Source organism: Cupressus sempervirens, chromosome 1 (assembly GCF_028749045.1).
Source record: "Cupressus sempervirens isolate cs-2001-9-10 chromosome 1, ASM2874904v1, whole genome shotgun sequence".
In the NCBI taxonomy this organism is placed as follows: domain Eukaryota; kingdom Viridiplantae; phylum Streptophyta; class Pinopsida; order Cupressales; family Cupressaceae; genus Cupressus; species Cupressus sempervirens.
The window spans coordinates 115,346,019-115,490,197 of NC_143118.1; positions in this window are offsets into that span (position 1 = coordinate 115,346,019).

Below are 144,179 nucleotides of genomic sequence, written 5' to 3' on the forward strand. Positions count from 1 at the left end.
AATTAGTTAACTCTTTTTTCTACTCAAATTGAATCAGTTAACTCTTTGTTTTACTCAAATTAAATCTGTTAACTCCCTTTAATTTGGAAATCTCTCTTCATGACTGAACTTCACCTTTAATCCTGATCGCTGATTGAAATCGATCTCAACCGTTGATGAATTTTAGAAAAGTCTATTTAAGAGACCCTCATCTCTTCATTTTGAAAGGTTGAATGAGAATTTGCATCGAATTGTTGCTGGAATTTATACTCACATTTGCTCATATTCACATACATAAAGATCAAGTTTGACCAAAAGTTGACCATATTTAACAACGATTAACTAGTTTTTAAAAGAATTTGGAAATAATTAAATGAAATTATTTAATTAAATGGAGTACTTACTTTTGATTAATTAAACATAGTTATTTAATTAAATGAGAAGCCATTCCTAACTAATTAAATTAAGTTATTTAATCAAATAAGAAAAGCGTCTCTAATTAATTAAAGATTATTTAATTAAATAGAAAAAGTAATTATAAAAGCATATCTCATTTTATTAAATTAAATATCTCAACAAAATCTCTCTTCAGTTCAAAAAGGGATATTTCCAATTCACTGATCATCAAAAATGAGTTAAATGAGTTAACTCCTTTTTCTACTCAAATTGAATCAGTTAACTCCTTATTTTACTCAAATTAAATCTGTTAACTCTCATTTATTTGGAAATCTCCTTATATGACTGAACTTCACCTTTAATCCTGATCGTTGATTGAAATTGAACTCAACCGTTGATGAATTCTAAGAAAGTCTATTTAAGAGACCCTCATCTCTTCACTTTGAAAGGTTGAATGAGAATTTGTATCGAATTGTTGCTGAAATCCATACTCACATTTGCTCATATTCACATACGCAAAGATCAAGTATGACCAAAAATTAACTAGATTTAACCACGGTTGACTTGAGTTGACTAGTTTCGAAAAAAATTATGAAATAATTAAGCGAAATTGTTTAATTAAATGGAATACTTATTTCTAATTAATTAAATAAATTTATTTAATTAAATGAAAAGCCATTCCTAATTAATTAAATGAAGTTATTTAATTAAATAAGAAAAGTGTCTCTAATTAATTAAAGTTTATTTAATTAAATAGAAAAAGTAATTATGAGGGCATATCTCATTTTATTAAATTAAATATCTCAACAAAATCTCTGTTCAGTTCAAACAGAGAAATTTCCAGTTCACTATTGATCAAAAATGAGTTAAATAAGTTAACTCTTTTTTCTACTCAAATAGAATCAGTTAACTACTTATTTTACTCAAATTAAATTTGTTAACTCACTTTAATTTGAAAATCTCCCTTTATGACAGAACTTCACCTTTAACCCTGGCCGCTGATTGAAATCGATCTCAACCATTGATGAATTTCAGGAAAGTCTATTTAAGAGACCCTCATCTCTTCATTTTGAAAAGTTGAATGAGAATTTGCATCGAAATGTTGCTAGAATTCAAACTCACATTTGCTCATATTCACATACGCGATGATCAAGTTTGTCCAAACGTTGACCAGATTTAACCACGGTTGACTTGAGTTGACTAGTTTCGAAAAGAATTTCTAAATAATTAAACAAAATTATTTAATTAAATAGAGTAGTTATTTCTAATTCATTAAACTAAGTTATTTAATTAAATGAGAAGCCATTCGTAATTAATTAAATGAAGTTATTTAATTAAATAAGAAAAGTGTCTCTAATTAATTGAAGATTATTTAATTAAATAGAAAAAGTAACTCCTTATTAGTTAAGGAGTTATTTAATTAAATAAGAAAAGTGTCTCAAATTGAATTAGTTAACTCCTTATTTTACTCAAATTAAATTTGTTAACTTCTTTTAATTTGGAAATCTCCCTTTATGACTGAACTTCACCTTTAATCCTGACCGCTGATTGAAATCGATCTCAACCATTGATGAATTCTAGGAAAGTCTATTTAAGAGACCCTAATCTCTTCATTTTGAAAGGTTGAATGAGAATATGCATCGAATTATTGCAAGAATTCATACTCACATTTGCTCATATTCACATATGCAAATATCAAGTTTGACCAAAAGTTGACCAGATTTAACCATGGTTGACTTGAGTTGACTAGTTTCGAAAAGAATTTTGAAATAATTAAAAAAAGTTATTTAATTAAATGGAGTACATACTTCTAATTAATTAAATAAATTTATTTAATTAAATGAGAAGCCATTCCTAATTAATTAAATGAAGTTATTTAATTAAATAAGAATAGTGTCTCTAATTAATTAAAGATTATTTAATTAAATAAAAAAAGTAATTATGAGAGCATATCTCATTTTATTAAATAAAATATCTAAACAAAATCTCTCTTCAGTTCAAATAGAGAAATTTTTAGTTCACTATTGATCAAAAATGAGTTAAATCAGTTAACTCTTTTTTCTACTCAAATTGATTCAGTTAATTCCTTATTTTACTCAAATTAAATTTGTTAACTCCCTTTAATTTGGAAATCTCCCTTTATGACTGAACTTCACCTTTAATTCTGACCGCTGATTGAAATCAATCTCAACCGTTGATGAATTCTAAGAAAGTCTATTTAAGAGACCCTCATCTCTTCATTTTGAAAGGTTGAATGAGAATTTGCATCGAATTGTTACTAGAATTCATACTCACATTTGCTCATATTCACATACGAAAAGATCAAGTTTGACCAAAAGTTGACCAAATTTAACCACAGTTGACTTGAGTTGACTAGTTTCGAAAATAATTTTGAAATAATTAAAATAAATTATTTAATTAAATGCAGTACTTACTTCTAATTAATTAAACAAATTTATTTAATTAAATGAGAAGCCATTCCTAATTAATTAAATTAAGTTATTTAATTAAATAAGAAAAGTGTCTCTAATTAATTAAAGATTATTTAATTAAATATAAAAAGTAATTATGAGAGCATATCTCATTTTATTAAATTAAATATTTCAACAAAATCTCTCTTCAGTTCAAATAGAGTAATTTCCAGTTCACTATTACTCAAAAATGAGTTAAATCAGTTAACTATTTTTTTTATTCAAATTGAATCAGTTAACTCCTTATTTTACTCAAATTAAATTTGTTAACTCCCTTTATTTTGGAAATCTCCCTTTATGACTGAACTTCACCTTTAATCCTAACCGTTGATTGAAATCGATCTCAACCGTTGATGAATTCCAGGAAAGTCTATTTAAGAGACCCTCATCTCTTCATTTTGAAAGGTTGAATGAGAATTTTCATCAAATTGTTGCTAGAATTCATACTCACATTTGCTCATATTCACATACGCAAAGATCAAGTTTGACCAAAATTTCACCAGATTTAACCACAGTTGACTTGAGTTGATTAGTTTCAAAAAGATTTTTCAAATAATTAAACGAAATTATTTAATTAAATAGAGTACTTAATTCTAATTAATCAAATAAAGTTATTTATTTAAATGAGAAGCCATTCCTAACTAATTAAATTAAGTTATTTAATTAAATAGAAAAAGTAATTGTGAGAGCATATCTCATTTTATTAAATTAAATATCTCAACAAAATCTCTCTTCAGTTCAAAAACGGATATTTCCAATTCACTGATGATCAAAAATGAGTTAAATGAGGTAACTCCTTTTTCTACTCAAATTGAATCATTTAAATCCTTATTTTACTCAAATTAAATCTGTTAACGCCTTTTAATTTGAAAATCTCCGTTTATGACTGAACTTCACCTTTAATCCTTATCGTTGATTGAAATTGATCTCAACCATTGATGAATTCCAAAAAAGTCTATTTAAGAGACCCTCATCTCTTCATTTTGAAAGGTTAAATGGGAATTTGCATCAAATTGTTGCGGGAATTCATACTCACATTTGCTCATATTCAAATACGCAAGGATCAAGTTTGACACAAAGTTGACCAGATTTAACCATGGTTGACTTGAGTTGACTAGTTTCAAATTTTTTTTTGAAATAATTAAACGAAATTATTTAATTAAATGGAGTAGTTATTTCTAATTAATTAAAGAAAGTTATTTAATTAAATGAGAAGCCATTTCAAACTAATTAAATGAAGTTATTTAATTAAATAAGAAAAGTGTCTCTAATTAATTAAATATTATTTAATTAAATAGAAAAAGTAATTATGAAAGCATATCTCATTTTATTAAATTAAATATTTCAACAAAATCTCTCCTCAGTTCAAAAAGGGAAATTTTCAGTTCACTATTGATAAAAAATGAGTTAAATGAGTTAACTCCTTTTTCTACTCAAATTAAATCAGTTAATTTCTTATTTTACTAAAATTAAATCTGTTAACTCGTTTTAATTTGGAAATCTCCTTTTATGACTAAACTTCACCTTTAATCCTGACCGTTGATTGAAATCGATATCAACCGTGTATGAATTTTAAGAAAGTCTATTTAAGAGACCCTCATCTCTTCATTTTGAAAGGTTGAATGAGAATTTACATCGAATTGTTGTTGGAATTCATACTCACATTTTCTCATATTCACATACACAAAGATCAAGTTTGAACACAAGTTGACCAGATTTAAGCACGGTTGACTTGAGTTGACTAGTTTCGAAAAGAATTTTGAAATAATTAAATGAAATTATTTAATTAAATGGAGTACTTATTTCTAATTAATTTAACAAAGTTATATAATTAAATGAGAATTCATTCCTAATTAATTAAATAATATTGTTTAATTAAATAAAAAAAGTAATTATGAGAGCATATCTCATTTTATTAAATTAAATATCTCAACAAAATATCCCTTCAGTTCAAAAAAATAAAATTTCAGTTCACTATTTATTAAAAATGAGTTAAATGAGTTAAATCTTTTTCCTACTCAAATTGAATCAGTTTAAGAGACCCGCATCTCTTCATTTTGAAATGTTGAATGAGAATTTGCATCGAATTGTTGTTGAAATTCATATTCACATTTGGTCATATTCACATACGCAAAGATCAAGTTTGACCAAAAGTTGACTAGATTTAACCACGGTTGACTTGAGTTGATTAGTTTCAAAATTTTTTTTGAAATAATTAAACAAAATTATTTAATTAAATGGAGTAGTTACTTCTAATTAATTAAACAAAGTTATTTAATTAAATGAGAAGCCATTCCTAATTAATTAAATGAAGTTATTTAATTAAATAAGAAAAGTGTCTCTATTTAATTAAAGATTACTTAATTAAATAGAAAAAGTAATTATGAGAGCATATCTCATTTTATTAAATTAAATATCTCAACTAAATCACTCTTCAATTCAAAAAGGAAAATTTTTAATTCACTATTTATAAAAAAATGAGTTAAATCAGTTAACTCCTTTTTCTACTCTAATTGAATCAGTTAACTCCTTATTTTACTCAAATTAAATCTGTTAACTCCCTTTAATTTGTAAATCTCTCTTAATGATTGAACTTTACTTTTAATCCTGACCACTGATTGAAATTGATCTCAACCGTTGATAAATTCTAGGAAAGTCTATTTCAAAGACGCTCATATCTTCATTTTTAAAGGTTGAATGAGAATTTGCATCGAATTGTTGTTGGAATTCATACTCACATTTGCTCATATTCACATACGAAAAGATCAAGTTTGACGAAAAGTTGACCAAATTTAACCACGGTTGACTTGAGTTGACTAGTTTTGAAAAAAAAATTGAAATAATTAAATTTTTTTTAAAAATTAAATGGAGTACTTACTTCTAATTAATTAAACAAATTTATTTAATTAAATGAGAAGCCATTCCTAATTAATTAAATTAAGTTATTTAATTAAATAAGAAAAGTGTCTCTAATTAATTAAAGATTATTTAATTAAATATAAAAATTAATTATGAGAGCATATCTCATTTTATTAAATTAAATATCTCAACAAAATCTCTCTTCAGTTCAAACAGAGCAATTTCCAGTTCACTATTACTCAAAAATGAGTTAAATCAGTTAACTCTTTTTTCTACTCAAATTTAATCAGTTAACTCCTTATTTTATTCAAAGTAAATTTGTTAACTCCCTTTATTTTGGAAATCTCCCTTTATGACTGAACTTCACCTTTAATCCTAACCGTTGATTGAAATCGATCTCAACCGTTGATGAATTCCAGGAAAGTCTATTTAAGAGACCCTCATCTCTTAATTTTGATAGGTTGATTGAGAATTTGCATCAAATTGTTTCGAAAAGAATTTTGAAATAATTAAACAAAATTATTTAATTAAATAGAGTACTTACTTCTAATTAATTAAACAAAGTTATTTAATTAAATGGGAAGCCATTCCTAATTAATTAAATGAAGTTATTTAATTAAATAAGAAAAGTGTCTCTAATTAATTAAAAATTATTTACTTAAATAGAAAAAGTAATTATGAGAGCATATCTCATTTTATTAAAATAAATATCTCAACAAAATCACTCTTCAGTTCAAAAAGGAAAATTTCCAATTCAGTATTGATCAAAAATGAGTTATATTATTTAACTCTTTTTTCTACTCGAATTGAATCATTTAACTCCTTGTTTTACTCGACTTAAATCTGTTAACTCCCTTTAGTTTGGAAATCTCCCTTTATGACTGAACTTCACCTTTAATCCTGACCGCTGATTGAAATTTTTCTCAACCGTTGATGAATTTCAGAAAAGTCTATTTAAGAGACCCTCATCTCTTCATTTTGAAAGGTTGAGTGGGAATTTGCATCGAATTGTTGCTGAAATTGATACTCACATTTGCTCATATTCACATACGCAAAGATCAAGTTTGACCAAAAGTTGACCAGATTTAACCATGGTTGACTTGAGTTGACTAGTTTCGAAAAGAATTTTGAAATAATTAAATGAAATTATTTAATTAAATGGAATACTTACTTCTAATTAATTAAACAAAGTTATTTAATTAAATGAGAAGCCTTTCCTAATTAATTAAATGAATTTATTTAATTAAATAAGAAAAGTGTCTCTAATTAATTAAAGATTACTTAATTAAATAGAAAAAATAATTATGAGAAAAAATCTCATTTTATTAAATTAAATATCTCAACAAAATCTCTCTTTAGTTCAAAAAGGGAAATTTCTAGTTCACTATTGATAAAAAATGAGTTAAATAATTTAACTCTTTTTTCTACTCAAAGTGAATCAATTAACTCCTTATTTTACTCAAATTAAATCTGTTAACTCCCTTTAATTTGGAAATCTCCATTTATGACTGAACTTCACCTTTAATCCTGACCGTTAATTAAAATTGATCTCAACTGTTGATGAATTCCACGAAAGTTTATTTAAAACTTCTTTATCTCTTCATTTTGAAAGGTTGAATGAGAATTTGCATCAAATTGTTGCTGGAATTCATACTCACATTTGCTCATATTCACATATGCAAAGATCAAGTTTGTCCAAAATTTGACCAAATTTAACCACGGTTGACTTGAGTTGACTAGTTTCGAAAAGAATTTTGAAATAATTAAACAAAATTAATTAATTAAATGGATTACTTACTTTTAATTAATTAAACAAAGTTATTTAATTAAATGAGAAGCCATTCCTAATTAATTAAATGAAGTTATTTAATTAAATAAGAAAAGTGTCTGTAATTAATGAAAGATTACTTAATTAAATAGAAAAAGTAATTATGAGAGCATATGTTATTTTATTAAATTAAATATCTCAATAAAATCTCTTTTCAGTTCAGAATGAGAAATTTCCAGTTCACTATTGATCAAAAATGAGTTAAATCAGTTAACTCCTTTTTCTACTCAAATTGAATCAGTTAACTCTTTATGTTACGCAAATTAAATCTGTTAACTCCCTTTAATTTGGAAATCTCCCTTTATGACTGAACTACTCCTTTAATCCTGACCATTGATTGAAATCGATCTTAACCATTGATGAATTGTAGGAAAGTCTATTTAAGAGACCCTCATCTCTTCATTTTGAAAGGTTGAATGAGAATTTACATCGAATTGTTGCTGGAATTCATACTCACATTTGTTTATATTCACATACGCAAAGATCAAGTTTGACCAAAAGTTTACCAAATTTAACCACGGTTGAGTTGAGTTGACTAGTTTCGAAAAGAATTTTGAAATAATTAAACAAAATTATTTAATTAAATGTAGTACTTACTTTTAATTAATTAAACAAAGTTATTTAATTAAATGAGAAGCCATTCCTAATTAATTAAATGAACTTATTTAATTAAACAAGAAAAGTGTCTCTAATTAATTAAAGATTACTTAATTAAATAGAAAAAGTAATTATGAGAGCATATCTCATTTTATTAAATTAAATATCTCAACAAAATATCTCTTCAGTTCAAAAAGGGAAATTTTTAGTTCACTATTGATCAAAAATGAGTTAAATGAGTTAACTCTTTTTTCTACTCAAATTGAATCAGTTAAATCCTTATTTTACTCAAATTAAATCTATTAACTCCCTTTAATTTTAAAATTTGCCTTTATGATTGGACTTCACCTTTAATCCTGACCGTTTATTGAAATCGATCTCAACTGTTGATGAATTCCAGAAAAGTCTATTTAAGAGACTCTCATCTCTTGATTTTGATAGGTTGAATGAGAATTTGCATCGAATTGTTGATGAAATTCATACTCACATTTGCTCATATTCACATACGCAAGAATCATGTTTGACCAAAAGTTGATCAGATTTAACCATGGTTGACTTGAGTTGACTAGTTTCAAAAAGAATTTTGAAATAACTAAATGAAATTATTTAATTCAATGGAGTACTTACTTCTAATTAATTAAACAAAGTTATTTAATTAAATGAGAAGCCATTCCTAATTAATTAAATGAAAGTATTTAATTAAATTAAAAAAGTGTCTCTAATTAATTAAAGATTACTTAATTTAATAGAAAAAGTAATTATGAGAGCATATTTCATTTTATTAAATTAAATATCTCAACAAAATCTCTCTTCAGTTCAAAAGGAAAAATTTCCTATTCACCATTGATAAAAAATGAGTTAAATCAGTTAACTCTTTTTTCTACTCAAATTGAATTAGTTAACTCCTTATTTTACTCAATTTAAATCTGTTAACTCCCTTTAATTTAGAAATCTCCCTTTATGACTGAACTTCACCTTTAATCCTGACCGTTGATTGAAATCGATCTCAACTGTTGATGAATTTCAGGAAAGTCTATTTAAGAGACCCTCATTTCTTCATTTTGAAATGTTCAATGAGAATTTATTTCAAATTGTTGTTGAAATTCATACTCATATTTGCTCATTCACATACGCAAAGATCAAGTTTGACCAAAAGTTGATCAGATTTAACCACGGTTGACTTGAGTTGACTACTTTCGAAAAGAATTTTGAAACAATTTAAAAAAATTATTTAATTAAATGGAATGCTTACTTCTAATTAATTAAACAAAGTTATTTAATTAAATGAGATGCCATTCCTAATTAATTAAATGAAGTTATTTAATTAAATAAGAAAAGTGTCTCTAATTAATTAAAGATTATTTAATTAAATAGAAAAAGTAATTATGAGAGCATATGTCATTTTATTAAATTAAATATCTCAACAAAATCTCTCTTCAGTTGAAAAAGGGAGATTTTGAGTTCACTATTGATAAAAAATGAGTTAAATCAGTTAACTCCTTTTTGTACTCAAATTGAATCAGTTAACTCCTTATTTTACTCAAATTAAATCTATTAACTCCCTTTAATTTGGAAATCTCCCTTTATGATTGAACTTCACCTTTAATCCTGACCGTTGATTGAAATCGATCTCAACCATTGATGAATTCCAGGAAAGTCTATTTAAGAGACCCTCATCTCTTCATTTTGAAAGGTTGAATGAGAATTTGCGTCAAATTTTTGCAGGAATTCATACTCACATTTACTCGTATTCACATACGTAAAGATCAAATTTGACCAAAAGTTGACCAGATTTAACCACGGTTGACTTGAGTTGACTAGTTTCGAAAAGAATTTTAAAATAATTAAAAAAATTATTTAATTAAATGGATTACTTCTAATTAATTAAACAAAGTTATTTAATTAAATAAGAAGCCATTCCTAATTAATTAAATGAAGGTATTTAATTTAATAAGAAAAGTGTCTCTGATTAATTAAAGATTATTTAATTAAATAGAAAAGGTAGTTATGGAGCATATCTCATTTTATTAAATTAATTGTCTCAACAAAATCTCTCTTCAATTCAAAAAGAGAAATTTTTAGTTCACTATTGATCAAAAATGTGTTAAATCAGATAACTCTTTTTTCTACTCAAATTGAATCAGTTAACTCCTTATTTTACTCAACTTAAATCTGTTAACTCCCTTTAATTTTGAAATCTCCCTTTATGACTGAACTTTACCTTTAATCCTGACCGTTGATTGAAATCGATCTGAACCATTGATGAATTTCAGGAAAGTCTATTTAAGAGACCCTCATCTCTTCATTTTAAAAGGTTGAATGAGAATTTGCATCGAATTGTTGCTGGAATTCATACTCACATTTGCTCATATTCACATATGCAAAGATCAAGTTTGATCAAAAGTTGACTAAATTTAACCACAATTGATTTGAGTTTACTAGTTTTGAAATAATTTTGATATAATTAAATGAAACTATTTAATTAAATGGAGTACTTATTTCTAATTAATTAAACAAAGTTATTTAATTAAATGAGAAGCCATTCCTAATTAATTAAATGAAGTTATTTAATTTAATAAGAAAAGTGTCTCTGATTAATGAAAGATTATTTAATTAAATATAAAAAGTAGTTATGAGAGCATATCTCATTTTATTAAATTAAATATCTCAACAAAATCTCTCTTTAGTTCAAAAAGGAAAATTTTCAGTTCACTATTGATAAAAAATGAGTTAAATCAGTTAACTCCTTTTTCTACTCAAATTAAATGTAATGCCTTGCCAAGAAATCGAAAGAATTTCACTGAGTTTACCAAATAATTTATTTTTTCAACCATGAAATATAAACCATTCACAACACTTGCAAAAGTAATAGAAACAATTCGAATAAAAGTAAACATAACATACATAACAGTTACATTCTTTAAAGATTCATTAACGTTGAATCACATCCAAATCAACCATTCATCTAACATCACATCCTTATGAAATTACAATGATACAACCAACATTCTTAAACCATATACAAGTGTCCTTTTAGTAATTATATTTTAGATTACTCAATCATCCACTATACATGTTACAAGGTATGAAAAACTTAAAAGAATAAACATTCATGTAAATAAAGTACATCATGATCCAATATTAATCCATGATGCAATAACATAATGAAACCACATATCATACATGATACATCATCACAAAAGATATAAACATATATCACAAAGCATAAATCTCTATAGTCCAGGAATCCTAAAAGTATACTAACTAAAAAGTTCCATTCACACAAAACTGACATCGAATTTTTAGAGGCACAACAATGACATGTAGGAAACCTACTATGCAAGCGGGAAAGTGTCATCACAATTATCACGTACAAGTTACCCTGGCAGTTAGCTAAACTCCACGGGTCTATACTGATCTCATGCGGCCACTAGTATCCTCTCATACTGACGAGGTATACTATGGAATGCACAGTTGCAACAATGCATTATCACTACTCCCATCCTAGCCTGTACAAGCACTCAAGGCATGGGCGAGAACGTCAAAAAAATTATCTTTTTAGGTTCATTTAATCCCCATTTAGTGTGTAAATGTTATCGCTTATTATTCAAACTTACAATGAGTTACCCTGGCAACCACTTAGGGCCTCGGCCCCCATTGCAATCCACTTCTTGACACTGCAAGTAGACTACCTACCCTAAGCTCATAGAATCGTAAAATCACCACAGTCCTGTACAAGCGATTGTAAAAAAAATTCAAAAGATAATCCATAAAAAGAATCATCAAATATCCATGATAAAAGCACCAAATATCCACAATAAGAATCATCAAATCTCCAAAATAAGAATCATCAAATCTCCATGAGCATCTGAAAAAGCATCCATAGAAAATCATGACCACAACAGTTCTCTATTGGCAACTGAAGGCATCACTAATAATCATAATAATCATTGATTCTCAATAATCAAAATCACAATATCCATTGGTTCTCAACAAGCAACCAAGAATATTCTCAAAATCATAATGATTGAAGACTCCAAAATGGTTGAGTCAAACATGTCACAACATGACATCATCAAGAAATAAATCAACATTTCAGTCCCATCATGGCGACTAGAAAATAATCCAAGGATAATTGATTGATGACTCAAAAATGATTACCTCAGGTGTCTCATACACATACATCTCAGCTTCACACATGAAGATTGATGAACAATAACAATCAGCAAATATAAATATTTCATAGAGCATACGATCACATTACCATGGTTGGGCTTATAAAGATCGAGACCAAATAAAGTCAACATGCCATCACATCTCATAACCCCCAAGCCTTTGGTAACAACCTAAGACTGGTTAACACTAGTCAACCCAAAATCCAAAACAAGAAGCATATAGAATACACGATGCAAACACATGTTTTGGTTTACTAAATTCACATAGTTGAATAATGTGTAGGGGTTTCCAGTTTTCTGTTTGCAAGTATACTTCAAGTGTCTTAAGTTTCATCATTTGACCTACAAGTCAACCCATTGTTCCCTGATAGCATTATCCTTCCATTATTAAGAATTACATTATAAGAATAACTTAAGGATAAATATTTACTCATTAAATCATTTGTCTCTTAATAAAATCATTCACTTTATTTTACTGAGATTACTAGTTGAATAACTCTTCCTTAATGTTACTTCAACTTTCAACATAATCAAAGAATCATTATTCGTTTATAAAAGAACTAATTACTAGTCTTTGAATAAGAAGAACATATCTTTATTAAAATGATCAATTAAATCAATAGGTACACCATCCATGACCTATTAACATTTTAATAGTTTCTAATTCAATATTACTAAGTATCACCATTAAAACATCTAAGGTTATTAATCAAGTCATGAGAGTACGACTTATCAACTTCGATGTAAATACTTCACAACTTTGCTGGAGGAATCGATATTAGCATATCAATTAAAACTCTGTTACATAACTTGATTATTAATTAAATCTAATTAACTCTAATTAATTTAATTAATAATTACATATCCAAGGCAACGTTCCAATTAATATAAGTTGACTAATAACTAACTATAATTTTGTAATTCAAAAGTCAACTATAATTCAGTACACAAATAATCATAATCATAGTTCAATAATAATAACTTGTTAATATTTAATAACAAGCTATATTGGGAATCTATAATGACCACATTCGTCATTCTTTTCAAATAAGACTGTATCACACAACTTAATTATTAATATCATAGTTATGATATCAGCTCAATGAATATCAATACTTCAAATCTCAAAACTGATATCTTTTACAAAACTTTAATCATTAAGTAATCTCCACTAGATTAACTCTAATCAAATTTATTGATAACTATTTAAACCATTATTTATTAATAGTTTGTTCAACCCAACAAACATTAATAAATAATAAACTCATCAAACTATATTTCCATAAACCTCAATATTTAATATTTAACTAAACCAAACACCATTAGTTATATCATTAAGTTATTTATTAATACATAACGTATTAATCAATGCAATAATAATTCAAATTATAACAATGTGATAACCATGACAATAACCCTATGTCAAATTAAATCCAATATCATTTAAGTCTTCTTAATAATAATCATTAAACATCTATATAAATTACAATAATTTTCAAACTTAAGGTATCAACTTCTTTATTAATTAATCTTAATTGATTCACATATAATTCGCCAAACCAAATAATAATAATAACTCAATTTAAAAATTTGACTAAATATTACCATAATCTGAATCACTTAATTGAATTATTCATAATAGTAACTCATTAATGTCAGTCATTATTAACTAATAAAATTACAATAATTTTATTAATTAAAAATTGACCAAACATCATCACACTAATGTTAAGTTAACAATTGATAAAGCATGTTTAACAAATATTTATTAAATCATATAAGGCTAAAACCTTATTATAACATTAAAATTGTTTATCATATATATATATATATATAACACATTGACATCTTAATAAATTACTAATTGTCAATGAGGAAGCGAATTGAAACTATAATAAACATATATTATAGTTTAAACTAAAATAATAATAAAAACATTTTAAGTGATTCATTATCGCTAGGCATTTAAAAGTCTTTATGCGATTTTAAATTGCTAGCCATGTTATGAAGGCCATGCGGTAGATGACAGTCTGTCACGGGTACCCTGCGGTACGCAGGTACCCTGTTGGCACAATAAAAAAATGTGGGGCCAGTGCTTTGATCATCGAGCGATTAAACATCATTGAACAGATATATGAAATGTTGTGCAGTCTGTGGGTTGCAAGTACCCTGCGGACACGCGGGTACATTGCAACCCATGCATGTACACCGCTGGTTAGGATGGGGGTGCGATAATTTAAGTCGACCCCCAACAATGTTTGAATAAATATATATATTTTTATACGTTTTCAATAAACGTTTAACACACGGGATTTAAAATGTATCTACATATATATAGATAGATAGATAGATATATATATGTATGTATATGTATATCCGTATAGGTATATATATATATATATATATATATATATATATATATATATATATATCCAGTTTGCCATCCATCATTACTGCAACATATATGCAGTTATTATATATTTAAAAAAAGAACACATATATAACTTTCAAACAAGAAGGGCTTTCAAATATCTTAAATTAAGAATTTTCCTTTTAAAATAATTCTTTTCTAGACATATCCTTAAATCCATCCAACAAGTTAACTATAAATTTTGAAATCATCTTTCTCAATTTGATTCAAATTCAAACTTGAACCCGATTCAGATCAAATTTCTCCCTTAATTGGATCTAAGATTTTCTAATGTTTTCTCCTCAACCAAATAGGATATATAAATTCCAATTTTCAAATTATAGATTCAATCACAGAGAGTATTCAGACACATAGACATGATGAAGACAGGAAGAGAAATAGTGCAAAGAGAGCATGCGATTATCACGAGTGCACCTAGACACTGATGCTAAATTTTCCATGCCTTAGAAGTCCATAAAAAATTCCTTTCTTCTTCAACATTCGCAAATTCCTCCCTGATCTAAGCCAACTGAAATTCTCACGTGACAAGAAGTGATTGAAGAAGCATAAGAACATGTAGAAACATATATGAGCATATGAACTTCTCCAATGCATGTAAGCTTTGAAGCTTCCATTTTAAGCTTGTAGCTTGTAGCTTCCATTCAGCTTTCATTTCAAGCTTGTCCAAACACACTAAGAGAGCCTCTATTTAAAGGCCTCTAAGATGCATCTAGAGTGTCTCTAAGAACAACTAGAAGATAAGCATGACAACCAAGCATGAGTCTTCTCCAACCTTCTAGATGAGTCTTAAGGTTGTAGACACCATGTGCTCAAATAAAATGCTAATTTCTAAGTGTAGACAACTTGTGCATTCTTAGAGTGCAAACTCCTGTGTTGTCTACATGACAATTTTTGAGAATTTGCCAACTCCTATGTTATCAAATATTAAAAATAATGCACAATAATTAATTTAATATTTAATTTACTCTTTCCAATTTTATTTATTTATTTATTTAATCTCATGCACAAACTTTAATAATTTTACTTTTCAATCTTAATATATTAATATTTTAAGCACATGAAATCTAGAATCTTTTAATAATTTAAATATATTTTTCACTTTTAAATTTCATTTTCCAAAACTTAATTGCTAAAATATTTATTAAATTTAATAATAATATTATTTAATCATTTATTTAAAAATGAACTCCAAATATATTATTATTAAAATAAATTTTGTCACATTCCAAATTTTAAAATTATAACTTTTATCTTAAAATTTAATTATTTTATTTAATTAATTTCTCAATTAATTAAATAAAATAAATATTAAAATATCATATTAATTTTTCATTAAATTAAACCATTAATTAAATCTTTTAATTAGGCTTAATTAACAGAAAATACATCAAAGACTCACAAGGTAAAAATATGAAAACCCATCATAGTCAAAATACATACAAAATCAAACCAAGGGGTTTATATCACAAATTACATCATCTAATTAATTAAAGATTATTTAATTAAATAGAAAAAGTAATTATGAGAGCATATCTCATTTTATTAAATTAAATATCTCACCAAAATCTCTCTTCAGTTCAAAAAGGGAAATTTTCAGTTCACTATTCATCAAAAATGAGTTAAATCAGTTAACTCCTTTTTCTACTCAAATTGAATCAGTAAACTCATTATTTTACTCAAATTAAATCTGTTAACTCCCTTTAATTTGGAAATCTCCCTTTATGACTGAACTTCACCTTTAATCCTGACCGTTGATTGAAATCGATCTCAACCGTTGATGAATTCCAGGAAAGTCTATTTAACAGACCCTCATCTCTTCATTTTAAAAGGTTGAATGAGAATTTGCATCGAATTGTTGTTGGAATTCATACTCACATTTTATCTTATTCAAATACGCAAAGATAAAGTTTGACCAAAAGTTGACCAGATTTAACCACGGTTGTCTTGAGTTCACTAGTTTCGAAAAAAATTTTGAAATAATTAAATGAAATTATTTAATTAAATGGAGTACTTACTTCTAATTAATTAAACAAAGTTATTTAATTAAATGAGAAGCCATTCCTAATTAATTAAATGAAGTTATTTAATTAAATAATCTAAGTGTCTCTAATTAATTAAAGATTATTTAATTAAATAGAAAAAGTAATTATGAGAGCATATCTCATTTTATTAAATTAAATATCTCAACAAAATCTCTCTTCAGTTCAAAAAGGGAAATTTCTACTTCACTATTGATCAAAAATAAGTTAAATCAGTTAACTCCTTTTTTTACTCAAATTGAATCAGTTAACTCCTTATTCTACTCAAATTAAATCTGTTAACTCCCCTTAATTTGAAAATCTCCCTTTATGACTGAACTTCGCCTTTAATCCCGACCGTTGATTGAAATCGATCTCAACCGTTGATGAATTCTAGCAAAGTCTATTTAAGAGACCCTCATCTCTTCATTTTGAAAGGTTGAATGAGAATTTGCATCGAATTGTTGCTAGAATTCATACTCACATTTGCTCATATTCACATACGCAAAGATCAAGTTTGACCAAAAGTTGACAAGATTTAATCACGGTTGACTTGAGTTGACTAGTTTCGAAAAAAAATTTAAAATAATTAAACGAAATTATTTAATTAAATGGAGTACTTACTCAAATTAATTAAACAAAGTTATTTAATTAAATGAGAATCCATTCCTAATTAATTAAATGAATTTATTTAATTAAATAAGAAAAGTGTCTCTAATTGATTAAAGATTATTTAATTAAATAGAAAAAGTAATTACGAGAGCATATCTCATTTTATTCAATTAAATATCTCAACAAAATCTCTCTTCAGTTCAAAAAGGGAAATTTTTCAATTCATTATTAATCAAAAATGAATTAAATCAGTTAACTTCTCTTTCTACTCAAATTGAATCAGTTAACTCCTTATTTTACTCAAATTAAATCTGTTATCTCCTTTTAATTTGAAAATCTCCCTTTATGACTGAACTTCACCTTTAATCCTGACCATTGATTGAAATCGATCTCAACCGTTGATGAATTCCAAGAAAGTCTATTTAAGAGACCCTCATCTCTTCATTTTGAAAGGTTGAATGAGAATTTGCATCGAATTGTTGCTGGAATTCATACTCACATTTGCTCATATTCACATATGCAAAGATCAAATTTGACCAAAAGTTAACCAGATTTAACCACGATTGACTTGAGTTGACTAGTTTCGAAAAGAATTTTGAAATAATTAAATGAAATTATTTAATTAAATGGAGTATTTACTTCTAATTAATTAAATAAAGTTATTAAATCAAATGAGAAGCCATTCTTAATTAATTAAATGATGTTATTTAATTAAATAAGAAAAGTGTCTCTAATTAATTAAAGATTATTTAATTTTAAAAAAAAAGTAATTATGAGAGCATATCTCATTTTATTAAATTAAATATTTCAATAAAATCACTCTTCAGTTCAAAAAGGGAAATTTTTAGTTTACTATTGATAAAAAATGAGTTAAATAAGTTAACTCATTTTTCTAATCAAATTGAATCAGTGAACTCCTTATTTTAATCAAATTAAATCTGTTAACTCCCTTTAATTTGGAAATCTTCCTTTATGACTGAACTTCACTTTTAATCCTAACCGTTGATTGAAATCGATCTCAACCGTTGATGAATTCCAGGAAAGTCTACTTAACAGACCCTCATCTCTTCATTTTGAAAGGTTGAATGAGAATTTGCATCGAATTGTTGCTGAAATTCATACTCACATTTTCTCATATTCACATACGCAAAGATCAAGTTTGACCAAAAGTTTATCAGACTTAACCACGGTTGACTTGAGTTTACTAGTTTCGAAAATAATTTTGAGATAATTAAACAAATTTATTCAATTAAATGGAGTACTTACTTCTAATTAATTAAATAAAGTTATTTAATTAAATGAGAAGCCATTCCTAATTAATTAAATGAAGTTATTTAATTAAATAAGAAAAGTGTCTTTAATTAATTAAAGATTATTTAATTAAATAGAAAAAGTAATTATGAGAGCATATCTCATTTTATTAAATTAAATATCTCAACAAAATCTCTCTTCAATTCAAAAAGTGAAATTTTTAGTTCATTATTGATAAAAAATGAGTTAAATAATTTAACTCCTTTTTCTACTCAAATTGAATCAGTTAACTCCTTATTTTACTCAAATTAAATTTGGTAACTCCCTTTAATTTGGAAATCTCCCTTTATGACTAAACTTCACCTTTAATCCTGACCGTTGATTGAAATCGATCTCAACTATTGATGAATTCGAGGAAAGCCTATTTAAGAGACCCTCATCTCTTCATTTTGAAAGGTTGAATGAGAATTTGCATCGAATTGTTGCTGGAATTCATACTCACATTTGCTCATATTCACATACACAAAGATCAAGTTTCACCAAAAGTTGACCTGATTTAACCACGGTTGACTTGAGTTGACTAGTTTCGAAAAGAATTTTGAAATAATGAAATGAAATTATTTAATTTATTTAATTAAATGAGAAACCATTCCTAACTAATTAAATGAAGTTATTTAATTAAATAAGAAAAGTGTTTCTAATTAATTAAAGATTATTTAATTAAATAAAAAAAGTAATTATGAGAGGATATCTCATTTTATTAAATTAAATATCTTAACAAAATCTCTCTTCAGTTGAAAAAGGGAAATTTCCAGTTCACTATTGATAAAAAATGAGTTAAATGAGTTAACTCCTTTTTCTACTCAAATTGAATCAGTTAACTCTTTATTTTACTCAAATTAAATTCGTTAACTCCCTTTAATTTGGAAATCTCCCTTTATGACTGAACTTCACTTTTAATCCTGACCGTTGATTGTAATCAATCTCAAGGGTTGATGAATTCTGGGAAAGTCTATTTAAGAGACCCTCATCACTTCATTTTGAAAGGTTGAACGAGAATTTGCATCGAATTGTTTCTAGAATTTATACTCACATTTGCTCATATTCACATACGCAAAGATCAAGTTTGACCAAAAGTTGATCAGATTTAACTACGGTTGACTTGAGTTGACTAGTTTTGAAAAAAAATTTGAAATAATTAAACGAAATTATTTAATTAAATAGAGTACTTACTTCTAATTAATTAAATAAAGCTATTTAATTAAATGAGAAGCCATTCCTAATTAATTAAATGAAGTTATTTAATTAAATAAGAAAAGTGTCTGTAATTAATTAAAGATTATTTAATTAAATAGAAAAAGTAATTATGAGAGCATATCTCATTTTATTATATTAAATATCTCAATAAAATCTCTCTTCAATTCAAAAAGGAAAATTTCCAGTTCACTATTGATAAAAAATGAGTCAAATCAGTTAACTCCTTTTTCTACTCAAATTGAATCAGTTAACTCTTTATTTTATTCAAATTAAATCTGTTAACTCTCTTCAATTTGGAAATCTACCTTTATGACTGAACTTCACATTTAATCCTGACCGTTGATTGAAATCGATCTCAACTGTTGATGAATTCCAAGAAAGTCTATTTAAGAGACCATTATCTCTTCATTTTTGAAAGGTTGAATGAGAATTTGCATTGAATTGTTGTTGGAATTCATACTCACATTTGCTCATATTGACATACGCAAAGATCAAGTTTGACCAAAAGTTGACAAGATTTAACCACAGTTGACTTGTGTTGACTAATTTCGAAAAGAATTTTGAAATAATTAAACGAAATTATTTAATTAAATGGAGTACTTACTCAAATTAATTTTAAAAAGTTATTTAATTAAATGAGAAGCCATTCTTAATTAATTAAATGAAGTTATTTAATTAAATAAAAAAAGTGTCTCTAATTAATTAAAGATTATTTAATTAAATAGAAAAAGTAATTACAAGAGCATATCTCATTTTATTAAATTAAATATCTCAACAAAATATCTCTTCAGTTCAAAAAGGGAAATTTTTCAGTTCACTATTAATCAAAAATGAATTAAATCAGTTAACTTCTCTTTCTACTCAAATTGAATCAGTTAACTCCTTATTTTACTCAAATTAAATCTGTTATCTCCCTTTAATTTGAAAATCTCCCTTTATGACTGAACTTCACCTTTAATCCTGACCGTTGATTGAAATCGATCTCAACCATTGATGAATTTCAAAAATGTCTATTTAAGAGACCCTCATCTCTTCATTTTGAAAGGTTGAATGAGAATTTGCATCGAATTGTTGTTGGAATTCATACTCACATTTGCTCATATTCACATACGCAAAGATCAAGTTTGACCAAAAGTTGACCAGATTTAACCATGGTTGACTTGAGTTGACTAGTGTCGAAAAAAATTTTGAAATAATTAAACAAATTTATTTAATTAAATGGAGTACTTACTTCTAGTTAATTAAATAAAGTTATTTAATTAAATGAGAAGCCATTCCTAATTAATTAAATGAAGTTATTTAATTAAATAAGAAAAGTGTCTTTAAGTAATTAAAGATTATTTAATTAAATAGAAAAAGTAATTATGAGAGCATATCTCATTTTATTAAATTAAATATCTCAACAAAATCTCTCTTCAGTTCAAAAAGGGAAATTTTCAGTTCACTATTGATCAAAAATGAGTTAAATTAGTTAACTCCTTTTTCTACTCAAATTGAATCAGTCAACTCCTTATTTTACTCAAATTAAATCTATTAACTCCCTTTAATTTGGAAATCTCCCTTTATGACTGAACTTCACCTTTAATCCTGACCGTTCATTGAAATCGATCTCAACCGTTGATGAATTTCAGGAAAGTCTATTTAAGAGACCCTCATCTCTTCATTTTGAAAGGTTGAATGAAAATTTGTATCGAATTGTTGCTGGAATTCATACTCAAATTTGCGCATATTCACATACGCAAAGATCAAGTTTGACCAAAAGTTGACCAGATTTAACTACGGTTGACTTGAGTTGACTAGTTTCGGAAAGAATTTTGAAATAATTAAATGAAATTATTTAATTAAATATAGTACTTACTTCTAATTTTTGAGGCCTCGCCTCGACCCATCCTAGCCTCGATGATACTCTATTTTTTTTATTTATGGCTCGATATGTCAGAGCATTATTTGTGGCACTGAACATTATTTTGCTGATTATGATGTATGATGCTTTATTTCAGATATTTGATTTCTATAGTTTAATGTTTTATAACGTATATGCTGATAAAATGAATGAATGCAAACTAACACTTTGAATCTCTAATTTTAATGAGTAGAATGAGATGAATGAATAGGTCATAGAAGAATGGATGTTTTAAATTTCATGAAAATTGTTGAAGCGTATTTTTATATATATATGTACATGTGCTTCTCGAATTACTGACGTGTGCAATGAGTGTGCAGGAAATTTAGCCAGAAAATCCAATGGGAAGACAAAAGCTGAACCCCATGTTTATTTTGTGCTATATTCTTTTTTTTACCTAGTCCATCTTTAAGGTGTATTTTCTTTTGGTAGTTTGTTCCCCCTAGTTTTATTGTCCATATTAAATCCTTAAGTCTTAAAAAACTTCAAAATTAATTACCCTAAGGGTAAGGGTTTGGGTTGGGAGTGTTTTCCACTCCCCAAGTCTCCTTGGTTGACCTTTATGGTCACTCAAACACTCCATCTTTGCTTGAATTCGAAATTGGTTGTCACTTCATAGGTTGGTGACCTTGACTCCACCAAGGGGTTTACCTTAAGCCTAGTTAAGTAGATTCTTATTTAGAGGCACTTGGGAAGTAGTAGAGGGGGGGTTACCCAAATCTCTAGTTTTAGAGAGCAAGCTTGAAGATTGAAGGAAGGAGAAAGGAAAGAAGCTCTTCTCAAACTTCCATTGTTGCCATAACACTTGTGGAGGTAGGAATTCCTCTCTCATGGGCTTAGCTTTCATTTTATAGATCATGTGTGAATCTTGTTTATAGTATTGTGAAGGTTCTTGTCCTTATATGTTTGTGTGTATTGGGAGGATATTGGAGGGAATTTTATCTTGTTTTGGATTTCATTTCTTGCTTGTTGAGACCTTGTTCTTTGAGTTTTCATGGGGATTGTGATGGCATTACTCACCCTTGGATAGGGAAGAAGTGGCCATGTATGGGGGGGTAGGGCTTTAGTTGGACCTCATTGGTGAGAGTCTCCTTTCATGGTGAGAGGAGGGAAAAAGGGTAGGGTGTATGGGCCCCTACTTGTCATCACCTTCCTTATTGATGTTGTGAAATCATGTGTATGAAGAGAAAATGAATACCCTTGTGATTGGGGCCCCGAAAGGGCCTTGTAATAGAATGGAAATTCTTAAAATTGAAGCCCCGAAAGGGCTATGTAATGGAATGGTGATTGACTTCTCCCATTGGGAAAATCCACCTCTCCCCCTATTTTGATTCAATGTAGGGATCTATTGTGCAAACCGGGTTTGGGGTGTATGTTTGAATTGTTCTTGTTGTGATTATCCACCTTGATTCAGTTTTGTCTTCCCCATTATCCTTTATTGTAATTTGAAGTTAATTGGAAGATAGCACATGTTGGAAGTTTGTAGAGATTTATTTGAGTTGTAAATGATGTAAAAATGGAAAAATATATGTGAGAGAGAATTTTGGTTGTGTGAGACTATATTATTTACTCTCAAGCCTTGGAATGTATTGAAGAGAGAAAGGAAAGATGTATTGAGTTATCTTGTATCTTGTATGATGTATTGAGAGTGTTGAATGTTAATCTTGAATATGAAGGAATTATGTTAGGAAAGGCTGAGTTCAAATAGACATTAGAATTATATAGTTTAAAATTTGATCTATGTCAATTGTAGGGTCATGCAATCCAGATTAACTCATAAATTGAATGATAATTTTAGCTTTACTCCTTTGTCAAAGTTGATGACTAATTCATATGCAAAATTGAAATAAATTGTATTTAAGGAATTTACTAATGTTCTTAGAGTGTAAATCTTTTGAAGGGATTTGCTAAATCTATTAATTAATTGGGTCTTCTAATTAAATAAGATTAGTTGTTAACTGAATCATTCGAATTGTTAAGAGTTCGTGTAATCGTCTTCTTGGCATCATTGTTTCACGTGATCTTAACCGTGTCAGCTTAGTGCACTTAAGTTTAAATAAATAAATAAATGTAACAAAAAAAAAAAAAAATTGGTGTGTTTTTGGCCATAATTTTTGGGCATGATATAATTAATTAAACAAAGTTATTTAATTAAATGAGAAGCCATTTCTAATTAATTAAATGAAGTTATTTAATTAAATAAGAAGAGTGTCTCTAATTAATTAAAGATTATTTAATTAGATAGAAAAAGTAATTATGAGAGCATATCTCATTTTATTAAATTAAATATCTCAACAAAATCTCTCTTCAGTTCAAAAAGGGAAATTTCCAGTTCACTATTGATCAAAAATGTGTTAAATCAGTTAACTCCTTTTTCTACTCAAATTGAATCTCTTAACTCCTTATTTTACTCAAATTAAATCTGTTAACTCCCTTTAATTTGAAAATCTTCCTTTATGACTAAACTTCACCTTTAATCCTGACCGTTGATTAAAATCGATCTCAACCGTTGATGAATTCCAGGAAAGTCTATTTAAGAGACTCTCATCTCTTCATTTTGAAAGGTTGAATGAGAATTTGCATCGAATTTTTGCTAGAATTTGGCATGCCCAAACTACGAGGGCAAAAACACACAATTTTTTTTGAATAATGATTAATAATTAAACATGCTCTAAGTTTGAAATGATTGAGATAGAAGTTTTAGTACAGGTTCTCTACATTATGTCTTAAGTTTATAAGATGAGGATGATTACATCGTTAAGGTTTTGAAACTTTTGTTATAAAGTTAATATCGACAAAAGTTATGCTATTACATTAACTTACAAGAATATGAGAAAATTATTTAAATATCAATGTAAATGTATCTAGGTTTAAATTAATTGAAAGTATCTAATCAACATTTACTATAAATCTCTCAGATATTCATCGATTGAAAATCTAAATCGATATAGGAAAGTCACTTGAAGAAAACAATTAACTAAAATTAAAACTGTATTTGCAACAAAATTATATTACAATAAATATTTTTAAAAAATACTAACAAATTTAAAATCTGAACTATATTACATTTAATTTTAAAGTAACACTGAACTAACCTAATTTAAAACAAACACTTTAAAAAATAACACAATATTATAACATGAACTTCTAACTAATTTTAACTTCTAAATAGAACTATTCTAATCATATCAATTACATACTTGATCCATATTAATTAATTAATGTAACTTACAAATAATCACCTTGTAATAAGCTAAATCAAACCTTACTACAATCCAAAAGACACTACTACAAATTCTAATACTAACTCTACATTGAAAATATTCACAACTCAAACATTATATTAACTAAATCCCTATACTAAACTAAAACTAATCCTAACAAAACTACTAAAACAAATTTAAATCCAACTAAAAAAAAACTTAACCAAAAATAAATAAATAAACACTTAATACAAAAATAACCTACCTACTCTAACCACCAACCTACAAACCTACTAACCCTACCATTCCTACTATACCACCCCTCCCTTTGGTCACGTCAACACCTGGCCCCCACTCCCCCCCCCCCATGACATGTGCTTCTCCCAAGCGCTTAAACCTGCACACTGCACGAGGTTACTGACCCTGCGTTAGTAATATTTCCCCCTCTTCATTCCACTTGCCTTGGGTGGAAACCAAGGTAGCCTCCAAAGGAGAACAACTTGTTTAAAACTTTAGCAATTTTTAAACACAAAACCACAATTACCAAGGTCAGCGAGAGTTAAGGGAGGGCAGGGAGGTGACATCACCCAACGACCTTGCACATAAAACTTTGTTAAAACAAATTTTAAATAATAGCATAATGAGAAATGATGCCCTAGGAAAATGGTAAACATAGAGGTCATAAAGTTTATAGGTAAGAGTATAAGATATGAAGATAGTCTTCTAGGATAAGCATTAAATTGCTTATAACTAAATTAGATATTATTCACTTTAGAAATATATATAAATATATTTTTATATAGAAAACAAAAGGAATATTCTTTGTCTCAATAAGAGAATAAATTATTTCTCTCATACAATTTCCAGCATCCTGTAGGTGGGTGTTTTTTTGAAAATTTTCTTGTTCACTCTTTTTTTTTGCATATGAATTTTCTCTTAGGGATGGTATGTAAAGTTAATTTAATCTTCTTTACGTAGGATCAAAAAAATTGAAAAGCTAACATATTGCTAATATTATCCCTAAGTTTTAATTCCTAAGGTTTCTTATGGCTTACAAAACTAATAGTGCATCTCTTAAATCTATTAGATGATTAAGGTAGAATTCAATACAATTTTCTATGACATCTAAAATAGATTAAACCCAGGACTAAATTCGTCATTCCATTTACACCTCAACTCATGTAGGAGCATTCACAAATCATACTTTGAGCAATGTCCTTCCATCATTTATACAAGGGAGTAGAATTGAATGGATTTGAACATGAAGTTAATGATCGTGTCACAACAGTGCATGAATAAATTGATTTCCTAAACAAAATTGAATTAAATTATATCAACCATATCCATTATTTTCTTTTTCTTAACACAATTTTCATTTTAAACAAATAAGAAAACTTGAAAATTTGCTCAATTAAACCATCATCAAAACACCTTATTCCTGATGTGCATCCATCTATTTTTAAATTACGACTAAATCACAAGATAAACAATTTTACTCAAACACCAATTTTATTAGTAAACCTGATTCAAAGGCTCAGCCAGGAAAGAACCAGGAAGAAAACCCAGCGTTGTTGCCATTACAAGACAGTTTTGAGATACAACTAACATAGGATTTCAATCCTGAATTACATCACTTAAATCAAATCTCCTTCATGGCCCTCATCAAGGGTTCCATATCCAATTCTGTAACACATTACTAGAACCATGGAGGGAACAAAATCTGATCGGGTGACAACCAAGCATAACCAAGAGACAATCAACATACAAACTCATACATGGTTTACACAATAGGATTCACAATGAATCAAAACTAGGGAAAGGTGGATTCTTCCAACCAGGAGAAGTCAAGCACAACACCAAACAAATGCCCAATCGGGGCTATATACCAAGAACTTTCGTTCTTCCATTTCAACATACCAGAATCATACAAGGTTTGTGCTAACGGGTAGGGGCCCATAACACCCTACCCTTTCTCCCTCTTCTCATCCTGAGAAGAGACTCTACACTGGATGGAGTCCGACTAAACAGACCTTTCCAAAAATTGGTCACTTTTGCCCTCTCCAAGGGTGAGTAATACCAAAACATCCATGATAGAAAAATCTCAAAATTGCAACATAAACATGTAAGGAAAACATCCAAAAAAATAACATGGTTTTCAAATCTTCCCAACATACCCACAACCATACAAACATTCAAACAACAACAAGGTAGCATAAACATGAAACAAGAATGAAATATGAACAAGGGACATGAGAATTCCAACCTTCACAAAGAGGTAATGGCAATGAACAAGTTTGAGTAGAGTTTCTTTCTCCTTGCTTCAACCTTCAAGAACTCCTCTCTAAATGTAGAGATTGGATAACAACCTCCACAAGTCCAAGAAGGGCCTCTAAATAAGCCCCAAACTCAACCACCCAAAAGAAGCAATAACTACTTCCACCCACTAGCAATTCTAGAAACTCCTAACTCTACCCTCACTATGGTTAGACACAAAAAGGAAGTGGGGTAAGACAACTCATGATAACCACAAGCAATTTTCGCATAAAGGCAAAAAGGGACTTTTTGAGTGATCTCCAAAGTCAACAAAAGGGGCTTAGGGGTTGGAAAAGACCCCTAACCCATACCCATACCCCTTGGGTATAATTATTCCATGATTTAAAGCCTTAGAAAAAGGTTTAGAGCCAAACAAAAGCTAGGAAATAAATTAAGACCAACTAACAATTCTAACAATGTAGATTAAGCACTAATCTGGATTAGGGAAGACTAAACTTGATTAACAATTAAATTAACAAACTGACACTCACTTAAACCAACTAAGGTCCAAAAGATACACAACTAACCCTAACTAGCATGCTAAAGGGCACAAACAATTCACGAGTGTCAAGCGACACTAACAGAACATAATTACGAGACATTCACATTTACTGATCAGATAAGGATACATACATAAATCTCAATTTAAAATACTTGAACTATGAACAACAAGGTTTCCAAAATTAACACATAGAGATCAGTTCTGTTCCTCCGTCAGTTTCCTAGGCTAAAATATCTGCACACTCAGTGCACACATCAGTAGTCCCGAAAATTACATGTACATATATACGTATCAAAAATTTACATAAATTGAAACATACATCAATCAGGGTTTCTTTCATCCTACTTAGTTCTTAACCAATTAAAATATCCTGAACCAAAATATAAATCCTACATTACTAATTTCATCAACATACATATATATGAAACATTAAATGACAATCATCAAATATATCTGAAAATAACATCACACAACATGAAATAATAGAGTATGTTCTAAGCATCAGATAATGTCTCGACATCTTGAGTCATGAGTATCAAAATGATAAAGTAACAACTAAGGCTATGAAGGGTCGGGGCGAGGCCTCATAGAATTCATAGCCACATTTACTCATATTCACATATGCAAAGATCAAGTTTGACTAAAAGTTGACCAGATTTAACCACGGTTGACTTGAGTTGACTAGTTTCGAAAAGAATTTTGAAATAATCAAACAAAATTATTTAATTAAATGGAGCACTTACTTCTAATTAATTAAACAAAGTTATTTAATTAAATGAGAAGCAATTCCCAATTAATTAAATGAAGTTATTTAAGTAAATAAGAAAAGTCTCTCTAATTAATTAAAGATTATTTAATTAATTAGAAAAAGTAATTCTGAGAGCATATCTCATTTTATTAAATTAAATATCTCAACAAAATCTCTCTTTAGTTCAAAAAGGGAAATTTCCAGTTCACTATTGATCAAAAATAAGCTAAATCAGTTAACTGCTTTCTCTACTCAAATTGAATCAACTAACTCCTTATTTTACTCAAATTAAATCTGATAACTCCCTTTAATTTGAAAATCTCCCTTTATGACTGAAATTCACCTTTAATCCTGACCGTTCATTGAAATCGATCTCAACCGTTGATGAATTCCAGAAAAGTCTATTTAAGAGACCCTCATCTCTTCATTTTGAAAGGTTGAATGAGAATTTGCATCGAATTGTTGCTGGAATTTGCTCATATTCACATACGCAAAGATCAAGTTTGACCAAAAGTTGACCAGATTTAACCACGGTTGACTTGAGTTGACTAGTTTCGAAAAGAATTTTCAAATAATTAAACGAAATTATTTAATTAAATGGAGTACTTACTTCTAATTAATTAAAAAAAGTTATTTAATTAAATGAGAAGCCATTCCTAATTAATTAAATGAAGTTATTTATTTAAATAAGAAAAGTGTCTCTAATTAATTAACGATTATTTAATTAAATAAAAAAAGTAATTATGAGAGCATATCTCATTTTATTAAATTAAATATCTCAACAAAATCTCTCTTCAGTTCAAAAAGGGAAATTTTCAGTTCACTATTGATCAAAAATGAGTTAAATCAGTTAACTCCTTTTTCTACTCAAATCGAATCACTTAACTCCTTATTTTACTCAAATTAAATCTGTTGACTCTCTTTAATTTGGAAATCTCCCTTTATGACTGAACTTCACCTTTAATCCTGACTGTTAATTGAAATCGATCTCAACCATTGATGAATTTCAGGAAAGTCTATTTAAGAGACCCTCACCTCTTCATTTTGAAAGGTTGAATGAGAATTTGCACCGAATTTTTGCTGGAATTCATACTCACATTTGCTCATATTCACATACGCAAAGATCAAGTTTGACCAAAAGTTGACCAGATTTAACCACGGTTGACTTGAGTTGACTAGATTCAAAAAGAATTTTGAAATAATTAAATGAAATTATTTAATTAAATGGGGTACTTACTTCTAATTAATTAAAAAAAGTTATTTAATTAAATGAGAAGCCATTCTTAATTAATTAAATGAAGTTATTTAATTAAATAAGAAAAGTGTCTCTAATTAATTAAAGATTATTTAATTAAATAGAAAAAGTAATTGTGACAGCATATCTCATTTTATTAAATTAAATATCTCAACAAAATCTCTCTTCAGTTCAAAAAGGGAAATATCCAGTTCACTATTGATAAAAAATGAGTTAAATGAGTTAACTCCTTTTTCTACTCAAATTGAATCAGTTAACTCCTTATTTTACTTAAATTAAATCTGTTAACTCCCTTTAATTTGAAAATCTCTCTTTATGACTGAACTTCACCTTTAATCCTGACTGTTGATTCAAATCGATCTCAACCGTTGATGAATTCCAAGAAAGTCTATTTAGGAGACCCTCATCTCTTCATTTTGAAAGGTTGAATGAGAATTTTCATCGAATTGTTGCTAGAATTCATACTCACATTTGCTCATATTCACATACACAAAGATCAAGTTTGACCAAAAGTTGACCTGATTTAACCACAGTTGACTTGAGTTTACTAGTTTCGAAAAGAATTTTGAAATAATTAAACAAAATTATTTATTTAAATGGAGTACTTACTTCTAATTAATTAAACAAAGTTTATTTAATTAAATGAGAAGCCATTTCTAATTAATTAAATGAAGTTATTTAATTAAATAAGAAAAAGTGCCTCTAATTACTTAAAGATTATTTAATTAAATAGAAAGAGTAATTATGAGAGCATATCTCATTTTATTAAATTAAATATCTCAACAAAATCTCTCTTCATTTCAAAAAGAGAAATTTCCAGTTCACTATTGATAAAAAATGAGTTAAATCAGTTAACTCATTTTTCTACTCAAATTGAATGAGTTAACATGTTATTTTACTCAAATTAAATCTTGTAACTCCCTTTAATTTGGAAATCTCTCTTTATGACTGAACTTCACCTTTAATCTTGACCGTTGATTGAAATCGATCTCAACCGTTGATGAATTCCAGAAAAGTCTATTTAAGAGACTCTCATCTCTTCATTTTGAAAGGTTGAATGAGAATTTGCATTGAATTGTTGCTGAAATTCATACTCACATTTGCTCATATTCACATACGCAAAGATCAAGTTTGACCAAAAGTTGACCAGATTTAACCACGGTTGACATGAGTTGACTAGTTTCGAAAAGAATTTTGAAATAATTAAACGAAATTATTTAATTAAATGGAATACTTACTTCTAATTAATTAAAAAAAGTTATTTAATTAAATGAGAAGCCATTCCTAATTAATTAAATGAATTTATTTAATTAAATAAGAAAAGTGCCTCTAATTACTTAAAGATTATTTAATTAAATAGTAAGAGTAATTATGAGAGCATATCTCATTTTATTGAATTAAATATCTCAACAAAATCTCTCTTTAGTTCAAAAAGAGAAAATTTCAGTTTTAATATCCTCCCCTGATTTGAACTTTGACTTGTAGAAATTTAACTTAAGGAATATTGTCAAACACTTTGTATGCAAACTCATAAAGCTTATTTCCTCAATTAATTGCTTTCCAATGAGTAGATTTATGAACAACTATGAAGTGACATTAAAATGCATAATACACATCATAACATTTTCACAAACACTTGGCACACATTCAACAGTATATGAAAAATCTGAAAACTCTTTCAAAATGTATATAAAGGGTGATTTTTAAATGTAGATGTGCACTTACAGCTGCCTTAAAGGCTGCAACATCTATTCAGACTTGTTTTCAACAATCATTATGCAAAGTATCAAAATTTGACAAAAGAAACCTAGAATTAGTTGCCGTAGTATTTTGCAGATGTAGTCGGCAACCCTCCAAACTTCTAATCAGCCAAAAAAACAAGTAAACTTGATACCAACATTGTTCATGCCATACTGTAGCAAAATACTGTTCATGCCGACTGTAGCAAAATACTGTTCATGCGGCACTATAGCAATAACTAACTTCAGATCTGCATCTCAAACCCTTGTAAATTTCTTTATGCTAACACCCCAAATCAAACCCAATGTGTTTCCTGAAGTGAAAACACCTTTGATCCTCCTGACTGTGTCTTCCAACAGCGAAGAGAATGCTAGCAAAGAGGCATTCAGTCCTCCAAGCCCGATAATCAGATATCCAGCAACATAACATTAATCTTCATCCAAGCATACAAAAAAAAAGCTCTTCCATTTCTTTTATAGTGTTCTCACAAGAGTTCAATCCTTCATTTTCTCAATGTGGGATAAAACATAACTCCCTTTATGTACCTTATGTCTCCAATGTGTTATAAAAATAAAGGGAACTCTTTTAATTTAAATATTTCCCACAAACTATAGTCTATGCATTAATAAAGTTAAATATTTAAATTTAACTTTATAAAATGGCTTTATCAATGCATAACAAATCTTATCAATGATAAATAAGTCTTCCTGTCGATTTTAAACAATTACCATCGACATACCACTATGACTGGATGTCCGGCCATGTCTAAGATGACTTACTATAAATAGTAAGTATGCCCAAAGTTGCCTCAGAACCCCTCAGAAAGACCTGCAATTGAAACTGTCTAGGCCAAATGGCCTCTAAGCCCCTTTAATGTCCTAGTTAGCCTACGGGACTGTGGGAAAATAGGCTAATGACAACATCATGCTATGAATGCTAGAAAGGGGACATTACAGTCTGCCCTTCCCAAAATTGCTTATCCTCAAGCAATTTCAGCTCTGGATGCTGCAATATTTTCTCTTTTTCCCAAGTAGCATCCTCAATAGGTAGGTTCCTCCACTTCACTAGATGCTCCCTGATAGTCCTCCTATGAAGAACCCTCTCCCTGGAGTCAAGTATGGCCTCGGGAACCAAGATAAGCTTTCCCTCATCATCAAGAGGTGGCAATACTACTGAAGGCACCACATTGTGACCCAATGCCTTCTTAAGGCGTGACACATGGAACACATTATGCACTTCACTGTCTGTAGGCAACTCCAACTCATAAGCTACTTCGCCCACTCTCCTGATTACTTTGAACGGTCCATAGTAGCATGGTTTCAATTTCTTTGCTCCACTCTTCTTGAGAGAGGATTGTCTATATGGCTGTAACATGAGGTACACCATATCTCCCACCTCAAAAGACCTCTCAACCCTGTGCTGATCAGCATATTGCTTCTACTGATTTTGTGTCTTTTGCAAATTTTCTTTCAAGGATCGCATAATGTCCTGACACTCCTGCAAAGTATCCTTGGCCTTAGGCACCCTGTTGTCCCCAAATAACAAATCCAAAAAATTAGGAGCATCATACCCTTACAGTGCCATAAAAGGGGACATTTGAATAGACATATGGAAAGAGGTATTATAGAAGTACTCCCCTAGATGTAGCCACTTCACCCAAGCCTTCTGCTCTCCTGCAATGTAGTTTCGAAGGTACCCCTCAACCCATTTGTTCACTATCTCTGTCTGCCCATTAGTTTGGGGGTGGTAGCTGGTACTCAGAGTGAGCTCTATTCCACATAACCTGAACAACTCCTACCAAAAGTGGCTCATAAATCTGCTATCTCTATCACTGTCTATTCTCCATGGTATCCCATGTAGTCTAAATACCTCTCAAAAAAATAGTTCTGTTGTTTGTGCTACTGAATATGTAGACAAAATTGCAAAGAAATGTGCAAATTTCGTCAATCTATCTACCACAAAAAAGATACAATCCCGACTCTGTGCCTTGGGGAGGCCTGTGATAAAATCTATGGAAATGCTATCCCACTTCTTCTCTGGTATGGGTAGGGGTTGTAGTAAACAACTCGAAAAAGAATGTTCATGTTTGTTCTGCTGACACACAGTGCATTCCCTAACAAACTGAAGCACCTTTGATTTGAGTCCTTTCCAAGTGAAGCGCTCTCTCACCTACCGATATGTCTTAAAGAATTCGGGATGTCCTGCCATTGGTGAATCATGAAATACCCTCAAAATCTTCTACTTCATAGTACACCCAGGTACTAAATAAATCCTTTCCTTGTAGATGATTAGATCATTTATGACAGTGTATCGACTATCTTGAATAGCTCCCTCAATAATGGTAGATGCCCAACTATCCTTAGCATATTCTGCCAAGATCATCTCTCTCCAATCATCCATGACTATCCCAACAGCAAGAAAATGAGGCCTTCTAGATAAAGCATCTGCAAAAATATTTTTCTTCTCTTTGACATAGGCTATGTCAAAATCATAGGCCTCTAATTTACTCACCCATTTCTGTTGCCTGTCATTAAGGTCCTTCTGTCCAAGGAAATGTTTCAAGCTATTATGATCTGTCTTTACTGTGAATCGACTTCCCACTAAGTACTGCCTGAACTTAGCTAGCGCGTGCATGATTGCTAGCATCTCTTTGTCGTAGATGCTGTAGGTTCTCTCCACACCTCATAATTTTCTACTCTCATATGCGATGGGATGTTTGTCTTGCATGAGAACAGCTCCTATGCCCTCTCTCAAGGCATCACACTGCAGCTCAAAAGACCTGGTGAAATCTGGAATGGCTAAAATAGGACATGTACTCATCAGCTCCTTAAACCTGTCAAAACAATCCTGAGCCCTTTCTGACCACTTGAAACTATCTTTCCATGTCAAATCTATAAGTGGTGTTGCTATCTATGAAAATCCCTTCACAAATCTGCAGTAGAACCCACAAAGCCCGAGAAATCCCTTGAGTTGTGAAGTGTTCCTCGGTGGTGGCCAATCCAGAATGGCCCTGATCTTGTTTGGGTCAACCCGAACACTTCCTGCACTAATAATATGCCCTAGATAGAGCAACTTTGTCATCCCAAACTCACATTTACTCATCTTGGCATATAATGACTCCCTCTCTAGAATACTGAGCACTGTATCAATATGCTTCAAATGTTCCTCCCAAGTACGGCTGTATATTAGTATATCATCAAAAAATATCAACAAAAACTTCCTCAACTGATCTCTGAACACTCTATTCGTACAGGACTGGAAAGTGGCAGGGGCATTTGTCAACCCAAAGGGCATGACTAAGAACTCAAAATGTCCATAGTGGCATCTAAAGTTGTCTTCTCCACATCCACCTCTCTAACCTGTATCTGATGGTAGCCGGATCTCAAATCAATCTTGGAGAAGTAGCATGCACCATGCAATTCATCAATAAGCTCATCAATGCGTGGGATAGGGCATCGATTCTTGATTGTCTTCTTGTTTAGCTCCCTATAATCAATGCACATCCTCATTGTACCATCCTTCTTCTTCACCAATACTACTGAAGAAGCGAAATGAATTTTTCTTGGCTGTATGTGCCCCATGTCAATCAACTCCTTAATTTCCTTTTCTATTTCATCCTTATATCTCTTCGGATGGTGGTAAGGCGTGATGATAACTGGCTTAGCCCCTTCCTCTAATTCAATAACATGCTCGATTCCTCTATTCGAGGGTCTCCCTGGAGGTATCTCACCAAACACCTTAGTATGTTTGGTTATTATTTTTTGTACATTAGGTGGATACTCTAGTTTATGCTGCTCTGTCATCTCAGGCATTACTCTAAACTCTGCTGCCCATTGCACCTGATCATGTCTAAAGAACTTCTGCATCCGCTTGAGTGACACCACTCGAAGTCTCCCATCTGAAAAACCTCTGAGCACTATCTTCTTCCCATTTGCCTCAAACCTCATTTCCATTTTCTCAAGGTTAAATGTATACTCTACCAGAGACTTCATCCAGTTCATCCCAAGCACCATATCCTGATCACCAATGTTTACCACAAAGAAATCTCCTGTCATGTCATAATCTCCCAAACGAAGCTGAGAGTTGGAGATTTTCTTGGTACATTCAATTTTGAAGCCATCGGCAACCAGCACCTTAAATCCCCTATGCTCCTCTGTATGTAGCCCTCTGTGTGTCACAAACTTCTCATCAATGAAGTTATGTGTCACCCTTGTATCAATGAGTGCCACAACTCTCTGTCCATCCAAGGTTCCCCTAACTCTAAAAGTGATAGCCTCCTGTATACTTGACAACTGAGCTATCGTGCTATCACCGAGTGCTTCCTGCTGTGAAGAACTATCATCATCTCCATCTGATTCAGATGACTGCTCTGAATCTCCATCTACTAACTCTTCAGCTGAAAAGTACTCCATCTGCTTAGCTTTTTCTTTCAATGGACACTTATGTGACAAATCCCAAGGCTCCCTACAATGAAAATAAAGCTTCTTCTTCCTGAGATCATTAAGTGTCTCATTGTCCAACCTCTTACTTTCCTCCTTAGTTGGCTGAACCTCTTTATGAACAGGTTTCCTGTCCTTATCTTTCCTTGAAGGGAAACTCTTTGCCTGGAATTTATTTTTTGAAGATGAAGAGGAATCCATGTCACAATCTTTCTTAATGGCTTCCTGCAAAGTGGGAGGGTTGAGAGCTTTAATCCACCCTCTCAATGGATCAGCTAACCTATCCATAAATAGAACTAGTATCCTCCATTCAGATACATCTGTTACTAACACTGCAAGTTTCTGAAACTCTGAAATGTATGTTTCCAATGATCCCCACTATTTAAGCTGAGCTAACTCCTTGAAATGGAGTTCTGGATCCTTCCTATCAAAACATTCAATCAGCCTCTCTGTAAACTCCACATATGAGGTAATGTGTGCATGTCCCATAGTGACCATACCATGATGCCACCACTCGTGTGCTAACCCATCCAGATGAATTGCTGCATACTTAATAGCTTCTTCCTCGGGCATAGGGTTCAATTGAAAGTATGTCTCAAGCTTTTGAACCCAAGCTCTTGCTGTAGACTTTCTTGAGCCATCATAATATGGTAACTCAAGTCTCCCTACTTTCTTCCGTAGCTCATAGCTTTGGTTCCTGTCATGTCCACGTGGCATATGTTTCATCCGCACATCCATATACTCCCTAAAGGTAATTGCAGCAATAAAATCTAGCCCTCTGGCTTCTCAATCTCTCCTCAACTGATCCTGTATATTAGTAATCTGGGGCTCTAGTACGAGCTGCTCTGGAGCTCTAGGAGGAAATGTAGGAATCATGGGCCTTGAACTCACTGTCCTAGCTCGCTGGGGTGCATGATCAAAATTGTTCCCAACTTGTTCATCTCTATTATGTGTCCCATCCTGATCATTTCCATTCTGATTGTTACCATTCTGATTATTTCCTCCACCCATGTTAGCATTCAACCCCATTTGATGAGCCATCATCTGCATCATAAGATCCAATCTCTGATTCTGTTCCTGTGCCCTTTATTCTACTACTCGCTGACCCTGTACCAAGGTCTCTAATAACTGTAAGAATCTTTCCTCTGCAGGCTCTCGATCGACATTCCCGCCTCCAACTAATCTTGTATTCCTGTCATCTCAGTCACCCATATTGTTGTCTTGATCAAAGAATACCTCCGCTGTGTCTATATGAATGGATTCTATACCCCCCTGTACGGATGAACTAGACTATTTGCTTTGCAGGTCTGAACTCCTACTTTGTCTTGCTCTAGTATTATGGAAATTATAAGGCCCCTGTTGCATGCTCAAACATAAATGCTCAGATTTCCTCAATAAATTGCTTTCCAATGAGTAGATTTATGAACAACTATGAAGTGACATTAAAATGCATAATACACATCATAACATTTTCACAAACGCTTGGCACACATTCAACAGTATATGAAAAATCTGAAAACTCTTTCAATCTGCATATAAAGGGTGATTTTTAAATGTAGATGTGCACTTACAGCTGCCTTAAAGGCTGAAACAACTATTCAGACTTGTATTCAACAATTATTATGCAAAGTATCAAAATTTGATAGAAAAAACCTGGAATTAGTTGCCGTAGTATTTTGCAGATGTAGTCGGCAGCCCTCCAAACTTCTAATCAGCCGAAAAAACAAGTAAACTTGATACCAACACTGTTCACGCCGTACTGTAGCAAAATACTGTTCATGCTGACTGTAGCAAAATACTGTTCATGCGGCACTATAGCAATAACTAACTTCAAATCTGCATCTCAAACCCTTGTAAATTTCTTTATGCGAACGCCCCAAATTAAACCCAGTGTATTTCCTGAAGTGAAAACACCCTTGATCCTCTTGACTGTGTCTTCCAACAACGAAGAGAATGCTAGCAAAGAGGGATTCTGTCCTCCAAGCCCGATAATTAGATATCCATCAACATAACATTAATCTTCATCCAAGCATACAAAAAAAAGCTCTTCCATTTCTTTTATAGTGTTCTTACAAGAGATCAATCTTTCATTTTCTCAATGTGGGATAAAACATAACTCCTTTTATGTACCTTATGTCTCCAATGTGTTATAAAAATAAAGGGAGCTCTTTTAATTTAAATATTTCTCACAAACTATAGTCTATGCATTAATAAAGTTAAATATTTAAATTTAACTTTATCAAATGGCTTTATCAATGCATAACAAATATTATCAATGATAAATAAGTCTTTCTGTCGATTTTAAACAATTACCATCAACATACCACTGTGACTGAATGTCCGGCCATGTCCAAGATGACTTACTATAAATAGTAAGTATGCCCAAAGTTGCCTCGGAACCCCTCAAAAAGACCTGCAACTGAAAGTGTCTAGGCCGAATGGCCTCTAAGCCCCTTTAATGTCCTAGTTACCCTACGGGACTGTGGGAAAATAGGCTAACAACAACATCATGCTATGAATGCTAGAAAGGGGACATTACACCAGTTCATTATTGATCAAAAATGAGTTAAATCAATTAACTCCTTTTTCTACTCAAATTGAATCAGTTAACTCCTTATTTTACTCAAATTAAATTTGTTAACTCCCTTTAATTTGCAAATCTCCCTTTATGACAGAACTACACCTTTAATCCTGACCATTGATTGAAATTGATCTCAACTGTTGATGAATTCCAGGAAAGTCTATTTAAGAAACCCTCATATCTTCATTTTGAAAGTTTGAATGAGAATTTGCATCAAATTGTTGCTGGAATTCATACTCACATTTGCTCATATTCACATATGCAAAGATCAAGTTTTACCAAAAGTTGACCAGATTTAACCACGGTTGACTTGAGTTGACTAGTTTCGAAAAGAATTTTGAAATAATTAAACGAAATTATTTAATTAAATGGAGTACTTACTTCTAATTAATTAAACAAAGTGATTTAATTAAATGGGAAGCCATTTCTAGTTAATTAAATGAAGTTATTTAATTAAATAAGAAAATAGTCTCTAATTAATTAAATATTATTTAATTAAATAGAAAAAGTAATTATGAGAGCATATCTGATTTTATTAAATTAAATATCTCAACAAAATCTCTCTTCAGTTCAAAAAAGAAAATTTCCAGTTCACTATTGATCAAAAATGAGTTAAATCAGTTAACTCCTTTTTCTACTCAAATTGAATCAGTTAATTTTATATCTTACTTAAATTAAATCTGTTAACTCCCTTTAATTTGGAAATTCCCTTTATGCCTGAACTTCACCTTTAATCCTTACCATTGATTGAAATCAATCTCAACCGTTGATGAATTCTAGGAAAGTCTATTTAAGAGACCCTCGTCTCTTCATTTTGAAAAGTTCAATGAGAATTTGCATCGAATTGTTGCTCGAATTCATAGTCACATTTGCTTATATTCACATATGCAAAGATCAAGTTTGACCAAAAGTTGACCAGATTTAACCGCGGTTGACTTGAGTTGACTAGTTTCGAAAAGAGTTGTGAAATAATTAAACAAAATTATTTAATTAAATGGAGTACTTACTTCTAATTAATTAAACAAAGTTATTTAATTAAATGAGAAGCCATTCCTAATTAATTAAATAAAGTTATTTAAATAAATAATAAAAGTGTCTCTAATTGATTAAAGATTATTTAATTAAATAGAAAAAGTAATTATGAGAGCATATCTCATTTTATTAAATTAAACATCTCAACAAAATCTCTCTTCAGTTCAAAAAGGGATATTTTCAGTTCAGTATTGATAAAAGATGAGTTAAATTAGTTAACTCATTTTTCTACTCAAATTGAATCAGTTAACTCTTACTTTACTCAAATTAAATCTGTTGACTCCATTTAATTTGAAAATCCACCTTTATGACTGAACTTCACCTTTAATCCTAACCGTCGATTGAAATAGATCTCAACCATTGATGAATTCCAGGAAAGTCTATTTAAGAGACTCTCATCTCTTCAGTTTGAAAGGTTGAATGAGAATTTGCATCGAATTGTTGCTTGAATTCATACTCACATTTGCTCATATTCACATACGCAAAGATCAAGTTTGACCAAAAGTTAACCAAATTTAACCATGGCTGACTTGAGTTGACTAGTTTCGAAAAGAATTTTGAAATAATTAAACAAAATTATTTAATTAAATGGAGTACTTACTTATAATTAATTAAACAAAGTGATTTAATTAAATGGGAAGCCATTTCTAATTAATTAAATGAAGTTATTTAATTAAATAAGAAAAGTGTCTCTAATTAATTAAAGATTATTTAATTAAATAGAAAAATTAATTATGAGAGCATATCTCAGTTTATTAAATTAAATATCTCAACAAAATCTCTCTTCAGTTCAAAAAACAAAATTTCCAATTCACTATTGATAAAAAATGAGTTAAATCAGTTAACTCCTTTTTCTACTCAAATTGAATCAGTTAACTCCTTATTTTACTTAAATTAAATCTGTTAACTCTCTTTAATTTGGAAATCTCACTTTACGACTGAAGTTCACCTTTAATCTTGACCGTTGATTGAAATCGATCTCAACCGTTGATGAATTCAAGGAAAATCTATTTAAGAGACCTTCATCTCTTCATTTTGAAAGATTGAATGAGAATTTCCATCGAATTGTTGCAGGAATTCATACTTACATTTGCTCATATTCATATACGTAAAGATCAAGTTTGACAAAGAGTTAACTAGATTTAACCACGGTTGACTTGAGTTGACTAGTTTTGAAAAAAAATTTGGAATAATTAAAAGAAATTATTTAATTAAATCGAGTACTTACTTCTAATTAATTAAACAAAGTTATTTAATTAAATGAGAAGCCATTCCTAATTAATTAAATAAAGTTATTTAATTAAATAAGAAAAGTGTCTCTAATTAATTAAAGATCATTTAATTAAATAGAAAAAGTAATTATGAGAGCATATCTTATTTTATTAAATTAAATATCTAAACAAAATCTCTATTCTGTTCAAAAAGAGAAATTTCCAGTTCACTGTTGATAAAAAATGAGTTAAATCAGTTAACTCCTTTTTGTACTCAAATTGAATCAGTTAACTCCTTATTTTACTCAAATTAAATCTGTTAACTCCCTTTAATTTGAAAATCTCCCTTTATGACTGAACTTCACCTTTAATCCTGACCACTGATTGAAATCGATCTCAACTGTTGATGAATTCCAAGAAAGTCTATTTAAGAGACCCTCATCTCTTCATTTTGAAAAGTTGAATGAGAATTTGCATCAAATTGTTGCTGAAATTCATACTCACATTTGCTCAGATTCACATACGCAAAGATCAAGTTTGACCAAAAGTTGACCAAATTTAACCACGGTTGACTTGAGTTGACTAGTTTCAAAAAGAATTTTGAAATAATTAAACGAAATTATTTAATTAAATGGAGTACTTACTTTTAATTAATTAAACAAAGTTATTTAATTAAATGAGAAGCCATTCCTAATTAATTAAATGAAGTTATTTAATTAAATAAGAAAAGTGTCTCTAATTAATTAAAGATTTTTTAATTAAATAGAAATAGTAATTATGAGAGCATATCTCATTTTATTAAATCAAATGTCTCAACAAAACCTCTCTTCAATTCAAAAAGAGAAATTTCCAGTTCACTATTGATCAAAAATGAGTTAAATCAGTTAACTCCTTTTTCTACTCAAATTGAATCAGTTAACTCCTTATTTTACTCAAATTAAATCTGTTAACTCTCTTTAATTTGGAAATCTCCTTTTATGATTGAACTTCACCTTTAATCCTGACCGTTGATTGAAATTGATCTCAACCGTTGATGAATTCAAGGAAAGTCTATTTTAGAGAACCTCGTCTCTTCATTTTCAAATGTTGAATGAGAATTTGCATCGAATTGTTGCTGGAATTCATACTCACATTTGCTCATATTCACATATGCAAAGATCAAGTTTGACCAAAAGTTGACCAGATTTAACCACAGTTTATTTGAGTTGACTAGTTTCGAAAAGAATTTTGAAACTATTAAACAAAATTATTTAATTAAATGGAGTACTTACTTCTAATTAATTAAACAAAGTTACTTAATTAAATGGGAAGCCATTCCTAATTAATTAAATGAAGTTATTTAATTAAATAAGAAAAGTGTCTCTAATTAATTAAAGATTATTTAATTAAATAGAAAAAGTAATTATGAGAGCATATCTATTTTTATTAAATTAAATATTTCAACAAAATATCTCTTAAGTTCAAAAAGGGAAATTGTCAGTTGAATATTGATAAAAAATGAGTTAAATCAGTTAACTCCTTTTTCTACTCAAATTGAATAAGTTAACTCTTTAGTTTACTCAAATTAAATCTGTTAACTCCCTTTAATTTGGAAATCTCCCTTTATGACGGAACTTCACCTTTAATGCTGACCGCTGATTGAAATTGATCTCAACCATTGATGAATTCCAGGAAAGTCTATTTAAGAGACCCTCATCTCTTCATTTTGAAAGGTTGAATGAGAATTTGCATCGAATTGTTGCTAGAATTCATATTCACATTTGCTCATATTCACATACACAAAGATCAAGTTTGACCAAAATTTGACCATATTTTACCACGGTTGACTTGAGTTGATTAGTTTCGAAAAGAATTTTGAAATAATTCAATGAAATTATTTAATTAAATGGAGTACTTACTTCTAATTAATTAAACAAAGTTATTTAATTAAATGAGAAGCCATTCCTAATTAATTAAATGAAGTTATTTATTTAAATAAGAAAAGTGTCTCTAATTAATTAAAGATTATTTAATTAAATAGAAAAAGTAATTTTGACAGCATATCTTATTTTATTAAATTAAATATCTCAACAAAATCTCTCTTTAGTTCAAAAAGAGAAATTTTCAGTTCACTATTGATGAAAAATGAGTTAAATCAGTTAACTCCTTTTTCTACTCAAATTGAATCAGTTAACTCGTTATTTTACTCAAATTAAATCTGTTAACTCTTTTTAATTTAGAAATCTCCCTTTGCGACTGAACTTCACCATTAATCATGATCGTTGATTGAAATTGATCTCAATCGTTGATGAATTCCAGGAAAGTCTATTTAAGAGACCCTCATCTCTTCATTTTGAAAGGTTGAATGAGAATTTGCATCGAATTGTTGCTAGAATTCATACGCACATTTGCTCATATTCACATACGCAAAGATCAAGTTTGACCAAAAGTTGACCATATTTAACCACGATTGACTTGAGTTGACTACTTTCGAAAAGAATTTTGAAATAATTAAACAAAATTATTTAATTAAATGGAGTACTTACTTCTAATTAATTAAATAAAGTTTATTTAATTAAATCAGAAGTCATTTCTAATTAATTAAATGAAGTTATTTAATTAAATAAGAAAAGTGTCTCTAATTAATTAAAGATTATTTAATTAGATAGAAAAAGTAATTATCAGGGCATATCTCATTTTATTAAATTAAATATCTCAACAAAATCTCTCTTCAGTTCAAAAAGAGAAATTTCCAGTTCACTATTTAGCAAAAATGAGTTAAATCAGTTAACTCTTTTTTCTACTCAAATTGAATCTGTTAACTCTTTATTTTACTCAAATTAAATCTGTTAACTCCCTTTAATTTGGAAATCTTCCTTTATGACCGAACTTCACCTTTAATCCTAACTGTTGATTGAAATCGATCTAAAGCATTGATGAATTCCAGGAAAGTCTATTTAAGAGACCCTCATCTCTTCATTTTGAAAGGTTGAATGAGAATTTGCATCAAATTTTTGCTGAAATTCATAGTCACATTTGCTCATATTCACATACGCAAAGATCAAGTTTGACCAAAAGTTGACCAGATTTAACCACAGTTGACTTGAGTTGACATGTTTCGAAAAGAATTTTGAAATAATTAAACAAAATTAATTTAATTAAATGGAGTACTTACTTCTAATAAATTAAACAAAGTTATTTAATTAAATGAGAAGCCATTGCTAATTAATTAAACGAAGTTATTTAATTAAATAAGAAAAGTGTCTGTAATTAATTAAAGATTACTTATTCAAATAAAAAAAGTAATTATGAGAGCATATCTCATTTTATTAAATTAAATATCTCAACAAAATCTCTCTTCAGTTCAAAATTTTAAATTTCTAGTTCACTATTGATCAAAAATGAGTTAAATCAGTTAACTCCTTTTTCTACTCAAATTGAATCAGTTAACTCCTTATTTTACTCAAATTAAATCTGTTAACTCCATTTAGTTTGGAAATCTTCCTTTATGACTAAACTTCACTTTTAATGCTGACTGTTGATTGAAATCGATCTCAACCATTGACGAATTCCAGGAAAGTCTATTTAAGAGACCCTCATCTCTTCATTTTGAATGGTTGAATGAGAATTTGCATCGAATTGTTGCTGGAATTCATACTCACATTTTCTCATATTCACATACGCAGAGATCAAGTTTGACCAAAGGTTGACTAGATTTAACCATAGCTGACTTGAGTTGTAATGCCCTGCCAAGGGATCCAAAGAATATCACTAAGTTTGCCAAACAATTTTTTTAAAACATGAATTATAAACGATTCACAATATTTGCAGAAGCAATAGTAACATCGAACTAAAAGTGAACATAACATAATAGATTACATTCTTTAAAATCCCTTAACGTTGAATCACATTTAAATTAACCATTTATCTAACATCACATCCTTATGAAATAACAATGATACATCCAATGTTCATAAATTACAATTTTAATTTAGCTCGATCATCCACTGTACATGTTACAAGTAATGAAAAGCTTAAAAGAATATACATCTATGTAAATAACGTACATCATCATCTAATATTAATCCATGATGCAATTAAAGTAAATGAAACCATAAATCATACATGATACATCATCATCATAAAGATATAAACATCCACCATAAAAGATAACCATATATCACAAACATAAATAACTAAGTGCACAGTTCCTCCCAACCGTAAATAGCATCATTAGACCATCGTGGATTCTAGCCATCCCTCTGTGCATAACATTCCAAAGCATCGAAAAGATCATCGATATTAACATAGTAGGAATGTCACTCATAAAATATCCTACTAACATGCAAAGTAAAGCATAGGATATCATCATCTAACATATGCAAATCATCAATATAAGAAACATACCAATAAATGCATCCATCATAAGGTATATCATCTATCATAATGATCCAAGAACAGAATGAAGATAAATACCAACCAAAAATACTCCAACCACGGTGTCGCAGACGGATCTCAAATGATAAGAGTGGATAAAACACTACCAACCGACCACGTGGAACCTAAGTGGTCCACTCCCACTGTGCTGAGGAGATAATCTCAAGTCCTAGACAGGTTATCAAAACCACAAAGCACAAATCTCTATAAGTCTAGGAATCCTAAAAGTATATTAACTCAAAGGTTCCATCACACAAAACCAACATCTAATTCCCAGAGGCATAACAATGACATGTAGGAAACCTACTCTGCAAGCGAGAAAGTGTCATCGCATTTATCACGTACAAGTTACCCTTGCAATTAGCTAAACTCCACGGGTCGATACTGATCTCATGCGGCCACTAGTATCCTCTCATACTGACGAGGCATACTATGGAATGCATGGTCGCAACCATGCGTTCTCACTACTCTCATCCTAGCTTGTACAAGCACTCAAAGCATGGGCGAGAACCAAAACAATTATCTTTTTAGGTTTATTTAATCTCCATTTAGTGTGTAAATGTTATCACTTATTAGTCAAACTTACAATGAGTTACCCTGACAGCCACTTAGGACCCCTGCCCCCATTGCAAGCCACTTCTCGACACTACAAGTAGATTACCTACCCTAAGCTCATGGAATCATAAATCTCAAAATCACAAAAGATAATCCATAATAAAATAATCAAATTTTTATGATAAAAGCATCAAATATTCATAATAAGAATCATCGAATCACCAAGATAAGAATCATCAAATCTCCATGAGCATCTGGAAAAAGCATCCATAGAAAATCATGACCACAACAGTTCTCTATTGGCAACTGAAGGCATCACTGATAATCATCAGTATCCATTGATTCTCAATAACCAAAATATATCTCTAAATCATAATGATCGAAGACTCCAAAATGGTTGAGTCAAACATGTCACAACATGACATTATCAATAAATAAATTCACATTTCAGTCCCATCATGGCGACTAGAAAATAATCCAAGGATAACTGATTGATGACTCAAAAATGATTAGCTCAGGTGTCTCATACACATACATCTCAGCTTCACACATGAAGACTGATGAACAATACAAACATTTCATAGAGCATATGATCGCATTACCATGGTTGGGCTTATAAAGATCGAGACCAAATAATATCAACATGCCATCACATCTCATAACCCTCGAGCCTCTAGTAACAACCTAGGACTGGTCAACACTAGTCAACCCAAAACCCAAAATAAGAAGCATAGAGAATACACGATGCAAACACATATTTTGGTTTACTAAATTCACATAGTTGAATAATGTGTAGGGGTTTCTAGTTTTCTATTGCAAGTATACTTCAAGTGTCTTAAGTTTCATCATTTGACCTACAAATCAACCCCTTTGTTCTCCAATAGCATTATCCTTCTATTATTAAGAATTACATTCTAAGAATATCTTAAAGATAAATATTCACTAAACTGATCATCATTGACATTTAATTAAATTGCTTTCTTTATTTAAGTAAGATCCATATTCTAATTGATTAACTCTCTTTTAATGTTACTTCAACTTTCAACATAAATCAAGGATCATTATTCATTTATAAAAGAACCAATTATCAATCTTCGAATAAGAAGAAGATAACTTTATTTATCTCAATCCGTTAACATAGGTACACCATCCGTGACTTATTAACATCTTATTAGTTTTCAATTAGAAACTTAATTAAGTATTACTAAAGTTTGAGTCTTTTAATTTAATCATTAACAACTATATAATATCTAAAGTCATAATTCAAGTCATAAGAATAAGACCTATCAACTTTGATACCAGTATTTCTACAATCTCATTAAAATAATTTTATCAATTAAATTTTCATTACATAACTTAATTATTAATTAAATCCAATTAACTCTAGTTAATTAATTTAATTAATAATTGCATAACCATAGTAACGTTCTAATTAATATCAGTGACTAATAACTAAGTAAAATTTTATAAGTTAAAAGTCAACTATAATCTAGTACACAAATATTCATATTCATAGTTCGATAATAATAACATGCTAATATTTAATGACAAGCTATATTGAAAATCTTATTAATAAATCTATAATGACTACATTCATCACTCTGCAACAATGTTCCCTTTTATATTTTAATAATAACAAGTTATAATAAATCTCCAATACCAAGTATTATTATCTCAAATAAGTTTCCCCAATGTACGTTGATTCAGTTAATTGATACTCCTCCAAATTATTAACCAATTCAATTTGATTAATATCTTTTAGAGTACTTCAATCATTAACTAATCTCCTCTAGATTAACTCTGATCGTATTAATTGATAACCATTTAAACTATTTATACAATATTTATTAATAGTTTGTTAGACCCAACAAACATTAATAAATAATAAACTCATCAAAACTATTATTAATCAATCTAGAGAAATTTACATAAGCTTCATTAGCTAACTCTTAATATCATTAAGGTATATCAATAATTTAGTTAATAATATATAACATATTAATAATACCATAGTAATTCAAATTATAACAATGTTATAACAGTGATTCCATGTCAATTAAATCTTAATCCATTATCATTAAAGTCTCCTCATTTAAAAACGTAATATAAAATTACCATATCTAAATTATATATTAAATAGTATTTAATATACTTTATAAAAAGTCCACTATATAAACTATATTAAAATCTCTTTTCTTTTAATTTTCTCTCATTTAAAAATTTATTTACTTAGATTGACTAATAATTAATTACACTTCTTCTACTATTAACTAATCTTAATTAAATTTGATTTAATTAGATTAGATAATAACTCATATAAAACTAATGCATATTAATAAGATTCTAATAAGGGAAGATTGCAATAATATTTTCAATTCATTCCATGCTTTGATATATATTATTTTTGTGAAGTTTAAGCATAAAGAACTCTTGGTTATGGGAAATGGAGAAATATCTATCTTTGAATAAAATAGTCCTAGTACGAAGGCCATATCTTCCTAATGAAGCGTTGGATCGGGCTAAAATTTAAATATGTTTGAGAGGGCCAAGTTGCGCCACTTCTGACTGGAGCGATCGATTAAATTCGATCTCGATAAAAAATTATGAATGACTGAGTTCGAGTCTATCCAAAGGGTAGTGACAGGACAATTTGTGATGAATTAAAAATTTTCTCTTAAAAGGTAATTGTTCTCTAAATTTATCCAATAATTTCAATAATGGATTTGGCCATAAATCTTGAAACCACTTTCGAATTTATTTCAACTTGATTCTAATTTCACCCCAAACTCATTTAGATCTAATTTCTTCCTTAATTGAATCTAGAGTTTTTCTATTATTTTTTTCTCAACCAGATAAAATATCTAGATTCTAATTTAATTATAGATTCAATCACAAAGAGTATTCAAACACATATAATATACATGATGAAGACAAGAAGAGAAAGAGTGCAAAAGGAATATGAGAATATCACGAGTGCACCTAGACACTGATGCTAATTTGCCATGCCTCAGAAGTCCATAGAAAATCTCTTCCTTCTCCAACATTCACAATTCCTCCATGATTCAAGCCAATCAAAATTCTCACGTGACAAAAAGTGCTTGAAGAAGCATAAGAACATGTGGAAACATATGAGCATGAGCATGTAGAAGCATGTGAGCTTCTCAAATGCATATAAGCTTTGAAGCTTGAAGCTTCTAGCTTCCATTAAGCTTGTAGCTCATAGCTTCCGTTGAGCTTGTCTAAACACACTAAGAGAGCCTCTATTTAAAGGCCTCTAAGATGCATCTAGAATGTGTCTAGAAACAACTTAGAAGATAAGCATGACAATCAAGCATGGGTCTTCTCCAATCTTCTAGACGAGTCTTAAAGTTGTAGACACCATGTGCTCAAATAAAATGCTAACTTCTAAGTATAGACAACTAGTGCATTCTTAGAGTGAAAACTTCTGTGTTGTCTACATGACAACTCCCGAGAATTTGCAAACTCCTAAATATTAAAATAATGCACATTAATTAATTTAATATTTACTTTACTCTTTCCAATTTAATTTATTTATTTATTAAATCTCATGCACAAACTTTAATAATTCCACTTTTCAATCTTAATATATTTATATTTTAATCACATGAGATTTATAATATTTTATTAATTTAAAATATATTTTCCACTTTTAAATTTTCATTTTCTAAAAATTAATTGCTAAAATATTTATTAGCTTTAATAATATTATTATTTAGTCATTTATTTAAAAATGAACTCCAAATATATTATTATTAAAATAAATATTGTCATATTCCAAATTTAAACTTGAAACTTTTTATTTTCAAATTTAATTATTTTATTTTATTAATTTTTCAGTTAATTAAATAAAATAAATATTAAAATACCATATTAATTTTTCATTAAATTAAACTATTAATTAAATCTTTTAATTAGGCTTAACTAATAGAAAATACATCAAAGACTCACAAGGTAAAAATATGAAAATCCACCATAGCCAAAATACATACAAAATCAAACCAAGGGTTAATATCACGAATTACGTTATCCAACATATTCAGAGGGTACTCAACTCAAATACTTGTCCTAATTTTTCAATTAGAACAAATGGCTTAAAGAGTTAGGATTTGGACTTGAGAATTTATCTCCCCTCTCTTATCATTGAGATAATGTGATAGAGTGTGCTCATCTTGGCAATTCAGGGAAGTCGATACCCGATACCTGCAACATGCATAAAAACTATGCATATACAAACATAATATATACTAAACTAAATAGGTAATGGCAGGAAGTGGTGCATCGTGTAGATCCCGACTGGCAGGTGACTACAACTCTCTTCCTTAACTACATCAGACACGCCATACAAAAGCAAACACACAAAGCAAATACGCACACCATACACATGCAGGTATGGGGTAAGTATCCATAAGAAAACACATTGATAATAAATCATCTTACTAATCATCATTAATAACTGCAAACAGTGAAAATAATCATCATGCATACATGAAATGAAAAATCTAAGTAATCTCATCACATAATAAACTGAATCCATAGCACAATATCTGATAATTTCAAAAGAATGCTGCTAACCAACAACATAAAACTAGCTCTAAAAGAGTTCAACAATGATAGCAAAATGCGAACTAGGGGCAGACACTACATGAGTTGATTAGTTTCGAAAAGAATTTTGAAATAATTAAACAAAATTATTTAATTAAATGGAGTACTTACTTCTAATTAATTAAACAAAGTTATTTAATTAAATGAGAAGCCATTACTAATTAATTAAATGAAGTTATTTAATTAAATAAGAAAAGTATCTCTAATTAATTAAAGATTATTTAATTAAATGGAAAAATTAATTATGAGAGCATATCTCATTTTATTAATAAATATCTCAACAAAATCTCTCTTCAGTTCAAAAAGGAAAATTTTTAGTTCACTATTGATCAAAAATGACTTAAATTAGTTAACTCTTATTTCTAAACAAATTGAATCAGTTAACTCCTTATTCTATTCAAATTAAATCTGTTAACACCCTTTAATTTGGAAATCTCCCTTTATGACTGAACTTCACCTTTAATCCTGACCGTTGATTGAAATCGATCTCAACCGTTGATGAATTTTAAGAAAGTTTATTTAAGAGACCCTCATCTCTTCATTTTGAAAGGTTGAATGAGACTTTGCATCGAATTGTTGCTAGAATTCATACTCACATTTGCTCATTTTCACATATACAGAGATCAAGTTTGACCAAAGGTTGACCAGATTTAACCACGATTGACTTGAGTTGACTTGTTTCAAAAAGAATTTTGAAATAATTAAACAAAATTATTTAATTAAATGGAGTACTTACCTCTTATTAATTAAACAAAGTTATTTAATTAAATTAGAAGTCATTCCTAATTAATTAAATAAAGTTATTTAATTAAATAAGAAAAGTGTCTCTAATTAATTAAAGATTATTTAATTAAATAGAAAAAGTAATTATAAGAGCATATCTCATTTTATTAAATTAAATATCTCAACAAAATATCTCTTCAGTTCAAAAAAGAAAATTTCTAGTTCACTATTGATCAAAAATGAGTTAAATCAATTAACTCCTTTTTCTACACAAATTGAATTAGTTAACTCCTTATTTTACTCAAATTAAATTTGTTAACTTCTTTTAATTTGAAAATCTTCCTTTATGACTGAACTTCAACCTTAATCCTAACCATTGATCGAAATCGATCTCAACCGTTGATGAATTTCAAGAAAGTCTATTTAAGAGACCCTCATCTCTTGATTTTGAAAGGTTGAATGAGAATTTGCATCGAATTGTTGCTAGAATTCATACTCACATTTTCTCATATTCACATACGCAGAGATCAAGTTTGACCAGATTTAACTACGGTTGACATGAGTTGACTAGTTTTGAAAAGATTTTTGAAATAATTAAACAAAATTATTTAATTAAATGGAGTACTTCTAATTAATTAAAAAAAGTTATTTAATTAAATGAGAAGCCATTCCTACTTAATTAAATGAAGTTATTTAATTAAATAAGAAAAGTGTCTCTAATTAATTAAAAATTATTTAATTAAATAGAAAAAGTAATAATGAGAGCATATCTCATTTTATTAAATTAAATATCTCAACAAAATCTCTCTTCACTTCAAAAAGGGAAATTTCCAGTTCACTATTGATAAAAAATGAGTTAAATGAGTTAACTCTTTTTTCTACTCAAATTGAATCAGTTAACTCCTTATTTTACTCAAATTAAATCTGTTAACTCCATTTAATTTGGAAATCTCCCTTTATGACTGAACTTCACCTTTAATCCAGACTGTTGATTGAAATCGATCTCAACTGTTGATGAATTCTAAGAAAGTCTATTTAAGAGACCCTCACCTCTTCATTTTGAAAGGTTGAATGAGACTTTGAATCGAATTGTTGCTTGAATTCATACTCACATTTGCTCATATTCACATACGCAAATATCAAGTTTGACCAAAAGTTGAATAGATTTAACCACGGTTGACTAGTTTCAAAAAAAAATTTCAAATAATTAAATGCAATTATTTAATTAAATGGAGTACTTACTTCTAATTAATTAAACAAAATTATTTAATTAAATGAGAAGCCATTCTTAATTAATTAAATGAAGTTATTTAATTAAATAAGAAAAGTGTCTCTAATTAATTAAAGATTATTTAATTAAATAGAAAAAGTAATTATGAGAGCATATCTCATTTTATTAAATTAAATATCTCAACAAAATCTCTTTTCAGTTCAAAAAGAGAAATTTCCAATTCACTATTGATAAAAAATGAGTTAAATCAATTAACTCCTTTTTCTACTCAAATTGAATCAGTTAACTCTTTATTTTACTCAAATTAAATCTGTTAACTCCCTTTAATTTGGAAATCTCCTTTTATGACTGAACTTGACCTTTAATCCTGACCGTTGATTGAAATCGATCTCAACTGTTGATGAATTACAGGAAAGTCTATTTAAGAGACCCTCATCTCTTCATTTTGAAAGGTTGAATGAGAATTTGCATCGAATTGTTGCTGGAATTCATACTCACATTTGCTCATATTCACATACGCAGAGACCAAGTTTGACAAAAAGTTGACCAGATTTAACTACAGTTGACTTGAGTTGACTAGTTTTGAATTTTTTTTTTAAAATAATTAAATAAAATTATTTAATTAAATGGAGTACTTACTTCTAATTAATTAAACAAAGTTATTTAATTAAATGACAAGCCATTCCTAATTAATTAAATGAAGTTATTTAATTAAATAAAAAAAGTGTCTCTAACTAATTAAAGATTATTTAATTAAGTAAAAAAGTAATTATGAGAGCATATCTCATTTTATTAAATTAAATATCTCAACAAAATCTCTCTTCAGTTCAAAAAGGGAAATTTTCAGTTCACTATTGATAAAAAATGAGTTAAATCAGTTAACTCCTTTTTGTACTCAAACTGAATCAGTTAAGTCCTTATTTTACTCAAATTAAATCTGTTAAGTCTTTTTAATTTGGAAATCTACCTTTATGACTGAACTTCACCTTTAATCCTGACCGTTGATTGAAATCAATCTCAACCGTTGATGAATTGCAGGAAAGTCTATTTAAGAGACCCTCATCTCTTCATTCTGAAAGGTTGAATGAGAATTTGTATCGAATTGTTGCTAAAATTCATACTCACATTTGCTCATATTCACATATGCAGAGATCAAGTTTGACCAAAAGTTTACTGGATTTAACCACGGTTGACTTGAGTTGACTAGTTTCAAATTTTTTTTGAAATAATTAAACGAAATTATTTAATTAAATGGAGTACTTACTTCTAATTGATTAAACAAAGTTATTTAATTAAATGAGAAGCCATTCCTAATTAATTAAATGAAGTTATTTAATTAAATCAGAAAAGTGTCTCTAATTAATTAAAGATTATTTAATTAAATAGAAAAAGTAATTATGAAAGCATATCTCATTTTGTTAAATTAAAAATCTCAACAAAATCACTGTTTAGTTGAAAAAGAGAAATTTTCAATTCACTATTGATAAAAAATAAGTTAAATCAATTAACTACTTTTTTTACTCAAATTGAATCTGTTAACTCTTTCTTTTACTCAAATTTAATCTGTTAACTCCCTTTAATTTGGAAATCTCCCTTTATGATTGAACTTCAACTTTAATCCTGACCGTTGATTGAAATCGATCTCAACCATTGATGAATTCCAAGAAAGTCTATTCAAGAGACCCTCAACTCTTCATTTTGAAAGGTTGAATGAGAATTTGAATTGAATTGTTGCTGAAATTCATACTCACATTTGCTCATATTCACATATGCAAAGATCAAATTTGACCAAATTTAACCACGGTTGACTTGAGTAGACTAGTTTCGAAAAAAAATTTAAAATAATTAAACAAAATCATTTAATTAAATGGAGTACTTACTTCTAATTAATTAAACAAAGTTATTTAATTAAATGAGAAGCCATTCCTAATTAATTAAATGAAGTTATTCAATTAAATATGAAAAGAATCTCTAATTAATTAAAGATTATTTAAATAAATAAAAAAAGTAATTATGAGAGCATATCTCATTTTATTAAATTAAATATCTCAACAAAATCTCTCTTCAGTTCCAAAAGGGCAATTTTCAGTTCACTATTGATAAAAAATGAGTTAAATCAGTTAACTCCTTTTTCTACTCAAATTGAATCAGTTAACTCCTTATTTTAGTCAAATTAAATCTGTTAACTCCCTTTAATTTGGAAATCTTCCTTTATGACTGTACTTCACCTTTAATCCTGACCGTTGATTGAAATCGATCTCAACTATTGATGAATTCCAAGAAAGTCTATTTAAGAGACCCTAAACTCTTCATTTTAAAAAGTTGAATGAGAATTTGAATTGAATTGTTGCTGGAATTCATACTCGCATTTGCTCATAATTACATACGCAAAGATCAAGTTTGACCAAAAGTTGACCAAATTTAACCACGGTTGACTTGAGGTGACTAGTTTCAATTTTTTTTTTGAAATAATTAAACCAAATTATTTAATTAAATGGAGTACTTACTTCTAATTAATTAAACAAAGTTATTTAATTAAATGAGAAGCAATTCTTAATTAATTAAATGAAGTTATTTAATTAAATAAGAAAAGTGTCTCTAATTAATGAAAGATTACTTAATTAAATAGAAAAAGTAATTATGAGAGCATATCTCATTTTATTAAATTAAATATCTCAACAAAATCTCTCTTCAGTTCAAAAAGAGAAATTTCTAGTTCACAAATGATAAAAAATGAGTTAAATCAGTTAACTCCGTTTTCTACTCAAATTGAATCAGTTAACTCCTTATTTTACTCAAATTAAATCTGTTAACTCCTTTTAATTTGGAAATCTCCCTTTATGACTGAACTTCACCTTTAATCATGACCGTTGATTGAAATCAATCTCAACCGTTGATGAATTCCATGAAAGTCTATTTAAGAGACTCTCATCTCTTCATTTTGAAAGGTTGAATGAGAATTTGCATCGAATTGTTGTTGGAATTCATACTCACATTTCTTCATATTCACATATGCAGAGATCAAGTTTGACCAAAAGTTGACCAGATTTAACTACAGTTGACTTGAGTTGACTAGTTTCGAAAAGAATTTTCAAATAATTAAACAAAATTATTTAATTAAATTGATTACTTACTTCTAATTAATTAAACAAAGTTATTTAATTAAATGAGAAGTCATTCCTAATTGATTAAATGAAGTTATTTAATTAGATAAGAAAACTGTCTCTAACTAATTAAAGATTATTTAATTAAATAAAAAAGTACTTATGAGGGTATATATCATTTTATTAAATTAAATATCTCAACAAAATCTCTCTTCAGTTCACAAAGGTAAATTTCCAGTTCACTATTGATAAAAAATTAGTTAAATCAGTTAACTCCATTTTCTACTCAAACTGAATCACTTAAGTCCTTATTTTACTCAAATTAAATCTGTTAACTCCTTTTAATTTAGAAATCTCGCTTTATGACTGAACTTCACCTTTAATCCTTACCGCTGATTGAAATCGATCTCAACCATTGATGAATTCCACACAAAGTGTATTTAAGAGACCCTCATCTTTTCATTTTGAAAGGTTGAATGAGAATTTGCATCGAATTGTTGCTGGAATACATACTCACATTCGTTCATATTCACATATGCAGAGATCAAGTTTGACCAAAAGTTGACCAAATTTAACCACGGTTGACTTGAGTTGACTAGTTTCAAATTTTTTTTTAAAATAATTAAATGAAATTATTTAATTAAATGGAGTACTTACTTCTAATTAATTAAACAAAGTTATTTAATTAAATGAGAAGCCATTTCTAATTAATTAATGAAGTTATTTAATTAAATAAGAAAAGTGTCTCTAATTAATAAAAGATTATTTAATTAAATAGAAAAATTAATTATATGAGCATATCTCATTTTATTAAATTAAATATTTCAGCAAAATCACTGTTCAGTTCAAAAAGAAAAATTTTCAGTTCACTATTGATAAAAAAATGAGTTAAATCAGTTAACTCCTTATTTTACTCAAATTTAATCTATTAACTCCATTTAATATGGAAATCTCCCTTTATGACTGAACTTCACCTTTAATCCTGACCATTGATTAAAATCGATCTCAACCATTGATGAATTCAAGGAAAGTCTATTTAAGAGACCCTCATCTCTTCATTTTGAAAGGTTGAATGAGAATTTGCATGGAAATGTTGCTAGAATTCATACTCACATTTGCTCATATTCACATACGTAGAGATAAAGTTTAACCAAAATTTTACCAGATTTAACCACGATTAATTTGAGTTCACTAGTTTCGAAAAGAATTTCGAAATAATTAAACGAAATTATTTAATTAAATGGAGTACATAGCTCTAATTAATTAAACAATGTTAGTTAATTAAATGAGAAGTCATTCCTAATTAGTTAAATGAATTTATTAAATTAAATAAGAAAAGTGTCTCTAATTAATTAAAGATAATTTATTTAAATAGAAAAAGTAATTATGAGAGCGTATCTCATTTTATTAAATTAAATATCTCTACAAAATCTCTCTTTAGTTCAAAAAGGGAAATTTCCAGTTCACTATTGATAATAAATGAGTTAAATCAGTTAACTCCTTTTTCTACTCAAATTGAATCAGTTAACTCTTTATTTTACTTAAAGTAAATCTGTTAACTCCCTTTAATTTGGAAATCTCCCTTTATGACTGAACTTCACCTTTAATCTTCACCGTTGATTGAAATCGATCTCAACCATTGGTGAATTTTAGGAAAATCTATTTAAGAGACCCTCATCTCTTCATTTTGAAAGGTTGAATGAGAATTTGCATCAAATTGTTGCTAGAATTCATACTCACATTTGCTCATATTCACATACACAGAGATCAAATTTGACCAAAAGTTGACCAGATTTGACCATGATTGACTTGAGTTGACTAGTTTCGAAAAGAATTTAAAAATAATTAAACGAAATTATTTAATTAAATGGAGTACTTACTTCTAATTACTTAAACAAAGTTATTTAATTAAATGAGAAGCCATTCCTAATTAATTAAATGAAGTTATCTAATTAAATAAGAAAAGTGTCTCTAATTAATTAAAGATTATTTAATTAAATAGAAAAAGTAATTATGAGAGCATATCTTATTTTATTAAATTAAATATCTCAACAAAATCTCTCTTCAGTTCAAAAAGGAAAATTTTCAGTTCACTATTGATCAAAAATGAGTTAAATCAGTTAACTCCTTTTTCTACTCAAATTGAATCAGTTAACTCCTTATTTTACTCAAATTAAATCTGTTACCTCTCTTTAATTTGGAAATCTCCTTTTATGACTAAACTTCACCTTTAATCCTGACCGTTGATTGAAATTGTTCTCAACCGTTGATGAATCCCAGGAAAATCTACTTAAGGGACCCTCATCTCTTGATTTTGAAAGGTTGAATGAGAATTTGCATCGAATTGTTGCTAGAATTCATTCTCACATTTGCTCATATTCACATACGAAAAGATTAGGTTTGACCATAAGGTGACCAGATTTAACCACAATTGACTTGAGTTGACTAGTTTCGAAAAGAATTTTGAAATAATTAAACGAAATTATTTAATTAAATGGAGTACTTGCTTCTAATTAATTAAACAAAGTTGTTTAATTAAATGAGAAGCTATTCCTAATTAATTAAATGAAGTTATTTAATTAAATAAGAAAAGTGTCTATAATTAATTAAAGATTATTTAATTAAATAGAAAAAAGTGGTTATGAGAGCACATCTCATTTTATTAAATTAAATATCTCAACAGAATCTCTCTTCAGTTCAAAAAGGGAAATTTCCAGTTCACTATTGATCAAAAATGAGTTAAATGAGTTAACTCTTTTTACTACTCAAATTGAATCAGTTAACTCCATATTTTACTCAAATTAAATATGTTAACTCCCTTTAATTTTGAAATCTCCCTTTATGACTAAACTTCACTTTTAAATCCTAACCGTTGATTGAAATCGATATCAACCGTTGATGAATTCCAAGAAAGTCTATTTAAAAGACCCTCATCTCTTCATTTTGAAAATTTGAATGAGAATTTGCATCAAATTGTTGCTGGAATTCATACTCACATTTGCTAATATTCACATACGCAAACATCAAGTTTGACCAAAAGTTGACGAGATTTAACCACGGTTGACTTGAGTTGACTAGTTCGAAAAGAATTTGAAATAATTAAATGGAATTATTTAATTAAATGGAGTACTTACTTCTAATTAATTAAACAAAGTTAATTAATTAAATGAGAAGCCATTCTTAATTAATTAAATGAATTTATTTAATTAAATAAGAAAAGTGTCTCTAATTAATTAAAAATTACCTAATTAAGTAGAAAAAGTAATTATGAGAGCATATCTCAATTTATTAAATTAAATATCTCAACAAAATCTCTCTTCAGTTCAAAATGGGAAATTTCTAGTTCACTATTGATAAAAAATGAGTTAAATCAGTTAACTCCTTTTTCTACTCAAATTGAACTAGTTTACTCCTTATTTTACTCAAATTAAATATGTTAATTCACTTTAATTTGGAAATCTCCCTTTATGACTGAACCTCACCTTTAATCTTGAACGTTCATTAAAATCGAAATCAACCATTGATGAATTCTAGGAAAGTCTATTTAAGAGACCTTCATCTCTTCATTTTGAAAGGTTGAATGAGAATTTGCATCGAATTGTTGCTGGAATTCATAATCACATTTTCTCATATTCACATATGCAAAGATCAAGTTAGACCAAAAGTTGATCGGATTTAACCACGGTTGACTTCAGTTGACTAGTTTTGAAAAAAATTTTGAAGTAATTAAACGAAATTATTTAATTAAATGGAGTACTTACTTCTAATTAATTAAACAAAGTTATTTAATTAAATGAGAAGCAATTCTTAATTAATTAAATGAAGTTATTTAATTAAATAAGAAAAGTGTCTCTAATTAATGAAAGATTACTTAATTAAATAGAAAAAGTAATTATGATAGCATATCTCATTTTATTAAATTAAATATCTCAACAAAATCTCTCTTCAGTTCAAAAAGGGGAATTTCTAGTTCACTATTGATCAAAAATGAGTTACATCAGTTAACTCTTTTTTCTACACAAATTGAATCAGTTAACTCCTTATTCTATTCAAATTAAATCTGTTAACTCCCTTTAATTTGGAAATCTCCCTTTATGACTGAACTTCACCTTTAATTATGACAGTTAATTGAAATCGATCTCAACCATTGATGAATTTCATGAAAATCTATTTAAGAGACCCTCATCTCTTCATTTTGAAAGGTTGAATGAGAATTTGCATCCAATTGTTGCTGGAATTCATACTCACATTTGCTCATATTCACATACACAGAGATCAAGTTTGACCAAAAATTGACCAGATTTAACCACGGTTGACTTGAGTTGACTGGTTTCGAAAAGAATTTTGAAATAATTAAACGAAATTATTTAATTGAATGGAGTACTTATTTCTAATTACTTAAACAAAGTTATTTAATTCAATGAGAAGCCATTCCTAATTAATTAAATGAAGTTATTTAATTAAATATGAAAAGTATCTCTAATTAATTAAAGATTATTTAATTAAATAGAAAATAGTAATTATGAGAGCATATATCATTTTATTAAATTAAATATCTCAACAAAATCTCTCTTCAATTCAAAAAGGGAAATTTCTAGTTCACTATTGATAAACAATGAGTTAAATCAGTTAACACTTTTTTGTACACAAATTGAATCAGTTAACTCCTTATTCTATTCAAATTAAATCTGTTAACTCCTATTTCTATTCAAATTGAATCAGTTAACTCGTTATTTTAATAAATTAAATCTCTTAACTCCCTTTAATTTGGAAATCTCTCTTTATGACTGAACCTCACCTTTAATCCTGACCATTGATTGAAATCGATCTCAACCGTTGATGAATTCCAGGAAAGTCTATTTAAAAGACCCTCATCTCTTCATTTTGAAACTAATTATGAGAGCATATCTAAATTTATTAAATTAAATATCTCAACAAAATCTCTCTTCAGTTCAAAATGGAAAATTTCCAGTTCACTATTGATCAAAAATGAGTTAAATCAGTTAACTCCTTTTTCTACTCAAATTGAATCAGTTAACTCCTTATTGTACTCAAATTAAATCTGTTACCTCCCTTTAATTTGGAAATCTCCCTTTATGACTAAACTTCATCTTTAATCCTGACCGTTGATTGAAATTGATCTCAACCGTTGATGAATCCCAGGAAAGTCTATTTAAGGGACCCTCATCTCTTCATTTTGAAAGGTTGAATGAGAATTTGCATCGAATTGTTGCTGGAATTCATACTCACATTTTCTCATATTCAAATACGCAAAGATCAAGTTTGACCATAAGTTGACCATATTTAACCACAGTTGACTTGAGTTGACTAGTTTTGAAAAGAATTTTGAAATAATTAAACAAAATTATTTAATTAAATGGAGTACTTACTTCTAATTAATTAAACAAAGTTGTTTAATTAAATAAGAAGCTATTCGTAATTAATCAAATGAAGTTATTTAATTAAATAAGAAAAGTGTCTATAATTAATTAAAGATTATTTAATTAAATAGAAAAAGTAATTATGAGAGCATATCTCATTTTATTAAATTAAATATCTCAACAAAATCTCTCTTCAGTTCAAAAAGGGAAATTTCCAGTTCACTATTGATCAAAAATGAGTTCAATAAGTTAAGTCTTTTTACTACTCAAATTGAATCAGTTAACTCCATATTTTACTCAAATTAAATTTGTTAACTCCCTTTTATTTTGAAATCTCATTTTATGACTAAACTTCACTTTTAAATCCTAACCGTTGATTGAAATCGATATCAACCGTTGATGAATTCCAAAAAAGTCTATTTAACAGACCCTCATCTCTTCATTTTGAAAGGTTGAATGAGAATTTGCATCGAATTGTTGCTGGAATTCATACTAACATTTGCTAATATTCGCATACGCAAACATCAAGTTTGACCAAAAGTTGACGAGATTTAACCACAGTTGACTTGAGTTGACTAGTTTCGAAAAGAATTTGAAATAATTAAATGAAATTATTTAATTAAATGGAGTACTTAATTCTGATTAATTAAACAAAGTTATTTAATTAAATGAGAAGCCATTCTTAATTAATTAAATGAAGGTATTTAATTAAATAAGAAAAGTGTCTCTAATTAATTAAAAATTACTTAATTAAATAGAAAAAGTAATTATGAGAGCATATCTAAACTTATTAAATTAAATATCTCAACAAAATCTCTCTTCAGTTCAAAATGAGAAATTTCCAGTTCACTATTGATAAAAAATGAGTTAAATCAGTTAACTCCTTTTTTTACTCAAATTGAACTAGTTAACTCTTTATTTTACTCAAATTAAATATGTTAACTCATTTTAATTTGGAAATCTCCCTTTATGACTGAACCTCACCTTTAATCTTGAACGTTCATTGAAATCGAAATCAAATATTGATGAATTCTAGGAAAGTCTATTTAAGAGACTTTCATCTCTTCATTTTGAAAGGTTGAATGAGAATTTGCATCGAATTGTTGCTGAAATTCATACTCACATTTGCTCATATTCACATATGCAAAGATCAAGTTAGACCAAAAGTTGACTGGATTTAACCACGGTTGACTTTAGTTGACTAGTTTCGAAAAGAATTTTGAAATAATTAAACAAAATTATTTAATTAAATGGAGTACTTACTTCTAATTAATTAAACAAAGTTATTTAATTAAATGAGAAGCAATTCTTAATTAATTAAATGAAGTTATTTAATTAAATAAGAAAAGTGTCTCTAATTAATGAAAGATTACTTAATTAAATAGAAAAAGTAATTATGAGAGCATATCTCATTTTATTAAATTAAATATCTCAACAAAATCTCTCTTCAGTTCAAAAAGGGAAATTTCTAGTTCACTATTTATCAAAAATGAGTTAAATCAGTTAACTCTTTTTTTTACACAAATTGAATCAGTTAACTCTTTATTCTATTCAAATTAAATCTGTTAACTCCTTTTAATTTGAAAATCTCCCTTTATGACTGAACATCACCTTTAATCTTGACCGTTGATTGAAATCAATTTCAACCATTGATGAATTTCATGAAAATCTATTTAAGAGACCCTCATCTCTTCATTTTGAAAGGTTGAATGAGAATTTGCATCAAATTGTTGCCGAAATTCATACTCACATTTGCTCATATTCACATACACAGAGATCAAGTTTGACCAAAAGTTGACCAGATTTAACCACGATTGACTTGAGTTGACTAGTTTCGAAAAGAATTTCAAAATAATTAAACGAAATTATTTAATTAAATAGAGTACTTACTTCTAATTACTTAAACAAAGTTATTTAATTAAATGAGAAGCCATTCCTAATTAATTAAATGAAGTTATTTAATTAAATAAGTAAAGTATCTCTAATTAATTAAAGATTATTTTATTAAATAGAAAAAAGTAATTATGAGAGCATATCTCATTTTATTAAATTAAATATCTCAAAAAAATCTCTCTTTAGTTCAAAAAGGGAAATTTCTAGTTCACTATTGATAAAAAATGAGTTAAATCAGTTAACTCTTTTTTCTACACAAATTGAATCAGTTAACTCCTTATTCTATTCAAATTAAATCTGTTAACTCCTATTTCTATTCAAATTGAATCAGTTAACTCGTTATTTTACTAAAATTAAATCTCTTAACTCTTTTTAATTTGGGAATCTCTCTTTATGACTGAACCTCACCTTTAATCCTGACCATTGATTGAAATCGATCTCAACCGTTGATGAATTCAAGAAAAGTCTATTTAAACGACCCTCATCTCTTCATTTTGAAAGTAATTATGAGAGCATATCTCAATTTATTAAATTAAATATATCAACAAAATCTCTCTTCAGTTCAAAATGGGAAATTTCTAGTTCACTATTGATCAAAAATGAGTTAAATCAGTTAACTCCTTTTTCTACTCAAATTGAATCAGTTAACTCCTTATTTTACTCAAATTAAATCTGTTAACTCCCTTTAATTCGGAAATCTCCCTTTATGACTGAACCTCACTTTTAATCCTGAATGTTGATTGAAATCGATCTCAACCATTGATGAATTCTAGGAAAGTCTATTTAAGAGACCCTCATCTCTTCATTTTGAAAGGTTAAATGAGAATTTGCATGGAATTGTTGTTGGAATTTATACTCACATTTGTTCATATTCACATACGCAAAGATCAAGTTTGACCAAAAGTTGATGAGATTTAACCACGGTTGACTTGAGTTGACTAGTTTTTAAAAGAATTTTAAAATGATTAAACAAAATTATTTAATTAAATGAAGTACTTACTTTTAATTAATTATGCAAAGTTATTTAATTAAATGAGAAGCCATTCCTAATTAATTAAATGAATTTATTTAATTAAATAAGAAAAGTGTCTCTAATTAAATTAAATATTACTTAATTAAATAGAAAAAGTAATTATGAGAGTATATCTCATTTTATTAAATTATATATCTCAACAAAATCTCTCTTCAGTTCAAAAGGGAAATTTACAGTTCACTATTGATTAAAAATGACTTAAATCAGTTAACTCTTTTTTCTACTCAAACTGAATCAGTTAACTCCTTATTTTACTCAAATTAAATCTGTTAACTCCATTTAATTTGGAAATCTCACTTTATGACTGAACTTCACCTTTAATCCTGACCGCTGATTGAAATCGATCTCAACCGTTGATGAATTTTAGGAAAGTCTATTTATGAGACCCTCATCTCTTCATTTTGAAAGGTTGAATGAGGATTTGCATCGAATTATTGCTAGAATTCATACTCACATTTGCTCATATTCACATATGCAAAGATCAAGTTTGACCAAAAGTTGACGAGATTTAACCACGATTTACTTGAGTTGACTAGTTTCGAAATTTTTTTTGAAATAATTAAATGGAGTACTTACTTCTAATTAATTAAATAAATTTATTTAATTAAATGAGAAGCCATTCCTAATTAATTAAATGAAGTTATTTAATTAAATAAGAAAAGTGTCTCAAATTAATTAAAGATTGCTTAATTGAATAGAAAAAGAAATTATGAGAGCATATCTCATTTTATTAAATTAAATATCTTAACAAAATCTCTCTTCAGTTCAAAAAGGAAAATTTTTAGTTCACTAGTGATCAAAAATGAGATAAATCAGTTAACTCCACTTTTTACTCAAATTGAATCAGTTAACTCCATCTTTTACTCAAATTAAATCTGTTAACTCCATTTAATTTGGAAATCTCCCTTTATGACTGAACTTCACCTTTAATCGTGACCGTTGATTGAAATCAATCTCAACCATTGATGAATTTCAAGTCTATTTAAGAGACCCTCATCTCTTCATTTTGAAAGGTTGAATGAGAATTTACATCGAATTGTTGCTAGATTTTATACTCACATTTGGTCATATTCACATACGCAAAGATCAAATTTGACCAAAAGTTGCTTAGATTTAACCACGCTTGACTTGAGTTGACTAGTTTTGAAAAGAATTTTTAAATAATTAAACGAAATTATTTAATTAAATGAAATACTTACTTTTAAATAATTAAACAAACTTATTTAATTAAGTGAGAAGCCATTCCTAACTAATTAAATGAAGTTATTTAATTAAATAAAAAAAGTGTCTCTAATTAATTAAAGATTATCTAATTAACTAGAAAAAGTAATAATGAGAGCATATCTCATTTTATTAAAATAAATATCTCAATAAAATCTCTCTTCAGTTCAAAAAGGGAAATTTCTAGTTCACTATTGATAAAAAATGAGTTAGATGAGTTAACTCCTTTTTCTACTCAAATTGAATCAGTTAAATCCTTATTTTACTCAAATTAAATCCGTTAACTCCCTTTAATTTGGAAATCTCCCTTTATGACTGAACTTCAGCTTTCATCCTGACCGTTGATTGCAATTGATCTTAATCGTTGATGGATTCCAAAAAAGTTTATTTAAGAGACCCTCATCTCTTCATTTTGAAAGGTTGAATGAGAATTTACATCGAATTGTTGCTGGAATTCATACTCACATTTGCTCATATTCAGATACGCAAATATCAAGTTTGACGAAAAGTTGACCAGATTTAACCATGGTTGACTTGAGTTGACTAGTTTTGAAAAGAATTTTTTAATAATTAAACGAAATTACTTAATTAAATGGAGTACTTACTTATAATTAATTAAACAAAGTTATTTAATTAAATGAGAAGCCATTCCTAACTAATTAAATGAAGTTATTTAATTAAATAAGAAAAGTGTCTCTAATCAATTAAAGATTATTTAATTAAATAGAAAAAGTAATTATGAGAGCATATCTCATTTTATTAAATTAAATATCTCAACAAAATCTCTCTTCAGTTCAAAAAGGGAAATTTCCAATTCACTTTTGATATAAAATGAGTTAAATGAGTTAACTCCTTTTTCTACTCAAATTGAATCAGTTAACTCCTTATTTTACTCAAATTAAATCTGTTAACTCCCTTTAATTTGGAAATCTCCCTTTATGACTGAACTTCACCTTTAATCCTGACCGTTGATTGAAATCGATCTCAACCGTTGATGAATTCCAAAAAGGTCTATTTAAGACACCCTCATCTGTTCATTTTGAAAGGTTCAATGAGAATTTGCATTGAATTGTTGCTGGAATTCATACTCACATTTGCTCATATTCACATATGCAAAGATCAAGTTTGACCAAAAGTTAACCAAATTTAACTACGGTTGACTTGAGTTGACTAGTTTTGAAAAAAATTTTAAAATAATTAAACGAAATTATTTAGTTAAATGGAGTACTTACTTCTAATTAATTAAACAAAGTTATTTAATTAAATGAGAAGCCATTCCTAATTAATTAAATGAAGTTATTTAATTAAATAAAACAAGTGTCTCTGATTAATTAAATATTATTTAATTAAAGAGAAAAAGTAATTATCAGAGCATATCTCATTTTATTAAATTAAATATCTCAACAAAATCTCTCTTTAGTTAAAAAAACAAAAATTTTCAGATCACTATTGATAAAAAATGAGTTAAATCAATTAACTCCTTTTTCTACTCAAATTCAATCAGTTAACTCCTTATTTTAATTAAATTAAATCTGTTAACTCCCTTTAATTTAGAAATCTTCCTTTATGACTGAACTTCACATTTAATCCTGACCGTTGATTGAAATCGATCTCAACCGTTGATGAATTCCACGAAAGTCTATTTAAGAGACCCTCATCTCTTCATTTTGAAAGGTTGAATGAGAATTTGCATCGAATTGTTGCTGAAATTCATACTCACATTTGCTCATATTCACATACGCAAAGATCAAGTTTGACAAAAAGTTGACCAGATTTAGCCACGGTTGACTTGAGTTGACTAGTTTCGAAAAGAATTTTGAAATAATTAAACAAAATTATTTCATTAAATGGAGTACTTACTTCTAATTAATTAAACAAAGTTATTTAATTAAATGAAAAGCCATTCCTAATTAATTAAATGAAGTTATTTAATTAAATAAGAAAAGTGTCTCTAATTAATTAAAGATTATTTAATTAAATAGAAAACGTAATTATGAGAGCATATCTCATTTTATTAAATTAAATATCTCAGCAAAATCTCTCTTCAGTTCAAAAAGGAAAATTTCCAGTTCACTATTGATAAAAAATGAGTTAAATCAGTTAACTCCTTTTTTTACTCAAATTGAATCAGTTAACTTCTTATTTTACTCAAATTAAATCTGTTATTTCCTTTTAATTTGGAAATATCCCTTTATGACTGAACTTCACCTTTAATCTTGACCGTTGATTGAAATCGATCTCAACCCTTGATGAATTCCAAGAAAGTCTATTTAAGAGACCCTCATCTCTTCATTTTGAAAGGTTGCATATGAATTTGCATCAAATTGTTGCTGAAATTCATACTCACATTTGCTCATATTCACATACGCAAAGATCAACTTTGACCAAAAGTTGACCAGATTTAACTACAGTTGACTTGAGTTGACTAGTTTCGAAAAAAAATTTGAAATAATTAAACGAAATTATTTCATTAAATGGAGTACTTACTTCTAATTAATTAAACGAAGTTATTTAATTAAATGAGAAGCCATTCCTAATTAATTAAATGAAGTTATTTAATTAAATAAGAAAAGTGTCTCTAATTAATTAAAGATTATTTAATTAAATAGAAAAAGTAATTATGAGCGCATATCTCATTTTATTAAATTAAATATCTCAACAAAATCTCTCTTCAGTTCAAAAAGGGAAATTTCCAATTCACTATTGATCAAAAATGAGTTAAATCAGTTAACTCCTTTTTCTACTCAAATTGAATCAGTTAACTCTTTATTTTACTCAAACTAAATCTGTTAACTCCCTTTAATTTGGAAATATCCCTTTATGACTGATCTTTACTTTTAATCTTGACCGTTGATTGAAATCGATCTCATCCGTTGATGAATTTCAAAAGAATCTATTTAAGAGACCCTCATCTCTTCATTTTGAAAGGTTGAATGAGAATTTGCATCGAATTGTTGCTGAAATTCATACTCACATTTGCTCATATTCAGATACGAAAAGATCAAGTTTGACCAAAATTTGACCATATTTAACTATGGTTGACTTGAGTTGACTAGTTTCGGAAAGAATTTTGAAATAATTAAACGAAATTATTTAGTTAAATGGAGTACTTACTTCTAATTGATTAAAAAAAGTTATTTAATTAAATGAGAAGCCATTCATAATTAACTAAATGAAGTTATTTAATTAAATAAGAAAAGTGTCTCTAATTAATTAAAGATTACTTAATTAAATAAATAAAGTAATTATGAGAGCATATCTCAATTTATTAAATTAAATACCTCAACAAAATCTCTCTTCAGTTCAAAAAGGGAAATTTTCAGTTCACTATTGATAAAAAATGAGTTAAATCAGTTAACTCCTTTTTCTACTCAAATTGAATCAGTTAACTTCTTATTTTACTCAAATTAAATCTGTTAACTCCGTTTAATTTGAAAATCTCCCTTTATGACTGAACTTCACCTTTAATCGTGACCGTTGATTGAAATCGATCTCAACTGTTGATGAATTCCAAGCAAGTCTATTTAAGAGACTCTCATTTCTTCATTTTGAAAGGTTGAATGAGAATTTGCATTGAATTGTTGCTGGAATTCATACTCACATTTTCTCATATTCACATACGCAAAGATCATGTTTGACCAAAAGTTGACCAAATTTAACCACGGTTGACTTGAGTTGACTAGTTTTGAAAAGAATTTTGAAATAATTAAATGAAATTATTTAATTAAATGTAATGGCCCACCAAGGCATCCAAAGAATTAATCTAGAGTTTCATTAAGTTTGGTAACATGTTTTTTTTATTTTTTACATGAAAGTAAATACCATACATAACTTATTCACAATAACGGAAGTAATAGCAATGACCATCTAAAAATAAACATAACATACATAACAGATTACATTCTTTAAAGATCCCTTAACATTGAATTACATACAAGAATCCATCTAGTAGAACATCCACATGAATTAAGAATGATAAGTCCAATGTTTATACATTACATTTGAAATACTCAATAATCGACTGTACACGTCACAGGGTATGACAAGCTCAAAGAATATACATTTGTAGAATAAGGTACATCATCCTATTCCAATCCATGATACATAAAAGTAGAGATAAACACATGATACACATGATAGAGAACATATACATCCATCATAAAAAATCAAACATAATAAACTAAGTGCACAGTTCCTCCCAACCGTCAATAGCATCATTAGACCATCGTGGATCCTAGCCATCCCTCCGTGCATAACATCCCAAACCACCAAAGAGATCATCGGTATTTACATAGTAGGAATGTCACTCCTAACATATACAACATCATATGTAGAAAGTAATCTAACATGCAAATAAAAGCATAAGATAACATCATCTAACATATGCTAATTATCAATGAAAAAGGATACATATCCACCATCATGAAGGACACATCAACCACGATGTCTAAATGAATCTCAAATGATAAGAGTAGAAAATACACTACCACCCGACCGCGTGGTACCTAAGTGGTCCACTCCCACCGTGCTAAGGAGATAATCTCAGGTCCCAAACAAGCTATCAAAATCACATAGCACATATCTCTATACGTCCAAGAATCCTAAATGTATACTAACTCAAAGGTTCCAAACACAAAATCTGACATCTAATCCTAGAGGCACACAATGACATGTAGGAACCTACTATGCAAGCGGAAAAGTGTCATCACAATTATCACGTACAAGTTACCCTTGTAGTTAGCTAAACTCCACAGGTCCATACTGATTTAATGTGGCCACTTGTATCCTCTCATACTGACAAGGCATACTATGGAATGCAAGGTCGCAACCATGCATCTCACTACTCCCATCCTAGCCTGTACAAGTGCTCAAGGCATGGCAAGAACAAAACACTTATCTTTTTAGGTTCATTAGGTTAGTATTAGATGTGAATGTTATCACTTATTAATCCAACTTACAATGAGTTACCCTGGCAGCCTCTTAGGGCCCCAGCCCCCATTGCAAGCCATTTCCCGTCATTACATGCAGATATCCTACCCTAATGCTCATGGGCTCATAAATCTCAAAATTACAAAAGATGATCCATAAAATTTTCAAATATGCATAAAAGCATCAAATCTCTATGAGAAAACATCCATAGAAAATCATGAACACAATAGCTCTCTATTGGCAACTGAAGTATCACTGATAATCAAAAGTATCTATTGGTTCTCAATAACCAAAATATATCTCAATCATACTGATCGAAGACTCCAAAAATGGTTGAGTCAAACATGTCACAACATTACATCATCAAGAATAAATCCACATCTCAGTCCTATCATGGTGACTAGAAAATAATCAAGGATAACTAATCGATGACCAAAATAATGGTTAAATCAAGTGTCTCATAAATAAAAATCTCAACTATAACAATCAGTATTCACATCCAATACATAGAGCATTCCATCAAAAACCATGGTTGGTTTTATAAAGATCAAGATTAAAACATCATCATGACATCACAATCACATAACCCCCAAGCCTCTGGTAGACGTCCTATAACTGGTCAACACTAGTCAACCCAAAACCCAAATCAATAGCATAAAGAATACACAATGTAAACACATATTTTAGTTTTGCTAAGTTTTCAATTTTGAATTCAAATGCAAAAGTCTCAATTTACATTTCCAAGTTTAGAGAAAGAATTAGAGAAACATTTTGTTCATTTTTTTTTTCCATGTATTATTTTTGGTTGGATAAAAATTTCCCTTTATAAAACTAAAATCCGATTTTCAATTACAATATTCTGTTGAAATTGTTCCCCACCAACTTGTAATTAAATTTCATATACTTTATATATTTTATAATTTAAAACTATTAATTAAATTTTAATAGTTAAATTATAAAATTACAAAATTATTCATTATTATAAAAAAAGAATTCTTAAATCTTTTATCAAATAATTTTAAATTTATTAATAACATATTTATATATTACATATATACATATATATATATTTATATTTAAATATATATATACGTACATATATAATATATAAATATTTATTATTATCGAATAACATCGATATTTATTATTATCGCATTTTATAAAATCGAATAACATCGAATTCAATTGAAATGAAATAACATATGAAAACCAATTACGATTTCATTTATATCAAATGTTAAAAGAACTTTTAAACAAGCATATATACGTGACCCGTGGATCGTAGGGTACACTGCGGTCGTAGGTACACTACAGACCGCAGGTACTCTGCGGTACTACAGTCTGTTTGGTATTGCCGCTGGCGGGGGTGGGAAAAAAATCACGTCCCCTCTGCCCATTCACATTTTAAATTATTTTTTAAATGTTACATTTTATTAAAATGCCTTCCTCGATTGCGATGCGTCATTCGCTCGCTGTGAAATATGTGACATTCAAATTTTTAATGAAATATATATATATATGTATATATGCATACGTATATGTATATATATATGTATTAAGATATATATGTATATATATGTGTGTATATATATATATATACAAAATTTAATCAAATATCATAGTTCATAGACATATATATATATATATATATATATATATATATATATATATATATATATATATATATATATATATATATATATATAAAATTAAATTTATATATATATGTATTCAAATTTTGAAATATAAATATATATATAAATTTTAGTTCTCAAAATTTTCTTATAAGTTTTTAAATCACAAAATTATTCAAATATTAATCTAATGGATTTGGCCAGAATTTAAACCCTAGCCCCATCTTCCTTTTAGATCTATGCAAATAAAATTCTCAAATAAATTTAATTGCCCATATTGAAAATGCATAAAAATATGAAATTCCTCAAAAGACATATGGAAGACACGACGAAGACAGGGAATGCAAGATGCAGAAATAGCATAAGTAAAATCACAAGAATCTACTTGGATTCTGATGCTAAATCGCTCTTCCTCAAAAACCCGCAGAGCAAGCTCCCTTCTTCAGAACTCTCGAATCCTCCAATGCTCCAATTGCACTCCAAATGCTATGTCTAAGCTTCTAAGAATGCTTCAATATAAAGAGCTCTCAGGAAATCTATAGAATGCTTCTAGAATCAGCTAGAAGGTGTCACCAACTAAGCATGGGTATTTTTCAACCTTTTTGATGAGTCATAGGGTTGTATACACCATGTGCTTAATTGATGCACTAACCCCCATGTTGTTGACATATGAGAAATAGAAAAGTGCGTTAATTCCCATGCAAGCTCATAACTCCAATTTACTTTTTATATAATTCTTATTTAAATTCTATAACTTTCATTTTAATTTTTTATAACTTTTATTTTAACTTTTATAACTTTTATTATTATTATTTATTTATTACTTTATTATTATTTTATAATTATTATTAATTTCTAATTTCTAATTTTTCTTTTATTTAATTCTTTTTTCTCAATTAATTCTCATTTGATTAATTATAATCACAATATTAATTTTCTCAAATAAATAATTTATTAATTAAATCTATTTATTAAAATTTAATTAATAAACAATTCACCATAGACCTCTAAGATAAAATATGAAAATTCATCATAGAACAAATCATACAAAATCAGTCTAAAGGGTTAAAAATCATGAAATATGTCATTCTGACACATTCGGTGGGTACTCAACTCTGATACTTGTCCTAATTCACTAGGACAAATGGTTTAAGGATTTGCGATTTGGACTTGAGAATTTATCTCCCTTCTCTTATCATTGAGATAGTGTAATAGGGTACGCTCATCCTGGCAATTTAGGAAAGTCGATACCCGGTACCTGCAACCTGCAGAAAAACCATGCATGTACATATAATATATAATGCTAAGCTAAACAGAAAATGGCAGGAAGTGGTGCATCATATAGATCTCGACTAAGCAGGTGACTACGACTCCCTTCCTTAACCACATCAGAAACACCATACAATAAGAAAACACGCACACGATACACATGCAAGTATGGGGTAAGTATCCATAATAAAACACATGAGATAATAAACTATCTAACTAATCATCATTAATAACTGAAAATAATGTAATGATCATCATACATACATGAAATGTAAAGTCTAAATGATCTCATCACATAACACTGAATCCATATCATAATATTTCATAGTGTCAAAACAATACCACTAAACCATCAACATAAAACTAGTCCATCAAAGTCTGATAATAATAGCAACAATGAGTCTAGAAAAGATGTGAACGAGGGAAAGCACTACATTAAATGGAGTACTTATTTCTAATTAATTAAACAAAGTTATTTAATTAAATGAGAAGCCATTCCTAATTAATTAAATGAAGTTATTTAATCAAATAAGAAAAGTGTCTCTAATTCATCAACGGTTGAGATCGATTTCAATCAACAGTCAGGATTAAAGGTGAAGTTCAGTCATAAAGGGAGATTTCCAAATTAAAGGGAGTTAACAGATTTAATTCGAGTAAAATAAGAAGTTAACTGATTCAATTCGAGTAGAAAAAGGAGTTAACTCATTTTTTATCAATAGTGAACTGGAAATTTCCCTTTTTGAACTGAAGCGAGATTTTATTAAGATATTTAATTTAATAAAACGAGATATGCTCTCATAATTACTTATTCTATTTAATTAAATAATCTTTCATTAATCAGAGACACTTTTCTTATTTAATTAAATAACTACATTTAATTAATTAGGAATGACTTCTCATTTAATTAAATAACTTTATTTAATTAATTAGAAGTAAGTACTCTATTTAATTAAATAATTTCGTCTAATTATTTCAAAATTCTTTTTGAAACTAGTCAACTCAAGTCAACCGTGGTTAAATCTGGTCACCTTTTGGTCAAAATTGATCTTTGCCTATGTGAATATGAGCAAATGTGAGTATGAATTCCAGCAACAATTTGATGCAAATTCTCATTCAACCTTTCAAAATGAAGAGATGAGGGTCTCTTAAATAGACTTTCCTGGAATTCATCAATGGTTGAGATCGATTTTAATCAGCGGTCAGGATTAAATGTGAAGTTCAGTCATAAAGGGAGATTTCCAAATTAAAGGGAGTTAACAGATTTAATTTGAGTAAAATAAGGAGTTAACTGATTCAATTTGTGTAGAAAAAGGAGTTAAGTGATTTAACTCATATTTTATCAATAGTGAACTGGAAATTTCCCTTTTTGAACTAAAGAGAGATTTTGTTGAGATATTTAATTTAATAAAATGAGATATGCTCTCATAATTACTTTTTTTTATTAAATTAAGTAATCTTTAAATAATTAGAGACACTTTTCTTATTTAATTAAATAACTTCATTTAATTAATTAGGAATGGCTTCTCATTTAATTAAATAACTATTTTTAATTAACTAGAAGTAAGTACTCCATTTAATTAAATAATTTCGTTTAATTATTTCAAAATTCTTTTCAAAACTAATCAACTCAAGTCAACCATGGTTAAATTTGGTCAACTTTTGGTCAAACTTGATCTTTGCATATGTGAATATGAGAAAATGTGAGTATGAATTCTAGAAACAATTCGATGGAAATTCTCATTCAACCATTCAAAATAAAGAGATGAGGGTCTCTTAAATAGAATTTTCTGTAATTCATCAACTGTTGAGATCGATTTCAATCAGCGATCAGGATTAAAGGTGAACTTCAGTCATAAAGAGAGATTTTCAAATTAAAGGGAGTTAACAAATTTAATTTGAGTAAAATAAGGAGTTACCTGATTCAATTTGAGTAGAAAAATGAGTTAACTGATTTAACTCATTTTTTATCAATAATGAACTGAAAATTTTCCTTTTTGAATTGAAGAGAAATTTTATTCAGTTATTTAATTTAATAAAATGAGATATGCTCTCATAATTACTTTTTCTATTTAATTAAGTAATCTTTAATTAATTAGAGACACTTTTCTTATTTAATTAAATAACTTCATTTAATTAATTAGGAATGGCTTCTCATTTAATTAAATAACTTTGTTTAATTAATTAGAAGTACTCCATTTAATTAAATAATTTTGTTTAATTATTTCAAAATTCTTTTTGAAACTAGTCAACTCAAGTCAATCGTGGTTAAATCTGGTCAAATTTTGGTCAAACTTGATCTCTGCGTATGTGAATATGAGCAAATGTGAGTATGAACTCCAATAAAAATCGATGCAAATTCTCATTCAACCTTTCAAAATGATGAGATGAGGGATTCTTAAATAGACTTTCCTGGAATTCATCAACGGTTGAAATCGATTTCAATCACCAGTCAGGATTAAAGGTGAAGTTCAATAATAAAGGGAGATTTCCAAATTAAAGGGATTTAACAGATTTAATTTGAGTAAAATAAGAAGTTAACTGATTCAATTTGAGTAGAAAAAGGAGTTAATTGATTTAACTGATTTTTGATCAATAGTGAATAGGAAATTTCCCTTTTTGAACTGAAGAGAGATTTTGTTGAGATATTTAATTTAATAAAATGAGATATGCTCTCATAATTACTTTTTCTATTTAATTAAATAATCTTTAATTAATTAGAGACACTTTTCTTATTTAATTAAATAACTTCATTTAATTAATTAGGAATGGCTTCTCATTTAATTAAATAACTTTGTTTAATTAATTAGAAGTAAGTACTCCATTTAATTAAATAATTTCGTTTAATTATTTCAAAATTCTTTTCGAAACTAGTCAACTCAAGTCAACCATGGTTAAATCTGGTCAACTTTTGGTCAAACTTGATCTTTGCGTATGTGAATATGAGCAAATGTGAGTATGAATTCTAGCAATAATTCGATGCAAATTCTCATTCAACCTGTCAAAATGAAGAGACGAGGATCTCTTAAATAGACACTTTTCTTATTTAATTAAATAACTTCATTTAATTAATTAGGAATGGCTTCTCATTTAATTAAATAACTTTGTTTAATTAATTAGAACTAAGTACTCCATTTAATTAAATAATTTCATTTAATTATTTCAAAAAAAAATTTGAAACTAGTCAACTCAAGTCAACCGTGGTTAAGTTTGGTCAACTTTTGGTCAAACTTGATCTTTGCATATGTGAATATGAGCAAATGTGAGTATGAATTCTAGCAACAATTCGATACAAATTCTCGTTCAACCTTTCAAAATGAAGAGATGAAGGTCTCTTAAATAGACTTTCCTAGGATTCATCAACGGTTGAGATCGATTTCAATCAGCGATCAGGATTAAAGGTGAAGTTCAGTCATAAAGGGAGATTTCCAAATTAAAAAGAGTTAACAGATTTAATTTGAGTAAAATAAGCTATTAACTGATTCAATTTGAGTAGAAAACGGAGTTAACTAATTTAACTCATTTTTTATCAATAGTGAATTGGAAATTTCCCTTTTTGAACTGAAGAGAGATTTTGTTGAGATATTTAATTTAATAAAATAAGATATGCTCTTATAATTGCTTTTTCTATTTAATTAAGTAATCTTTAATTAATTAGAGACAATTTTCTTATTTAATTAAATAAATTCATTTAATTAATTAGGAATGGCTTCTCATTTAATTAAATAACTTTGTTTAATTAATTAGAACTAAGTACTCCATTTAATTAAATAATTTCATTTAATTATTTCAAAATTCTTTTCGAAAGTAGTCAACTCAAGTCAACCGTGGTTAAATCTGGTCAACTTTTGGTCAAACTTGATCTTTGCGTATGTGAATATGAGTAAATGTGAGTATGAATTCCAGCAACAATTCGATGCAAATTATCATTCAACCTTTCAAAATGAAGAGATGAGTGTCTATTAAATAGACTTTCCTTGAATAAATCAACAGTTGAGATCGATTTCAATCAGCGGTCAGGATTAAAGGTGAAGTATAGTCATAAAGGGAGATTTCTAAATTAAAGAGAGTTAATAGATTTAATTTGAGTAAAATAAGGAGTTAACTGGTTCAATTTGAATAGAAAAAGTAGTTAACTGATTTAACTTATTTTTTATCAATAGTGAACTAGAAATTTCCCTTTTTGAACCGAAGAGAGATTTTGTTGAGATATTTAATTTAATAAAATGAGATATGTTCTCATAATTACTTTTTCTATTTAATTAAGTAATCTTTAATTAATTAGAGACACTTTTCTTATTTAATTAAATAACTTCATTTAATTCATTAGGAATGGCTTCACATTTAATTAAATAACTTTGTTTAATTAATTAGAAGTAAGTATTTCAATTAATTAAGTAATTTCATTTAATCATTTTAAAATTCTTTTCAAAACTAGTCAACTCAAGTCGACCGTGGTTAAATCTAGTCAACTTTTGGTCAAACTTGATCTTTGCGTATGTGAATATGAGCAAATGTGAGTATGAATTTCAGCAACAATTCGATGCAAATTCTCATTCAACTTTTCAAAATGAAGAAATGAGGGTCTATTAAATAGACTTTTGTGGAATTCATCAATGGTTGAGATCAATTTCAATCAGCGGTAAGGATTAAAGGTGAAGTTCAGTTATAAAGGGAGATTTCCAAATTAAAGAGAGTTAACAGATTTTATTTGAGTAAAATAAGGAGTTAACTGATTCAATTTGAGTAGAAAAAGGAGTTAACTGATTTATCTCATTTTTTATCAATAGTGAACTAAAAATTTTCCTATTAGAACTGAGGAGAGATTTTGTTGAGATTTTTAATTTAATAAAATAAGATATGCTCTCATAAATACTTTTTCTCTTTAATTATGTAATCTTTAATTAATTAGAGATACTTTTCTTATTTAATTAAATAACTTCATTTAATTAATTAGGAATGGCGTCTCATTTAATTAAATAACTTTGTTTAATTAATTAGAAGTAAGTACTCCATTTAATTAAATAATTTCATTTAATTATTTCAAAAAAAATTTTGAAACTAGTCAACTCAAGTCAACCGTGGTTAAATCTGATCAACTTTTGGTCAACCTTAATCTTTGCGTGTGTAAATATGAGCAAATGTGAGTATGAATTCTAGCAACAATTTGATGCAAATTCTCATTCAACCTTTCAAAATGAATAGATGAGGGTCTCTTAAATAAACTTTCTTGGAATTCATCAACGGTTGCGATCGATTTCAAGCAGCGCTCAGGATTAAAGGTGAAGTTCAGTCGTAAAGGGAGATTTCTAAATTAAAGGGAGTTAATAGATTTCATTTGAGTAAAATAAGGAGTTAACTGATTCAATTTGAGTTGAAAAATGAGTTAACTGATTTAACTCATTTTTTATCAATAGTGAACTGAAAATTTCCTTTTTTGAATTAAAGAGAGATTTTGTTGAGATATTTAATTTAATAAAATGAGATGTGCTCTCATAATTACTTTTTCTATTTAATTAATTAATCTTTAATTAATTAGAGACACTTTTCTTATTTAATTAAATAATTTCATTTAATTAATTAGGAATGGCTTCTCATTTAATTAAATAACTTTGTTTAATTAATTAGAAGTAAGTACTCCATTTAATTAAGTAATTTTGTTTAATTATTTCAAAATTCTTTTCGAAACTAGTCAACTCAAGTCAACCGTGGTTAAATCTGGTCAACTTTTGGTCAAACTTGATCTTTGCCAATGTGAATATGAGCAAATGTGAGTATGAATTCCAACAACAATTCGATGCAAATTCTCTTTCAACCTTTCAAAATGAAGAGATGAGGGTCTCTTAAATAGACTTTTTTGGAATTCATCAATGATTGAGATCGATTTGAATCAGCAGTCAGGATTAAAGGTGAAGTACAGTCATAAAGGGGGATTTTCAAATTAAAGAGAGTTAACAGATTTAATTTGAGTAAAATAAGGAGTTAACTGATTCAATTTGAGTAGAAAATGGAGTTAACTGATTTAACTCATTTTTTTATCAATAGTGAACTGAAAATTAACCTTTCTGAATCGAAGAGAGATTTTTTTGAGATATTTAATTTAATAAAATGAGATATGCTCTCATAATTACTTTTTCTATTTAATTAAGTAATCTTTAATCAATTAGAGACACTTTTCTTATTTAATTAAATAACTACATTTATTTAATTAGGAATGGCTTCTTATTTGATTAAATAACTTTGTTTAATTAATTAGAAGTAAGTACTCCATTTAATTAAGTAATTTCGTTTAATTATTTCAAAATTCTTTTCAAAACTAGTCAACTTAAGTAAACCGTGGTTAAATTTGGTCAACTTTTGGTCAAATTTGATCTTTGCGTATGTGAATATGAGCAAATGTGAGTATGAATTTCAACAACAATTCGATCCAAATTCTCATTCAACCTTTCAAAATGAAGAGATGAGGGTCTCTTAAGTAGACTTTCCTGGAATTCATCAATGTTTGAGATCGATTTCAATCAGCGGTCAGTATTAAAGGTGAAGTACAGTCATAAAGGGAGATTTCCAAATTAAAGGGAGTTAACAGATTTAATTTGAGAAAAATAAGAAGTTAACTTATTCAATTTGAGTAGAAAAAGGAGTTAACTGATTTAACTCATTTTTTATCAATAGTGAACTGAAAATTTCCCTTTTTGAACCGAAGAGAAATTTTGTTGAGATATTTAATTTAATAAAATGAGATATGCTCTCATAAATACTTTTTCTATTTAATTAAGTAATCTTTAATTAATTAGAGACAATTTTCTTATTTAATTAAATAACTTCATGTAATTAATTAGGAATGGCTTCTCATTTAATTAAATAACTTTGTTTAATTAATTAGAAGTAAGTACTCCATTTAATTAAATAATTTTGTTTAATTATTTCAAAATTCTTTTCGAAACTAATCAACTCAAGTCAACCGTGGTTAAATCTGATCAACTTTTGGTCAAACTTGATCTTTGCGTATGTGAATATGAGAAAATGTGAGTATAAATTCCAGCAACAATTCGATGCAAATTCTCTTTAAACCTTTCAAAATGAAGAGATGAGGGTCTCTTAAATAGACTTTCCTAGAATTTATTAACGGTTGAGATCGATTTCAATCAGCGGTCAGGATTAAAGGTGAAGTTTAGTCATAAAAGGAGATTTCCAAATTAAAAGGAGTTATGTAGTGCCTACCCTCGTTCACATCTTTTCTAAACTTATTGTTGCTATTATTATTAGACTATGTAGACTAGTTTTATGTTGATGGTTTAGTGGTGTTGTTTTGACAGTATCAGATATTATGATAGGGATTCAGTTGATATATGATGAGATCATTTAGACTTTACATTTCATGTATGTATGATGATCATTACATTGTTTTCAGTTATTAATGATGATTAGTTAGATGGTTTATTATCTCATGTGTTTTATTATGGTTACTTACCCCATACTTGCATGTGTATGGTGTGCGTGTTTTTTTATTGTATGGCATTTCTGATGTGGTTAAGGAAGGGAGTCGTAGTCGTCTGCTTAGTCGATATCTACACGATGCACCACTTCCTGCCATTTCCTGTTTAGCTTAGCATTATATATTGTATGTACATGCATGGTTTTTCTACAGGTTGCAGGTACCGGCTATCGACTTCTCTGAATTGCCAGGATGAGCGTACCCTATTATACTATCTCAATGATAAGAGAAGGGAGATAAATTCTCAAGTCCAAATCTCAAACCTAAAAACCATTTGTCCTAGTGAGTTAGGACAAGTATCAGAGTTGAATACCCACCGGATGTGTCGGATGACATATTTTGTAATTTTTAACCTTTTAGATTGATTTTGTATGATTTGTTCTATGATGGGTTTTCATATTTTATCTTGGAGGTCTATGGTGAATTTTTCATTAATTAAGTCTTAACAAATATATTTAATTAATAAATTATTTATTTGAGAAAATTAATAAAATATCATGATCTTTAATATATTGATTATAATTAATTAAATGTGAATTATTGGAGAAAAAGAATTAAATAAAAGAAAACTAGAAATTAAAATTAATAATAATTATAAAATAATAATAAAGTAATAAATAAAATAATAATTATAAAAGTTATAAAAGTTAAAATAAAAACTATAAAATTTAAATAAAAATTATTGGAGTTATAAGCTTGCATGAGAATTAACATGTGTCAACAACACGGGGGGTTAGTGCATCATTAAGCACAAGGTGTCTATAACTCTATGACTCAGCAAAAAGGTCGGAAAAGACCCATGCTTAGTTGGTGACACCTTTCAACGGTTTCAAGAAGCATTCCAAAGGTTTCTTGAGAGCTCTTTATATTCAGGCATTCATAGAAGCTTAGAGAGAGTGTGGAGAGCAATTGGAGGATTGGAGGATTCAAGAACTTTGAAGAAAGTAGCTTGCTCTACAAGTTTTTTGAGGAAAAGTGAATTAGCATCAGAATCCGAGTAGATTCTTGTGATTTTTTTTATGCTATTTTCACATCATGCATTCTTGTCTTCTTCGTGTCTTCCATATGTCTTCTGAGGAATTTCATATATTTATCGTATGCATTTTCAATTTGGGCAGTTAAATTTATTTGAGAATTTTATATGCATGGATTTAAAAAAAAAAGAGAAAACGGGGCTAGGGTTAATTCATAGCCAAACCCATTAGATTATTTATTGGATAAATTTGACATCAAAGTTTATAGAAAATTTCTAAAAATTAGAATTTCTAAATAAACCGTGTTTATACATGTTTATATTTTTTAATCTGCATACACATATACAATATATATATATATATGCAATTATATATATAAATATGTATACATGATTATGTGTTGTGATGTTTTTTTTTAATTCTACAAGTATATATATATACACATATATATATACATACATATGTATATAATATATATATATATTTAATTAAAAAAATGAATATCATTAATCGAAAACATTTTTGAAAAACGTTGAACTTTATTTAAAAATCGAATCGCATACTCGCAAATGGAAAACGCATAAGAGATTTTATTTAATTTTTTTTTTTTAAAGAAATTTAATGCAAATTGAGGATAGATTTAAGAGACCCTCATCTCTTCATTTTGAAAGTTCGAATCAGAATTTGCATCGAATTGTTGCTGGAATTCATACTTACAGTTGCTCATATTCACATATGCAAAGATCAAGTTTAACCAAAAGTTGACCAAATTTAACCACAGTTGACTTGAGTTGACTAATTTCAAAATTTTGTTGACTGAAGATAGATTTTGTTGAGAATTTAATTTAATAAAATGAGATGTGCTCTCATAATTACTTTTTCTATTTAATTATATAATCTTTAATTAATTATAGACATGTCTTATTTAATTATATCACTTTATTTAATTAATTAGGAATGGCTTCTCATTTAATTAATTAAATTTGTTTAATTAATTAAAAATAAGTAGTCCATTTAATTGAATAATTTCATTTAATTATTTCAAAATTATTTTCAAAACAAGTCAACTCAAGTCAACCGTGGTTAAATCTGGTCAACTTTTGGTCAAACTTGATCTTTGCGTATGTGAATATGAGAAAATGTGAGTATGAATTCCAACAACAATTCGATGCAAATTCTCATTCAACCTTTTAAAATGAAGAGATGAGGGTCTTTTAAATAGACTTTCCTAGAATTCATCAACGGTTGAGATCAATTTCAATCAACGGTCAGGATTAAAGGCGAAGTTCAGTCATAAAGGGAGATTTTCAAATTAAACGTAGTTAACAGAATTAATTTGAGTAAAATAAGGAGTTAACTGATTAAATTTGAGAAGAAAAAAGAGTTAACTCATTTAACTCATTTTTGATCAATAGTGAGCTAAACATTTCCCTTTTTGAACTGAAGAGAGATTTTGTTGAGATATTTAATTTAATAAAATAAGATATGCTCTCATAATTACTTTTTCTATTTAATTAAATAATCTTTAATTAATTAGAGACACTTTTCTTATTTAATTAAATAACTTCATTTAATTAATTAGGAATGGCTTCTCATTTAATTAAATAACTTTGTTTAATTAATTAGAAGTAAGTACTCCATTTCATTAAATAATTTCATTTAATTATTTCAAAATTCTTTTCGAAACTAGTCAACTCAAGTCAACCATGGTTAAATCTGGTCAACTTTTGGTCAAACTTGATTTTTGCGTATGTGAATATGAGCAAATGTGAGTATGAATTCCAGCAACAATTCGATGCAAATTCTCATTCAACCTTTCAAAGTGAAGAGATGAGGGTCTGTTAAATAGACTTTCTTGGAATTCATTAACGTTTGAGATCGATTTCAATCAACGGTCAGGATTTAAGGTGAAGTTTAGTCATAAAGAGAGATTTCCAAATTAAAGGGAGTTAACAAATTTATGAGTAAAATAAGGAGTTAACTGATTCAATTTGGGTAGAAAAAGGAGTTAACTCATTTAACTCATTTTTGATCAATAGTGAACTAAAAATTTCCCTTTTTCAACTGAAGAGAGATTTTGTTGAGATATTTAATTTAATAAAATGAGATATGCTATCATAATTACTTTTTCTATTTAATTAAATAGACTTTAATTAATTAGAGACACTTTTCTTATTTAATTAAATAACTTCATTTAATTAGTGAGGAATGGCTTATCATTTAATTAAATAACTTTGTTTAATTAATTAGAAGTAAGTACTCCATTTAATTAAATAATTTCATTTAATTATTTCAAAATTCTTTTCGAAACTAGTAAACTCAAGTCAACCGTGATTAAATTTGGTCAATTTTTGCTCAAACTTGATCTTTTCGTATGTGAATATGAGCAAAATGTGAGTATGAATTCCAACAACAATTCGATGCAAATGCTCATTCTACCTTTCAAAATGAAGAGATGACAGTCACCTAAATAGACTTTCTTGAAATTCATCAACGGTTGAGAGCGATTTTAATCAACAGTTAGGATTAAAGGTGAAGTTCAGTCATTAAGGGAGATTTCCAAATTAAACAGAGTTAACAGATTTAATTTGAGTAAAATAAGGTGTTAACTGATTCAATTTGAGTAGAAAAAGGAGTTAACTCATTTAACTCATTTTTGATCAATAGTGAACTGGAAATTTCCATTTTTGAACTAAAGAGAGATTTTGGTTAGATATTTAGTTTAATAAAATGAGATATGCTCTCATAATTACTTTTCTATTTAATTAATTAATCTTTAATTAATTGGAGACACTTTTTTTATTTAATTAAATAAATTCATTTAATTAATTAGGAATGGCTTCTCACTTAATTAAATAACTTTGTTTAATTAATTAGAAGTAAGTTCTCCATTTAATTAAATAATTTCGTTTAATTATTTAAAAATTCTTTTCGAAACTAGTCAACTCAAGTCAACTGTGGTTAAATTTGGTCAACTTTTGGTCAAACTTGATCTTTCCATACGTGAATATGAGCGAATGTGAGTATGAATTCTATCAACAACTCGATGCAAATTCTTATTCAGCCTTTCAAAATGAAGAGATGAGGGTCTCTTAAATAGACTTTCTTGGAATTCATCAACGGTTGAGATCGATTTCAATCAACGGTTATGGTTAAAGATGAAGTTCAGTCATAAAGGGAGATTTTCAAATTAGAGGGAGTTAACAGATTTAATTTGAGTAAAATAAGGAGTTAACTGATTCAATTTAAGTAGAAAAAGGAGTTAACTGATTTAACTCATTTTTGATCAATAGTGAACTGGAAATTTTCCTTTTTGAACTGAACAGAGATCTTTTTCTAATATTTAATTTAATAAAATGAGATATGCTCTCATAATTACTTTTTCTATTTAATTAAATAATCTTTAATTAATTAGAGACACTTTTTTTATTTAAAAAATAACTTCATTTAATTCATTAGGATTGGCTTCTCATTTAATTAAATAACTTTGTTTAATTAATTAGAAGTAAGTACTCCATTTAATTAATTAATTTCATTTAATTATTTCAAAATTCTTTTCGAAACTAGTCAACTCAAGTTAACCGTGGTTAAATCTGGTCAACTTTTGGTCAAACTTGATCTTTGCGTATGTGAATATGAACAAATGTGAGTATGAAATCAAGGAAAAACTTGATGCAAATTCTCATTCAACCTTTCAAAATGAAGAGATGAGGGTCTCTTAAATGGACTTTCGTGGAATTCATCAATGGTTGAGATCGATTTCAATCAACGATCAGGATTAAAGGTGAAGTTCATTCATAAATGGAGATTTTCAAATTAAAGGGAGTTAACAGATTTAATTTGAGTAAAATAAGGAGTTAACTGATTCAATTTGAATAGAAAAAAGATTTAACTCATTTAACTCATTTTTGATCAATAGTGAATTGAAAATTTCCCTTTTTGAACTCAAGAGAGATTTTGTTGAGATATTTAATTTAATAAAATGAGATATCCTCTCATAATTACTTTTCCTATATAATTAAGTAATCTTTAATTAATTAGAGACACTTTTCTTATTTAATTAAATAACTTCATTTAACTAATTAGGAATGGCTTCTCATTTAATTAAATAACTTTTTTTAATTAATTAGAAGTAAGTACTCCATTTAATTAAATAATTTTGTTTAATTATTTCAAAATTCTTTTCGAAACTAGTCAACTGAAGTCAACCGTGGTTAAATCTGGTCAACTTTTGGTCAAACTTGATCTTTGCATATGTGAATATGAGCAAATGTGAGTATGAATTGCAGCAACACTTCGATGCAAATTCTCATTCAACCTTTCAAAATGAAGAGATGAGGGTCTCTTAAATAGACTTTCCTGGAATTCATCAATCGTTGAGATCGATTTCAATCAACGGTCAGAATTAAAGGTGAATTTCAGTCATAAAGGGAGATTTTCAAATTAAAGGGAGTTAACAGATTTAGTTTGAGTAAAATAAGGAGTTAACTTATTCAATTTGAGTAGAGAAAGGAGTTAACTGATTTAACTCATTTTTTATCAATAGTTAATTGAAAATTTCCCTTTTTGAATTGAAGAGAAATTTTTTTGAGATATTTAATTTAATAAAATGAGATATGCTCTCACAAATACTTTTTCTATTTAATTAAATAATCTTTAATTAATTAGAGATACTTTTCTTATTTAATTAAATAACTTCATTTAATTAATTAGGAATGGCTTCTCATTTATTTAAATAACTTTTTTAAAATTAATTAGAAGTAAGTACTCTATTTAATTAAATAATTTCATTTAATTATCTCACAAAAAATTTTAAAACTAGTCAACTCAAGTCAACCGTGGTTAAATTTGGTCAACTTTTGGTGAAATTTTATCTTTGCATATGTGAATATGACCAAATGTGACTATGAATTCCAACAACAATTCGATGCAAATACTCATTCAACCTTTCGAAATGAAGAGATGAGGGTCTCTTAAATAGACTTTCTTGGAATTCATCAACGGTTGAGATCGATTTCAATCAACGATCAGGATTAAAGGTGAAGTTCAGTCATAAAGAGAGATTTCCAAATTAAAAGGAGTAAACGGATTTAATTTGAGTAAAATAAGGAGTTAACTGATTCAATTTGAGTTGAAAAAGGATAGAATTGATTTAATTCATTTTTTATTAATAGTGAATTGAAAATTTCCCTTTTTGAACTGAAGAGAGATTTTGTTGAGATATTTAATTTAATAAAATGAGATATGCTCTCATAATTACTTTTTCTATTTAATTAAACAATCTTTAATTAATTAGAGACCCTTTTCTTATTTAATTAAATAACTTCGTTTAATTAATTAAGAATGGCTTCTCATTTAATTAAATAACTTTGTTTAATTAATTAGAAGTAAGTGCCCCATTTAATTAATTAATTTTGTTTAATTATTTCAAAAAAAATTTCGAAACTAGTCAACTCAAGTCAATCATGGTTAGATCTGGTAAACTTTTGGTCAAACTTGATCTTTGCGTATGTGAATATGACCAAATGTGAGTATGAATTCCAGCAACAATTCGATGCAAATTCTCATTCACCCTTTCAAATTGAAGAGATGAGGGTCTCTTAAATAGACTTTTCTGGAATTTATCAACGGTTGAGATCGATTTCAATCAATAGTCAGGATTACAGGTGAAGTTTAGTCATAAAGGGAGATTTCCAAATTAAAGGGAGTTAACAGATTTAATTTGAGTAAAATAAGGAGTTAACTGATTCAGTTTGAGTTGAAAAAAGAGTTTACTGATTTAACTCTTTTTTTTATCAATAGTGAACTGGAAATTTCCCTTTTTCAACTGAAGAGAGGTTTTGTTGAGATATTTAATTCAATAAAATGTGATATGCTCTCATAATTACTTTTTCTATTTAATTAAATAATCTTTAACTAATTAGAGACACTTTTCTTATTTAATTCAATAACTTCATTTAATTAAATAGGAATGACTTCTCATTTAATTAAATAACTTTGTCTAATTTATTAGAAGTAATTACTCCATTTAATTAAATAATTTTGTTTAATTATTTCAAAATTCTTTTCGAAACTAGTTAACTCAAGTCAACCGTGGTTAAATCTGGTCAACTTTTGGTCAAACTTGATCTTTGCGTATGTGAATATGAGAAAATGTGAGTATGAATTCTAGCAACAATTCGATGCAAATTCTCATTCAACCTTTCAAAATGAAAAGATGAGGGTCTCTTAAATAGACTTTGCTGGAATTCATCAACGGTTGAGATCGATTTCAATCAGCGGTCAGAATTAAAGTTGAAGTTCAGTCATAAAGGGAGATTTCCAAATTAAAGGGGGTTAACTGATTTAATTTGAGTAAAATAAGGAGTTAACTGATTCAGTTTGAGTAGAAAAAGGAGTTAACTGATTTAACTCATATTTGATCAATAGTGAACTGAAAGTTTCCCTTTTTGAACTGAAGAGAGATTTTATTGAGATATTTAATTTAATAAAATGAGATATTCTCTCATAATTACTTTTTCTATTTAATTAAATAATCTTTAATTAATTAGAGATACTTTTCTTATTTAGTTAAATAACTTCATTTAATCAATTAGGAATGGCTTCTCATTTAATTAAATAACTTTGTTTAATTAATTAAAAATAAGTGCTCCATTTAACTAAATAATTTCATTTAATTATCTCAAAATTCTTTTCGAAACTAGTCAACCCAAGTCAATCGTGGTTAAATCTGATCAACTTTTGGTCAAACTTGATCTCTACGTATGTCAATATGAGCAAATGTGAGTATGAATTCTAGCAACAATTCGATGGATATTCTCATTCAACCTTTCAAAATGAAGAGATGAGGGTCTCTTAAATAGACTTTCCTGGAATTCATCAATGGTTGAGATCGATTTCAATCAACGGTCAGGATTAAAGGTGAAGTTCAGTCATAAAGGTTGATTTCCAAATTAAAGGGAGTTAACAGATTTAATTTGAGTAAAATAAGGAGTTAACTGATTCAATTTGAGTAGAAAAAGAAGTTAACTGATTTCACTCATTATATATCAATTGTGAACTGGAAATTTCCCTTTTTGAACTGAAGAGAGATTTTGTTGAGATATTTAATTTAATAAAATGAGATATGCTCTCATAATTACTTTTTCTAGTTAATTAAATAATATTTAATTAATTAGAGACACTTCTTATTTATTTAAATAACTTCATTTAATTAATTAAGAATGGCTTCTCATTTAATTAAATAACTTTGTTTAATTAATTAGAAGTAAGTACTCCATTTAATGAAATAATTTCGTTTAATTATTTCAAAATTCTTTTCGAAACTAGTCAACTCAAGTCAACCGTGGTTAAATCTGGTCAAGTTTTGGTCAAACTTGAAGTTTGCGTATGTGAATATGAGCAAATGTGAGTATGAATTCCAGCAACGATTCGATGCAAATTCTCATTCAATCTTTCAAAATGAAGAGATGAGGGTCTCTTAAATAGACTTTCCTAGAATTCATCAACAGTTGAGATTGATTTCAATCAGCGGTCATGATTAAAGGTGAAGTTCAGTCATATAGGGAGATTTCCAAATTAAAGGGAGTTAATAGATTTTATTTGAGTAAAATTTGGAGTTAACTGATTCAATTTGAGTAGAAAAAAGGAGTTAACTCATTTTTTATCAATAGTGAACTAGAAATTTCCCTTTTTGAATTGAAGAGAGATTTTGTTGAGATATTTAATTTAATAAAATGTGATATGCTCTCATAATTACTTTTTCTATTTAATTAAATAATCTTTTATTAATTAGAGACACTTTTCTTATTTAATTAAATAACTTCATTTAATTGTTGGCATAAAGTTATTTTCTATTAGTGACAATACTCACAGTTCAAATTGAGTAGTATAGTGCAGACCGAATGATGGCAAGATAGTTCAAATCGAGCACTGGCAACATAGATCAAACTGAGCACTAGAGATACAGTTCAAACCGAGCACTGAAGACACAGTTCAAACCGAGCATCAAAAACACAGTTTTAACCGAGTTAAGTTGCACTTAGTGTTAACCGAGTAAAGTTGGACTTAGTGTCAACTAAGTAAAGTTGCACATAGCATTAACCGAGTGAGGAAGAACTCAGTGATAACCAAGCTTAGGAGGTTATTGAAGAAGTTAGTTTCCACCGAGTGACACTATATCTATTGAGTCACCAATGGTTACCGAGTTCTAGGCAACATTGTATGACTAGTATGAACCGAGCCCCTACCTCTACCGAGTGCATGATGATGCTAAGTAACGTAGTGGATGCCGCATATCAGAAGGTCATCAAGTCTGTCTGAAGAACCTGATTTTATTTCACTATTTGGCCGACTCAGTTATATTTTTTTTACTTGTTTTTGGCTGACCTTGCATGAATAATTATATATATATATATATATATATATATAATGTATTATATCATTCAATAGATATATACAATTGACACATTCAAGAATACACAAGAGATAGAATATTGCAAAAAAGGAGCGACATAAGATATGATATGCGAATTCATCAGCAAAAAAGAATACACAGCAAGGTCTACCAGGAGCGGAAATGATTTCATCAATCATAGAAGGTGATCTACAATAAAGAACTCAGTCAAATTGTAAGTTGATCTGTTGGTTCATCCTAACAGGTGAATCATTTTTGTAAGTCCTTTAAGAGGGTAGACTTAACTGTCTTTATTCAAATCTCCTAATAGAGTGCATACTTGTAAAGTATGTTTGTAAATCCTCTAACCAAGTGGATCTAGCAATCCTCTATGCTCCTAACAGGGCAGATCACCAGAAGTGATCATTGTAAGCCTTAACCGGCCAACTTCATACTGTAGTAATGAAGCTTTGTGGGTATCATCCCCACCCTAGTTTTACTTTCTATTTTTGGAAGGTTTCTGGGTCACCAAATCTCTGTGCATATATGGTTTAAATGTTTAATAGTTTTTTTTTATGCAGCAGCATAGATGAGTAAATGTTGTGTATGGTTGACTTAAAAAATTTTATTGTTACTGATTCACCCCTCCCCTCTTAGTAACCTATTATATCTTGACTATTTCCAACAATTGGTATCAGAGCCTTTTGGTTCTCAAGACAAAGTTTGACAGCTTGAGCAAAGATTTAAGTTGTGGAGATATTTAGACTGGAGAGAGTTATTAAAAATGAAAAGTTAGATCTAGAAATGGCCATGGTTCAACTCAAAGAAGCAAAGGAGCATCTTTCTCAATCCCTAAAAAGAAGAAAGGAACTTGCAAGACAACTGAATGACCATCACTATGTTGAAGAAAAGATTGAAGATTTGTTACCATCAAGTAGTTCAGAAGAAGCTGACAAGGCAATCAAAGAACTTCTAAAAAAGAATGGATCTCTGCAAGCAGAGGTAAGAAAGCTTAAAAGAGAGCAAGAAATACAGTCAATTAGGCTATGTGAAGTTTTGGAACAAAGAAACAAAGCACAAGAAGAATTGGAAGATAAAAGCCATAATCAATCCCATCAGCATGAAGACCTTATAGACCAACTCTCTAATGCAAATGAAGAAATCAGGATTCTCAGAGTACAAAATGAAAGTCTACAGAATGATTTAAGAACTGAGAGACAAATCAATGAAAGCTTGGAAAATGATCTAATCTCTGAAAGGCAAGTCAATGAAACAATGATGAAATCTCAAGAAGATATGAATCAATTAAATCAACAAAATGAGAAAAATCTTTATAGACATAAAGGTAAAGCTGGTCTTGGATACAAAGAAGAAGGTGAATTCTCCAAACAAGGTGAACAAAGGAATCAAAAACCCACTTGTAATCACTGTGGCAAGTTAGGTCATACATCAAAAAAATGCTGAAGCAATGGAAAAGCAAAATTCAATGGTAAATGATTCAATTGCAATCAACATGGTCACAAAGAAAATGAGTGCAAGGAAAAACCAAAATTGAAGGCAACTGTCACAAATGCAAAAAACATGGTCACAAGGCATTCCAATGTAGATCCAAATCATTCAATCCAGCTGAATAACTTGTCAAAGCCATATTTGGATTGGACTATAACACCTGGTGCAGATGTCACTATTGTGGAGAATATGGACATACTGGCATAAATTGTGCAAGACATCACCTAAGGAAGAAGGACACTACTGTAAGGTGCTACACATGTACAAAACTTGGTCATATAGCTAGAAATTTCATGAATATAGAAAGAATTGAAGATGAGAAGAAAATCAAAGTAGACAACATTCAGAAGCAAATGAAGCAACAGTGGATTCCAAAATCTACCGAACAAGATAAGTCAAGCAATGGCAATATCACTCAAGAAATGAGTGATTCCACCATTTCTAATTAATATTCATAAAAGAAAGTATGGAATTGCATCCTCCAAGAATTATCCTAAACAATTCCACAAGAAGAAAGATGATCAGAATAGTATTCAGATACACTTTGATCCTAGTCTTAACCAAGTTCGGTCAGGTGCAATAAAGTTTCATTTACCAAGTTATATCAACTGAGCAAGGTAGGGTCGTGACCTTACCGAGTTAGGTTGGTACATCAATATTTTCTTTTGATCACCGAGTTGATAGTATCTATCGAGCAAGTGGATGACAACCTGTCATCTCATCTACCATCGTACCAAGCATTTATGACGAATGTTTCATCAAAAAGGGAAAAATTTGATCTCATTCTTCACTATGAACTTTGAGCTAAGTTATCTTTTGCGATTCTAGAGCAAGCTTAAAGCAATTTCAAGCAAATTTTTTAAAAGTCAAAGAATCTATTCAGAATTTCTCTTCACTTACCGAGCAACAATGGCATCTAGAAGTAGCAGCTCCAAGGCAAAGAGAGGCTCAGAAATGCTAGTTAATGGTGTGGAATGGAAGGCGCTGAACTTCAAATTGGCACTAGCAATTGCAGAATCACTTGACCCTAACGGTGCTCAGTCTCAAATTCCTCCAAAGGTACTCCTTATAAATGACATTCGCTCTCATTTCAAATGTTCCATTCAAGAACTTGGAAACCTAGAAATTGATAATGCCCTAGGAGAAATGGGCATAGATGGTAGAGGACTTAAGCTCAGTACAGTAGCTAACACTGAATTAAGATTGGTATTCACATCATTGCTCATAAAATTTATAGTTCCAGCCATCCAAACAGTGTAGCTTGCAAAGCAGTAGGTTTAGCATATAAGGTAGTAAAGAAGAATGTTGAGTTTGATCTATCTAAATTACTTTTGTCTCAATTTAACAAAAATATGGAAAGCATAAGGACTTCAAAGAACAATTCCTACAAATTTGATTCACTTTTGATCTATTTATTTTTCTATGTTCAAAAGTCTTTTCCATCAAAAGGATCAATAGTATGGAGAAAAGATATTCCCATTCTTTATCAAATAAATGAGTTCATTGCAGAGTTAGGAGAAAATTTTGACAGTATTTTGGATAATTACTTTGAAGATTTTAAGGAAAGAATGATCAATAGGTTTCAGATTCCACCAAAACTAGTTAAGGAATATAAAGAAGATGTTGCATGGGTGAAACCTCTTCCTTATGAGGTTAATATTGATGAAACTAGAGATAGTATAGAAGCACTAGTGAATGAACTAGTAGACCCAAAGTAACCAGTCTTTGGAACTTATGATGAAGCTAAAGCCAGAATTGAGCTTTCAATCAAAATCCCTCAGGTCATTAGCAAAGGAAAGAGGAAGATTGCAAAGCTAAAAATAGAACTTGGTCCTCTGATGATTACTAAAGGGAAAGGAGAAGATGATGAAGAAGAAGAGGAACCTGAGTCAGAAAAAGAAGAGGAGCCTCAACGGAAGAAAGGTAAGGTGATTATCACCAAACCTAAAAATCAAGCTACTGCAGTCTTCTCCACGAGAACAAGATAGGGGAAGAAGGAACCTATATTTCTCAAGCCTCCACTGACATTTGAAGCAAGGTTGAAGAAATTAGAAGAAGGTACTAGCTTCACAAACTTCAAAGCATTGAAGTTTGAGACAAGAATAGAACAAGAGAAAATGCAGATTGAGGAGTTGGTATTGAATAAAATGGGAAGATGCAAATACTCTCCAGACAAGATTGCCTCTCAGATCCCTAAAGAGCTATTGGAGAGGTTGCAACCAAGATGGGAAATTGCAACCAAAACTGTCAAAGATATCTTTGAGCAAACAAAATCTCAACAAAATTTCTCTTCAGTTCAAAAAGGGAAATTTCCAGTTCACTATTGATAAAAAATGAGTTAAATCAGTTAACTCTTTTTACTACTTAAATTGAATCAGTTAACTCCATATTTTACTCAAATTAAATTTGTTAACTACCTTTAATTTGGAAATCTCCCTTTATGACTAAACTTCACTTTTAAATCCTGACCGTTGATTGAAATCGATCTCAACCGTTGATGAATTCTAGGAAAGTCTATTTAACAGACCCTCATCTCTTCATTTTGAAAGGTTGAATAAGAATTTGCATCAAATTGTTGCTGGAATTCATACTCACATTTGCTCATATTCACATACGCAAAAATCAAGTTTGACCAAACGTTGACTAGATTTAACCACGGCTGACTTGAGTTGACTAGTTTCGAAAAGAATTTTCAAATAATTAAACGAAATTATTTAATTAAATGGAGTACTTACTTCTAATTAATTAAACAAATTTATTTAATTAAATGAGAAGCCATTCCTAATTAATTAAATGAAGTTATTTAATTAAAGAACAAAAGTGTCTCTAATCAATTAAAGATTATTTGACTAAATAGACAAAGTAATTATGAGAGCATATCTCATTTTATTAACTTAAATCTCTCAAAAAAATCTCTCTTCAATTCAAAAAGGGAAATTTCCAGTTCACTATTGATAAAAAATGAGTTAAATCAATTAACACCTTTTTCTACTCAAATTGAATCAGTTAACTCTTTATTTTACTCAAATTAAATCTGTTAACTCTCTTTAATTTGGAAATCTCCCTTTATGATTGAACTTCACCTTTAATCATGACCGTTGATTGAAATCGATATCAACCGTTGATGAATTTCAGAAAAGCCAATTTAAGAGACCCTCATCTCTTCATTTTGAAAGGTTGAATGAGAATTTGCATCGAATTGTTGCTGGAATTCATACTCACATTTGCTCATATTCACATACGCAAAGATCAAGTTTGACCAAAAGTTGACCAGATTTAACCACGGTTGACTTGAGTTGACTAGTTTCGAAAAGAATTTGAAATAATTAAACGAAATTATTTAATTAAATGCAGTACTTACTTCTAATTAATTAAACAAAGTTATTTAATTAAATGAGAAGCCATTCCTAATTAATTAAATGAAGTTATTTAATTAAATAAGAAAAGTGTCTCTAATTAATTAAAGATTACTTAATTAAATAGAAAAAGTAATTATGAGAGCATATCTCAATTGATTAAATTAAATATCTCAACAAAATCTCTCTTCAGTTCAAAATGGGAAATTTCCAGTTCACTATTGATAAAAAATGAGTTAAAACAGTTAACTCCTATTTTTAATCAAATTGAATCAGTTAACTTCTTATTTTACTCAAATTAAATCTCTTAACTCCCTCTAATTTGGAAATCTCCTTTTATGACTGAACCTCACCTTTAATCCTAACCATTGATTGAAATCGATCTCAACCGTTGATGAATTCCAGGAAAGTCTATTTAAGAGACCCTCATCTCTTCATTTTGAAAGGTTGAATGAGAATTTGCATCGAATTGTTGCTGGAATTCATACTCACATTTGCTCATATTCACATACGCAAAGATCAAGTTTGACCAAAAGTTGACCAGATTTAACTACGGTTGACTTGAGTTGACTAGTTTTGAAAAGAATTTTGAAATAATTAAATGAAATTATTTAATTAAATGGAGTACTTACTTCTAATTAATTAAACAAAGTTATTTAATTAAATGAGAAATAATTCCTAACTAAGTAAATGAAGTTATTTAATTAAATAAGAAAAGTGTCTCTAATTAATGAAAGATTACTTAATTAAATAGAAAAATTAATTATAAGAGCATATCTCAATTTATTAAATTAAATATCTCAACAAAATCTCTCTTCAGTTCAAAATGGAAAATTTTCAGTTCACTATTGATAAAAAATGAGTTAAATCAGTTAACTCCTTTTTCTACTCAAATTGAATCAGTTAACTCCTTATTTTACTCAAATTAAATCTATTAACTCCCTTTAATTTGGAAATCTCCCTTTATGACTGAACCTCACCATTAATCTTGAACGTTGATTGAAATCGATCTCAACCGTTGATGAATTTTAGGAAAGTCTATTTAAGAGACCCTCATCTCTTCATTTTGAAAGGTTGAATGAGAATGTGCATTGAATTGTTTCTGGAATTCATACTCAAATTTTCTCATATTCACATACGCGAAGATCAAGTTTGACCAAAAGTTGACCAGATTTAACCACGGTTGACTTGAGTTGACTAGTTTCGAAAAGAAATTTTAAATAATTAAACAAAATTATTTAATTAAATGGAGTACTTACTTCTAATTAATTAAACAAAGTTATTTAATTAAATGAGAAACCATTCCTAATTAATTAAATGAAGTTATTTAATTAAATAAGAAAATTGTCTCTAATTAAGTAAAGATTATTTAATTAAATAGAAAAAGTATTTATGAGAGCATATCTCATTTTATTAAACTAAATATCTCAACAAAATTTCTCTTCAGTTCAAAAAGGGAAATTTCCAGTTCACTGTTGATCAAAAAAGAGTTAAATGAGTTAACTCATTTTTCTACTCAAATTGAATCAGTTAACTCCTTATTTTACTCAAATTAAATCTATTAACTCCCTTTAATTTGAAAATCTTCCTTTATGACTGAACTTCACCTTTATTCCTGACCGTTGATTGAAATCGATCTCAACTGTTGATGAATTTCAGGAAAGCCTATTTAAGAGACCCTCATCTCTTCATTTTGAAAGGTTGAATGAGAATTTGCATTGAATTGTTGCTGGAATTCATACTCACATTTACTCATATTCACATACGCAAAGATCAAGTTTGTCTAAAAGTTGACCAGATTTAACCATGGTTGACTTGAGTTGACTAGTTTCGAAAAGAATTTTGAAATAATTAAATGGAGTACTTACTTCTAATTAATTAAACAAAGTTATTTAAACATAACATACATAACAGATTACATTCTTTCAAATCCCTTAACGTTTAATTACATACACAAATCCATCTAGTACAACATTCTCATGAAATGATAAGTCCAATGTTTATACATTACATTTCAAATACTCAATCATCCACTGTACATGTCATAGGGTATGACAAGCTCAAAGAATATACATATGTAGAATAAGGTACATCATCCTATTCTAATCCATGATACATCAAAGTAGAGATAATCACATGATACAACATCATAGAGAATATATACATCCATCATAAAGATCAAACATAATAAACTAAGTGCGGGGTTCCTCCCAACCGTTAATAGCATCATTAGACCATTGTGGATCCTAGGCATCCCTTCGTGCATAACATTCCAAATCACCGAAGAGATCATCAGAATTAACATAGTAGGAATGTCACTCCTAATAAATACAACATCATATGTAGAATTAATCTAACATGCAAATAAAAGCATAAGATAGCATCATCTAACATATGCTAATCATCAATGGAAAAGCATACATATCCACCATCATGAAGGATGCATCAATCACGATGTCTCTATGAATCTCAAAATGATAACAGTGTAAAATACACTACCACTCGACCGCGTGGTACCAAAGTGGTCCATTCCCACCGTGTTGAGGAGATAATCTGAAATCTCAAACAGGCTATCAAAATCACATAGGACAAATCTCCATAAGTCCAAGAATCCTAAAAGTATACTATCTCAAAGGTTCCAAACACAAAATATCTGACATCTAATCCTAGAGGCGCACTATGACATGTAGGAACCTACTAAGCAAGCAGGAAAGTGTCATCGCATTTATCATGTATAAGTCACCCTAGCATCTCACTACTCCCATCCTAGCCTATACAAGCACTCAAGGCATGGGCGAGAACAAAAATCTTATCTTTTTAGGTTCATTTTGTTAGTATTAGGTATGAATGTTATCACTTATTAATCCAACTTACAATGAGTTACCCTGGCAACCTCTTAGGGCCCTGGCCCCCATTGCAAGCCACCTCCCGTCAGTACATGCAGATATCCTACTCTAATGCTCATGGACTCATAAATCTCAAAATCACAAAAGATAATCCATAATAAAATCATCAAATATGCATAAAAGCATCAAATCTCCATGAGAAAACATCCATAGAAAATCATGAACACAACAGCTCTTTATTGGCAACTAAAGTATCACTGATAATCAAATATCCAATGGTTCTCAATAACCAAAATATATATCTCAATAATATTAATCGAAGACACTAAAAATGGTTGAGTCAAACATGTCACAACATGACATCATCAAGAATAAATCCACATCTCAGTCCCATCATGGTGACTACAAAATAATCAAGGATAATTGATCGATGACCAAAATAATGGTTAGGTCATGAGTCTCATACACAAGAATCTCAACTATAACAATCAGTAATCACATCCAATACATAGAGCATTCCATCACAAACTATGGTTGGGTTTATAAAGATCGAGAGTAAAACATCATCATGACATCATAATCACATAACCCCCAAGCCTCTGGTAGACGTCCTATATTGGTCAACATTGGTCAACCCAAAACCCAAAACAATAGCTTAAAGAATACACAATGTAAACACATGTTTTGATTTTGCTAAGTTTTCAAATTTGAATTTAAAAGTCTCAGTTTACATTTTTCTAAATTATATTAAGTGGAAAAATTTCACGTTTTTCCTAACCCATGTATTTGTTTGATAGATAAAAGTTTCTCCCCAAAACTATTAGACTCAATTTTCTAATTGATCTAATAATATTTTGTTTATATCACATTGTTTGAAAATTGACACTCTCAATGAATCAAAACTTTGATTATATATTCTAATAACTAATCTTAATTAAACTGAGTTTAATTAAATTAATTATTAATATCTCTTCATAATTGACAAGCTCAATACCAATATTTTAAATCATTAAAAGAGTGATCCATTAATTTAGAACTTTATAATATTCATTTATAATTAATTATATATACATATATACTTATATACATATAAACTTATATATATATATACATACATAAATATATATATATATATAATAACATTTAATAATTAATGATATTGCAACAAAATCAAGATTTATATCCAAATCTCATATGAAATAATGTTGCAAATAAAATTTTATATAATTTAAAACTAAACTCAAATCGCAATGCAATTTTAAAATCGCACGGCCCAATACATCTGCATTGCAGGTACACTGCAGATCGCAGGTACCCTGCGATTTCGCAAGCCTATTGTGGGTGGGGTATATAATACCTACCCAACATCATATATATATATATATATATATATATATATATATATATATATTAAAGTGATTTTCAATAATATTTTTTATAAAAACATTCCCATGCGATATGAAATACTATTAACATGAAACTCTATCGAGATTTGACATTCGATTATTATATAAATAAATAAATAAATATATATATATGTATATATATATACATATGTATGTATATATATATGGGTATATATATGTATGTATGTGTGTGTGTGTGTGTGTGTGTGTGTGTGTGTGTGTGTGTACCCGCAGAGTTTATCACCATCACAACACATACATATATATATATATATATGTATATAATGATATATACGTATATGTGTATGTAGATTCACAGTTTACTTAGAAATTCTAATATTCAGAATTTTTCTTTAAATCTTTTATCTTCAAATTTATCCAATAAATAATCTAATGGGTTTAGCTATGAATTTAAACGCTAGCCCCGTTTTCTTTCAGATCTATGCATATAAAGATTTCCACATAAATTCAATTGCCCATATTGAAAATGCATACAATAAAAATATAAAATTCCTCAAAAGACATATGGAAGACACGAAGAAGACAGGGAATGCAAGATGCGGAAATAGAATAAGTAAAATCACAAGAATATACCCGGATTCTGATGCTAATTCGCTCTTCCTAAGAAGAATTTCCGAATCCTCCAATGCTCCAATTGCACTCCAAATGCTATGTCTAAGCTTCTAGGGATGCCTGAATATAAAGAGCTCTCAGAAAACCTCTAGAATGTTTCTAGAAACAGCTGGAAGGTGTCACCAACTAAGTATGGGTCTTTTCCAAACTTCAAGATGAGCCATAGGTTTGTAGACACCATGTGCTTAATTAATGCACTAACCCCCGTGTTGTTGACACATGAGAAATAGAAAAGTGTGTTATCTCCCATGCAAGCTTATAACTCCAATTTACTTTTTATATAATTTCTATTTAAATGTTTATAACTTTTATTTTAATTTTTGTAACTTTTATTATTTAATTTATTTATTACTTTATTATTATTTTATTATTATTATTAATTTTTAATTTCTAATTTTATTTTATTTAATTCTTTTCTCTCAATTAATTCTCATTTAATTAATTATACTCAAAATATCAAAGATCATGATATTTTATTAATTTTTTCCAAAATAATTAACTTATTAATTAAATCTATTTATTAAGACTTAATTAATAGAAAATTCACCATAGACCTTGAAGATAAAATATGAAAACCCATCATAGAACAAATCATACAAAATCAGTCTAAAGGGTTAAAAACCATGAAATATGTCATCCGACACATTCGGTGGGTACTCAACTCTGATACTTGTCCTAACTCACTAGGAAAAATGGTTTAAGGGTTTGGGATTTGGACTTGAGAATTTATCTCCCTTCTCTTATCATTGAGATAGTATAATAGGGTATGCTCATCTTGGCAATTCAGGGAAGTTGATACCCGGTACCTGCAACCTGCAGAAAAATTATGCATGTACATACAATATATAATGCTAAGCTAAACAGACAATGGCAAGAAGTGGTGCACCGTGTAGATCCTGACTAAGCAGGTGCCTACGACTCCCTTCCTTAACTACATCAAAAATGCCATACAATATGAAAACATGCACACGATACACATGCATGTATGGGGTAAGTATCCATAATAAAACACATAAGATAATAACCATCCATCTAATCATCAATAACAACTGAAAATAGTATAATGATCATCATGTCTGCATGAAATGTAAAATCTAAATGATCTCATCATATAACCACTGAATCCATAACATAATGTCTGATAGTGTCAAAACAATACCACTAATCCATCAACATAAAACTAGTCTATCATAGTTTGACAATAATAAAAATGTCCAGAAAAGATGTGAACGAGGGTAGGCACTACAGGAAATCTCCCTTTATGACTGAACTTCACCTTTAATCCTGACCGTTGATTGAAATCGATCTCAACCGTTGATGAATTCCAGAAAACTCTATTTAAGAGACCCTCATCTCTTCATTTTGAAAGCTTGAATGAGAATTTGCATCGAATTGTTGTTGGAATTCATACTCACATTTGCTCATATTCACATACGCAAAGATCAAGTTTGACCAAAAGTTGATCAGATTTAACTACGATTTACTTGAGTTGACTTGTTTCGAAAAGAATTTTGAAATAATTAAATGAAATTATTTAATTAAATGGAGTACTTACCTCTAATTAATTAAACAAAGTTATTTCATTAAATGAGAAGCCATTCCTAATTAATTAAATGAAGTTATTTAATTAAATAAGAAAAGTGACTCTAATTAATTAAAAATTATTTAATTAAATAGCAAAAGTAATTATGAAAGCATATCTCATTTTATTAAATTAAATATCTCAACAAAATCTCTCTTCAGTTCAAAAAGGGAAATTTCCAGTTCACTATTGATACTAAATGAGTTAAATCAATTAACTCCTTTCTCTACTCAAATTGAATCAGTTAACTCCTTATTTTACTCAAATTAAATCTGTTAACTCCCTTTTATTTGGAAATCTCCCTTTATGACTGAACTTCACCTTTAATCCTGACCGTCTATTGAAATTGACCTCAACCGTTGATAAATTCCAGAAAAGTCTATTTAAGAGACCCTCATCTCTTCATTTTGAAAGGTTGAATGAAATTTACATCGAATTGTTGCTGGAATTCATGCTCACATTTGCTCATATTCACATACGCAAAGATCAAGTCTGTCTGGAAGTTGACCAGATTTAACCACGGTTGACTTGAGTTGACTAGTTTTGAAACTTTTTTTGAAATAATTAAATGAAATTATTTAATTAAATGGAGTACTTACTTCTAATTAATTAAAAAATGTTATTTAATTAAATGAGAAGCCATTCCTAATTAATTAAATGAAGTTATTTAATTAAATAAGAAAAGTGTCTCTAATTAATTAAATATTACTTAATTAAATAGAAAAAATAATTATGAGAGCATATCTCATTTTATTAAATTAAATATCTCAACAAAATCTCTCTTCAGTTCAAAAAGAAAAATTTCCAATTCACTATTGATCAAAAATGAGTTAAATCAGTTAACTCTTTTTTCTACTCAAATTGAATCAGTTAACTACTTATTTTACTCAAATTAAATCTGTTAACTCTCTTTAATTTGAAAATCTCCCTTTATGACTGAACTTCACCTTTAATCCTGACTGTTGACTGAAATCGATCTCAACTGTTGATGAATTCTAGGAAAGTCTATTTAAGAGACCCTCATTTCTTCATTTTGAAAGGTTGAATGACAATTTGCATCAAATTTTTGTTGGCATTCATACTCACATTTGCTCATATTCACATACGCAAAGATCAAGTTTGACCAAAAGTTGACCAGATTTAACCATGGTTGACTTGAGTTGACTAGTTTCAAAAAGAATTTTGAAATAATTAAACAAAATTATTTAATTAAATGGAGTACATACTTCTAACTAATTAAACAAAGTTATTTAATTCAATGAGAAGCCATTCCTAATTAATTAAATGAAGTTATTTAATTAAATAAGAAAAGTGTCTCTAATTAATTAAAAATTACTTAATTAAATAGAAAAAGTAATTATCAGAGCATATCTCATTTTACAAAATTAAATTTCTCAACAAAATCTCTCTTCAGTTCAAAAAGGAAAATTTCTAGTTCACTATTGATAAAAAATGAGTTAAATCAGTTAACTCCTTTTTCAACTCAAATTGAATCAGTTAACTCCTTATTTTACTCAAATTAAATCTTTTAACTCCCTTTAATTTAGAAATCTCTCTTTATGACTGAACTTCACATTTAATCCTGACCGTTGATTGAAATCGATCTCAACCATTGATGAATTCCAGGAAAGTCTATTTAAGAGACCCTCATCTCTTCATTTTGAAAGGTTGAATGAGAATTTGCATCGAATTGTTGCTGGAATTCATAGTCACATTTGCTCATATTCACATACGCAAAAATCAAGTTTGACCAAAAGTTGACCAGATTTAACCACGGTTGACTTGAGTTTACTAGTTTTGAAAAGAATTTTGAAATAATTAAATAAAATTATTTAATTAAATGGAGTACTTACTTCTAATTAATTAAACAAAGTTATTTAATTAAATGAGAAGTCATTCCTAATTAATTAAATGAAGTTTCTTTAATTAAATAAGAAAAATGTCTCTTATTAATTAAATATTATTTAATTAAATAGAAAAAGTAATTATGAGAGCATATCTCATTTTATTAAATTAAAAATCTCAACAAAATCTATCTTCAGTTCAAAAAGAGAAATTTCTAGTTCACTATTGATAAAAAATGAGTTAACACAATTAACTCCTTATTTTACTCAAATTAAATCTGTTAACTCCCTTTAATTTGGAAATTTTGCTTTATGACTGAACTTCACGTTTAATCCTAACCGTTGATTGAAATCGATGTCAACCGTTGATGAATTCCAAGAAAGTCTATTTAAGAGACCCTCATCTCTTCATTTTGAAAGCTTGAATGAGAATTTGCATTGAATTGTTGTTGGAATTCATACTCACATTTGCTCATATTCACATACGCAAAGATCAAGTTTGACCAAAAGTTGAACAGATTTAACCACAGTTGACTTGAGTTGACTAGTTTCAAATTTTGTTTGAAATAATTAAACAAAATTATTTAATTAAATGGAGTACTTACTTCTAATTAATTAAACAAAGTTATTTAATTAAATGAGAAGCCATTCCTAATTAATTAAATGAAGTTATTTAATTAAATAATAAAAGTGTTTCTAATTAATTAAGAATTATTTAAATAAATAGAAAAAGTAATAATGAGAGCATATCTCATTTTATTAAATTAAATATCTAAACAAAATCTCTCTTCAGTTCAAAATGAGAAATTTTTAGTTCACTATTGATAAAAAATGACTTAACTCAGTTAACTCTTTTTTCTACTCAAATTGAATCAGTTAACTCCTTATTTTACTCAAATTAAATCTGTTAACTCACTTTAATTTGGAAATCTCCCTTTAAGACTAAACTTCACCTTTAATCCTGACCGTTGATTGAAATCGATCTCAACAGTTGATGAATTCCAAGAAAGTCTATTTAAGAGACCCTCATCTCTTCATTTTAAAAGGTTGAATGAGAATTTGCATCGAATGGTTGTTGCAATTCACACTCACATTTGCTCATATTCATATATGAAATGATCAAGTTTGACCAAAAGTTGACCAGATTTAACCACGATTGACTTGAGTTGACGAGTTTTAAATTTTTTTTAAAATAATTAAACTAAATTATTTAATTAAATGGACTACTTACTTCTAATTAATTAAACAAAGTTATTTAATTAAAGGAAAAGCTATTCCTAATTAATTAAATGAAGTTATTTAATTAAATAAGAAAAGTGTCTCTAATTAATAAAAAATTACTTAATTAAATAGAATAAGTAATTATGAGAGCATATCTCATTTTATTAAATTAAATATCTCAACAAAATATCTCTTCAGTTCAAAAAAAGAAATTTCACGTTCACTATTGATAAAAAATGAGTTAAATCAGTTAACTCCTTTTTCTACTCAAATCTAATTAGTTAACTCCTTATTTTACTCAAATTAAATCTTTTAACTCCCATTAATTTAGAAATCTCATTTTTATGAGTGAACTTCACCTTTAATCCTGACCGTTGATTGAAATCGATCTCAACCGTTAATGAATTCCAGGAAAGTCTATTTAAGAGACCCTCATCTCTTCATTTTGAAAGGTTGAATGAGAATTTGCATCGAATTGTTGCTAGAATTCATACTCACATTTGCTCATATTCAAATACGCAAAGATCAAGTTTGACCAAAAGTTGACCAGATTTAACCTTTGTTGACTTGAGTTGACTAGTTTCGAAAAGAATTTTGAAATACTTAAATGAAATTATTTAATTAAATGGAGTACTTACTTCTAATTAAATAAACAAAGATATTTAATTAAATGAGAACCCATTCCTAATTAATTAAATGACGTTATTTAATTAAATAAGAAAAGTGTCTCTAATTAATTAAATATTACTTAATTAAATAGAAAAAGTAATTATGAGAGCATATCTCATTTTATTAAATTAAATTTCTGAACAAAATCTCTCTTCAATTCAAAAAGGGAAATTTTCAGTTCACTATTGATAAAAAATGAATTAAATCAGTTAACTCTTTTTTCTACTCAAATTGAATAAGTTAACTCCTTATTTTACTCAAATTAAATCTGTTAAATCCCTTTAATTTGAAAATCTCTCTTTATGACTGAACTTCAACTTTAATACTGACTGTTGATTGAAATCGATCTCAACCGTTGATAAATTCTAAGAAAGTCTCTTTAAGAGACCCTCATCTCTTCATTTTGAAATGTTCAATGAGAATTTGCATCAAATTGTTGCTGGAATTCATACTCACATTTGCTCATATTCACATACACAAAGATCAAGTTTGACCAAAAGCTGACTAAATTTAACCACAGTTGACTTGAGTTGACTAATTTCAAAAAAAAAATTTAAATAACTAAACGAAATTATTTAATTAAATGGAGTACTTACTTCTAATTAATTAAACAAAGTTATTTAATTAAACGAGAAGCCATTCTTAATTAATTAAATGAGTTATTTAATTAAATAAGAAAAGTGTCTCTAATTTATTAAAGATTACTTAATTAAACAGAAAAAGTAATTATGACAGCATATCTCATTTTATTAAATTAAATATCTCAACAAAATCTCTCTTTAGTTCAAAAAGGAAAATTTTTCAGTTCATTATTGATCAAAAATGAGTTAAATGAGTTAACTCTTTTTTCTACTCAAATTGAATCAGTTAACTACTTATTTTACTCAAATTAAATCTGTTAACTCCCTTTAATTTGGAAATCTCCCTTTATGACTGAACTTCACCTTTAATCCTGACCGTTGATTGAAATCAATCTCAACTGTTGATGAATTCAAAGAAAGTCTATTTAAGAGACCCTCATCTCTTCATTTTGAAAGCTTGAATGAGAATTTGCATTGAATTGTTGTTAGAATTCATACTCACATTTTCTCATATTCACATATGCAAAAATCAAGTTTGACCAAAAGTTCACTAAATTTAACCATAGTTGACTTGACTTGACTAGTTTCGAAAAAAAATAAATAAACAAAATTATTTAATTAAATGGAGTACTTACTTCTAATTAATTAAACAAAGTTATTTAATTTAATGAGAAGCCATTCCTAATTAATTAAATGAAGTTATTTAATTAAATAATAAAAGTGTTTCTAATTAATTAATAATTATTTAAATAAATAGAAAAAGTAATAATGAGATCATATCTCATTTTATTAAATTAAATATCTAAACAAAATCTCTCTTCACTTCAAAAAGAGAAATTTTTAGTTCACTATTGATAAAAAATGACTTAACTCAGTTAACTCTTTTTTCTACTCAAATTGAATCAGTTAACTACTTATTTTACTCAAATTAAATTTATTAACTCCCTTTAATTTGGAAATCTCCCTTTATGACTGAACTTCACCTTTAATCCTGACCATTGATTGAAATCGATCTGAACAGTTGATGAATTCCAAGAAAGTCTATTTAAGAGACCCTCATCTCTTCATTTTGAAAGGTTGAATGAGAATTTGCATCGAATTTTTGTTGGAATTCACACTCACATTTGCTCATATTCATAAATGAAAAGATCAAGTTTGACCAAAAGTTGATCAGATTTAACCACGATTGACTTGAGTTGTCTAGTTTCAATTTTTTTTTTGAAATAATTAAACTAAATTATTTAATTAAATGGAGTACTTAATTCTAATTAATTAAACAAATTTATTTAATTAAAGGAGAAGCTATTCCTAATTAATTAAATGAAGTTATTTAATTAAATAAGAAAAGTGTCTATAATTAATTAAAGATTACTTAATTAAATAGAATAAGTAATTATGAGAGCATATCTCATTTTATTAAATTAAATATCTCAACAAAATATCTCTTCAGTTCAAAAAGAGAAATTTCACGTTCACTATTGATCAAAAATGAGTTAGATCAGTTAACTCCTTTTTCTACTCAAATTTAATCAGTTAACTCCTTATTTTACTTAAATTAAATCTGTTAACTCCCTTTAATTTGGAAATCTCCCTTTATGATTGAACTTCACCTTTATTCCTGACCGTTGATTGAAATCGATCTCAACCATTGATGAATTTCAGGAAAATCTATTTAAGAGACCCTCATCTCTTCATTTTGAAAAATTGAATGAGAATTTGTATCGAATTGTTGCTAAAATTCATACTCACATTTGCTCATATTCACATACGCAAAGATCAAGTTTGACCAAAAGTTGACCAGATATAACCTTTGTTGGCTTGAGTTGACTAGTTTCGAAAAGAATTTTGAAATAATTAAAAGAAATTATTTAATTAAATGGAGTACTTCTAATTAATTAAATAAAGTTATTTAATTAAATGAGAAGCCATTCCTAATTAATTAAATGAAGTTATTTAATTAAATAAGAAAAGTGTCTCTAATTAATTAAATATTACTTAATTAAATATTACTTAATTAAATAGAAAAAGTAATTATGAGAGCATATCTCATTTTATTAAATTAAATTTCTCAACAAAATCTCTCTTCAGTTCAAGAAGAGAAATTTTCAGTTCACTATTCATAAAAAATGAGTTAAATGAGTTAACTCTTTTTTCTACTCAAATTGAATCAGTTAACTCCTTATTTTACTGAAATTAAATCTATTAACTCCCTTTAATTTGGAAATCTCCCTTTATGACTGAACTTCACCTTTAATACTGATCGTTGATTGAAATCGATCTCAACCATTGATAAATTCTAGGAAAGTCTATTTAAGAGACCCTCATCTGTTCATTTTCAAAGGTTGAATGAGAATTTGCATCGAATTGTTGCCGGAATTCATACTCACATTTGCTCATATTCACATATGCAGAGATCAAGTTTGACCAAAAGTTGACCAGATTTAACTACAGTTGACCTAAGTTGACTAATTTCAAATTTTTTTTTTGAAATATTTAAACGAAATTATTTAATTAAATGGAGTACTTACTTCTCATTAATTAAACAAAGTTATTTAATTAAATGAGAAGTCATTCCTAATTAGTTAAATGAAGTTATTTAATTAAATAACAAATGTGTCTCTAATTAATTAAAGATTACTTAATTAAATAGAAAAAGTAATTATGAGAGCATATCTCATTTTATAAAATTAAATATTTCAACAAAATCTCTCTTCAGTTCAAAAAAGGAAATTTCCAGTTCACTATTGATCAAAAATGAGTGAAATCATTTAACTCCTTTTCCTACTCAAATTGAATCAGTTAACTACTTATTTTACTCAAATTAAATTTGTTAACTACCTTTAATTTGGAAATCTTTTTTTATGACTGAACTTCACCTTTAATCCTGACCGTTGATTGAAATCAATCTCAACTGTTGATGAATTCTAGGAAAGTCTATTAAAGAGACCCTCATCTCTTCATTTTGAAAGGTTGAATGAGAATTTGCATCGAATTGTTGCTGAAATTAATTCTGACATTTGCTCATATTCACATACCCCAAGATCAAGTTTGACCAAAAGTTGACTAAATTTAACAATGGTTGACTTGACTTGACTAGTTTTGAAAAGAATTTTGAAATAATTAAATGAAATTATTTAATTAAATCAAGTAATTACTTCTAATTAATTAAACAAAGTTATTTAATTAAATGAGAAGCCATTCCTAATTAATTAAATGAAGTTATTTATTTAAATAAGAAAAGTATCTCTAATTAATTAAAGATTATTTAATTAAATAGAAAAAGTAATTATGAGAGCATATGTCATTTTATTAAATTAAATATTTCAAGAAAATCTCTCTTCAGTTCAAAAAGAGAAATTTCTAATTCACTATTGATAAAAAAATGAGTTAAATCAGTTAACTCCATTTTTTACTTAAATTGAATCAGTTAACTCCTTATTTTACCCAAATTAAATCTGTTAACTCCCTTTAATTTGGAAATCTCCCGTTGTGACCGAACTTCACCTTTAATCCTGACCGTTGATTGAAATCAATCTCAACTGTTGATGAATTCCAAGAAAGTCTATTTAAGAGACCCTCATATCTTCATTTTGAAAGGTTGAATGAGAATTTGCATCGAATTGTTGCTAGAATTCATACTCACATTTGCTCATTTTCACATACGCCAAGATCATGTTTGACCAAAAATAAACCAGATTTAACCACGGTTGACTTGAGTTGACTAGTTTCGAAAAGAATTTGGAAATAATTAAACAAAATTATTTAATTAAATGGAGTACTTACTTCTAATTAATTAAACAAAGTTATATAATTAAATGAGAAGCCATTCCTAATTAATTAAATAAAGTTATTTAATTAAATAAGAAAAGTGTCTCTAATTAATTAAAGATTATTTAAATAAATAGAAAAAGTAATTATGAGAGTATATCTCATTTTATTAAATTAAATCTCTCAACAAAATCTCTTTTCAGTTCAAAAAGGGAAATTTCCAGTTCACTATTGATAAAAAATAATTTAAATCAGTTTACTCCTTTTAATTTGGAAATCTTCCTTTATGACTAAACTTCACTTTTAATCTTGGCCATTGATTGTAATCGATCTCAACCGTTGATGTATTCCAGGAAAGTCTATTTAAGAGACCCTCATCTCTTCATTTTGAAAGGTTGAATGAGAATTTGCATCGAATTGTTGCTGAAATTCATACTCACATTTGCTCATATTCATATACGCAAAGATCAAGTTTGACCAAAAGTTGACCAAATTTAACCATAGTTGACTTGAGTTGACTAGTTTCGAAAAGAATTTTAAACTAATTAAACCAAATTATTTAATTAAATGGAGTACTTACTTATAATTAATTAAACAAAGTTATTTAATTAAATGAGAAGCCATTCCCAATTAATTAAATGAAGTTATTTAATTAAATAAGAAAAGTGTCTCTAATTAATTAAAGATTATTTAATAAAATAGAAAAAGTAATTATGAGATCATATCTCATTTTATTAAATTAATTATCTCAACAAAATCTCTCTTCAGTTCAAAAAGGGAAATTTCTAGTTCACTATTGATAAAAAATGAGTTAAATGATTTAACTCCTTTTTCTAGTCAAATTGAATCAGTTAACTCCTTATTTTACTCAAATTAAATATGTTAACTCCTTTTAATTTGGAAATCTACCTTTATGACTGAACTTCACCTTTAATCTTGAACATTGATTGAAATCGATCTCAACCATTGATGAATTCTAAGAAAGTCTATTTAAGAGACCCTCATCTCTTCATTTTGAAAGGTTGAATGAGAATTTGCATCGAATTGTTGCTAGAATTCATACTCACATTTGCTCATATTCATATACGCAAAATCAAGTTTGACCAAAGGTTGACCAAATTTAACCACGGTTGACTAGTTTCAAAAAGAATTTTGAAATAATTAAATAAAATTATTTAATTAAATGGAGTACTTACTTCTAATTAATTAAACAAAGTTATTTAATTAAATGAGAAGCCATTTCTAATTAATTAAATGAAGTTATTTAATTAAATAAGAAAAGTGTCTCTAATTAATTAAAGATTATTTAATTAAATAGAAAAGGTAATTATAAGAGCATATGTCATTTTATTAAATTAAATATCTCAACAAAATCTCTCTTCAGTTCAAAAAGGAAAATTTTCAGTTCACTGTTGATAAAAAATGAGTTAAATCAGTTAACTCCTTTTTCTACTCAAATTGAATCAGTTAACTCCTTATTTTACTCAAATTAAATCTGTTAACTCCTTTTAATTTGGAAATCTCTCTTTATGACTGAACTTCACCTTTAATCCTGACCGTTGATTGAAATCGATCTCAACCGTTGATGAATTCCAGGAAAGTCTATTTAAGAGACCATCATCTCTTCATTTTAAAAGGTTGAATTAGAATTTGCATCGAATAGTTGCTGGGATTCATACTCACATTTTCTCATATTCACATACGCAAAGATCAAGTTTGACCAAAAGTTGACCAGATTTAACCACGGTTGACTTGAGTTGACTAGTTTCGAAAAGAATTTTAAAATAATTAAATAAAAATATTTAATTAAATGGAGTACTTACTTCTAATTAATTAAACAAAGGTATTTAATTAAATGAGAAGCCATTCCTAATTAATTAAATGAAGTTATTTAATTAAATAGAAAAAGTAATTATGAGAGCATATGTCATTTTATTAAATTAAATATCTTAACAAAATCTCTCTTCAGTTCAAAAAGGGAAATTTCCAATTCACTATTGATCAAAAATGAGTTAAATCAGTTAACTCATTTTTCTACTCAAATTGAATCAGTTAACTCCTTATTTTATTCAAATTAAATCTGTTAACTCCTTTTAATTTGAAAATCTCTCTTTATGACTGAACTTCACCTTTAATCCTGACCGTTGATTGAAATCGATCTCAACCGTTGATGAATTTTAGGAAAGTCTATTTAAGAGACCCTCATCTCTTCATTTTGAAAGTTTGAATGAGAATTTGCATCGAATTGTTGCTGGAATTCATACTCACATTTGCTCATATTCACATACGCAAAGATCAAGTTTGACCAAAAGTTGACCAGATTTAATCACGGTTGACTTGAGTTGACTAGTTTCAAAAAAAAATTGAAATAATTAAACTAAATTATTTAATTAAATAGAGTACTTACTTCTAATTAATTAAACAAAGTTATTTAATTAAATGAGAAGCCATTCCTAATTAATTAAATGAAGTTATTTAATTAAATAAGAAAAGTGTCTCTAATTAATTAAAGATTATCTAATTAAATAGAAAAAGTAATTATGAGAGCATATCTCATTTTATTAAATTAAATATCTCAACAAAATCTGTCTTCAGTTCAAAAAGGGAAATTTCTAGTTCACTATTGATGAAAAATGAGTTAAATCAGTTAACTTCTTTTTCTACTCAAATTGAATCAGTTAACTCCTTATTTTACTCATATTAAATATGTTAACTCCCTTTAATTTGGAAATCTCCCTTTATGACTGAACTTCAGCTTTAATCTTGACCGTTGATTGAAATCGATCTCAACCATTGATGAATTCTAGGAAAGTCTATTTAAGAGACCCTCATCTCTTCATTTTGAAAAATTGAATGAAAATTTGCATCGAATTGTTGCTGGAATTCATACTCACATTTGCTCATAGTCACATATGCAAAGATCAAGTTTGACTAAAAGTTGCCCAGATTTAACCACGGTTGACTTGAGCTGACTAGTTTCGAAATTTTTTTTGAAATAACTAAACGAAATTAATTATTTAAATGGAGTACTTACTTCTAATTAATTAAATAAAGTTCTTTAATTAAATGAGAAACCATTCCTAATTAAATAAGAGAAGTGTCTCTAATTAATTAAAGATTATTTAATTAAATAAAAAAAGTAATTATGAGAGCATATCTCATTTTATTAAATTAAATATCTCAACAAAATCTCTCTTCAGTTCAAAAAGGGAAATTTTCAGTTCACTATTGATAAAAAATGAGTTAAATCAGTTAACTCCTTTTTCTACTCAAATTGAATCAGTTAACTCCTTATTTTACTCAAATTAAATCTGTTGACTCCCTTTAATTTGGAAATGTAATGCTCCGCCAAGGGATCCAAAGAATTATCCTAGAATTTCACTAATTTTAGAAATAATTTGTTTTATTTTTTCATGATAGTAAACATTACATATAACTTATGCACATTAACAGAAGCAATAACAATGTCCATCTGAAAGTAAACATAACATACATAACAGATTACATTCTTTAAAATCTCTTAACATTGAATTACATAGACAAATCCATCTAGGACAACATCGTCATGAAATGATAAGTCCAATGTTTATACATTACATTTCAATTACTCAATCATCCACTGTACATGTCATAGGGTATGACAAGCTCAAAGAATATACATATGTAGAATAAGGTACATCATCCTATTCTAATCCATGATACATCAAAGTAGGGATAATCACATGATACAACATCATAGAGAACATATACATCCATCATAAAGATCAAAAATAATAAACTAAGTGCACGGTTCCTCCCAACCGTTAATAGCATCATTAGACCATTATGGATCATAGCCATCCCTCCATGCATAACATTCCAAATCACCGAAGAGATCATCGATATTAACATAGTAAGAATGTCACTCCTAATAAATACAACATCATATGTAGAATTAATCTAACATGCAAATAAAAGCATAAGATAGCATCATCTAACATATGCTAATCATCAATAAAAAAGGATACATATCCACCATCATGAAGGACGCATCAACCACGATGTCTCAATGAATCTCAAAATGATAAGAGTGAAAAATAAACTACCACCCGACCGCGTGGTACCAAGGTGGTCCACTCCTACCGTGCTGAGGAGATAATCTCAAGTCTCAGACAGGCTATCAAAATCACATAGCACAAATCTCCATAAGTCAAAGAATCCTAAAAGTATACTAACTCAAAGGTTCCAAACACAAAATCTGACATCTAATCCCAGAGGCACACAATGACATGTAGGAACCTACTATGCGAGCGGGAAAGTGTCATTGCATTTATCATGTACAAGTTACCCTGGCAATTAGCTAAACTCCACGGGTCCATACTGATTTCATGCGGCCACTAGTATCCTCTCATACTGACGAGGCATACTACAGAATGCAAGGTCACAACCACGCGTCTCACTACTCCCATCCTAGCTTGTACAAGCACTCAAGGCATGGGCGAGAACAAAAATCTTATCTTTTTAGGTTCATTTTGTTAGTATTAGGTATGAATGTTATCACTTATTAATCCAACTTATAATGAGTTACCCTAGCAGCCTCTTAGGGCCCCGACCCCCATTGCAAGCCACTTCCCGTCACTACATGCAGATATCCTACCCTAATGCTCATGGACTCATAAATCTCAAAATCACAAAAGATAATCCATAATAAAATCATCAAATATGCATAAAAGCATCAAATCTCCATGAGAAAACATTCATAGAAAATCATGAACACGACAGCTCTCTATTGGCAACTAAAGTATCACTGATAATCAAATATCCAATGGTTCTCAATAACCAAAATATATATCTCAATCATACTGATCAAAGACTCCAAAAATAGTTGAGTCAAACATGTCACAACATGACATCATCAAGAATAAATCCACATCTCAGTCCCATCATGGTGACTAGAAAATAATCAAAGATAACTGATCGATGACCAAAATAATGGTTAGGTCAAAAGTCTCATACACAAGAATCTCAACTATAACAATCAGTAATCACATCCAATACATAGAGCATTCCATCACAAACCATGGTTGGGTTTATAAAGATCGAGATTAAAACATCATCATGACATCACAATCACATAACCCCAAGCCTCTGGTAGACGTCCTATACTAGTCAACACTAGTCAACCCAAAACCCAAAACAATAGCATAAAGAATACACAATGTAAACACATTTTTCGATTTTGCTAAGTTTTCAAATTTGAATTTAAAAGTCTCAGTTTACGTTTTTCCATATTATATTAAGTTGAAAAAATTCACGTTTTTCCTAACCCATGTATTTGTTTGATAGATAAAAGTTTCTCCCCAAAACTATTAGACTCAATTTTCTAATTGATCTAATAATATTTTGTTTATATAAAATTGTTTGAAAATTGACACTCTCAATGAATCAAAACTTCGATTATATATTCTAATAACTAATTTTAATTAAACTGAATTTAATTAAATTAATTATTAATATCTCTTCATAATTGACAAGCTCAATACCAATGTTTTAAATCATTAAAAGAGTGATCCATTAATTTAGAACTTTATAATATTCATTTATAATTAATTATATATACATATATACTTATATACATACATATATATATACATACATAAATATATATATATATATATATATATATATATATATAAAATAACATTTAATAATTAATGATATTGCAATAAAATCGAGATTCATATCCAAATCCCATATGAAATAACGTTGCAAATAAAATTTTATATAATTTGAAACCAAACTCAAATCGCAATGCGATTTTAAAATCGTGAGGCCTAATACATTCGCACCACATGTACACTGCGGATCACAGATACCCTGCAATCTCGTAGCCTTGCGGTGGGTGGGGTATATAATACTTGCCCAACATCATATATATTTTTTAACGCGATTTTCAAAAACATTTTTTATAAAAATGTTCCCATGCGATATAAAATACTATAAACATGAAACTCTATCGCGATTTGATATTCGATTATTATATAAATAAATAAATATATGTATATATATACATATGTATGTATATATATATATATATGGGTATATATATGTATATATATATGGGTATATATATGTATATATATATGTGTGTGTGTGTGTGTGTGTGTGTGTGTGTGTATACCCGTAGAGTTTATCACCATCACAACACACACACACACACACATATATATATATATATATATATATATATATATATACGTATATGTGTATGCAGATTCACAGTTTACTTAGAAATTCTAATTTTCAGAATTTTTCTTTAAATCTTTGATCTTCAAATTTATCCAATAAATAATCTAATGGGTTTGGCTATGAATTTAAACCTTAGCCCCATTTTCTTTCAGATCTATGCATATAAAGATTTCCACATAAATTCAATTGCCCATATTGAGAATGCATACAATAAAAATATGAAATTCCTCAGAAGACATATGGAAGACATGAAGAAGACATGGAATGCAAGATGCGGAAATAGCATAAGTAAAATCACAAGAATCTACCCGAATTCTGATGCTAATTCGCTCTTCCTCGGAAAACCCACAGAGCAAGCTCCCTTCATCAAAATTCTCGAATCCTCCAATGCTCCAATTGCACTCCAAACGCTATGTCTAAGCTTTTAGGGATGCCTGAATATAAAAAGCTCTCAGGAAACCTCTAGAATGTTTCTAGAAATAGCTGGAAGGTGTCACCAACTAAGCATGGGTCTTTTCCAACCTTCAAGATGAGCCATAGGGTTGTAGACACTATGTGCTTAATTAATGCACTAACCCCCGTGTTGTTGACACATGAGAAATAGAAAAGTGCGTTAACTCCCATGCAAGCTTATAACTCCAATTTACTTTTTATATAATTTCTATTTAAATGTTTATAACTTTTATTTTAATTTTTGTAACTTTTATTATTTTATTTGTTTATTATTTTATTATTATTAATTTTTAGTTTCTAATTTTCTTTTATTTAATTCTTTTCTCTCAATTAATTCTCATTTAATTAATTATACTCAAAATATCAAAGATCATGATATTTTATTAATTTTCTCCAAAATAATTAATTTATTAATTAAATCTATTTATTAAGACTTAATTAATAGAAAATTCACCATAAACCTCCAAGATAAAATATGAAAACCCATCATAGAACAAATCATACAAAATCAGTCTAAAGGGTTAAAAACCACAAAATATGTCATCCGACACATTCGGTGGGTACTCAACTCTGATACTTGTCCTAACTCACTAGGACAAATGGTTTAAGGGTTTGGGATTTGGACTTGAGAATTTATCTCCCTTCTCTTATCATTGAGATAGTATAATAGGGTATGCTCATCTTGGCAATTCAGGGACATCGATACCCGGTACCTACAACCTGTAGAAAAACCATGCATGTACATACAATATAAAATGCTAAGCTAAACAGACAATAGCAAGAAGTGGTGCATCGTATAGATCTTGACTAAGTAGGTGACTACGATTCCCTTCCTTAACCACATCAGAAACGTCATACAATATGAAAAAACACACACCATACACATGCAAGTATGGGGTAAGTATCCATAATAAAACACATAAGATAATAACCATCCATCTAATCATCAATAATAACTGAAAATAGTATAATGATCATCATGTATGCATGAAATGTAAAATCTAAATGATCTCATCATATAACCACTGAATCCATAACATAATGTCTGATAGTCTTAAAACAATACCACTAATCCATCAACATAAAACTAGTCTATCATAGTTTGATAATAATAACAATGTCCAGAAAAGATGTCAATGAGGTTAGGCACTACATCCACCCCCCCTTAGGTTAGGCTTATTCTTGGAAGCCTACAAACAAGTAGGGATATAACTCCCTCAATGTAGCTGCATCCTCCCAAGTAATTGAAGAATCATCAGTAGGGTCCCATTGAACCCTTACTTGCTCGATGGTTTGACCCCTGAGGTTCAACCCCCGCTACTCCAGAATACGAACCGGCTCCAAAGCCAACTGCCCATCCTCTACCTACAACGCATTCCAATCAAGAACATGCACAATATCAGGAATATAATGCCTAAGCACTGAAACATGGAAAGCATCATGAATGCGAGCTAGGCTGGGCGGTAGAGCAAGATGAAAAGCAACCGGGCCAATCCTCTCTACAATCTTGAATGGTCCCACAAAATGAGCTGCTAGCTTAGAACCCTTTCCATACCGGATTGGACTCTTTTGCGGTTGCACTCTCAAAAAAATCTTATCAGCCACGGCAAACTACTTATCAGTCCTATGAGCATCAGCATACTTCTTCTGCCTATCCTATGCCATAGTCAAATGCTCACAGATACACAGTACCTATTGCTCCATATCACGAAGCATCTCAAGACTCAATAGGATACAATCCTCAAGGCTATCCCAACTCAATGGTGTCTGACAAGGACATCCATATCATGCTTGAAATGGTGCCATACCAATAGAACTATGATACCCGTTGTTGTACAGAAACTCCACTAGGTAGAGATAATCCTTCCAATGTGTCTACCTATCCATCACATACATTTGTAACATATCCTCCAAAACCTGATTCACCCTCTCTATCTGACCATCAGTCTATGGATGATACGCCAAACTGAAGTTTAGCTGTGCTCAAAGCTCATGCTGCAGCAATGCCCAGAATGTAGATGTGAATACAAGATCCCTGTCAGAAATGATCTTTCTAGGAATACCATGTAGTCTCACAATGTCACGCATGAAGACATTAGCTATAGAAGTTGTTGTGTAGGAAGACCTAATCAGTTAAAAATGTGCCACCTTAGTCAACCGATCAACGGTGACCATGATAGCATCATGATGCCGAACTGTCATAAGTAATCCTACAATAAAATCCATGGAGATGATATCCCACTTCCAAGAAGGAAATAGATTAGGCTGCAAAAGTCTAGCCGGGTGCTGATGTTCTGCCTTAACTCTCTGACACTCAAGGCACCTAGCCACAAAATTAGCAATATCTCGCTTCATCCCAGACCAAAAGAACAAACGTCTCAAATCAACATGCATCTTCTTGACACCTGGATGTGCTGAGTAAGGTGTGTGATGGGCTTCTACTAGTATGAATGTGTAAAGCTCCTCCAAAAATGGCACATAAATCCTCCCCAAAGATCAAGTTTGACCAAAAGTTGACCAAATTTAATCACGATTGACTTGAGTTGACTAGCTTCGAAAAGAATTTTGAAATAATTAAACAAAATTATTTAATTAAATGGAGTACTTACTTCTAGTTAATTAGAAAAAGTTATTTAATTAAATGAGAAGTCATTCCTAATTAATTAAATGAAGTTATTTAATTAAATAAGAAAAGTGACTCTAATTAATTAAAGATTATTGAATTAAATAGAAAAAGTAATGATGAGAGCATATCTCATTTTATTAAATTAAATATCTCAACAAAATCTCTCTTCAGTTCAAAAAGGGAAATTTTCAGTCCACTATTGATCAAAAATGAGTTAAATCAATTAACTCCTTTTTCTACTCAAATTGAATCAGTTAACTCCTTATTTTACTCAAATTAAATTTGTTAACTCCTTTTAATTTGCAAATCTCCCTTTATGACTGAACTTCACCTTTAATCCTGACCGTTGATTAAAATCGATCTCAACCGTTGATGAATTCCAGGAAAGTCTATTTAAGAGACCCTCATCTCTTCATTTTGAAAGGTTGAATGAGAATTTGCATCGAATTGTTGCTAGAATTCATACTCCTATTTGCTCATATTCACATACACAAAGATCAAGTTTGACCAAAAGTTGACCAGATTTAACCACGGTTGACGTGAGTTGACTAGTTTCAAAAAGAATTTTAAAATAATTAAATGAAATCATTTAAGTAAATGGAGTACTTACTTCTAGTTAATTAAACAAAGTTATTTAATTAAATGAGAAGCCATTCCTAATTAATTAAATGAAGTTATTTAATTAAATAAGAAAACTGTCTCTAATTAATTAAAGATTATTTAATTAAATAGAAAAAGTAATTATGAGAGCATATCTTAATTTATTAAATTAAATATCTCAACAAAATCTCTCTTCAATTCAAAAAGAAAAATTTCCAATTCATTATTGATCAAAAATGAGTTAAATCAGTTAACTCCTCTTTTTACTGAAATTGAATCAGTTAACTCCTTATTTTACTCAAATTAAATCTGTTAATTCCGTTTAATTTGGAAATCTCCCTTTATGACTGAACTTCACCTTTAATCCTGACCGTTGATTGAAATCGATCTCAACCATTGATGAATTCCAGGAAAGTCTATTTAAGAGACCCTCATCTCTTCATTTGAAAGGTTGAATGAGAATTTACATCGAATTGTTGCTGGAATTCATACTCACGTTTGCTCATATTCACATACACAAAGATCAAGTTTGACCAAAAGTTGACCAAATTTAACCATGGTTGACTAGTTTCGAAAACAATTTTCAAATAATTAAACAAAATTATTTAATTAAATGGAGTACTTACTTCTAATTAATTAAACAAAGTTATTTAATTAAATGAGAAGCCATTCCTAATTAACTAAATGAAGTTATTTAATTAAATAATAAAAGTGTCTCTAATTAATTAAAGATTACTTAATTAAATAGAAAAAGTAGTTATGAGAGCATATCTCATTTTATTAAATTAAATATCTCAATAAAATCTCTCTTCAGTTCAAAAAAGGAATTTTTTAGTTCACTATTGATCAAAAATGAGTTAAATCAGTTAACTCCTTTTTCTACTCAAATTGAATCAGCTAACTCCTTATTTTACTCAAATTAAATCTATTAACTCCATTTAATTTGGAAATCTGCCTTTATGACTGAACTTCACCTTTAATCCTGACCGTTGATTGATATCAATCTTAACCGGTAATGAATTCCAGGAAAGTCTATTTAAGAGACTCTCATTTCTTCATTTTGAAAGGTTGAATGAGAATTTGCATCGAATTGTTGCTGGAATTCATGGTCACATTTTCCCATATTCACATACGCAAAGATCAAGTTTGACCAAAAGTCAACCAGATTTAACCATGATTGACTTGAGTTGACTAGTTTCGAAAAGAATTTTGAAATAATTAAATGAAATTATTTAATTAAATGTAATGCCCTGCCATGGCATCCAAAGAATTAACCTAGAGTTTCACTAAGTTTGGTAACATGTTCTTTTTTTTTTACATGAAAGTAAATACCATACATAACTTATTCACAATAACGGAAGTAATAGCAATGACCATCTAAAAATAAACATAACATACATAACAGATTACATTATTTAAAGATCCCTTAACGTTGAATTACATACAAGAATCCATCTAGTAGAACATCCACATGAATTAATAATGATAATTTCAATGTTTATACATTATATTTCAAATACTCAATCATCCACTGTACACGTCACAGGGTATGACAAGCTCAAAGAATATACATATGTAGAATAAGGTACATCATCCTATTCCAATCCATGATACATCAAAGTAGAGATAAACACATGATACACATGATAGAGAACATATACATCCATCATAAAAAATCAAACATAATAAACTAAGTGCACGGTTCATCCCAACTGTCAATAGCATCATTAGACCATCGTGGATCCTAGGCATCCCTCTGTGCATAACATCCCAAACCACTGAAGAGATCATCAGTATTTACATAGTAGGAATGTCACTCCTAACATATACAACATCATATGTAGAAAGTAATCTAACATGCAAATAAAAGCATAAGATAACATCATCTAACATATGCTAATCATCAATGAAAAAGGATACATATCCACCATCACGAAGGACGCATCAGCCACGATGTCTCAATGAATCTCAAATGATAAGAGTGAAAAATACACTACCACCGGACCGCGTGGTACCTAAGTGGTCCACTCCCACCGTGCTAAGGAGATAATCTCAAGTCCCAAACAAGCTATCAAAATCACATAGCACATATCTCTATAAGTCCAGGAATCCTAAAAGTATACTAACTCAAAGGTTCCAAACACAAAAACTGACATCTAATCCCAGAGGCACACAATGACATGTAAGAACCTACTATGCAAGAGAAAAAGTGTCATCACAATTATCACTTACAAGTTACCCTTGCAATTAGCTAAACTCCATGGGTCCATACTGATTTCATGCGGCCACTAGTATCCTCTCATACTGACAAGGCATACTATGAAATGCAAGGTCGCAACCATGCGTCTCACTACTCCCATCCTAGCCTGTACAAGCGTTCAAGGCATGACAAGAACAAAACACTTATCTTTTTAGGTTCATTTAGTTAGTATTAGATGTGAATGTTATCACTTATTAATCCAACTTACAATGAGTTACCCTGGCAGCCTCTTAGGGCCCTGACCCCCATTGCAAGCCACTTCCCGTCACTACATGCAGATATCCTACCCTAATGCTCATGAGCTCATAAATATCAAAATTACAAAAGATAATCCATAAAATCATCAAATATGCATAAAAGCATCAAATCTCCATGAGAAAACATCCATAGAAAATCATGAACACAATAGCTCTCTATTGGCAACTGAAGTATCACTGATAATCAAAAGTATCCAATGGTTCTCAATAACCAAAATATATCTCAATCATACTAATCGAAGACTTCAAAAATGGTTGAGTCAAACATGTCACAACATGACATCATCAAGAATAAATCCACATCTCAGTTCCATCATGGCGATTAGAAAATAATCATGGATAACTGATCGATGACCAAAATAATGGTTAAGTCAGGTGTCTCATAAATAAAAATCTCAACTATAGCAATTAGTATTCACATCCAATACATAGAGCATTCCATCACAAACCATGGTTGGGTTTATAAAGATCGAGATTAAAAAATCATCATGACATCACAATCACATAACCCCCAAGCATCTGGTAGACGTCCTATAACTGGTCAACATTAGTCAACCCAAAACCCAAAACATTAGCATAAAGAATACACAATGTAAACACATGTTTTGGTTTTGCTAAGTTTTCAATTTTGAATTCAAATGCAAAAGTCTCAGTTTACGTTTCCAAGTTTAGAGAAAGAATTAGAGAAACATTTTGTACGCTTTTTTTTTCCATGTATTATTTTTGGTTGGATAAAAATTTCCCTTTATAAAACTAAAATCTGATTTTCAATTACAATATTCTGTTGAAATTGTTCCCCACCAACTTGTAATTAAATTTCATATACTTTATATATTTTATAATTTAAAACTATTAATTAAATTTTAATAGTTAAATTATAAAATTATAAAATTATTCATTATTATAAAAAAAGAATTCTTAAATCTTTTATCAAATAATTTTAAATTTATTAATAACATATTTACATATTACATATATGCATATACATATATATTTATATTTAAATATATATATACATACATATATAATATATAAATATTTATTATTATCGAATAACATCAATATTTATTATTATTGCATTTTATAAAATCGAATAACATCAAATTTGATTGGAACGAAATAACATATGAAAATTGATTACGATTTCATTTATATCAAACGTTAAAAGAACTTTTAAACAAGCATATATACGTGACCCGTGGATCGCAAGGTACACTGTGGTCGCAAGTACACTGCAGACTGCAGGTACAGTGTGGTACCGCAAGCCATTTGGCATTGCCGCCAGTGGGGATGGGAAAAAAATAATGTCCCCTCCGCCCATTCACATTTTAAATTATTTTTTTAAATGTTGCATTTTATTAAAATGCCTTCCTCGATCGCGATGCGTCATTCGCTCGCTATGAAATATGTGACATTTAGATTTTTAATGAAATATATATATATATATATATATATATATATAGATATATATGTATATATATGTGTGTGTGTGTGTATATATATATATATATATACAAAATTTAATCAAATATCACAGTTTATAGACATATATATAAAATTAAATTTATATATATATATATATATATATATATATATGTATTCAGATTTGGAAATATAAATATATATATAAATTTTAGTTCTCAGAATTTTCCTATAAGTTTTTAAATCACAAAATTATCCAAATATTAATCTAATGTGTTTGGCCACAATTTAAACCCTAGCCCCATCTTCCTTTTAGATCTATGCAAATAATATTCTCAAATAAATTTAATTGCCCATATTGAAAATGCATAAAAATATGAAATTCCTCAAAAGACATATGGAAGATGCTATAGTGGTAGAGAAGAGAAACGTTACATGAGGCAACATTGTTGAAAATGTAATAGGAAATTTAATGTTATGTTTTAAATGCTTTTAGTTTTTGAAGTTTGTAATAACATCCTACATGTGGTGGCATACCTAGAGTAGCGGTTCGATAAGCTCTCCAGATATAGCCACCTAGGACCAGGTGTGTGGATCTTAAATTAGAATAGTTTTTTTTTAGTTTGTAGGTGGAGTGTTTAATGATTTTTAGAATCCAATAATAGGTAGTAGGCAGTTTTTGGAATATTCCTGACTTAGAAAATGACTGTCTAATATTGGTAGAAAAAATGTTTCAGATTCTTATCCTTTTTTTGGATAGAAGACGTTCTTCTTTTCTAAAATAAGAAGAAAATGTTTCACATCCTTTAATAGGAAAAAGAAAGTCAGTTTTAAAATGAGAGCCAATCGGCTATGTAAGACAGGAATCGAATTTGGAGAGATATGGAATGTTTTTTTATTTTTTCTTTGTGCAAGTTTTTGATGGTCTGAGTTTTGAACAGATTTTTCTTATCTTCTCACTAGAAACAAGTTGATAGTTTGCAGAAGATTAAAAAGTTTTAGTTTTGGGTCGAATTCAGTATGTTTGTAGAAAATTAGTCTCATTGCATGGGTAATATCTCCCAAATGCATTGTTGAATTTTCATTAGCTTTGGATATGTTATTATAGGCCTGATTACGCCCATCTTCGCCAGAGCGATTAAAGAGTTTTGATCTGGTTCAATAGTTATTCATGTCTGAGTGCAGGCCTATCTAGAGACAACAAGAAGCAATGTTTTGCAAAAAAATGTACTCTGATGTGAGGTCAATATCTCAAGTTTGAACTGTTGGATTTCTCTCAAATTTTTATATATTTTTTGAAACCTAGTTATGCAAAATATCTATGGTTGGAATGATAAAATATTGTCTGGTTCAAAAGTTATACATGTCTGTTCACAGGTCTATCTAGAGACAACAAGAAACAATGTTTTGCAGAAACATGTACTCTGATGCGTGGTCAATATCTCAGGTTTGAACCATTGGATTTCTCTAAAAAAATTATATGCTTTTTATCACCTAGTTATGCCAAATATCAATGGTTGGATTGAGTAAATATTTTCTGGTTCAAAAGTTATTCATGTCTAAGTGCAGGTCTATCTGGAGGCAACAAAAAGAAATTTTTGGTGGATTTATTTTCAAAGTTTTGAATCTAGTGGATGGTTATAGGAGTCTTATGAGTTGAGTCTAAAGTATGTCTGGTTGTGTTTTCATAATAATAATAATGATAAGAATAGTTGGTTCAAATCACAATGGGTGGTTATAATATATCGTGTGTGATCCTGAAGGTTGTAGACGCCCCTTGAAGCAACTCAGTTGAGTGACTGATTCCTCCTGAGTTTTCCAAGGTGTGGCTTTGCATCATTTTTGGTATCAGAGCTTGAGAGTTGTAGGTTGTGAAGTTATATGTTGAAAGCCCCTGATCAAGATTCTTCAATAGGGTCAAGCAAGATGGTGACCAATGCAGAGTTAGTAAAGAAAGTCGAGGAGCAAGAAGAACTTATCCAGAAACAGAATAGAGAGTTGAAGGGGATAGTGGCAGAACTAGCCAGTAAGTTGGAATATATGCAGAATATAGTTTAGAAGAAAGAAATGAAAGAAGAAATGGAAGAAGAGGAAGACGTACCCGACAGTGAAGAAGATAGAATATCTGAGAACGAGAAGCCACTTTTTAAAGCTTTAAAGGCTTTGGGAGGAAAACCCATGGAGTTACCTATGTTTACAGGAAAGATGGACGCTGAATTAGTGTTGGAATGGATTGAAGCCTTAGAGAATCATTTTGAATGTGAGAAAGTTTCAGAATCATAGCAAGTTAAATTGGCTAAGTCCAGAATGAAGGGAGCAGCCCTTACATGGTGGAATTTTGTGCAAGAAGAAAGGGTAAAGGAGGATAAAAAAAAAAATTGTTCATGGAAGAAGATGGTGTCAATGATAAGAGAGATGTATCTCCCTGAAGACTATGAGGTACAGTTGCATCAGAAAAGGCAGAATCTCCGACAAAGGGATATGGATGTCTGTACTTATATAGAAGAATTTCAAAAGTTAAGTCTAAGGTCAAAATTTGCAGAACCTGAGAGTATCAAGGTAGCAAGATACCTAAATGTTGAGGATGAACATACAAGAAGAGTTGCAGTTACTGAGTCCTAACACCGTAGCTAAGTGCTATCAGTTGGCTTTAAAGGTGGAAGAGAAAATCAAAAGGGGACAAGAAAATAATAACAGAGGCAAAGAAAGACAACCATTCAGAGGAAGAGGTACATTTAGCAGAAGGAGTCCAAATTTTTAGCCACAAATGGAGATGCATAATGAATATAATAAGTTTGATAATTTCAAAGGAAGTTTCATAGGTAGAAGGCCAAATTTCAGAGGAAGATCACCAGGAAGGAAAAATGGACCAATAAGATGCTACAACTGTTATCAGGAAGGTTATATGGCACACAAATGTCCAGCAAAATCAAGCTCTAGTACTCATGGTGAAAGGAGAATACACCTGGCACAAGAAGCGGATTTACAAGAAGATTTAGACAGTTATGGTTATCCAGAAAAGGGGGAAGCACTTATGATGAGAAGAACACTGTTGAAAATTCCTGTCAAAGAAGAACCACCACAAAGGAAGTCCATTTTCAGAACTACCTGTAAATCTGGAGGAAAAGTTTGTAAGGTACTGGTAGACTCTGGTTCTACAAAAAATTTTGTGTCTCTTGCAATGGTGGAAAAGTTAAAGCTACCAAGAATACAACACCTGTATCCTTATAAAGTATCTTGGTTAAATAAAGGACAACAGACTATAGTAGAAGAGCAATCTTGGGTGGAATTTCATATTGGAGCTTATAAGGATAGATTATTGTTTGATATTGTTAATATGGATGCATGCCATTTACCTTTTCGCAGACCCTGGCAATATGATCTCAAGGCACATCATGATGGAGTGAAGAATACGTATACCATTACAAAGAATGGAAAGGTCATTGAATTGATACCCCTAGTTGAGCCAAGTCAAGAAGAATTCAAAACCGCAAAAGCCAAAGTTATGATGATGGGTAAGAAAGAATTCTTGAAAGAAGTGATAGAAAAGAAGAAAAGAGAGGAAGAAGAAATGAGAAAACAAAGAGAAGAGGTAAGCAAGATAGAAGAGGAAATAAAAAGTTTGAGAAGGAAACGTGAAGAGAATGAAGCTAAGTTGAGAGAAAACAAAATGCAGAAAGAAGGAGTGCAGCAAGTAAATGTTGATGAGAAGAATAAAGAGGAAAGTCCTATGGGATTTGAGTGTGATAAAGTTATGGTTGGAACAATAATGTGTCCTTTGAAAATAGAGAAGAGTACAATGTTGGAAGGTACTCCTACGGAAAAGATTTTGGAGGCAACTGATGAAGCCTTAAATATGCATAATGAAGAAAAATGTCAAGAGAAATGGCATGAAGATGAAGCTAAGGAATGTGTAACAACAAGTTCTAAAGAAGAATCTGATTTATGGGAAAAATTTGTAGCCATTGTGGGAGAATGGAAAAAGCATGGCGGTAGTACAAAAACTCGGCTTGAAGAAGAAGGAAAGAGTGCAATACTATTATTGTTCTTGAGCAAAGTTGTAATAAGAAAGAGATATTTGAAAGTGAGATTACTACAGAAGATCAAGATGATGATAAATGTTTAATAAAGGAAGAAGAGATAAATACGATTCTTAAGATTCAAGATGTGAAACTGGTTGATAGTCAAGAAGCAGATAAGTTTATGGTTACTATTGATGAAGATAGATATGATGCACATTACATGGTGTATAAGGAAGCTCATATTCAAAAAGAGAACTCAAATAATCTTAATGCTGATGATATGTTTTCTTCTAATAATGTTTATGCAGGGATGCAGATTTCATGTATAGTGAATCATGCTAGAGAATTTTCTGTGACATTTACAACATTAAAGAATCAAAGCTACAAGGTGGAGAAGTTGGATATTATTTTTGCTTTTCTTGTAGATATGCTCATCCTAGTTCAAATAAATTGGAAAGTTCAAAAGAAGAATGAGATTCATTTCTACAATACATCATCTCAAGAGGACTTGAGATTCATTCTACAGGGGAGTATGCTGCAATGGCAGAGAAGAGAAATGCTACAAGAGGCAACATTATTGAAAATGTAATTATGTTTTAAATACTTTTAGTTTTTGAAGTTTGTAATAACATCCTACATGTGGTGGCATACCTAGAGTAGTAGTTCGATAAGCTCTCCAGATATAGCCACCTAGGACCAGGTGTGTGGATCTTAAATTAGAATAGTTTTTTTTTAGTTCATAGATGGAGTGTTTAATAATTTTTAGAATTCAATAATAGGTAGTGGGCAGTTTTTGGAATATTCCTGACTTAGAAAATGACTGTCTAATATTGGTAAAAAAAATGTTTCAGATTCTTATCCTTTTTTTGGATAGAAGACATTCTTCTTTTCTAAAATAAGAAGAAAACATTTCACATCCTTTAATAGGAAAAAGAAAGTCAGTTTTAAAATGAGAGCCAGTCAGCTATGTAAGACAGGAATCAAATTTGGAGAGATATGGAATGTCTTTTTATTTTTTCTTTGTGCAAATTTTTGATGGTCTGAGTTTTGAACGGATTTTTCTTATCTTCTCACAGGAAACAAGTTGATAGTTTGCAGAAGATTAAAAAGTTTTAGTTTTGGGCCAAATTTGGTATATTTGCGGAAAATTAGTCTCATTGCATGAGTAATATCTCCCAAATGCACCATTGAATTTTCATGAGATTTGGATATGTTATTATAGGCATAATTACGCCCATCTTCAATAGAGCGATTGAAGAGTTTTGATATGGTTCAAGAGTTATTCATATCTGAGTGCAGGCCTATCTAGAGATAGAAAGAAGCAATGTTTTGAAGAAAAATGTACTCTAATGCGGGGTCAATATTTCAAGTTTGAACTGTTGGATTTCTCTCAAATTTTTATATGTTGTTTGAAACCTAGTTTCGCAAAATATCAATAGTTAGATTGAGAAAATATTATCTGGTTCAAAAGTTATACATGTATATTCACGAGTCTATCTAGAGACAGCAAGAAACAATGTTTTGTAGAAAAATGTACTCTGATGCGTGGTCAATATCTCATGTTTGAACTGTTGGATTTATCTAGAAAAATTATATATTTTTTGACACCTAGTTATGCCAAATATCAATGGTTCGATTGAGTAAATCTTTTCTGGTTCAAAAGTTATTCATGTCTAAGTGTAGGTCTATCCGGAGGCAACAAGAAGAAATTTTTGGGAGATTTATTTTTAATGTTTTGAATCTAGTGGATGGTTATAGGAGTCTTATGAGTTGAGTCTAAAGTATCTCTGGTTGTGTTTTCATAATAATAATAATGATAAGAACAGTTGGTTCAAATCACAATGGGTGGTTATAATATATCGTGTGTGATCTTGAAGGTTGTAGACGCCCCTTGAAGCAACTCAGTTGAGTGACTGATTCCCCCTGAGTTTTCCAAGGTGTGGTTCTGCATCAGAAGACACGAAGAAGATAGGGAATACAAGATGCGGAAATAGCATAAGTAAAATCACAAGAATCTACCTAGATTCTGATGCTAAATCGCTCTCTCTCAGAAAACCCGTAGAGCAAGCTCCCTTCTTCAGAGCTCTCGAATCCTCCAATGCTCCAATTGCACTCCAAACACTATGTCTAAGCTTCTAAGAATGCTTCAATATAAAGAGCTCTCAGGAAACCTCTAGAATACTTCTAGAATTAGCTAGAAGGTGTCACCAACTAAGCATGTGTCTTTTCCAACCTTTTTGATGAGTCATAGGGTTGTAGACACCATGTGCTTAATTGATGCACTAACCCCCATGTTGTTGACACATGAGAAATAAAAAAGTGTGTTAATTCCCATGCAAGCTTATAACTCCAATTTATTTTTTATATAATTCTTATTTAAATTTTATAACTTTTATTTTAATTTTTTATAACTTTTATTTTAATTTTTATAACTTTTATTATTATTATTTATTTATTACTTTATTATTATTTTATAATTATTATTAATTTTAATTTCTAATTTTTCTTTTATTTAATTTTTTTTCCTCAATTAATTCTCATTTGATTAATTATAATCACAATATTAATTTTTTCAAATAAATAATTTATTAATTAAGACTTAATTAATAAACAATTCACCATAGACCTCTAAGGTAAAATATGAAAACTCATCATAGAACAAATCATACAAAATCAGTCTAAAGGGTTAAAAATCACAAAATATGTCATTCTGACACATTCGGTGGGTACTCAACTCTGATACTTGTCCTAACTCACTAGGACAAATGGTTTAAGGATTTGGAATTTGGACTTGAGAATTTATCTCCCTTCTCTTATCATTGAGATAGTGTAATAGGGTATGCTCATCCTAGCAATTCAGGGAAGTCGATACTCGGTACCTGCAACCTGCAGAAAAATCATGCATGTACATACAATATATAATGCTAAGCTAAACAGAAAATGGCAGGAAGTAGTGCATCGTATAAATCCCGACTAAGCAGGTGACTACGACTCCCTTCCTTAACCACATCAGAAACGCCATACAATAAGAAAAAATGCACACGATACACATGCAAGTATGGGGTAAGTATCCATAATAAAACACATGAGATAATAAACCATCTAACTAATCATCATTAATAACTGAAAATAATGTAATGATCATCATACATACATGAAATGTAAAGTCTAAATGATCTCATCACATAACACTGAATCCATATCATAATATCCGATAGTGTCAAAACAATACCACTAAACCATCAACATAAAACTAATCCATCAAAGCCTGATAATAATAGCAACAATGAGTCTAGAAAAGATGTGAACAAGGGCATGCACTACATTAAATGGAGTACTTACTTCTAATTAATTAAACAAAGTTATTTAATTAAATGAGAAGACATTCCTAATTAATTATATGAAGTTATTTAATCAAATAAGAAAAGTGTCTTTAATTCATCAACGGTTCAGATCGATTTCAATCAATGGTCAAGATTAAAGGTGAAGTTCAGTCATAAAGGGAGATTTCCAAATTAAAGGTAGTTAACATATTTAATTGGAGTAAAATCAGAAGTTAACTGATTCAATTCGAGTAGAAAAAGGAGTTAACTCATTTAACTCATTTTTGATCAATACTGAACTGGAAATTTCCCTTTTTGAACTGAAGAGAGATTTTGTTGAGATATTTAATTTAATAAAATGACATATGCTCTCATAATTACTTTTTCTATTTAATTAAATAATCTTTCATTAGTCAGAGACACTTTTCTTATTTAATTAAATAACGTCATTTAATTAATTAGGAATGGCTTCTCATTTAATTAAATAACTTTGTTTAATTAATTAGAAGTAAGTACTCCATTTAATTAAATAATTTTGTCTAATTATTTCAAAATTCTTTTCGAAACTAGTCAACTCAAGTCAACCGTGGTTAAATATGGTCAAATTTTTGTCAAAATTGATCTTTACGTTTGTGAATATGAGAAAATGTGAGTATGAATTCCAGCAACAATTTGATGCAAATTCTCATTCAACCTTTCAAAATGAAGAGATGAGGGTCTCTTAAATAGACTTTTCTGGAATTCATCAACAGTTGCGATCGATTTCAATCAGCGGTCAGGATTAAAGGTGAGGTTCAATCATAAACATAGATTTCTAAATTAAACGGAGTTAACAGATTTAATTTGAGTAAAATAAGAAATTAACTGATTCAATTTGAGTAGAAAAAGGAGTTAACTCATTTAACTCATTTTTTATAAATAGTGAACTGAAAATTTCCCTTTTAGAACTGAAAAGAGATTTTGTTGAGATATTTAATTTAGTAAAATGAGATATGCTCTCATAATTACTTTTTCTATTTAATTAAGTAATCTTTAATTAATTAGAGACACTTTTCTTATTTAATTAAATAACTTCATTTAATTAGTTAGGAATGGCTTCTCATTTAATTAAATAACTTTGTTTAATTAATTAGAAGTAAGTACTCCATTTAATTAAATAATTTTGTCTAATTATTTCAAAATTCTTTTCGAAACTAGTCAACTCAAGTCAACCGTGGTTAAATATGGTCAAATTTTTGTCAAAATTGATCTTTGCGTATGTGAATATGAGCAAATGTGGGTATGAATTCGAGCAACAATTTGATGCAAATTCTCATTCAACCTTTCAAAATGAAGAGATGAGGGTCTCATAAATAGACTTTCCTTGAATTCATCAACGGTTGAGATCGATTTCAATCAGCGATCAAGATTAAAGGTGAAGTTCAGTCATAAAGGGAGATTTCCAAATTAAAGGGAGTTAACAGATTTAATTTGAGTAAAATAAGGAGTTAACTGATTCAATTTGAGTAGAAAAAGGAGTTAGTTGATTTAACTCATTTTTGATCAATAGTAAACTGGAAATTTCCCTTTTTGAACTGAAGAGAGATTTTGTTGAGATATTTAATTTACTAAAATGAGATATGCTCTCATAATTACTTTTTCTATTTAATTAAGTAATATTTAAATAATTAGAGACACTTTTCTTATTTAATTAAATAACTTTATTTAATTAATTAGGAATGGCTTCTCATTTAATTAAATAACTTTGTTTAATTAACTAGAAGTAAGTACTCCATTTAATTAAATAATTTCGTTTAATTATTTCAAAATTCTTTTTGAAACTAGTCAACTCAAGTCAACCATGGTTAAATCTAGTCAACTTTTGGTCAAACTTGATCTTTGCGTATGTGAATATGAGCAAATGTGAGTATGAATTCTAGAAACAATTTGATGGAAATTCTCATTCAACCTTACAAAATGAAGAGATGAGGGTCTCTTAAATAGACTTTCCTGGAATTCATCAACGGTTCAGATTGATTTCAATCAGCAGTCAGGATTAAAGGTGAATTTCAGTCATAAAGGGAGATTTTCAAATTAAAGGGAGTTAACAGATTTAATTTGAGTAAAATAAGGAGTTAACTGATTCAATTTGAGTAGAAAAAGGAGTTAACTCATTTAACTCATTTTTTATCAATAATGAACTGGAAATTTTCTTTTTTGAACTGAAAAGAGATTTTATTGAGATATTTAATTTAATAAAATAAGATATCCTCTCATAATTACTTTTTCTATTTAATTAAGTAATCTTTAATTAATTAGAGACACTTTTCTTATTTAATTAAATAACTTCATTTAATTAATTAGGAATGGCTTCTCATTTAATTAAATAACTTTGTTTAATTAATTAGAAGTAAGTACTCCATTTAATTAAATAATTTTGTTTAATTATTTCAAAATTCTTTTTGAAACTAGTCAACTCAAGTCAATCGTGGTTAAATCTGGTCAACTTTATGTCAAACTTGATCTCTGCGTATGTGAATATGAGAAAATGTGAGTATGAATTCCAACAACAATCGATGCAAATTCTCATTCAACATTTCAAAATGAAGAGATGAGGGATTCTTAAATAGACTTTCTTAGAATTCATCAACGGTTGAAATCGATTTCAATCAGCAGTTAGGATTAAAGGTGAAGCTCAATCATAAAGGGAGATTTCCAAATTAAAGGGAGTTAACAGATTTAATTTGAGTAAAATAAGGAGTTAACTGATTCAATTTGAGTAGAAAAAGGAGTTAACTGATTTAACTCATTTTTGATCAATAGTGAACTGGAAATTTCCCTCTTTGAACTGAAAAGTGATTTTGTTGAGATATTTAATTTAATAAAATGAGATATGCTCTCATAATTACTTTTTCTATTTAATTAAGTAATTTTTAATTAATTAGAGACACTTTTCTTATTTAATTAAATAACTTCATTTAATTAATTAGAAATGGCTTCTCATTTAATTAAATAACTTTGTTTAATTAATTAGAAGTAAGTACTCTATTTAATTAAATAATTTTGTTTAATTATTATGAAATTCTTTTCGAAACTAGTCAACTCAAGTCAACCGTGGTTAAATCTGATCAACTTTTTGTCAAACTTGATCTTTCCATATGTGAATATGAGCAAATGTGAGTATGAATTTCAGCAACAATTCGATACATATTCTCATTCAACCTTTCAAAATGAAGAGATGAGGGTCTCTTAAATAGACTTTCCTGGAATTAATCAACGGTTGAGATCGATTTCAATCAGCGATCAGAATTAAAGGTGAAGTTCAGTCATAAAGGGAGATTTTAAAAATTAAAGGGAGCTAACAGATTTAATTTGAGTAAAGTAAGGAGTTAACTGATTCAATTTGAGTAGAAAAAGGAGTTAACTGATTTAACTCATTTTTGATCAATAGTGAACTGGAAATTTCCCTTTTTGAATGGAAGAGAGATTTTGTTGAGATATTTAATTTAATAAAATGAGATATGCTCTCATAATTACTTTTTCTATTTAATTAAGTAATCTTTAATTAATTAGAGACACTTTTCTTAATTAATTAAATAACTTAATTTAATTAATTAGGAATGGCTTCTCATTTAATTAAATAATTTTGTTTAATTCTTTTAAAATTCTTTTCGAAACTAGTCAACTCAAGTCAATCGTGGTTAAATCTGGTCAACTTTTGCTCAAACTTGATCTTTGCGTATGCGAATATGAGCAAATGTGAGTATGAATTCCAACAACAATTCGATGCAAATTATTATTCAACTTTTCAAAATGAAGAGATGAAGTTTTTTTAAATAGACGTTCCTGGAATTCATCAACAGTTGAAATAGATTTCAATCAGCAGTCAGGATTAAAGGTGAAGTTTAGTCATAAAGGGAGATTTACAAATTAAAAAGAGTTAACAGATTTAATTTGAGTAAAATAAGGAGTTAACTGTTTCAATTTGAGTAGAAAAAGGAGTTAACTGATTTAACTCATTTTTTATCAATAGTGAACTGAAAATTTCCCTCTTTGAACTGAAAAGTGATTTTGTTGAGATATTTAATTTAATAAAATGAGATATGCTCTCATAATTACTTTTTCTATTTAATTAAGTAATCTTTAATTAATTAGAGACACTTTTCTTATTTAATTAAATAACTTCATTTATTTAATTAGGAATGGCTTCTCATTTAATTAAATAACTTTGTTTAATTAATTAGAAGTAAGTCCTCTATTTAATTAAATAATTTCTTTTAATTATTTCGAATTTTTTTTCGAAACTAGTTAACTCAAGTCAACCGTGGTTAAATCTAATCAACTTTTTGTGAAACTTGATCTTTGCGTATGTGAATATGAGCAAATGTGAGTATGAATTTTAGCAACAATTCGATGCAAATTCTCATTCAACCTTTCAAAATGAAGAGATGAGGGTCTCTTAAATAGACTTTCCTAGAATTCATCAACGATTGAGATCGATTTCAATCAACGGTCAAGATTTAAGGTGAAGTTCAGTCATAACGGGAAATTTCCAAATTAATGAGAGTTAACAGATTTAATTTCAGTAAAATAAGAAATTAACTGATTCAATTTGAGTAGAAAAAGGAGTTAACTGATTCAACTCATTTTTCATCAATAGTGAACTGACAATTTCCCTTTTTGTACTGAAGAGAGATTTTGCTGAGATATTTAATTTAATAAAATGAGATCTGCTCTCATAATTACTTTTCCTATTTAATTAAATAATGTTTAATTAATTAGAGACACTTTTCTTATTTAATTAAATAACTTCATTTAATTAATTATGAAAGACTTCTCATTTAATTAAATAACTTTGTTTAATTAATTAGAAGTAAGTACTACATTTAATTAAATAATTTTGTTTAATTATTTCAAAATTCTTTTCGAAACTAGTCAACTCAAGTAAACCGTGGTTAAATCTGTTCAACTTTTGGTCAAACTTGATATTTGTGTATGTGAATATGAGCAAATGTGAGTATGAATTCCAGTAATTATTCCATGCAAATTCCCATTCAACATTTCAAAATGAAGAGATGAGGGTCTCTTAAATAGACTTTTTTGAAATTCATTAACGGTTGAGATCGATTTCAATCAGCGGTCAGGATTAAAGGTGAAGTTCAGTCATAAATGGAGATTTCCAAATTAAAGGGAGTTAACAGATTTAATTTGAGTAAAATAAGGAGTTAACTAATTCAATTTGAGTAGAAAACGGAGTTAACTAATTTAACTCATTTTCTATCAATAGTGAATTGAAAATTTTCCTTTTTGAACTGAAGAGAGATTTTGTTGAGATATTTAATTTAATAAAATGAGATTTGCTCTCATAATTACTTTTTATATTTAATTAGGTAATCTTTAATTAATTAGAGACACTTTTCTTATTTAATTAAATTACTTCATTTCATTAATTAGGAATGGCTTCTCACTTAATTACATAACTTTTTTCAATTAATTAAAACTAAGTACTCCATTTAATTAAATAATTTCATTTAATTATTTAAAAATTCTTTTTGAAAGTAGTCAACTCAAGTCAACTGTGGTTAAATCTGGTCAAATTTTGGTCAAACTTGATCTTTGCATATGTGAATATGAGCAAATGTGAGTATGAATTGTAGCTACAATTCGATGCAAATTCTCATTCAACATTTCAAAATGAAGAGATTAGGGTCTCTTAAATAGACTTTAGTGGAATTCATCAACGGTTGAGATCGATTTCAATCAGCGGTCAGGATTAAAGGTGAAGTACAGTCATAAAGGGAGATTTCTAAATTAAAGGGAGATAACAGATTTAATTTGAGTAAAATAAGGAGTTAACTAATTCAATTTGAGTAGAAAATGGACTTAATTGATTTAACTCATTTTTTATCAATAGTGAACTGGAAATTTACCTTTTTGAACCTAAGAGAGATTTTGTTTAGATATTTAATTTAATAAAATGAGATATGCTCTCAAAATTAATTTTTCTATTTAATTAAGTAATCTTTAATTAATTAGAGACTCTTTTCTTATTTAATTAAATAAATTCATTTAATTAATTAGGAATGGCTTTTGATTTAATTAAATAATTTTATTTAATTAATTAGAAGTAAGTACTCTAGTTAATTAAGTAATTTCATTTAATTATTTCAAAATTCTTTTCGAAACTAGTCAACTCAAGTCAATCGTGGTTAAATCTGGTCAACTTTTGGTCAAACTTGATCTGTGCGTATGTGCATATGAGCAAATGTGAGTATGAATTCCAGCAACAATTCGATGCAAATTCTCATTCAACTTTTCAAAATGAAGAAATGAGGGTCTCTTAAATAGACTTTTTTGGAATTCATTAATGGTTGAGATCGATTTCAATCAGCGGTCAGGATTAAAGGTGAAGTTCAGTTATAAAGGGAGATTTCAAAATTAAAGGGAGTTAACAGATTTAATTTGAGTAAAATAAGGAGTTAACTGATTCAATTTGAGTAGAAAAAGGAGTTAACTCATTTAACTCATTTTTTATCAATAGTGAACTGAAAATTTACCTTTTTGAACTAAAGAGAGATTTTGTTGAGATATTTAATTTAATAAAATGAGATATGCTCTCATAATTACTTTTTCTATTTAATTAAGTAATCTTTAATTAATTAGAGACACTTTTCTTATTTAATTAAATAACTTCAATTAATTAATTTGGAATGGCTTCTCATTTAATTATATAACTTTGTTTAATTAATTAGAAGTAAGTACTCCATTTAATTAAGTAATTTCGTTTAATTATTTCGAAATTCTTTTCGAAACTAGTCAACTCAAGTCCACCGTGGTTAAATCTGGTCAACTTTTAGTCAAACTTGAACTTTGCGTATGTGAATATGAGCAAATGTGAGTATGAATTCCAACAACAATTCGATGCAAATTCTCTTTCAACCTTTCAAAATGAAGAGATGAGGGTCTCTTAAATAGACTTTCCTGGAATTCATCAATGGTTGAGATCGATTTCAATCAGCGGTCAGGATTAAAGGTGAAGTACAGTCATAAAGGGAGAATTTCAAATTAAAGAGAGTTAACAGATTTAATTTGAGTAAAATAAGGAGTTAATTGATTCAATTTGAGTAGAAAATGGAGTTAACTGATTTAACTCATTTTTTATCAATAGTGAACTGGAAATTTACCTTTTTGAACCGAAGAGAGATTTTGTTGAGATATTTAATTTAATAAAATGAGATATGCTCTCAAAATTACTTTTTCTATTTAATTAAGTAGTCTTTAATTAATTAGAGACACTTTTCTTATTTAATTAAATAACTTCATTTAATTAACTAGGAATGGCTTCTCATTTAATTAAATAACTTTGTTTAATTAATTAGAAGTAAGTACTACATTTAATTAAGTTATTTTGTTTAATTATTTTAAAATTCTTTTCAAAACTAGTCAACTCAAATCAACTGTGGTTAAATCTGGTCAACTTTTGGTCAAACCTGATCTTTGCGTATGTGAATATGAGCAAATGTGATTATGAATTCCAGCAACAATTTGATGCAAATTCTCATTCAACCTTTCAAAATGAAGAGATGAGTGTTTCTTAAATAGACTTTCCTAGAATTCACCAATGGTTGAGATCGATTTCAATCAGCGGTTAGGATTAAAGGTGAAGTTCAGTCATAAAGGGAGATTTCCAAATTAAAAGGAGTTAACAGATTTAATTTTAGTAATATAAGGAGTTAACTGATTCAATTTGAGTAGAAAAAGGAGTTAACTGATTCAACTCATTTTTGATCAATAGTAAACTGGAAACTTCCCTTTTTGAACTGAAGAGAGATTTTGTTGAGATATTTAATTTAATAAAATGAGATATCCTCTCATAATTACTTTTTCTATTTAATTAAATAATCTTTAATTAATTAGAGACACTTTTTTTATTTATTTAAATAACTTCATTTAATTAATTAGGAATGGCTTCTCATTTAATTAAATAACTTTGTTTAATTAATTAGAAGTATGTACTCCATTTAATTAAGTAATTTCATTTAATTATTTTAAATTTTTTTTGAAACTAGTCAACTCAAGTCAACCATGGTTAAATCTGGTCAACTTTTGGTCAAACTTGATCTTTGCATATATGAATATGAGCAAATGTGAGTATGAATTCCAGCAACAATTCGATGAAAATTCTCATTCATCTTTTCAAAATGAAGAAATGAGGGTCTCTTAAATAGACTTTTCTTGGAATTCATAAATGGTTGAGATCGATTTTAATTAGCGGTCAAGATTAAAGGTGAACTTAAGTTATAAAGGGAGATTTCCAAATTAAAAGGAGTTAACAAATTTAATTTGAGTAAAATAAGGAGTTAACTGATTCAATTTGAGTAGAAAAAGGAGTTAACTGATTTATCTCTTTTTTGATTAATAGTGAACTCGAAATTTCCCTATTGGAACTGAGGAGAGATTTTGTTGAGATATTTAATTTAATAAAATGAGATATACTCTCATAATTACTTTTTCTATTTAATTAGGTAATCTTTAATTAATTAGAGACACTTTCCTTATTTAATTAAATAACTTCATTTAATTAATTAGGAATGGCTTCTCATTTAATTAAATCAATTTGTTTAATTAATTAGAAGTAAGCACTCCATTTAATTAAATAATTTTATTTAATTATTTCAAAATTCTTTTTGAAACTAGTCAATTCAAGTCAACCGTGGTTAAATTTGGTCAACTTTTGGTCAAATCTGATCTTTACATTTGTGAATATGAGAAAATGTGAGTATGAATTCCAGCAACAATTTGATGCAAATTCTCATTCAACCTTTCAAAATGAAGAGATGAGGGTCTCTTAAATAGACTTTTCTGGAATTCATCAACAGTTGCGATCGATTTCAATCAGCGGTCAGGATTAAAGGTGAGGTTCAATCATAAACGTAGATTTCTAAATTAAACGGAGTTAACAGATTTAATTTGAGTAAAATAAGAAATTAACTGATTCAATTTGAGTAGAAAAAGGAGTTAACTCATTTAACTCATTTTTTATAAATAGTGAACTGAAAATTTCCCTTTTAGAACTGAAAAGAGATTTTGTTGAGATATTTAATTTAGTAAAATGAGATATGCTCTCATAATTACTTTTTCTATTTAATTAAGTAATCTTTAATTAATTAGAGACACTTTTCTTATTTAATTAAATAACTTCATTTAATTAGTTAGGAATGGCTTCTCATTTAATTAAATAAGTTTTGTTTAATTAATTAGAAGTAAGTACTCCATTTAATTAAATAATTTCGTTTAATTATTTCAAAAAAAAATTTGAAACTAGTCAACTCAAGTCAACCATGGTTAAATCTAGTCAACTTTTGGTCAAACCTGATCTCTGCATATGTGAATATGAGCAAATGTGAGTATGAATTCTAGCAAAAATTTGATGCAAATTCTCATTCAACCTATCAAAATGAAAAGATTAGGGTCTCTTAAATAGACTTTCCTGTAATTCATCAATGGTTGAGATCGATTTCAATCAACGGTCAGGATTAAAGGTGAAGTTCACTCATAAAGGGAGATTTGCAAATTAAAGAGAGTTAATAGATTTAATTTGAGTAAAATAAGGAGTTAACTAATTCAATTTGAGTAGAAAATGGACTTAATTGATTTAACTCATTTTTTATCAATAGTGAACTGAAAATTTACCTTTTTGAACCTAAGAGAGATTTTGTTTAGATATTTAATTTAATAAAATGAGATATGCTCTGAAAATTAATTTTTCTATTTAATTAAGTAATCTTTAATTAATTAGAGACTCTTTTCTTATTTAATTAAATAACTTCATTTAATTAATTAGGAATGACTTCTGATTTAATTAAATAATTTTGTTTAATTAATTAGAAGTAAGTACTCTAGTTAGTTAAGTAATTTCATTTAATTATTTCAAAATTCTTTTCGAAACTAGTCAACTCAAGTCAATCGTGGTTAAATCTGGTCAACTTTTGGTCAAACTTGATCTGTGCGTATGTGAATATGAGCAAATGTGAGTATGAATTCCAGCAACAATTCGATGCAAATTCTCATTCAACTTTTAAAAATGAAGAAATGAGGGTCTCTTAAATAGACCTTTTTGGAATTCATCAATGGTTGAGATCGATTTCAATCAGCGGTCAGGATTAAAGGTGAAGTTCAGTTATAAAGGGAGATTTCGAAATTAAAGGGAGTTAACAGATTTAATTTGAGTAAAATAAGGAGTTAACTGATTCAATTTGAGTAGAAAAAGGAGTTAACTCATTTAACTCATTTTTTATCAATAGTGAACTGAAAATTTACCTTTTTGAACTAAAGAGAGATTTTGTTGAGATATTTAATTTAATAAAATGAGATATGCTCTCATAATTACTTTTTCTATTTAATTAAGTAATCTTTAATTAATTAGAGACATTTTTCTTATTTAATTAAATAACTTCAATTAATTAATTTGGAATGACTTCTCATTTAATTATATAACTTTGTTTAATTAATTAGAAGTAAGTACTCCATTTAATTAAGTAATTTCGTTTAATTATTTCAAAATTCTTTTTGAAACTAGTCAACTCAAGTCCACTGTGGTTAAATTTGGTCAACTTTTAGTCAAACTTGAACTTTGCGTATGTGAATATGAGCAAATGTGATAATGAATTCCAACAAAAATTCGATGCAAATTCTCTTTCAACCTTTCAAAATGAAGAGATGAGGGTCTCTTAAATAGACTTTCCTAGAATTCATCAACGGTTGAGATCGATTTCAATCAGCAGTCAGGATTAAAGGTGAAGTACAGTCATAAAGGGAAAATTTCAAATTAAAGAGAGTTAACAGATTTAATTTGAGTAAAATAAGGAGTTAAGTGATTCAATTTGAGTAAAAAATGGAGTTAACTGATTTAAGTCATTTTTTATCAATAGTGAACTGGAAATTTACCTTTTTGAACCGAAGAGAGATTTTGTTGAGATATTTAATTTAATAAAATGAGATATGCTCTCATAATTACTTTTTCTATTTAATTAATTAATCTTTAATTAATTAGAGACACTTTTCTTATTTAATTAAATAACTTCGTTTAATTAACTAGGAATGGCTTCTCATTTAATTAAATAACTTTGTTTAATTAATTAGAAGTAAGTACAACATTTAATTAAGTAATTTTGTTTAATTATTTCAAAATTCTTTTCGAAACTAGTCAACTCAAATCAACCGTGGTTAAATCTGGTCAACTTTTGGTCAGACTTGATCTTTGCGTATGTGAATATGAGCAAATGTGAGTATGAATTCCAGCAACAATTTGATGCAAATTCTCATTCAACCTTTCAAAATGAAGAGATGAGTGTTTCTTAAATAGACTTTCCTAGAATTCGTCAATGGTTGAGATCGATTTCAATCAGCGGTCAGGATTAAAGGTGAAGTTCAGTCATAAAGGGAGATTTCCAAATTAAAGGGAGTTAACAGATTTAATTTGAGTAATATAAGGAGTTAACTGATTCAATTTGAGTAGAAAAAGGAGTTAACTGATTCAACTCATTTTTGATCAATAGTGAACTAGAAACTTCCCTTTTTGAACTGAAGAGAGATTTTGTTGAGATATTTAATTTAATAAAATGAGATATCCTCTCATAATTACTTTTTCTATTTAATTAAATAATCTTTAATTAATTAGAGACACTTTTTCTATTTAATTAAATAACTTCATTTAATTAATTAGGAATGGCTTCTCATTTAATTAAATAACTTTGTTTAATTAATTAGAAGTATGTACTCCATTTAATTAAATAATTTCGTTTAATAATTTTAAATTTTTTTTGAAACTAGTCAACTCAAGTCAACCATGGTTAAATTTGGTCAACTTTTGGTCAAACTTGATCTTTGCGTATATGAATATGAGCAAATGTGAGTATGAATTCCAGCAACAATTCGATGAAAATTCTCATTCATCTTTTCAAAATGAAGAAATGAGGGTCTCTTAAATAGACTTTCTTGGAATTCATAAATTGTTGAGATCGATTTCAATCAGCGGTCAAGATTAAAGGTGAACTTCAGTTATAAAGGGAGATTTCCAAATTAAAAGGAGTTAACAGATTTAATTTGAGTAAAATAAGGAGTTAACTGATTCAATTTGAGTAGAAAAAGGAGTTAACTGATTTAACTATTTTTTTATTAATACTGAACTCGAAATTTCCCTATTGGAACTGACGAGAGATTTTGTTGAGATATTTAATTTAATAAAATGAGATATACTCTCATAATTACTTTTTCTATTTAATTATGTAATCTTTAATTAATTAGAGACACTTTCCTTATTTAATTAAATAACTTCATTTAATTAATTAGGAATGGCTTCTCATTTAATTAAATAACTTTGTTTAATTAATTAGAAGTAAGCACTCCATTTAATTAAATAATTTCATTTAATTATTTCAAAATTCTTTTTGAAACTAGTCAATTCAAGTCGATCGTGGTTAAATCTGGTCAACTTTTGGTCAAACCTGATCTTTGCGTTTGTTAATATGAGAAAATGTGAGTATGAATTTTAGCAACAATTTGATGCAAATTCTCATTCAACTTTTCAAAATGAAGAGATGAGGGTCTCTTAAATAGACTTCAATCAGCGGTCAGGATTAAAGGTGGAGTTCAATCATAAAGGGAGATTTCTAAATTAAACGGAGTTAACAGATTTAATTTGAGTAAAATAAGGAGTTAACTGATTCAATTTTAGTAGAAAAAGGAGTTAACTCATTTAACTCATTTTTTATAAATAGTGAACTGAAAATTTCCCTTTTAGAACTGAAAAGAGATTTTGTTGAGATATTTAATTTAATAAAATGAGATATGCTCTCATAATTACTTTTTCTATTTAATTAAGTAATCTTTAATTAATTTGAGACACTTTTCTTATTTAATTAAATAACTTCATTTAATTAATTAGGAATGGCTTCTCATTTAATTAATTAGAAGTAAGTACTCAATTTAACTAATTAATTTCATTTAATTATTTCAAAATTCTTTTCGAAACTAGTCAACTCAAGTCAACCATGGTTAAATTTGGTCAACTTTTGGTCAAACTTGATCCTTGCGTATGTTAATATGAGCAAATGTGAGTATGAATTCCAGCAACAATTCTATGCAAATTCTCTTTCAACCTTTCAAAATGAAGAGATTAGGGTCTCTTAAATAGACTTTCCTAAAATTCATCAACGGTTGAGATCGATTTCAATCAGCGGTCAGGATTAAAGGTGAAGTACAGTCATAAAGGGAGATTTCCAAATTAAAGGGAGTTAAAAAATTTAATTTGAGTATATAAGTAGTTAACTAATTCAATTTGAGTAGAAAAAGGAGATAACTGATTTCACTCATTTTTTATCAATAGTGAACTGAAAATTTCCATTTGTGAACCGAAGAGAGATTTTCTTGAGATATTTAATTTAATAAAATGAGATATGCTCTCATAATTACTTTTTCTATTTAATTAAATAATCTTTAATTAATTAGAGACATTTTTCTTATTTAATTAAATAACTTCATTTAATTAATTAGGAATGGCTTCTCATTTAATTAAATAACTTTGTTTAATTAATTAGAAGTAAGTACTCCATTTAATTATTTTAAAAAAAAATTTGAAACTAGTCAACTTAAGTCAACCATGGTTAAATCTAGTCAACTTTTGGTCAAACCTGATCTCTGCATATGTGAATATGAGCAAATGTGAGTATGAATTCCAGCAAAAATTCGATGCAAATTCTCATTCAACCTTTCAAAATGAAGAGATTAGGGTCTCTTAAATAGACTTTCCTGTAATTCATCAACGGTTGAGATCGATTTCAATCAACGGACAAGATTAAAGGTGAAGTTAAGTCATAAAGGGAGATTTCCAAACTAAACGGAGTTAATAGATTTAATTTG